The sequence below is a fragment of the Leiobunum rupestre genome, chromosome 11 (genome assembly GCF_980474605.1).
Source record: "Leiobunum rupestre chromosome 11, qqLeiRupe1.1.hap1, whole genome shotgun sequence".
NCBI classification, from domain to species: domain Eukaryota; kingdom Metazoa; phylum Arthropoda; class Arachnida; order Opiliones; family Sclerosomatidae; genus Leiobunum; species Leiobunum rupestre.
Window position 1 is genome coordinate 29,779,427 of NC_143394.1, and position 122,347 is coordinate 29,901,773.

General features: G+C 36.1%; 3 protein-coding genes across 6 annotated transcripts; 2 read left to right on the top strand and 1 right to left on the bottom strand.

Moving 5' to 3' along the window:
* Positions 1-19,862: 19,862 nt before the first annotated feature.
* Positions 19,863-40,181, top strand: LOC149922205 (brain-specific serine protease 4-like). Of its 2 annotated transcripts, XM_090164272.1 has the most exons (8): positions 19,863-20,217; positions 33,386-33,716; positions 34,032-34,388; positions 34,569-34,645; positions 34,714-34,799; positions 34,863-35,143; positions 36,856-37,013; positions 40,040-40,181. In XM_090164272.1, exons 1-8 carry the CDS (start codon positions 20,215-20,217, stop codon positions 40,151-40,153), a joined length of 1,407 nt encoding a protein of 468 aa, XP_090020398.1. In that variant the 5' UTR covers positions 19,863-20,214; the 3' UTR covers positions 40,154-40,181. The 2 variants fall into 2 exon arrangements, with proteins under 2 accessions (XP_090020398.1, XP_090020399.1); XM_090164273.1 differs by lacking the exon at positions 19,863-20,217 and having other exon boundaries at positions 33,077-33,716.
* A 19,759-nt stretch (positions 40,182-59,940) lies between these two features.
* Positions 59,941-82,334, top strand: LOC149922206 (serine protease 27-like). Its single transcript, XM_090162261.1, has 8 exons — positions 59,941-59,953; positions 78,648-78,833; positions 80,332-80,754; positions 80,828-80,993; positions 81,280-81,566; positions 81,635-81,795; positions 81,870-81,965; positions 82,030-82,334. Exons 2-8 carry the CDS (start codon positions 78,665-78,667, stop codon positions 82,087-82,089), a joined length of 1,362 nt encoding a protein of 453 aa, XP_090018387.1. The 5' UTR covers positions 59,941-59,953; positions 78,648-78,664; the 3' UTR covers positions 82,090-82,334.
* A 7,432-nt stretch (positions 82,335-89,766) lies between these two features.
* Positions 89,767-117,109, bottom strand: LOC149922207 (piwi-like protein Ago3). Of its 3 annotated transcripts, none has more exons than XM_090163940.1 (16): positions 117,065-117,109; positions 112,592-112,665; positions 110,218-110,299; positions 106,630-106,755; positions 106,359-106,569; positions 105,411-105,622; positions 105,090-105,203; positions 103,220-103,408; positions 100,702-100,795; positions 100,202-100,285; positions 99,877-100,134; positions 99,238-99,642; positions 95,930-96,118; positions 95,624-95,812; positions 94,190-94,330; positions 89,767-89,930 (listed from the first exon to the last, which is right to left on the bottom strand). In XM_090163940.1, exons 2-16 carry the CDS (start codon positions 112,623-112,625, stop codon positions 89,844-89,846), a joined length of 2,415 nt encoding a protein of 804 aa, XP_090020066.1. In that variant the 5' UTR covers positions 112,626-112,665; positions 117,065-117,109; the 3' UTR covers positions 89,767-89,843. The 3 variants fall into 3 exon arrangements, with proteins under 3 accessions (XP_090020066.1, XP_090020065.1, XP_090020067.1); XM_090163939.1 differs by having other exon boundaries at positions 94,190-94,441; XM_090163941.1 differs by lacking the exon at positions 94,190-94,330.
* Positions 117,110-122,347: the final 5,238 nt, after the last annotated feature.

Consider the following 122,347-nt stretch of genomic DNA (forward strand, 5'->3'; position numbering starts at 1 on the left):
AAAAATGTCTTCGCGATGATGCATGTTTTAAACGAATAACATTCGTCTATCTATAATATAGAGCAAGTAGGTGCTTAAAATCGTCTAAATTTAGTCATTCTGCCTAAATAGAAATAAACACATAAAACCTAAGTATTTATAGATTGGTTCGCAAGCTATTTCCCATGTGTTAATTTTAAATAGATCTAACAGAGTAAAGTATAATATTTAATCATTTTATGCAATGATGAGAAAGCTTCTTTAAATTCATAAAATAAGTATAAAAATATATATTTATAGCTAAATTTAGATTTTTGTACCAAATATTTGGTTTTCGAACTTGGGACTCAAAATCATTTTTCGCCTTTCTAAATTTACCAAGTAGATTTAAATCTTTTCAAACCATTAATTACTAAATTAAAGCATTTAAATAAATCAGCTTGACAGTCAAAAGAAAATAATGATCTTCCTTTTGTACCACCCAAGGCAGAAATTGGGAGTTGTTTCGATTTTGGGAAACTTGTATGAACAAATTTCATTTGATGGACAGGTCAGCGCACTTGCCTACCTTAGCCATAATGCAACCTGTCACAAGCGTTGTCCGCTTCTGGTGGGGTTACAAGGAATGCATAGCTGGGAAAATATCCTTATGCTTCTTCTCGCGGTCTATTGGAATAAACATGGACCAAGAATCTATGGGAACTCACTGTTCATGCTTTAAAAAGCACGCGTTAATACTGGGATTAGGAAAATCACGGTTAATTTTAGTTATCACGGTTAATTTTAGTTCAATGTGTACAAACTTGGCGTCGCTGAAGTCGATTTCCGGCGTAGTTTCGCAGAGAAGCTGGAGCGTTCACGTTCAATATTGACAAAATGGCGCATTAAGTCGACGTTTCATTTTAGAAAATATCTCTTTAAAAGTTTAAGTAATGGTAATTAATAGGGGTGTGCAAAATATTTGGTAAGATCAAATAATTCGATCGAATACCAAATCGAATATTCGAAAGACGTTTCAAAGTGATATAGCTACTGGTAAAATATGTAATTTTTGGTGCAGTTTTAACGAAGTGGAGAGGTTAAAGGGAATACAGGAGGGGGCACAGGGGGCACATGCCCCCCCCCGAAATGTATGGTCGTACGTACAAATATTTTTATTTTTTCACTTTTTTTCAATGGCGTGCCCCCCCCCCCCCCCCGAAATGTATGGTCGTACGTATAAATATTTTTATTTTTTCACTTTTTTTCAATGGCGTGCCCCCCCCCCCCCCCCGAAACAAAATCCTGGCTACGCTAATGGTATATAACCTCTAGTATTTCCATCTCCCCTCCCACCCAACTGGTTCCAATATTACCAAAAGCAACATAAGACCCAAAAGTGTGTCAGTACGGTATAATGTTTAATGAGAGCTTGTCGCGAAGTTAAAAGAGGGAGTGGGAGAGGGGGGATAAAAATACGTCATCAAAATTTAAAATTTTATCCACTTCAGCACCGCATAGTGAGGCGTTTTAGAACGTTAAAATCGCGCCAAACCATAGACTAAATATATAGTTGCTAGTACTATTCCAACTAGTAAACTTTGTAGTCTATTTTGAGACTAGCTCTCAGTAAAAATTTTAAAGGGCGCAAAGGTAGAGTTGACAGTTTTGGGTGTTATGTCGCTTTTGATATTCCCCACCCCGTCATGTGGCTTTTGACATTTTCGGGTCTGCTTACTGGTTTGTTGTGAACCTAATCCTTAAACTAACTGTCAGCTCTATTATTGACACCGGTATTATGAAAATGCCCCTGTAACCCCTGTTGTTAGAGATGGCCATAAATCTATCCAATTTTTTCTAAAAATAGCAACTTTAGTGGAGAGCGTGGTGCCATCTATTAATGGCAAACGAAATTAAAATTAAAAATAGACAAATGATAACGTACTCTGAGAACCATTGTACAGTATTATATTTCCACAACTTAAACTCCATTTAGGGGACTTTAACGTAAATTATATATCCCATGTAAAAAATATTGTTCAAAATTAGTGTAATTTATGTTATTGAGCAATTTACAAACAATTCAATTAACGCGAGGGGTACCTATAAGTACCGCCTTTTGGGTCAAAATGTGGCTGAACTATCTTGTTTGGATTCCGACGCTAGAGACATCTGATGGAAAAAGAGCTCCTTAATTGACGTCGAGCTGACCCTTGCTTTAAAATTGATAAGGTCTTGCGTCAAGAAACGGTTCCCAATTTTAATTGGTCAAAAGTCCCCAAGAAACCTAATTTAACGTAACCTAATAGCCTAAACCTAACCTAAATAAATCAGAGTAACCGGAAACGGTTAACGCAACCCGGTCTCTCTTTAAAAACGAGAGGCGCAAAAGTTCCACTAGACGGAGCTACACCTTCCATTCCTGGGGCTTTATATTCTTTGCTTCAAGTGAAAAACTAAATAAAATCTAACTAAAATATCCAGAAATTCCAACGGTAGACCGGTTTCGTCGAGGGGTCGGACATTTACCAAAATCCCGTACACTTTGTCTAAAATCGCAAAATCTTTTAACTCTATCTATGTAAATTAACATTGATATCCCAAATCACTTCAAAAAGTAATGATAAAATCGCCAAAATCTCTACGAAATCCCGAAATCCCGTACAAAATAATGGCAAATGTCCGACCCCTCGGGTTTCGTCCTATTTGGGACTCATCAGTACCGTGTGGCAAATCTGCCTCGCGACTTAGAGAAACCAGTAGCGGCGCTAAGGGTGGGCTGAAGTGGGCTTTAGCCCCCCTGCATTTCTGAGAGGGGTCACATATTTATAATTAAGAGGCCACATATTTTAATTTATGAATTTTCTTTATCTCTAGAAATTTGTTAAATTATTGGCAAGAAAAAGTTTTCTGGAAAAAAAACTTCAAAATCAATTTGTTTACTCAATAAGATAGTAGACCATAAACAGATAGATTCGGGAGGAAGGGAGCGGAAATTGAGATAAAGTTGAATGGACAATAGAAAGAAAAGAAAGGGAATTTAGGGAAATACCCCGGGCATGCGCGTGTCCCCTCCAGGTCGGATACAAGGTCATAGGGGGTCCAGTAAACGCGACGAGAGCCGCACCAAGAAAACGACCTTGCTCTTCTCGCTTCCTGGAAAATTTATAAGGGGTCACTAAATTTGTAAAATGGAGTGTAGCTACACTCCATGGTTGTAAGGGCCACAAAATTGTTAGGGGCCACAAAATAATTAGCCCACCTGTGAAAAAACCTTAGCGCCGCTACTGAGAGAAACTAAGCCTAAACATTAAAAATTTACTTTTTACTGGTGTTTTGAAATTTTACGTATTTTTATCATGCACTAGGTTTTCAAATTTTGAGAGCGGAACTCGGCGGAACTATAATTATCAGGTGTTTTGGGAAGCGGAAAGGTATGCCTAAGCCACGTGACGGATGTGGAGGAGCTAACTGAAATTTTTCAAACTATTTAATGTGAAATCTCTTCGAAAAACCTCAAATATAATAGATATTGATGTGTGAAAAGTAGAAATAGTCAATTAATCTTAATTGAAAAATATCGCTCTTTACGCGTTTAATTATTATATTTATCTATAATTCTTATTTAAATGTATTGTTAAGCGAACGGAAAGGTAGTATTTTTCGCTGTCCACCTCGTGTTAAATTCAAACCAACGAGAGCACGGGAGATCGCGCGAACAAAATATTTTCAAAACTCGATTTGGATTATAGAAAGTAGGCTTAGATAATTATTCCCAACGCATTCGGGGCTATTTTCGATATGGAGGACATAAAATCATTCACCAGCGGTACCTTTGTATCTACAAGGAAAAGGAGAATAGAAATCGAGACAACAATACCAATGGACACGGAATGCTCTACCAGCAGCACGAGTTCTCAAAGTTCTGGGAGAATAATTTTAGCGGCAAGGAGGGCTAATTTTGGGAGACCACAGGGCACAGGACACGCTTGTACCTCCGGAATCGCGTCTTCATTAAACACCACTGCTCCTCCTACTAGATTCCAGACAGCCAGAGTACCACTTCCTAAAGAATACTTCTTGCGAGCGAATTCGACAACAGACAACGAGTATCATCTATTTTACGAACCATCAGGATCGGGACGGTACTACGTGACTGACAAAATGCCGCTATATTTCGAGCATGTACGACCTGGCATCATCGAACTTTTCGACGATTCGCATCCAGTCCCGCTGGGTTTTTTCTGGCGCTTCACAAATAATAAATTCATTCGACTTTTGGATTCGGATATAAAACGATACGATCTTCCTTCAGCCAAGAATCGACGACGACGTGGAAATGCTATCCGGGCACCAGTTCTGAGCGCGTCCCTGATCCGAAATCCCGGCCCGGAAGAAGGGGACGGCTCGTCAAGGTCGAGTCCACGCCAGACCATCGCGGGACAATTCAACGCACGGGGGGATTGTTGCGAAATTTAACAGTCAATCTTGAAACGTATTTTTGTTCAAATTATACTGCTTGAAATGAAAAAAAATCAATTACTCGTAAATGTAGAGCATTTATTTAAATAAACCGTAGCATCATTATTGGTGGGATTTCTGGTACATGTATTAATATTGGCTTTGATAGCTTCGTTTGTCTCCTGGACGCATCTGTAAACCCAGGAGTGTCTCATAGAGAACATCCCTTTGCATTACTCGGGCCAACATCTTTGAAAAACATTGTTGTGCAAAACAGGTCACAAACCGTATTTGAAATATCTTTATCAACTTAAATTGCATTAGAGCGTTCTATAAAATCGGTGTGGTGTGCTTTTCCCCTTTTGAGTTCGGAGGCGGTGAAGGTTTGGACGGTTTTTCGTGTGAGAGAAAAATATTTATCTGGCAAACCAGTAAGAATTTGAGAGCAGTCGATTTTTAGGAGTAGCGTAGTTGCTAGCCTAGGCTTCACTAATTTCCGGCTTTCCGCTCCGTTTTTCTTATTTTAAATGATTTTTGAAATACGTGTATGATGGCAAATAAGCAAAAAAATCCACGGGTTTAAAAAGAAACTTAGATCATGAAAATATTCTTAACCCCAAACATACTTCAACACCTAGGGTCCCTCCTACAACTTCTAAAAGCAGCGCTGTCAGATTTTAAAACTTAAATTATGGTATCGACGATAAAAAATTATTGAATTCTTCGCAAAATTATTGCACCTCCCATTTATGACGTATTTAGCTAGTTTGGATAAAATTTCAAATCTAAAAGTAATGCTGTAGTCGTTTTAACTTTTAAGTGTTTTCCTCAAAGATTTACATGTCCTTGAAATACTTGACCTGTCATTCGACCATAGTAAATAACTTTTATAAATAACTGCCGGCAACAGTGACAGACCACGCGACGCTACTGACGCTTGAACGAAAGGTTCATATAATTGGCTTGAACACTGTGCTGGCTGCCAGATCAGTGTTTTATTCTACGACCAAGTCTGAGACTGCCGTAGGTTGAAAGAGAAGCTCGAAGAGAAGACTCAAGAGCGGACTAAGTTGCAAACATAGAAATCTCATAGGTAACTAGAATGCTGCCGCCTACGGCCGAGCTTGTCGCCAGTTCGTTTTGAACCTTCAGCCAATGAGAGACCGTAGAGTGGTTCCGCTAAGGAGGATAATAATTCTCCTTGGTTTCGCGTAACTATAGCGGGAGCTAGGGGTTGTCATTCTCTCTGGTGACATAAAATTCTTGGCAGAACCACTCTTTGAGCTCTGATTGGCTGAGATCTGGCTATCGTCTGCCACGGCGTTTGGTCCATTTGCCAGTTACACGGCAGCATTCTAGTTACCTATGAGATTTCTATGGTTGAAAACCTGCCTGGCGCAGTGCTACCGCAGCCGTTACGAGAAAGCGGGGCGGAACCCGTTGTTCAGAACACCGTAAAGTGAAAGCGTGCAATGACTTTGTTATTGATATCGAAATTTATTGATAATATGATACTATTTAAAAAAATATTGAAATTATAGTACAGCCTATCAAAATTATTGTAAATAAGCGTACCATATGGTACATCGCAAAAATTATGGTACAACCCAAATTTCTACCTAAAATTATTGATTTCTACCATAATTATGGTACGTCTAACAGCGCTGCCTAAAAGGTACGTTTCAAAAATATTCATATAAAGACAGGACATAAGCCGAATTCTCTTAAGCCAAAGAATAACAAAAGTTGTTAGTCCTGCTGAACTATCTCTTTAGTCTGTATGAAAAGTTTGGCTGGTTTTGGGCCGATTTTATAGAACGCTCTATTCCCACCGTGTTTATTTGGATTTAAAAAATTGGGCAATATTGATTGTTTGTAATATGCCCTCGATTATACTCGTACTGAAATTAATATCTTGATTTTATTTACGAGGTCATTATACTGTTGGAAGAATCTCTTCCGGTGGTGGGTCTTCAGGAGACCTGTTTAGGCAGTTCGAGTCGCTCTAGCCTAACGTTTGGTATTTTGCAACTGGGTCGTCAGCTACTGCAGCTGATCTTACCACATATTATTCTCCTTCTAATTTGGAGATTTCAAAGTTTCTTTTTACCTTTTTGGAATTAGGGAGGCGGTTGAATGACTGAGATTTTTCTACGTCGTAGAGCTTTTTTTTTAATAATAAGAAAAGGATTTATTGGTGTATGTGGTAACGGGGCCTTCACACCATAATCATCATTCAAAGGTTTTGTCAATTGACGCTTCAATAAAATATCTTCAAGAAAATTGCCAAGAAGTAATATTTCCGAGAGCTAGGATCTGTAAGTTACCGTTTATATAGTTCTTGTTGAAATAATGGAATCTTTTCACTTGTACGCAACAAGTGTTTCCTTCTTAACCAGGTAGCCTTTTTACATATTAAGGCTTAGCAAAAACTCGACGTTCTGTTTGCAGGTTAAAAGTTTCAACAAGCACTATATAAAAAGGAAAAAGAAGGAAGTACGATTATACAACAAAAGAATATAACGTGGAAACCAGAACATTGCAGAGATTTTAACAGAAAGATAAACACCAAAATAACACGAGTATACAACAAAATAATATTACGTGGAACCATAATATTTCAGTAAATTTAACAAAAAAGGTAAACACCAAATATAATGAAGCATACTGGAATAATTACCTAATATTAACAGCCCATAATGAAGTACAGACATCAGTAATAACGGGGAGGACAACGATCTGTTGCGCCGCATCTCGATTCAGAATGCAAAAACTGGTTCCAGCACAGCTAGAAAGCCTAGAATCATCCCGAACCGAGCCGTCGGTATAGACATAGCCTACTTATATCCGAAGGCTATGGTATAGATCAGGGTTTCCCAAACTGTCTATCGCGGAAACCAAGGAGGAAGTGGTGCCGGATAAGCTAAGGACAATAGCACTTTTATCGAAAATTCGTATTCTGCTATCATTGTCCTTATGGTGAATCCTTTCCTTATGATCCGTCAGGAGAAACGCAAAAACTAGACCATGTGGCCTATTAGTATTCTTAGACAATGGCGTTTTCCGAACTTATCTCTAGTTAGGAGACGTGCGTAGTTTGATTTAGTGGGACGAGGCTTAACCACAAAACCATGAGGTTAGTTAGATCTTGGATTAATAAGTGCCTTATCCAGTAGTCCCATTATTAATGCAAGGTTAGATATTCATTTTGAAAGTAGGCCTCTTTCTTTAATATTTAAATTAAATAAAATTATGAAAATAAATATTGGACATAATGAAATTCTTAAAGTTCGATAATCTTAGAGCAGATATTACAACAAATTTTTGTACTGTCAAAAACACTATAGCTTTATTCGTGAGAACAAATACCTTTAAAATTAGATTGTTTATCAATTATGATGTTATTTTTTTATTCTTTTTCAATGAAAATCACTTTTATGTGCTTTTTTGACCGCTAAATACAAAATTTAAATAAATTTATCAAGGCGGCCATCTTGAAATATGAACTAAAGAAGAATAATTCTTGGTCCTTACGCCTCCAAGGAGAGGCTTTACCCTATTTTTGCTCGTTAGAAAGGACAATTTTTATCAAAGATAAGAGTAGAATTAGAAATTTCGTGTATAGCTATAATTTTAATTTTTAAAACGGATCATAAGGAGAATTGTAGAATCGGACCCCTGGTAAGATTGAATTAATCTGAATAGCTTTTGGGTTCATGGATGCTACGCGCTCGAAATAGCCACCAATGAAGTCCTACACAACACGGGACTAGTTAAGGCCCACATAATTTTGAAGGTGGGCCTACAGAATCAAGCGTATTAAGAAGGTATGTCTGAGATACTTGACGAAAATGGAGGAGCTATCTGAAATTCGGGCAGAATGTTCCTAACGATTCTGTGGACCTGGAACAAACATACTTTGTGTGAATGCACATTTTCTGGGTTGAAACTTAGATCAAGATGGGAATGTGGACGATGAAAGAAATAAACAAAGAACAGTGTAGATTTACGAGTGGATTGTTTTATTATTCTCGAAGTATCATAGTAGTGTTTTTGTCGCCCGACCAAAGGGTTCCAATATATTGTTGTAACGCTTTTCTACTACTAATATAGGCCTATAGGTGCCTAGCGTTGACATATACTACTACTATGCTACTAGATTAAAATGGTTCGTAAGGACGCTAATTAATTATTAAGGAAGGACAAGTTTTTGCCATACCCAGATTCTGATTTAATGATCAACTGCTAAATTAACTGTTAGACAAACATATCGAATCGAAATACTAAATAAAAAACTAAACAATACCGCTAAGAAATAAAATACTACAGCCAAAATAACTACATGCAGCATGCACTCGACCAATGCCAGACTACTAAAAATACGCGGTCTACTATATACACTAATTGCGCCATGTAAAAAGTACTCAATAATATTCTTGATTATCGTTGGTCTCGAGACTTGAAAATAAATGAATAATGTAGATGCGAGGAGAGAGATCGTAGAGTTGAAGAGACGAGTTGAAGGCTTGAGACGTTGGAGATACGATGAGGCTACTACTATTGTCTACGAGGTGTCGTGGTGGTGATGGGCAGAGGAAAACCATGGTCCGGCGTTAACTGCTCAATTGGCTGAAGAGATTCATAGATTGCGACCGGCGCGAAAACTATGTTCCTTTTATAAGGTCATCCGGAGCGGTGTGTTTAAGATCATCCTTTTTCTTCGGTCCAGGGTTGCGGTTCCTCTTCTCTCTTTTTTACTTCTTGGCTCCCAGTTTTGTTGTATAAGCCACGTGACTTTTTGGGTCCATCCTGGTTTTTTCGTTACCCAATCGAATTACTATGACGGGCTGTCACGTGGAGGGACAATATGATTTGACACAAGACGCGCACATATTCGGTGACAATTACACCAAACAATAATATCGAGGCGCACTACTATAATTGTAAGCATTGGTCGAGAAAATCTGGCAAAGGTTCGAGTTCAATAATAAATACACGTGGCATGCACACTATACGCTATTCACCGTCGATTCTAAAGACGATCGTAAAACTATAAATCAATGCCTGGGTTGACAGGAGGGTAGTAACAATGGAAACACATTGGATCCCTCTTTCGGCCTTTCGCTAACTATACTTCCCATTCCTACAAACTATCCAACGCGACCATATGGGGATGCCGAGGGACGTAAAATAATTGTTTCCCTAACAAAATCTAAAAGAGGGGTAACGTATCGAAAAATATTCGTTACATTGTCCGCTCCGTCCTATGTCTTTTGGTGGTTTGTTGCCGAAGTAATCCCGAAGATTGTTGATGCTAATACTCAAGGCACCATCTTAGGCTCAAGTCATCCAACGACATTTAACGCTATTAACTCCGGTTAAAATGCGTTAGATGGTGGTCGCCAGCCACGCGAGCAATCAGCTCCCTACACTTACTATTACCTTTCTATGGAAAGGCCTTTAACAGTGTTTTTTTCGAGTTTTCACAGTACAACAAATTGTTATCGAATCCGGCTCCTCTTGCTGCGAGGTGGAAGTGCTAACTAATGCACATGACCATACGCAGGAGGAAGCAGTTGGAGCTGTTTCGGGGCCCAGGGGTTAATTGGAGAGCTGTATGGTTCTGAAAGGGAGTAGTTGGCAACCGGCTCATTACTGGAACACTAGTTCACGTTGGGCCGTAACCACAAGGGTAATTGATGACTGGAGTGCCGTATCCTTAAGAGTAGTTTGCAGGAGATGGATATTATATTGTAACTTAATTGTATATTGTGCCGTCTGGGATAAGGTTACATCGTGATGATGATTCTGGCAAAGGAAGTTTGCAAGAGATGGGTCTCTAGAAGATTAATTAATCTTTGAAAAACATAGTGTGTTTGATTTTTGACAAAACCCTTACTGTTCAAAACCTGTTGTGTATACTAATTCTCTAAAACATTTGAATTTTCAACAAATTTTTTACTTCCCGGAGTTTTACACAATTCCGAGTGGCTATCCACTGTCAGATGGCCTGTATACCGATTACGTGTACTCAACACTGATAATTCTCCATCTCCAGTTTAACGGTGGTTCTCGTGAATACATTTAAAGGGCCACACCGGCGTTCGAATTCGACCTGTTTCACGCGCTAGTTTCCAGAATAGGATTGCTAAATTCTGGCTGAAATTTTCAAACGCCGGTGTGGCCCTTTAATCATATTTTGCTGTACTGTTTGAAACATAGAGCACGGACCAAGAATCTAAGGAGACTCACTGTTCCCAATATTTTGACACGGTATTCGTGGCCTAAATCTGAGGTACGCCAGTCGCTATGAAGCGCCTCAAGAATTCTGTTCAGCTATCACTACGAGAGGCTTAGTCGGGGCTTACGCGACAGTACGTACGAGAAAGTTAGGTTAGGCTTAGTTCATTAATTTTTTTTAGTTTAGAAATGAAATGGATTCCGGTGAATTTGATAAAAATAAATCTCAGGCTTTCTGGTTATTTTTTACTTAACACAATGCTGCCCACTACGTTTCAGAAATGCATTATCGACTATTTTTGACTGTTTGAGTTTGAACGCACCTCGTATTATTTTTGGGCGCTGATTCTAAATTTTAATTCCGTTTCTTTCTACTAATAGCCTGACGAGGGGCCACCATGGTCATTATGAATTTTAAAATTTACGATTAGATTTTTAAAATTTACGACTATCTAGTCTAGTTTCCGAATTGTGAAAATGCAAAAACGCATTAAAATTAAAAGTTTCGAAAATTATCCGCAGACACGCATTAACGACCGTCGGTAATTTGCAGAAACGAATTATGTCGTTATTAACCAATAAATAATTATTCTGAGATTTACTTATTTTTGGCGATAGTCGTTGTCATATTTAGATTGCTGACTAAAAGAAACCACTAACAACTAGTTTTAAGTTACCTAAATACTGTATTATTGTTATTTTTCATAAGAATTACAAAAATTGATTTATATCGAAATGCCATTTTTGGAGATAAAGTGTTTCTGAAACGTAGGGCAGAATGGTTATTTATCATTACTTCAACTTTTAAAGAGATAATTTTTAAAATAAAACTTCTAAGACTTAATAAACCTTATCTTTTTGTCAAATTTTAACGTGAACGTTCCAGTTTCTCTACGAAACTACGCCGAAAATCGACTTCAGCGACGCCAAGTTTGTCCATATTGAACTAAAATTAGCCGTGATTTTCCTATTCCCAGTATTGAGTTTATTCAAGGAATCTTCATAAAGAGTCCTTGGTTTATTGACGCATGCTTTTTAAAGCCTGAACAGCGAGTCCCCTTTATAGTGCTTTTATTTTACGAACCTTGAGTCCCCTTAGAATCTTAGATTTTTGGTCCATGGGCAAACATGCTTGGTCCATGCAAAGATAATTTAAACTCGTACCGTAGATTCGAATACTGAGAGCTTTCCCATTGACGGTTTTGTTACGAACCGTTACTTTTTTCCGGCACGTGACTTCAGAAAAATCGGGCTCCATCGGTTGCGGTAAGGCGCAAACCATGGAGCGGGAAGTGGATAAACGCTATCGGCAAAGCGCGAGAGAGTGATTTCGAATCTAGGGTACGAGTTTAAATTATCTTTGGTCCATGCATAGAGATATAAAGAAACGATGAAGAAACGCTATCGCCATCTACTTACGATTCTCGCAACTAAATTTTTAATACTTTCTCACCGTACTCTACCGCCATCTAGTTGCAAATAAGAGCGCTACACTAATTTTTTGTAACAACAAAGCTATTAAATTTTGGCGGACAAAATATGGAACATGCAAATTTTCAAAAACTGAAGTAATTTATATGAAAGAAAATAAACTTTTCACGCATTTCGTATACTACAATAAACGTTTCTTATGAATGCGTTTTAAGTTATTCAGTGGTAAATAGGTCCGGTAAATGATTGGAACTAGTTTGATCTCCATGTTTAGAGGCCCGTGAAGTAACGAATAAATTTATACTCTATCAAAGAAAGCGCGAAAGCTGAGTTTGGTTTAGAGAAATCACGAATCTATTAAATTCGGAAAAGGAGGATAAAATCGAAGCGAGATTTTTTTTAGTGCAAAAATAAAATTGAGGAAAATTACAAGATTATGGGGGAATGTTTTCCGAATTTAATCTAAAAAGGATGAAATTGAATCGAAACGCTATAATTAAGTTCGGCTTAACAATTGAAAACGTGGTGTAAAGGGAAAATCACGCCAGCCGTTTGACATTCGCAATTAGATCGTTTTTAAAAGATGATTATAATACTACAGGCCTCTTTAACCGCTAGCGCGATCGGAAGACAATGGATTTCACGGACCAATTCTTTCTATTTTACATAAAAGATATATTTTAAGTTTTATTGCAATTTTCCCCCTAATTTTAAATCGAGGAGAAATTTAGAAAGTTACAGAATTAATAGGCGGTTACTATCAATTAAAATATCTGATGTATAAATTTTCTTATAATAAATATATAATTGTAATTCAATTTCCATTTGCTTAGACATTATTTTGGTTATACAGTAATTACAATTATCAAAAATGAATCCAGGTACCTAAGATGGGACTGCAGAGTTTTTTTACCCCACTTTATCGACTGGTTTTGATTTCTCGTAACCAGGCTTGGAAATAAGCTTTTTCAAAATACTGGTCAATGTAATCCCAGTGGATTAATAAACTGGTCTTATTTCCCCTTTTTCTTCCACTCTTATGAATTAGGATCTAAAATGTATCCCAATTTGCTACGACAAAAAAATAAAATGAAAAATGAAATGATCAATATGACCATTCAACGTCAAATAATTAACTGGTCATGACCCGAAATAAACTGAACTTGACCGACGACACCGCCGTATATCCAAGCCATGTCATTCTATGTTTACGTTTTTTGTTTCAAAAGCAGACGAACTTTCGCTAGTGTCAAACAACGTTGTCAGACCGTCAGACGTACCATAATTATGGTACAATTCAATAATTCTGACTAGGAATTTGGAACGTACCATAATTTCACCAGTGTGCCATATGGTACGCCTTTGACTTTTGTGCAATAATTTTAACAGACCGTACCATATTTTCAATAATTCCGATAGAACTTACCATAATTTTCGAACCCTCTAACATTTTGAACTCATGTTTAGACCTTAATTTGTTTCAATTAAATCTAGTCGTCGACCACGGCAATTTTTTGTGGTTTGATTTTTAAAATTATTTTTTAAAAACTCGCCAAAGTCTCGAAACAATATTTTGGACAATAATTCAATAATTTTGTATGAATATTGCAACAAAAAAAACTAAATAGATTTATAAAAAAATTAAAGCACTGGGCAAACGAATCCACAAAACAATTGAAATATAATCCAAATTACAAAACATGGGAATTACGAAGTACCAAAATGTGCAACAAGTAATATTTTAAATTTAGAATAATTTGGCTGGGAAATTATAGAATGAGGTTCCAGTAATTTATGACACTATGGCAAAAGGAATTTAAACGGGTAGCACCCAAGGGGCAGGTCACTTCCTTGATTAACGACGCACCCCTCAAAAATTAATTTCGATTTATTCGTAATTATTTTGATAAATTCAATTTAATCACGATTAAGTTGATTAAATTCAATTTAATCACGATTAAGTTGATTAAATGACGTTTAATCGTGACTAGAATGTTTAAATATGATTTAATCATGATTAAATGATTAAATCTTATTAAATTGATTAAATGATTAAATCTGATTAAATTGATTAAATCTGTTTAAAATGATTAAATCTAATTAAAAAGATTAGATCATGATTAGAATGATTAAATGTCGTTTAAATCGTGATTAGATTTTCTAATCTTGATTAGATTTTTTAATATTGATTACCCTGATTTAATCACGATTACCCGGATTTAATCATTTTACTATGATTAAGACGCACCCAAAATGGAAGTGACCTGCCCCTCGGTAGCACCGTAGCAGCTATGTTTTAAATGTTTAATGTTCCTTTCTCAATCATTTTATTTAATTTAGTGTTTAATCTCATTACTTTTGAACGTAAATAACACGGATGAAACGTTATATTGAAAAAAAGAGGTAGGAAGTACATGATATAAGTAGCCCACAAATAATCCACCCCCGCCTCTGGACGATACGCGGTAAAACCGTAACTTTGAACCCGGTCATTTTGAAGGATTTCCAGAAAAATGAGAGCGCAAAAATTGAGAATAACACCTTGAAAACGGAGTAGCGCGGGTGTTGTTCGGTTAATTATTCCTCATTCACGTCCGAAAAAGAACGGTCCGTTTTAGGAAAAACGAAACGTTTCTAATAGCTAATCTAGGCCAACTGAAGAGAAGGGAGAATAACTTATTAAAAAGGGCCAAAATTGCCATTTCACTCGAAATATACAATTGAAAAGGTGACATTTTTTGGTCACGCTCTCGCTATGTTTTTCGGGAATTTTTTTTTAAATACCACCCTATTTTAGAAGTATTGGATGAAAGCTATACATACAGCCTTTTTGGAAGGCACTCGTAACCATTTGTTTCGGGCGGAGGGTGGTAGCACAATTGAAAACACATTGTACATACAATCATAAAATAGTTTTCCACTATCGGACCATTTAATTTTTGTGTCACAATGAACTCCTAATTTTTGTATTTCTCACTCATAGACCGAATTGCTTCCCACTGTCTTGTGACAACTCATTACATATTTTAAATAGGGCTTTCAGAATTGCTTCCCCCTGTCTTGTGACAACCCGTCACATATTTTAAATAGGGCTTTCTGAGTTGCTTCCTACTGTCTTGTGAAAACCTATTACATATTTTAAATAGGGCTTTCAGAATTGCTTCCCCTGTCTTGTGACAACCCGTCACATATTTTAAGTAGGGCTTTCTGAGTTGCTTCCTACTGTCTTGTGAAAACCTATTACATATTTTAAATAGGGCTTTCAGAATTGCTTCCCACTGTCTTGTGACAAAATATTACATATTTTAAATAACGCTTTCAGAATTGCTTCCCCCTGTCTTGTGACAACCCATTACTTACTTTAAATAGCGCTATCAGAACCGCTTCGCACTTGTGACAACCTATTCTAAATAACGAATTAGCTAACAGTAGTTCCCTAAAACAGCCCGCACTTGTGAAACCATACAAAGGTACCTCACTGTACGAACTTGTTGTTTGGTTCGTTTTATTTTAAATTTCGGTGAACTGTTGAGGGTTCCAAAATCTTATTACACGCGCAATGTTACACGTGTGTATCTATCCGTGTAAAAATACAATCGCCGCTGAGGCTGATAAAAGAAAGGTTTTCTGTCTATTTCTGGACCAGCGAATTTATCGGCAATCACGAAAAGAGGGAAAAAGTGAACCATCAAATTACTCTCCAGAATAAAGGCGGAGATTTCTTCATAACGCGAATTCAGAACAAAAAAGTGTTGGTCTATTACTTTTAAATGTCTCAAGGGGGGGATAATCCATACTTAAGTCAGCGTAGCGGATCTAATAACAAAAGAATAGCTTCCTTCTAAAGTCTTTTATTTCAAGCCGTCTTTGCGTACACGAATGTACACTATTTCACGTTCCAAATGAAAGTCATTTTTTGAATATTTGAATATGTAGAATATACTTACTAACAATAGGAATTTTGAGAAATTTACATTCTCGCTATCGGAACCGCGGGGAGACCGGAAGCGCGGGCGTAACACCGGAAGTCATTAAATCAAACCTTTGTTTTTGTTTAGGAATAAATTTTGGGCAGAAATTAACTTTCCTATTGTGTACTTTTACCTTGAATTGTTGAAGACACTCGAATTGGGAATAGGAGGCTAATTGAACTTATAGATTAATTAAAAAAAGGAAAATTTAATATATATGTATATAAAAATATATACATTTATTTGCGGAATTTAGAATTTGAAGTTTCGGTCTTTATCAGTGTAACTTCTCAAGTTATCTCAATACAGTTAACGGGGTGTTATTTAAAGCTATTTCTTGATTAAATATTATCCCTTTTTAAGGCTGGAACTGAGAATAAGAATTATTTTTACGTAGTCAATAAATATGTTCCTCCAGACCATGTGACAGTTAGTCACAGGAATAGAAGTTACACTAAATATTTATATTTACTACCAATAGAAAACAGTTAGATATTTAGCGATATTTTCAATATCGAAAGCAAATTAAACCCATCAGCGCAAACAAACAAATATTTTTTAAAAACACAAATATCAATCTGATATGTTAAAATTCAAAGCACACAACAGCCGAGAAAAAATTTGCATATTTATTTTTGTTTCTAGCAGTATTTTTGTTCCATTCAAGTTCACGAAATGTATAGTATAAAAGAGGGGGGTATAAAGAGGGGGTTGACCCCAAAAGAGGTCGCCATAGTCTTTATTGGCGGAGAATTTTAATGGCTGGCGATAATAAGAATGTCGAAAACAAGGCTTAACTATACCGAAGAAAAACCCTTTGAGCGTCATTAAAAATATCCAGTTTTCTTTCTACGTTATTATGTTCAGAAATTATGTTTCGAAAACCATCCTCCTTATTCAAAAATGTAAGCCCTCAAAATAAGCTCTATATTGGGAACACAGTCATTTTAAGCAAAATTTCGTTTTTTTTTTTAAAGTTGTTGAAGTTTTCAATCACAGAACGATGGAAGCATAGCGTAGATTGTTATTTATTAACGCATGACCTACGGTGCATATTCGATAAAGGATTGGGATATTTAACCATCATTGAAACATGGTTTATTTTTCGTTCGTATAAGGTATATAAGTGGAATGGTTCTTCGCGCAACTAATGTACCATTTTAAAGTTGTAAAAATATATTCAAGGTTGTCTGTCTATATTTGCGGGACACCTTACAAACGATTTGACTGACCTCAATCGAGCGTTCGACCTTTAGTTTAAATGTAACATTCCACGTAAAAACGGTGTTTGGAAATAAAAGTGAATTAAAACGTTTGGAAATTGAGATTAGCTAGCTTATTGATATTTATACACTAGTTCAGTTCACGGATGATGAGATGCGGATTATTAAAGAATGTTTCCCAAGGAAGTTTTCTTTCTGGCTTCATCATTTATTTCGCTGGGAGAGGTCGTTGCGATAATAATTTAGAGAACATTTTTCTAACGTTGAAAAAGTGATTTACGTTTCAAACCAAATGGGGCTATTTTTTATCGCAACAAAAGTTTAGATAGATTTTAATAGCTTCTGTAGTGTGCCTTAACTGTTTTTAGTATTTACCACTCTAATCGTGAGTATTTACCACTCTAATCGTGGGAATGGGCGGGGATCAGATATATATCTTTCTTCGGTTAGGGAATGGATGGAAATTCAATTTTGAGTTCGGGAATGGTGGGTAATGGATTTTCTCTCTCGTGGCAATATTTGTAATTAGATATGGAAATTTCAGGAATATACAGGGATCATATTGACATCTTTCTTCGGTTAGGGAATGGATGGAAAGGTGATTTTGAGTTCGGGACTGGTGGGTAATGGATTTTCTCTCTCGTGGTAAAATACTTATAATTATAGGCATGGGAATTTCAGGAATAGACAAGGATCATATTGATATATTTCATCGGTTAGGGAATGGATGGAAAGGTGATTTTTAGCTCGGTAATGGTCGGTAATGACAATTATTTTAATCAGGAATGGGAATTTCTGCAATTGGGTGGAATGAGAAAGGTTTTATGAAAGAGAATGGGAGTGGTTGGAAGCCTAATATTTCACCGGAAATGGCATGGGAATGGATATTGTTCTAAAGATAACACTGAACAACAAACAAAATGTTTTGGAATGTTTAATAACCCAATTGAACTATTTCTGACTATTTTTGGCTCAAGAAAAACGAATATGGCAATGAACTTTTTTTATTAACTAACGTTTCCAAGGTACATAATACATAGACATTAATATATTATGGGCTGTTTCTAATGTTTCGAAGTAAAATGATAATCGGTATGAAACGAAGCAGCCGCACGCAAAGGGAAATAGGTCAGTAGTAGAGCATTCGACTGCATATAAAGGGTTCCATTATAATGACTTGAACAGTCACTATGACTGTATCTCAAAACCTAGAGCTAACCAACATTTTTTATTGTCATATTCGTGTTCAGCAGACAAAAATACATTAATATCAGCTAATTTTTAGCCCAAAACATTTTCTTCGTTGATCAGTGTAATGGGAGTGCTTGGAAGCCTAATATTTCAAAGGAAATGGCTTGGGAAAGGATACTATTTCAAAGATAATGGGAATGGTTAGAAGCCTAATATTTCAAAGGAAATGTTATGGGAATGGATATTGTTTCAAGGGGAATGGAAGTCCATTGGAAGACCAATATTTTAACGGAAATGGTATGGGAATAGACATTGTTTTAACGGGAATGGTAACGCTTCTGCTTCGATTGCAGCTCTGTAGCGACCGTGTTTACCTGGAAACAGCTTTTGACGCCTAGCGGTATTTCTGGGCAGCATTCAGGAAAAGTTAATCCATAGGATTTGAACTACTAACACTATTCCCAAGGAACTCCTTAATTTCAAGGTCAATAGATCGGTACTCAGATCGAACCAAAAGTACCGCCTTCCACCCTTTCGGCCGAAGGGGAAAACCACACCCCTTAATAAACACCCCTGTTTACTACCATGATTATCAGTCCCATTACTAGGCTACACAATCTGAAGGGGGGATTTAATTAATCTTTTGGGTCAGTCCACAGGAAAATGCACTATAAATACCTATATTTAAAATAAGTCACCAGTATCAATACAAAATATAATATACGTTTAATAATCTTGGCTAAGATAAAATAATCCTCGTGGCTAATTCAATCGAAGATTAACGGTCCATAATCCCAACACCAAATTCGTCCAATCACTCGCGTCGATCTGAAACACGTTACGCTTACTAATTTACATTCGAAACAGCACGGAAAACAACTCTTCGAAAAATAATAACCAACATCGGGGGTCGTTCGATGGGTGAAATCGGGGGAAAAGAATGATAAAGGGTGAAATATTCGCGACAGTTCACGGATAGTACAGTATAAAATCGTAGCTTAAATAAATTAAAACGTAAACAAACATCGAAATCGAAAACCAAGGTTTGACAAAAACAATTCAAGGCTATATAAACAGAATTATAGATGATAACTTAAAATTGAAAAAATATTTTCCATTTTGATAACAATACGGGGTTATGGAAAAATAAAAGGGGAACGCAGAAATCGAAGGTACAAAAATTCGGGTAATTCCACTTTTTTTTGGCGAAACTAGAAAAACGGGGGGAGGCGGATTTAAATTATAAAAATATCCCAGAAATGTTTTTTTATTCCGTAAAACGAACATTCAAAGAGAGGGAGAGAAAAAATCTAAGGGAAGTTAATTTCTGCATCTTTAAGGAGAGTCTGTAAGGAGTCTCTTATTTAGGTCGCTTCGTTGCGGGGAAATCGGGTCATTCGACGAGAGGAGGACCCAGTTGCCAGTGCTTTTCGGGAGCGCGGCGCGTGCAATTCTCTCCCCTCGGAGAACGGTTTCTAAATTTGGCCATTTAGGTGGGCCCCATCAACCCTGACAACTAGCTGCACCAGACGCCCATACTTTTAAATCCACTTTCGCGCCACGAACCCCGGAGGTTGGTTGATCGTCGCTACACGGACGCGCGTGGACTCTCAATGGTGGCCATGAGGGACATCGCGACCAGCTGACCGCTGCTGGGATACCATCTCCTCATTCTCACTTCGTGGCGAATATCCAATTCGGAATTGCGTTTTTGGATTAAGGATCGATCCGGAACTTCAATGGTGAGTGTGGTTTGGATTTATAAGTATTTAAATGGCCGCTTAACGGGAATGGGGTCGTCATGGCAACAGGATATAATGTCTAAGATTGGGTGATAATTGATGCCATAGATGTATCGTGGAATGAAACTGATATAACCCGTATTAATTGAAGTAGAAATTTAATGTCGTTTACTGATAAGAAAATCATATTTCGCGATCCATACGTTTTACTTTACTTATCGGTACCGGTTATTTATCGATAATATCGTGATATCGGTTGAAATTATTTAATTTCTAGCTTAGATTGTAAAACTTCTCTGATAGGAATGTCATATTTCGCCAAATATACGTTTTACTTTACTTATCGGTTTGATATCGGTTTCGGTTATTTATCGGTAATATCCTGATATCGGTTGAAATTATTTAATTTCTAGCTTAGATTGTAAAACTTATCTGATAGGAATGTCATATTTCGCCAAATAAACGCTTTACTTTACTTATCGGTACAATATCAGTTTCGGTTATTTATCGGTAATATCGGTTGAAATTATTTAATTTCTAGTTTAGGTTGTAAGACGTCTCTGATAGGAATGTCATATTTCGCCAAATATACGTTTTACTTTACTTATCGGTACAATATCGGTTTCGGTTATTTATCGGTAAAATCATGATATTCGTTGAAATATCGGTTACTCGTTATCGGGATAATCGTTATAGTGGCTTAACCCAAATAAGGTTGCTCGTCTCATCTCTTAGTTGTCTCGGATTTATTCCAAATATTCAACCACGTATTACATTGCCTAGATTAACCAGCCCAAAAAGGTAAAGATTAAGTGGACAATAGCCACTTCCTAAATACCCCGTCCATTTCAACGGACGTACCTCAAGTTGACAGGAATTTCAGGATAGTGAACATATGTAACATTAAGAGTCATTATATTATTAAACTCTTTTAGCTTTAATTTGCTAGCCTAGTTATATTCACACCACCTACAATCGAATTATAAACAAATGTGGCGTATTTAAATTAATAATTAATTCAACCATATAATTAACACGCTTTGTTTGAATTTCTGTCGTACATTAGCTGTATAAGCGTAAACCTAGAAGTAGGAAGTATCAGTTACTTAAAAATACACGTTCTTTTATAAATTTACGAGACGTAGATAAATAACAAACAAACAAACAATACAATGGATGAGTTTTTACTCGAGATTTTCGCGCCTTGGATGTTCGTGAACCCGTTGCTCGATTTTCGAAAAAACAAAAGGCCTTTGTTACCAAACCAGAACTTAATATGGGTCAAAAACGCGAAATCTAATGAATTGCTTGACAGCGATTGTTTAACAAATCCGCTCAACGAAGAATGGCTAAATTATTTTAAGATAATCCTAATTAAATGTTTATTCGCTTAGCGAGTCATTTCTAATCGCTCCGCGACGTACATCCGCGATCTAAATGTCCAATAATATAAAAAATCCCGTCGTCCCAATCCAAACTAGGACACTCACCCACCCCTGATAATAAGAACCATTATTTTCACCCAAAAATAAAAGAAAAGGAAAGCAATTTTATCGCTTTCTTGGGATTTCTTTTTTAGTCCGTCAGTTGTGGGTGGTATATCAAAACCCGCAATTATTCCCCCCGTGGGACAAATGCAAACCCTGAACCAGAAGATCTCGAGACAATGTATCTGGCTAAATTGTTCCTATTCTTCAAACGGCGAACAATCGGACCATTCGTCATAGCTTTTATAATTTGATAGTCGAGACAATGAAACTCGTGTTGAAAGGAGAAGACGTCTAATTAGGAGGCGTCGAGAGATGATCAAATTTACACGGCTCAGTTTCTCGCGAGAAATTAGATTCGCTTAAAATTCGCGATGCTCCGATGGTCCGCGTTTATTTGTGGAAAGTGGAGCGGACGATGAGGCTCTCCCATTGAGAGTTATCGTCACTTGATACCGTTATCGAAGGCTTACGCGCTGGGTGAAAACTACTCCTACTAATAGCTCGACCGTCGTCTGCTACGATATTCGATCGAAGGTCCGAGTACCGTCACGAAAGTGTTTCGATATGAGACGTGTGTCTGTATTGAAATGGGAGTAATTCGGGGGAAGCGAGAAATCGGAGCTGGTTTCATTCCGACATAAGGAAGCTTGCTGTATTTCGGACGTTTTTTTGCTCTTTTTCCCCCTATTTTCTTAATTGCCCGTATATGAATGTCGCTTTTTTAGCGATTGCCGAAAAGCGAGGTTGACAATGAAGGGTGAAACGGGAACAGTCGCTCAAGTGGCCAAGCGTCGTTTCTTTTTGGGTCTTATCTCGCTGTTGCGAATGTTTCATTCGTCAAATGTCCTCAAATATCACAATTTCTTTCAAATTTCAAATTGGCTAATTTAACAATGTATTTTTTTTAGTAAGCCGTTCCGCAATTTGAATTTAAAATATAGCTTTCACCGGGGACTGTCTAAAGGGAATATAACCTCAGTTTAGGTGTGGAACACCAAACTTCGACCATTTCCCGCTCCCTCCTATGACTTTAGATATTTTTGGCGTTGTTTAGTGACTTCCCGCCAAAATTGTTTACATTAAAAAAGCATAAAAAACATAAAAAACGACTTGAGGTTATATTCCCTTTAAGTACGGCCTTCACCGGGGACTGTTTAAGTACGGCAAAAATAGCGGAACCTTTGCGCAACCGTCTGTTCACACGCGTTGCAACTTATTTTTGATCGTAACTAGCGCCTAGTGCCGGAAATGTAAAATTATCTGATGCACCAGAAATATGAAACTTTGTTTTTCCGTTAAACTCTTTACTACCTGTAAAAGAGCCTTAATTAACGTCTATAAAATAATAATAATCAGCTACGCTAATACCCAAGGCACCACCTTAGGCCTAAGTCATCGAGCGACTTTACAAGCCATTAATTCAGGTGGCCGGGTTACAATTCGTAGGAGGGTGGTGGCAAGCCCTTCATGCCACATGAGCCAACAGCTCCCTACACTTAAGGCCTTTTCACACGAGCCAACTTTTTGATCCAACTAGATGAGTCAACTTGAGTTGAGTCAACTAGTTGGCTCGTGTGAATAAAAGTTCGATGAGTTGATCCACCAAAAATGTGCGCGAGAAAAAATGGATCACTGATCCATTTTTGCTGACTCAGCATTTTGATTTAAAAAGTTGGCTCGTGTGAAAAGGTCTTTACTATTACCGTTAACCTCAACAAGTTTTTATGGAAGGGCAAACCGAAGAGCTCGGGGGAATGGACTTGGAATGTTTGCTAATTCTTATAGAAATGGGCGTGTTTTACAGCTGAGATTTTCAGTCGCCAATTATTTTGAAAATTAACGCAACGTCTTACATTCGAAGGGTCACAAAATCGTTCGAAAAATTCGACCTCGTGATACTAGATTGGACCAATCAAATTCTGGAGAATAGAGCTTTAAATTACTGAAATTGAAATATGAATCCTAATTAGAAAGTATGTGTTAAAAGATGTTAAATCACGCTCGAATAGTCGCGAAAATTCGAAATATTTAATTAATATATGCAAAAATCACTGGGAGTGACAAAAATTAATACGCAAAACATGCAGGAAACGAAAAGTTTCAATCAGAACGAAACCGGGGAAAATTCCAATTTCCCCCCTACTTTTTTAATTTTACAGATTCAATACACTCACATGCATGCCCGCGAAATTGAATTCAAACGAATTTATTAAAAAATAAAATTGGAACGAAGTGCCCATTTTACAAAAAAAAAGTCTTTAACACGCATGACCAGTCTTCAGTATGATCCACTTTGAGTTAAAACTCGCCACCGAAATTTACGCGCTGAAACTGTATCGGATACACTTTTATGTATCGATCATATTGGTTTTAATGAAAAAAATATATTGCAAGCCCGCCGGAATTCGCCACGTCTCAGTGTCATAATGCGATAACTCAAAAATGTTCTCGTCTGTAATTTTAGCATATATATATATATAAATTACTTTTAATCCAAATTTGTTAGTTTAAAGAGTTACTATATTTTGAGGTTCTAGCCACTTACGAAAACTAGTGTATATTACAAATAGCGGAAATTTCGAAATGATTATTTCTGGAAATCTATGAAAATACGCAAGATACATTGAAAATCTCGATAAATCCGAAGAAATATTGGAAATTTAGTGAAATCTGAAGAAATATTGGAAATTTAGCGAAATCTGAAGAAATATTGGAAATTTAGCGAAATCTGAAGAAATATTGGAAATTTAGTGAAATTTGAAGAAATATGGGAAATCTCGAAAAATATCAGAAATATGGAAAATCTCGAGAAATCCGAATAAATATTTGAAATCTCGAAAAATCTGAAGAAATATTGGAAATCTCGAAAAATATCAGCTATATGGGAAATCTCGAAATCAGAAATGTCAGAGATATTGAGAAATATTGGAAATCACGAGAATTAGGAAGAAACATTTTAAATCTCAGGAAATACCGGGAAATCAAAAAATATATATCAAAACGTAACTGGAAGTTACAATGTTTTGCTTTTCAGAAGAAATTTAAATTTATTTTCTACTTAATATTTTCGCAATATTTTAAAATTTACAATATGCGTAGTGTTATTAAATTAATTTGTGTAAAATTCTACATTAATTATTTATTTAAATTAAACGCCTTAATGTATCTAACAGTCAAGGTTATTTTTTCTAATATCGCAAAAAACTTATAGTTAGCGCACTTTCGCACTCACAATTTTCAGTGAGTGAATTTTGTTTTCAATATGGCGTATAACTAGTTTGTCGCGATGGGCACGCTCCGAAAGCAACGAGAGCGTTCCGATTTCTGCTTTGAAGAGACGCAGCTCGTTCGACCTTCCCAAATCTCGAAGCACTTTTTTTCGGCTTTTTCAATGTCACGGCCGGATTTTGATCCCGATTTAATTGATATTTCCAGAGGCGCTGTTTCTTTCGCCGAAAACACGCGACGAACTAACTATACAACCACTATCTTTCTACATTTAAATACTTTTTTTAATACCTCACAGTCCACGCGTGTTGTATTGTAGGTTAGTGGCACGACTGCATCTTTATTTATTTGTTCTCGAAGATCGCCTAGAAGTAATCGAATTAAGTGACTAATCTAAGTCCTCTTAACGATTATTTAAATTTTAGAAATATTTTTTTCAAATGAAATTGGTGTGTAATTTTAGAGAAAAATGTATATAGCAAATGCAATTTTTGGAAATCGTAGCTCGAACCTGGGAAATTAGGAAAAACCTCCCATTTTAATAGAAAAATTAGGAAAATGAGGAAATTTGTCAAACCGAAATTCTTTGAAAAAGTTGATATTTTGGGGAGGCTTAAGACACAATATATGATTCTCAAAAAAGATCACGAATGACTTGGGGAAAAATTGTAAGAAATGTATCAAATGATTCAAAACATCTGTAGAATATAGTAATATATAAGAAATATTTAAATATAGGAATAAATACGAAATATTTAAATATAGGAATAAATACGAAATATTTAAATATAGGAATAAATACGAAATATTTAAATATAGGAATAAATACGAAATATTTAAATATAGGAATAAATACGAAATATTTAAATATAGGAATAAATACGAAATATTTAAATATAGGAATAAATACGAAATATTTAAATATAGGAATAAATACGAAACATTTAATTATAGGAGTATAAAATAAAATATGGAAAATATACGAAAATATAGGAAAATCTCGAAAATATTTAAATATGAATAAATACTAAATTCTTTAAAATATAAGAATATTAAAGAAAATTTGTAAAATATAAGAATATTAAAGAAAATTTGTAAAATATAAGAATATTAAAGAAAATTTGTAAAATATAAGAATATTAAAGAAAATTTGTAAAATATAAGAATATTAAAGAAAATTTGTAAAACATAAGAATATTAAAGAAAATTTGTAAAACATAAGAATATTAAAGAAAATTTGTAAAATATAAGAATATTAAAGAAAATTTGTAAAATATAAGAATATTAAAGAAAATTTGTAAAATAGGAAGAAAATCTCGAAAATAATAGATATTTAAGAAATCTTGAAAATACGGAATATACAAGAAAATCTTGAAGTAAATAGGAAAATATAAGAAAATCCTAAACAAAATAGGAAAATTGAGAAGATCTTGATATAAATAGGAAAATATAAGAAAATCTTGAAATAAATAGGAAAATAAAAGAAAATCTTGAAAATATAGCACAAAATTATGTAATATAGAAATATATAAGAATATTTTGAAATAAAGAAATATATAAGAATATTCGAAATATAGAAATATTTAAGAAAATCTCGAAATATAGAAATATTTAAGAAAATCTCGAAATATAGAAATATTTAAGAAAATCTCGAAATATAGAAATATTTAAGAAAATCTCGAAATATAGAAATATTTAAGAAAATCTCGAAATATAGAAATATTTAAGAAAATCTCGAAATATAGAAATATTTAAGAAAATCTCGAAATATAGAAATATATAAGAATATCTTGAAATATATAGGAAAATCTTGAAATATAGAAATATGTAAGAAAATTCTATAGGATTTATAGAACGACTGGGAGATGGTGGCCATCAGTAAAAGGTGGTGGTGCAAAGGAGGATGATATTATATGTCTTTCACTCTACTAGGGATGATGATGTCATCTTGAAAAGGCAAAACTAATTACCTTTCACTGTATACATGTACGTGATGACATCACGTGAAATATCTTTATTATGTCCTTGCATGCGGGGTATTTAGTGGTATGAAAGTAGATCGTTGACTTTGTTTGACGCCAGAGGGCAGGCAAAACGGAGGGGATGTCCGGGGGCTCCAGAAACGAGCGAAGTATGTAAATTACATATAAGATGAATAAATTGTAATAGGGTAATTAAATATCTCGTTATTCAAATCGGTTTTTCGGCGGTAAAAATCATTGCGGAAAAAGATTTTATTTTAATAACCCATTAAATTTAACAACGCGAAAAGGACTGGGGTAAAGCTGGTGGTGGTCGCTGTTAATTGTTTTCCAAATTTCCGCGTATCAAACGCTTCAATTTCACACGAGAACGAATTATGTAGATGTTGAGGTGTAAATATAATAAGAACTAAATAGCTTAAAACAGCTTCAGTGTCCAGTTTAATAATATCCGGTCTTTATTAAAAATATTGTAAAGCGACTATAATTAATCGTAATTAATTTAAAATTTCAAGTTCATTATTATTAATGATGAAGTAATTTTTTTATAAACATAAAAACAATAAGTATGACACTTCCTATGGCTTTAATGCTAATTTTCTAACTTAACCTTTTTTCGGCACTGATACTCTTTTCAAGCTGTGACTTGGACTCGCGACTTACCGTTTTCGATGACTACGTTTGATAAAAATTCAAGCCTAATATCGGAGAGGACGTTCTGGAGTCGCGAGGGGCTTTGACTTTGTTTTGAAGCCCGCGTGCGAGTCAGGCGTGATAAAAAACATGAGCTCGTGGCGCCGAGAAAAACTTTTTTAATTTTTATCATTTTATCCAAATATTCCGCCTATCTATCGGAAACCAGATATTTCGGCTTAGCGGAAGTCTCGCATATTTTAGACACTAGAGGGCTCTGTGCTGAGAAACATCTTTATTACGCAATAACTATGAAAATCCGTTTGGTTGTAAATCTTGTTAATTGTTGTTATGTTACTTATGTAATCACTAAATATGAAATTTTTCAAAATTGAGTGAATGTTGATTTGGTCTAATTAAAAAAATTGAAAAAAATTGAGTTTTTAAAACAATATAATTCACTTTTCCATGTTAGGTTAAAAATGTGGGTGGTTTTAAAATTATTTCATGGACAAAATTTACCAATAAAAAATAAACCACATTTTAGCAAAGGTTTCAAGATAAATTTGGACAAGATGGCGGAGTAATGGTGCGTAACACCCGCTTTCAACTGACAATTGTGAGTTGATTATGATATCACGTGAAAGCTATTCCTCTGATGTCCTTTAACATTCTCGCAGTTCGCCTAAGTCGACAAAAAGATTCCCAAACATAATTATCAACAAATATTGAGGTTACTAAAGTAATCTACTTCCAAAAAACCGCGACCTTTGTAACCACGAAGACCTCAACCTTTGAACCCACAGATACATTCAATCCCACTATACCCAAAATTCACCCTTTAAAAATAATACGAGAATTCTAGGATAAAATTTAAGGTGGGTTTACTTAAAACGCATTACCCTCAAAATATAGCCTAATTCAAATTGACCTTCTGAGCGATTCGGAGTAAGAAATAGGTGAAAGATCGGCTAGACCCCTTAGTTTTAAATATACATATATATATTTATGTTTAAGAAAATCGTGATTTTACAATTTACGACGTTTTCTCTTCGGAAAAAGGAACAGGAAAAGCGTGCTCGAAATACAAAATAGCTTTATCTTCGAATAAGGTTTATATAATCACGGCTGCGAGCCGAATCGCGTACAAGAGGAAGTACCGTCTACCTTTATTAAAACGCCCAATTTAGAGACATATATAGTTACTTCTTTGGCCCCAAATCTTACCCGAAATTACATCTTAGAGTGTGTACTAAGGAGGAAAGGAAGAGTTACCCATAAATAATGAAGAGTCCGACCCCCGCGTTCCTTTACCAAATATACAATAACAATTAACATTTTCCCGCTCTATTAGCCAATATATAAATTTCCCTTTTTAGCAACCAAGAAAACTAGGTCGCCCTGCTCCCTTACTATCGGCTGATTTCGACATAAATTTCGTTTAGATGGCGGCCACCACTCAAACGCTGGTCGGTATGACACTGATATCAGCCTTCCATGTGGTAAGCTGTAATATTAGTATAAGTTATTTTTTTATATATTTGGGGGGTTAATATACGAAAATGGGTTTCGCCAAACGAAGTGGATTTCTATTTCTGGGTTTGGCGTGTTTGTTTATTCAAACGCCGTTTCGGTTTATACGGCTGACTGGAAAGCCCGTTAGCATTGTATGAATGAATGCTTTGAACATTTCGTCTATATCCGTAAATTTATATTGGTGTTGTCTTTGATATAAATTTAGATTTATATGGCTCGTTTAGAACCTTAAATTCGGTCTGCTGACTATGTAAATTTTTACAAAGAATCGACTGCCGTGTATAGTTAAATAATTCCGAAATTCCACGTCATTTTTAATGACGAAATCGCTTATAAAATGTTAATTATACGCGGTATAAGGTGCTAAATGCATCATGTTATACCTATAATCAGAAGTATATTCTATATATCTTTACAGAAAAGCAGGGTTTTAAAAAACCGGTCTTAAAAAAACCCCAAACCCATCGGATTTTATTAAAATTTAGGCTAAAAAGTTAACATAAAATTTATGACATTTCTAAAGAACCATAAATTAAAATTTTTGAATATCGTTCCAAAATATATTAAAATGCTTTTAAAGTTTACCAGTAGATGGCGATAGAGTGTGAACTGAGTCTTTCTTATACATAAAAACCACCCCCTTATTTTTTTAAAAAAAGTATTCATTTTGAACGTAAAAATGAAAATGTTTCGAGTGAATAACCTTAGAAGTATCAAAAATTAACACTTCTCTCAAAGATATAGTGTATAAACTTCCGATATAATAGATAGCTTAAGTACCCTAGTAAATTATAAACAAAAATATTTATTGAGTAAATTATTCGTACTGAAGTATATCCGGTTAACTGTATTCCTGTTGTCTTCTTATTGTAAAGTTATATCTACTGCAGACGGAAGTTTCAAAATATGTAATGTTGAAGAATCCTTTTAAATGTTAGCTTCTTCGTACGGATCTATGGCGTCAAGTGAACTTTGAAACATTGATTAACCTCTCTATTAAACAAAACTTATTTATTTCCTTAGAGGTCGGGGACGGTTAATCATTATCCATGTTTAAATTAATTTTTTCGGGGAAAAAATGTAAACAAAGAAATTTACCGGTTAATATTTCGGAAAATGATTAAAAAACATATATTATTCGTAAAATTTGAGCTTTTTATCGAAAAAAACGTCGTTTTTCCGATAAATTTTACAAATTTATAAAAAAAATTAATCGGATAATACAGAAATATAAATTACTTGATACGAATAATTTTGAGAGCTTTATCTATTGAATAAAAGTTAACCATCCCCGACCTCTATATTTCCTTCTTCTTTCAACGCAAATTTGTACAAAGACGGGTGATTTAACGGATTAACGACGGTGACGCTAGTGGCTTAAAGGCGTGAAAAAGCGGGAAGTCGCCCGTTGAATAGATTCGAGATTAGCCTCCTCGGTAAACTTTCAATGCAAGCCTGATCACCACCAAACGATAAAGTTCCAGTTTGTCTCGGCCTGTGAATGACAGCGTTGATGACTCCCGGGAATTCTTTCAAATTTGGTCCACCCCGGCTCGTTCCTATCTTCCGTATTCTTTTGTGTACTCGGAATCAAAGAGGGTTTATTCAGAGTCTTTCATTACGCGCCGTAATTATTAATTTGACGACGATAAAGATTTCCAGTTCCTTTGATGTCGGCCCGTAATTACTTAATTTGTGGGCAATGGCCATCATTAGCTATATACCGTAGGAATTAGCCTTTTCAATTCGAAAAGTTCATAAGCTGCTAAGCAGTCGATTGGCTATTATTCAACACAAAACGTGTTTACAAATCCTACGTGGCTCTGTGTAATCTGAAAAGGATAATTGGTGATTAGTAGATAGTGGTCAACGCGACTAAAACACTTCTGACGCTGCCCACTAACTAGTAGACTACCTGACGTGTTTATCTCCGATTTAGTTCAAACTCGGGTGGTAAGTAAGATTTCGGCTAACTTTAAAATCCCTTAAAGGGTGGACAAGAATGGGCTTTCGTTTTGCCATGGCAACCGAAAATGTTTTTGACAACTTAAAACCTGATTGTCTCTACGGAAATTACCCAAATTAAGTAAATTTACCCAAATTGACATGTATTTAAAACAATTTACCCAATTCACACATGTTCTGAAATCTATTTCTAAATAATTACACTTTTAAATTTTAGAGAAATTCGATTTTCCCCATGTTAATTTCCGTAGAGAAAATAAGGTTTTAAGTGGTCAAAACATTTTCGGTTGTCATGGCAAAACGAAAGACCATTCCTGTCCACCCTTTTTGGGATTTTAAAGTTAGACGAAGGTCTACTTACCACCCGAGTTTCAACGAAATCAGAGATAATCACCTAGGGCTCTATGTTAAAAAGTCATTGTTTAACGGTAGACATTTTCGATAAAGCCATCACAAACACAACCTTTCAATTTCAACTATAGTAGTTTCTGGTTTTTTGAGGAAATAATTTAAAAAATGGCAGTCCTAAAAACTTAGAAAAACGAAGTAAACAAAAGACTTTTATTTCCCAAACATTAAAATGACAATCGAACCATTGTTTATATGTATTAAAAATAGGCCCTTATTGGGTCAAACTTTCCATCGAAGATATTTCTGAGAAAAAAACTCCAAAGTACGAATAGCATTATCTGAGTTATGCAACTTAGGAATAAAACATAAGCGTGTCAGTTAGTCGATTTTAATTACTGATGTGTGGAGTGACGTCATACCCAAAAAAGATAAAATACGCAATTTAAAAATAAACGATCACGTGCCCTATGACGAAGCAAATAGTAGGGTAGGGCCAGTTGCTATTCATGTGACCCACCAAAAATGTGCGGTCATTTTACATCAGGCATTTCCATAAAATAAAGTGGCCTTCTTGTTTACTATTTCCCCCCCACTCCTACAATGCTTCTCCAGCTCTCCCACTAAAGAGAGCTAATAAATTCGTCCATAGGCTAGTAATAACATAAGTGTATAATATAAATAACATAAGTGTGACACTTGCTATTCTTCACATGATAAAGTTTTATTGAGAGCTATTTACAAGACAGACTGCATTACGGGCTTCGTCGCCGTTTTTCGTCCGCTTGCTAACGCGTCACACGTAACCTTTGACAGCGCCTCGCTAGAGGGATATTTTCTTCTTGTGAGGACCTCACTCCGTTACTGGCTCTCAGTAAAATATTCCCCAAAGTGACAAACGCATAGAATAATATTATAGACTTATGGTAATAATAATCAGCTAGACTAATACCCAAGGCACCACCCTAGGCCCAAGTCATCGAGCGACTTTTAATGCCTTTAAACAGGTGGCAGGGTTACAATGCGTAGGAGGTGTTGGCAAGCCCTTCATACCACGTGAGCAAACAGCTCCCTACACTCACTATTACCGTTAACTTCGACAAGTTTTTATGCGAAAGGGAAACCGAATAACTAGGGGGATAACTTGATAAAAATCAACGCTGTAGGAGTGGTTCCGAGTTTCCACTCAGTGCCACAAGCTGGGTTCGAACACGGCTCCTCTTGCTGCGAGGCGAAAGTGTTAACCACTACGCACTACCTCAACAACTTGGGCAGTCGTTGCGAATTTTTGGAAAGGCTTAATTCAATGATACGGAAGATAGGAAACTGACGCACTTCCGTGAAAGACACTTATACACTTTTGATAAAGCGGTATCAACCCGGAGCCTTCCTAATTGCCACCAAATTCGGGGGGCACTGTCATATTTACACAATGACCAAGATTCTTCTCGTGCATGATAATAGCGGCAGACATTCCTTCATCGAGAAATCGTCGCGTTGCTGTCTCCCGGAAGCGACGCTCTGTTGATTGAGAGCTACGTCTTCCGCCCCCGTCACCCCCCCTATCGCGCGCGCATCCAAAAACTTGTCCTCCTTTTTTTATCACAATTTTTTTTATCTAATACTTATAACACTTTTGAAAGATGAACGAGTTGCCGCAGTCGCCTTTTTTCCAGTTTCAGTATTTACCATTTTTTTATTTATATCAAAGGAGTCGAAATTCTTTCTAATCACGACGCGACCTTTGTCATACCACGAAACTATAATATTCAACGCGAACGTTTGGATCAAATATACATCGGTCGAATTATCCGCGTGTTCCGTATGGAAGTCGTACTAGTTTAGCCGGTAGCCGACTGAAAGTGTTTGACGAGTGATTACTGGAATTTACATGACCCAATGAACGTTTGGAATTGATGCCCCCCTTCGCGTTGTTTCGCGATAATTTGCTCGGCGATTGATTCTGGTCGTTTTGTTTCCGAATAGCTCGATCGCCCATGCCTTCGCCGGAAGATCTGCAGCATGGACCGCGGACTTTCGACTGCGCTACGGAAGTTACTGTTCGTCGGACTATGGCTCTCGTGGACTCTGACCGTCGCGTCGACGGGCTACCGCCGCACGGACGCCGTTCCTCCTAGGTTCGTCCCACCGCCTCCGCGCCACCCGCCCCGCTTGGTGGCGGCCACTTTATACCCCTCGAGGATAGGGCACTCGCCCTCCTACATCCCCAGCGTTCGCCAGGTACGAGTGGCCAACGTCGAGTACCACACAATCATTCCGAGAAACTACAATGTCACCGCTTTCCGACCGCAAATGCGTAAGTACACCACATCATTTCGTTATTTTGTTTACAGTTGTTGCAAATTCACCAGTGAGTTTAAATGAAACCCGATACGTAGTGGAAACGTTCGATAAGTGTAAATGAAACCCTATACGTAACAGTGACGGTCGGTGACTGTAAATGAAACCCTATTCGTAGCAATAACGGTCGGTGACTGTAAATGAAACCCTATTCGTAGCAATAACGGTCGGTGACTGTAAATAAAACCCGATACGTAGCAGAAACGATCGATGAGTGTAAATGGAAGCCTATACGTATTTTAATATAATTTCGTGGAACTTCTCAATTTAGGGCAAGATTTCGGCGGCTACTACGCGCCTCACATCCCCCAGTTTCCCGCGGGTCCGTCCAGCAACGAGTTCGAGGACTACTTGGCCGAATCGGATGAGCCACTCCGGTTGGCATTCCGTCCACCAGCCCAGCCAGCTCCGGCGCCGACGGACGAGGAAACCAACTGCGAAGTGGACGGTACGTGTCAATTCATCTTAGCCTGTTGGCTGCAAGGAGGCAAAGTGGGCAGTAACTGCGGACCGTTGTCCGGCTGTTGTCACAAGAGTTCCTCGCCTTCCAAGCGAAGACCCAACCCTGCTCCGAGACTAGCCAGGGATTTCAGGCCCGCGTACTACGGACCCGTTCGAAACGATCCCAGTAAGTTATATTCGTTCTACAGACCAGTTACTTAAAAGGCGAGAGTTTTGAGACCGGTAAGTGTTTGAGACCATTATCTTTCGATGAAGTAATTTATCCGTTCCTAAAATGCAGATGTCGCGTTCGAGTAACTGGTCTAATAATTCGTAACTTTTTAACCGATCATAAATATTATAATAGACTGTGGAAGAAGCGCCGCGAGGATTAGTCGAATTGTAGGTGGCAATGACGCCGCCTTTGGACAGTTTCCTTGGCAGGTTGGTCACTTTAAATGGCAATATACACAATGATAACCGAGTAACCACCAATTACTTCTTTGAACCAGGCTTTCATACAAGTGGGTGGAAGTCGATGCGGAGGTGCCTTGGTCGGAAGGCAACACGTGGTCACGGCTGGACATTGCGTCGCGAAGTAAATAACCATCGATATTACGAGAAACAAATTAGGTGTTAACGAGAACGTTTTCCCTCCAAGGTCGCAATACGCTCCCAGAAAAATCCGCGTCACCCTGGGCGATTACGTCCTCTTTTCGGACGTGGAGAGTTTACCTCACGAGGTCTTGGAGGTCATGGAGGTGCGACTGCATCCTAACTTCAGGTTCACGCCTCAGGCCGATCGCTACGACGTGGCGGTGCTGATCCTGGAGAGGCCGGTCCAGTACAGGGAAAACATTCGGCCCATTTGCCTCCCACCCAAAGACGCTGATTTCTTGGGACAAGTGGCTTACGCGGCCGGCTGGGGGGCCATGCAGGCTGGTAAGAACAAATATTTTACATTTAAGGTAACTCTTTTTAAGTTCAAGTGACAACGGAAGTATATAACTACTTTGTAAAAAAGTATCTTAGAACCTTAGCAAACTAGTGCCTGGCGGAAACCCATAATTTGACCGACTCCAAGGAGGTTGTAAGATACGGTTTTTCCTTCTCCGGGTTCATGCTCTAGTCTCGTGACGGGCTTTTTTCTGAAAAGAAAAAACACGCGTCGTCTGCTTATAGCACCGCTGACTCGACCACTAACACAGAGAACGCAAAATCGTGGTTGATATTTTAAATGCACGGTCGCGTGGAAAATGTTTAATCAAAAAGATCTTTGGAGTAGATAATAGAAATTATTCATTTAAAGCTACTGAAATATGAATAGGCTTTTCTATAAAGTAACATTGGCCTTCTTGTTTGGATGTTGCTGTTGCGTCACGGGTGACGTATCGATGACGTTTTATTACGAAAAGCCCTGGTCATAAGAGTAAATTCAACGAGGCACACTATTTTTATGCATAAACCTTCGTGACGAATGAGCTACGTATAAACCAGTTCAGCAGGCGTAGCTTATTTTATAGAAAGGCCTATGCCGTAGTTTATAAAAGGTATATTTTTCTAATTCTTTACTGGTTTGTTTTGAGTTAAATTGTAAATACACTTTTGAAATGAGAAGGACAAAGGGTTTTGTATCATTAAAATTTTGTCTTGGCCATTGTGTCAGCCGCCACATTCTGCTAGTGTATTTCCCAACCATTTCTAAAAACCTGCCAATCCCTTTAGCCACTAGAGGGAAAATTAGGGGTTGGAAACAAATTTATGCCTACAACTTCTTTAGATTTTATAGGTTATATTGACTTGTCTATAATATATAGATACAGTTATTAATTATATGTACAGTTGATTAAGTATATATAAACATACCTACGCTGCGAAATTTTTAAATTTATCTTCATTAGGTGAAACCGAGGGGCTAACCACTCTTAGAAAGTCTGTACACCGGATTACGCTTAGATTAGCACTGCCAAAGGCAGGGACTTCAAAGATTACGCGTAGTCCCATTAGTACAGTAAAGGTACGGCTCTGTACACCGATTACGCGGAGTGATCAGCCCCTCGGGTGAAACTTGCTTAGTCTGTGAAATGCGTGTTTCATTTTTATAGCGTAAATTGATTTTTACATACTATGTATCAGTCTGATGCCCATTGAAAAAAAGGGTTTCAAACTGCCCAGATTTTTTAGTTTAATTATTCCATAATTAATGTTCAATAAGCCCCGCAACCAATAAATTAGCATAGTACTAATTTTATTTGGCTAAACGAGCCGCTTGCACGTTACTATCTGACTTTGTGGTGTTTCGTGACCAGTAAAGCAATTTGAAATTTGAATAGTTTTCAACTATTTACCTTTTAATAGTTTATAACTAATTTCGCGGTGTTTAATTCGTTTAAATATCGACTAGAATTTACATATTCATGTATTATTCATAACAAAAATAAAAATTTAAGGGAAAATGGTATCGCTTATAGAGCCCGGCGATTTCCAGTCCAGAAATTATCGTTTAAAAAAAGCTACCAAGTGAAATTCTGCTCGCAAGATCAACCAAGTAGTAATTACCCAAGCAGAGAATCTTATATTAAATGTGTTTTTTATTACCCACCACTTGACGTACAAAAAAGTAGCATAACGGAGCGTTGCTGTTTATTTGTCAGGTTCGAAATACCGTCCCAAAGTGCTGCAGTACGTTCCGGTCCAAGTGATCGCCAACCCCGTCTGCGAAATGTGGCATCAACGCAAGGGCATCGATATTCAAATCCACCACGAAATGATGTGCGCCGGATACGAGTACGGCGGAAGAGACAGTTGCCAGGTACGCCGACAGGGGGACACGATACTTGGGTTTTTTTCGCCTGTCCGAGGTCAAAAAGTGTAAACTTTTTACACTAAAACGTTTTATTCGCCTGTTCTCGGGGTAAGATTTACCCTGTCCCGAATTTTGTCCGCTTGTTCCAGAGCTCCAAGGTTACACTTTTTACTCCTCCTCGAAAGGAGGTGTAGAAGGGAGTAATCTAGCTTGGTCGTCTGCTTAAATAGAAAATTCGTCTGCTTTAATTTCGTTTCACGAAAACATGACGGGTTTTGAACCTCTTCACATGTGGCTAGCTTTTATTAACGAAAATCCAATTGTTAAATGCTATTTAATGACTTTAAAAGTCACTTGATGACTTAGGCCTAAGGTGGTGCCTTGGGTATTAGCGTAGCTTATTATTATTATTATTATTATTATTATTATTATTATTATTATTATTATTATTATTATTATTATTATTATTATTATTATTATTATTATTATTATTAAATAAATTAGAAAAATGATCCACATATTGAAGACCAGTCCTCATCACCGGCCGCCATCTTAAAACAAAACTACGGCTAATAAATAACCTTTAACCTTTAACTACTCCCTTCTTACTCAAACTCTTTTGTTTCGTCAAGACAGAATTGGAATAAAATTACTTTTTAACCTGCTCAAAAAACTCAGAACAGGCGATTATAAACCACCTAATTTCGTTGTTACCGTTTCTTCACTCAGATTCGTACGGACCAAGAATGTATTAATTCTTAGGGAGAATGAGTTAAGACGATATTTAGCGTTGCTCGCTATCCACCTCACGCTTTAACAATAAGCTGCTCCCTCTAATCAACTCGTTAAGGGGGGAAACAGGATCAGGATATAGGCATTCTTGTTCAAGATTTCGACAATGAAATGTCTCGTTTAGGGTTGAAAAATTACAGTCGAAACTTCCTTTCTGGCTCTATTAACGAGCTCGCGACACGATGTATTAAACAAACTAACTGGGTCTTCTGTTCTTTTCGGGTGAGGGGACCTCGTAACACTTCTCCATCAAGTCCATCATAACGTTAAAGGTCGATTCTATTATTAGAAAATTTGATGCGCGCGTCCCAAATGTTTGTCTCCGCGGATTACTCACAAAGATTACCAGAGTTACGGAACATTAACGGATGGACTTGTAAGATAATTTTTAAGAATAGGGTCTAATGTTTAGTTACATAGTTTGCACCTAACGGGCGTGGCTTATGGTCTCCATGGAAACCGAGAGGGGGTTCAAAAATTAAACCATTTCGCGCGTAGCTACTAAATAGGTAGCCATTTTGTTGGTAATCTCATCGAAGCGACAAAACGTACGAAAATTAGATTTATGCTTTCAAATTTTTAAAGTAATATCGTTATGGGCCCTAAAAAAACGGGCAATATTTTAAATCCGGGGTATTTAAATAAAATAGCAAATGATGACAGGAATATAAAATGACAATATTCGGTTTCCCTTTCTAATTTAACTACTCGAACAATTTTAAACCAGGCAGGTAACCATTTTTAACGTGAAACTAAATTCTTAATCACATGAAAATAATTAAAATCCGTAAACAGACGATTGAAACTGTTATCCCTCGTGTTTTACTAAGAAATCTGCACCGGCAAAATGGCGGCATTGTACGGTTCATTCTTGCTCAAATTACATATTTATTCTTGCTGCATATATCTATTCTTGGACCTGCGTCATTGATGACGTAGGGATGCAAACTATGTATAGCTAAAGTAAAATGGTGGATAAATCAGTTTTTTTAATTTGTAAAAGGCCTTAAGATAGTTGGGCCTATAAAAATTATCGACCTTATTACGAAGTTTGCTCATAAGCCGCGAGCGAAATTGTCCCTGCGCGTAACTTCCAAGCAGGTAACGAAGACGGTCCATCTCATTAGCGAGCAAATTGTTGTTAATTGAAATTTAAAACGGTTTTATAATGAAAACTGTCGCTTACTTGGGTGAAATAATTCGAAGTTATAAAATCGGAACAATCGCTTATTGCAGAAAGTACTTAATTTTGAATTTGAGATCAGTGGCGCATGGAACCAATTAACTTGGGGACCTTTCGCTCTGCCGAAAAAAGAAAAATAACCGTTCCCCGCGACGCCTCTCGGAAAAATAGGCTAAACGGAAATTGTAGAATTTGTTGGGACAAACCAATCCACGTGCGAATTCGCGGCGTCGTGCGGTGTGTTTTTAAGAGAAATGTGATAAGGCTTAGGAAACTAGACCATTAATATTAAGGATATTGTATCAATAACTTACCAATTTGATAAAGTTATTAGTCCAAAAAATTTACCAGAGTAATTAAACTAAATAATGATTAGAAGTTATCTCATGAAAATCAGTTAATTCTATTAAAATCCTTTAAATTATGAGCTTGAATCGATGACTGATATTCAAATAAAACGACCGTTTAAACATAGCCTACGATAGTAGATAGGTCGCATCATATTGTCAAAACCCGTAGCGCAATAGAAATACGAATGGTGGCGCTGTAATCTATTTCTGTTTGTACCAAAACTGGGGGAGAAACTGGGGGAAGACCTCCTGAAAATTCAAAACACCGGATGATGCGGCGTTTTGTACGGGTTTTTACTGAAGCGAAGCGCCCCTAAGTTAATTGGTTCCATGAGTGGCGTAGCAAGAGAGCGTGGAAAGGGCACTGTGCCCCGGGTGGAAAAAGGTCTAGCTACGCCACTGTTTAAGATCAAAAAAACCATTTTTACTGGAATTTATCGCCATCAATTTAGCCCGGTAGTCATTCTATCAACAATGAAAAACTGGTAGCTTGTACTCGGTATCTGAAGTATGTGTTTCTTATGCATACAAGATTCATAGAGACTTTAACATGCTAGGGTTTCTTATTAATTGAACTTAAACGCAAAATATCAGATTTTCGTACGGTAAAATATACACTAAATTAGTCTCCATATTATGGACACCAGTCAACTGTGAAAGCTCTATCTAAACCCCCATTAATTTTACATGTGTTTTCTTTTGACTAGGGTGATTCTGGTGGGCCATTGATGTACGAACACGGAGGATTGTGGTACCTGATCGGCGTGGTGTCTGCTGGATACTCCTGCGCGAGGCATGTAACCCTTTTTGTAGCTGTCTAGAAAATACATAGACCTACCCTACATTATGAATAAATAATGCCACACCTCTGTATTAAAGAATAATCCAGAATTGGTCATGATTTAACATCTAATTATTTTTATCGTCAAAGTATTTAAAACAGTCTTGACTTTTGAGAAATTTTAAGACAATGATATTTGACCCTTATATTAAATTCCTCGCGTGTCAGTAAGGACAATAATTAATTCCTATTTATAAATTGCCAACTAAGGCCAATAATTAATGCCTATTTAGAAATTCCCGGCTAAGGCCAATAATTAATGCCTATTTAGAAATTCCCAACTAAGGCCAATAATTAATGCCTATTTAGAAATTGCCAACTAAGGCCAATAATTAATGCCTATTTAGAAATTGCCAACTAAGGCCAATAATTAATGCCTATTTAGAAATTGCCAACTAAGGCCAATAATTAATGCCTATTTAGAAATTGCCAGCTAAGGACAATCAGTAATTCCTATTTAGAAATTGCCAGCTAAGGACAATCAGTAATTCCTATTTAGAAATTGCCAGCTAAGGACAATCATTAATTCCTTTTTAGAAATTGCCAGCTAAGGACAATCATTAATTCCTTTTTAGAAATTGCCAGCTAAGGACAATCATTAATTCCTTTTTAGAAATTGCCAGCTAAGGACAATCATTAATTCCTTTTTAGAAATTGCCAGCTAAGGACAATCAGTAATTCCTGTTTAGAAATTGCCAGCTAAGGACAATCAGTAATTTCTATTTAGAAATTGCCAGCTAAGGACAATCAATAATTCCTATTTAGAAATTCCCAGCTTAGGACAAACATTAATTCCTTTTTAGAAATTCCCAGCTAAGAACAATCATTAATATAATCCATGATTTAAAATCTGATAAATAGTGAATCAATGATAATTGTAAACATTTTTCTGTTCTAGAAATAGCCAACCAGGGATATATCATCGCGTGAGTTCTTCGTCGGACTGGGTGTCCGCCAACCTCTTCTAAGTACACCACGAATAAAGTTTTCTTCTCGAAAGCGATCGACATATGCGCGCCAGTGTGTTGCCATTGTTCCCATGTTATTGACGCGAATCTGTGATAAGAGTTTACGCCGATATAAAAGGATATTAAGCATAGAACTCGAAATGTCTACTATTTACGCGTGTTGCCAAGATGAACTGACATCTTGAACCACGAATGTCATTTATCAAAAGTCAACTTTAATACAAGTGCGTCATTTCATTGCGGTGTGATTTTATCTCGCTGACAATTTTCAAGATATTCATTGTTGAAAAATAATTATTTCTGTTTTCTACGAACTAAAACAAATTCCTTCTTTTTAACGAAATGTTCTTTAAATTTTCTTTTAAAGAATTCGACCTTTCCATAATGTCAAGGTCATTTTATCGCGATTTTGTTTTATAATGAAATTTTAAATTGAACGAACCGACCTGTATTTTTTCACTCGCGTTACGGTAGCCTACAATGTTACAATATGTAAATAAAGAAAACTATTTCTTGCGTTAACTATCATGGTTATTTTTAAATGGCTAAGCTTTACCAGAAGTAAATAATAATATCACGATAAATATTCGTTTGAAATATGTTCCTTGGGCAGGCCCACGCTGGATTTTTCAAAATACCTTTCGAAATAAATAACAGGGCCCCCACTCAAATCTTCAATTTTTTTATACGAAAAATATGATTATATTTCTAAAAATATAGGACTTTATATAGGACTATTTTTACAAAATTATAGGATTTTATAGGACAATATATGCTATTTAATTTACTAACTTTATGCATTTAAAAACAAAATCTATATTTAGAGAAATAAATCTTTGATTTTCACTTAAACTAAACTATTTAACCATTTCATCACAAAAATATACTAGTAGCTAACCATGTTAACAATAACAAAAGTATAAACTAAGAGTGACTTTATAGGAATTTGTCCTATAGCAAGGGCGTATTTAAGGGGGGGGGGGGTTGAACCCCCAAACCCCCCCCCGAAATGCTGATGACTGGGGGGGTGCCTAATAAAAATCAGTGAAACTTCCGTCAGCACCCCCCCTTGAAATTTCCCCTCAAAACCCCCCTTGAAATAAGATCCTGGATACGCCCTTGTCCTATAGCTAAATCTAGCAATTTACCCGAGTGGTGGAATTTGAAATGGGCAAAATATCAAAATTATAGGATTTTATAGGACTTTTAAGGGATTTTGTTAAAAATATAGGATGTTATAGGGCATTTTTGAAAATATAGGTTTTTATAGGAATTAAAGGACCTCTGGGGGCCCTGAAATAATAAAAAAATAGTAATTATAACATGTTCATAGTAAGCTTCCCATCGTGGTGTAATATTTACAGTTTGCACTGTTAGACTTATGCTTCTTTAAACACCGGATTTGGACTTTCACCAGTACTGGTAGTATATTTCGTCTTGGAATATTTAGACACTAGGGGTCTCTAAACCTACGTAATAGATCTGAAAATCAGTTCGATGATTATTTTTGCTATCATAGTCTTAGTCGATAATTCAAAATAACGGTTAAGAACGCCGAAGATCAGTTTAGTAAAATATTTTCGGCAGCGTAATCGTCGGCCATTTTCGGTATGGAGAAGGCAGGCAAGGCTGCCAGATTTCGATAGATCGAAAACGGCCAACTCTCTCAAAATAAACAGTGTTGCCAATGTTTGAAAGTTGAAATTCCCATTGCTGGGTATTAAATTTCCCATAAATTCCCACACCCCTATTTCGCCCCGCCCCCAACGAAAAATCAACGGAAAACATGCCATAATTTTCAAATTTTTTGAAAAATTAACTTTTTAAAATTAAATTTTATTGAAATTAAAATGTTTAAACATTTTGGTTATTAGGGCTATGCATTGATTGATTGTAGTATTAGGAGGCACCTCCTTCATATAATTTATAAAAACCAAGATTCACGAAAATACATTGCTCTAAATAATTTCGGGCTTTCTATTGATAGCCAAATTAAAAAAAAAACATAGGATAAATACCCGCAGACATGAAAATTCCCACAAAATCAACGTTTTTGAAAAAAAATTACCTTTTTCCCACAGAGCCAAAATGGACCCCAGAAATTCCCACAATATGGGAAATTTCCCACGATATGGCAACACTAAATTCGGTGTGGAGAAAGCAGGCAAGGCTGCCAGATTTCGATAGACCGAAAACGGCCAACTATCTCAAATGTTTTCGTTTTCAAAACGAAGCTTTTGCGGCGTAGCTATCGACTAAAACTATTGAAAAGTGTAGCGAACCTACGATGGTACATGTTTCATTGTAATGACCTAGATAGATACTTATCTCGTAAAAGATATATTATACACTTATGACTTTATCAGGTCAGAGGGAATTGTAGAAACCTATATAAACCCGCTATTAGTGGGTCAATTAGAATGGTTAAAAAATGGAGGGCAAGGATATGGCGTCTAACAATCGTCCCTTAAAAACCTGTCTCACACCGCCGAAGAAATCATCCACATTTTCCGCGCGTTTTTGGGTTTAAAAATAAAGATATTATCCCCGTGACGTCATGAATTGGAACATCTGGGCTTTCCCGAGTATTTTTAAACGACTCGTCAAGCTAGCTTGGCAGTGCTGTTAAAGCGTACGCGAGTTGACAATGAAACTTGTACAAGCCTATTCTATGCTCTAGATCGAACATTTTATCATTATGACGATTCAAGAATGTATTTATTTATGCTTAGGGAGCAGAACGGTTTCGGCCACCATGGTCTAATTTATCCCCGGCACGAGAGGGGGGAAGCAATAATATTTCCGTAGTGCGCTTCAATCCCGTCGGAAGACGTCAATTTTAAGAAGCCAATGAAATACCGGGCTGATTTGATTGAGGTTTAAGGGGAGGAGCATACTGACAGAACCAGCGTTGGAAATCTTGGTCGTACCATAATTTTAATAATTTCCTTAAGATGTACCATATTTTCAATAATTTTTACATAAATTTAATATTATGATTTTTATTCATGTTCAGCCCCATACAAACAAAATTGTCTGGAGCTGTAACTCGCAACTAAAGTTACTAAACTCAGTTTGCAGCATTTTGACAGTTCTGTTCTACTCAGCTCCAGCAAAATTGGGTGGTTTTGTCTCGTGTTTCATAAAGAAAATAATATTAAAATTTTAAATAACTACAAGTTCTTTGAATAAGAGGAAATGTAATAATTTTTCCAAGAATTCAATCATTCTCGATCAGGGGTGCAATAATTTTCAGTTTTTGACCTGGCAACGCTGGACAGAACGTCAGGTGGATTGGTACCAAGTTATTGGAGTTCTAATAACCAGGGTTATTTTTTTAAATCTGTAATAAAAATCAAATCAATCGATTTTCTTTATTTAAATCGAGTTTTATTTAATTTATTGATTTTATACAATTAATGGCTCTTTCATTGTATAATTAACGGATATTTTACTTTTATCTTGAATTAAATGAAATCTTAATTGAATTTAATTACTATTTAATATTTTGTTTTCTCAGTTTTCTATGCATTTAAAACCTATATTTTGCAAATTTTTATTCCTCGGTCGAAATACATTGTGTTATTTAAATCAACGATTTAAATTACTTTATTTAAATTTTTATTTAAATCAATTTGATTTAAATCAGCCAACCTGGCCAATAACCCTAATTGGGACGAACAGAAGCTAATGGTGAAATTCGAGGTCGGAATGAAATACATAAATGGATAAATATATAATTAAACAAGATCACTAAGTTATTTCATCACTAAGCCTTGGAACTTCATTTAAATTGAAATTTAAGTTAATTTAATTGTCTCAGTGTTGCCAGGTATAAATGACGTTTTGCAGCCCAATCGAAAACTAAACTTGCCCAAAAAAGCGCCCACTGACAAAAATGTTTTTTTTGCCCATTTTATAGTCATATTTTCACCAAATTGAATTGAAATTTTTATAGAAGCGCCAATTTTTGGGTCAAATAATTACCATATACATGTATAAACAATAAGCAAACCAAAAAATATATAATTTTTGTTTTTAGTAGAATTGCGGCCTAATATTAGAGTAGTCACGCGTAATCTTTACCAACTGGACCTCCGCGTTGCCGCTATCGCCTCGTTTTCATTGAACTTACCAATGGTGGGGAAAAAAAACCGCCTTCCGCCCAAGTGCTTTGAAAAGTAGCCCAATCGGGCGGGTAAACCACTAATCTGGCAACTCTCTATGCACACGGTATATGTGGGACATACTTAAATTTGGGAACGTCGATTTTTCTTGGTTGGGGGTCCAGCCCCAATTTTGGTTAGATTAAAAAAAGAAGATTTTAAAGAGCTTTTCATAGGAACTAATCTTTTGGAAGAAAAATTATAAACTTAGCTTTCTCGTCAACCTCGTGCAGGGGTACATTGAACCATCCTAGATTTCCGGCGGAAGTACAATCAATGTTTTGGTATAGTGCCGCTTGTAAGAACCTTGGTTTTGGTACCCCCCAAATTGCCCGTCCAAAAATTGATAAATCACATTTCGGTCTATAATTTTCCAAAACCCTCAGAAATAATAATTATACTATACATAGTAATATAATATATTCATATAATTATCTAAATAAAGAAAGTGATTTAATTAAATACTCAATTGGACTTGCTATTTGCTAAACACTGCTCTATTCACTGGCGGATTTTATGCATAGGAAGCCTCGGCAAATGCCTCTCGCATATAGGGGCCAAGCAAAGACATGACTAGTTGAAATTAACATTTAAAAAGGGGTTTCTTTTCGCCTGTTCTCGGCCTAGAAGTGTACGCTTTTTACCTTAAAACGTTTTATTCGCCTGTTCCAGGGATGATAATTACTCCGCCCCATAAACTATTCGCTTGTTCCGTAGTATTAGGGCTACTCTTTTTATTCCGTCTGAAAAGGAGGTGTAAAGAGAGTAAATTGGATTTCGTCGTCTGCTAGCCAGAATTAATCTGCTAAAAATGCCACATGCAGCCATTTCGAAAAAAAGTTTTTACTCCGACTCAAACTGTTCGCCACCACAGAATCGGAGGAAAAGGATGTCATAGCCTTACTCTTCCTACCCAACTCCGAAATCCTGGATCAAGCGAAAAGAAACCACCTATTGATGGCTTAGTTTCCAGTAGGATTGATCAAAATATTATCTAGATATGATCAAAATTGAACACATTAAATGTGGATAAAATACAAATTAAATTAATTCTTGAAAAAAATTGCATTAAATCTTGCACAAAACTTCATCGAATCTAATTGGATTACAATACTTTTGATAAAATTTTAACAAATCGCGCTGGATCAAATTTTTTTTATTCCAAATTTGCTAAATCTGTCTGGACTAAAACTATTTTGGATCAAAGTTTGATCCAGATTATATTGTAGTAAAGGATTATATTATTTAGAACTTTCCATAATCGCCTAAGGCCTCGAAACCCATGAAGCTGCTACTGGCTTTATTGTCGTGAAAATAGCTAGAAAATATTCCATAATTTGTTCCAAATATTTACCTACTGCTGTTTTCATTGCTATTCTTAGCTAGCTCGTAGCGTCGTAGGCATACGTCATAGCTTAGCCCCGCCTTGAAACGGTCGCCGTAACATTATTTCACGTCACAAATCACGAAGCAAATCTCCACACGATCGTGAGAAATAGAAACGTAATCGCCATGAGCGTTTTAATGTCAAAGGCATTACCATGGCAACGAAGACAAGCCACACCCACGAGCAAGCTACGAATAGAGAGTACATTCTTATTCGAAAAAATCACCTGACTTGTTTTTAACGTAACTAGCGCCAGCTAGACCAAGCTTGTGTTTAGCAGAAATGTTAAGTTAATAGTTCTTTTTATAAAATAACCTTGGCCATCTTGTGGAAATGTTGCCTCCCCGCTTTAGCTGTGGATCCGTTTTCTCTCCCACTAAAGAGTTTATGAACTCATTCTTAGGCATTGGCTGAACTATTCCAGGGCAATATTTCAACAAGTTGAGCAAGCGTAAAGACATTTTATAAAATCTACTATTGTCCACCAAAAGTATGGAACTTTATACTGATTATGAGGGAAATCAAAAGTAACGTTTGAGAATAAAGAAAATCCTGGTCACTGTAACACTGATGCCGCGCCACGAGTGGACTTTCACTGAACTAAATCTTGCCGGAGTATGAACAGGCCCAAACGCCTCTCTCGTTGAACTTTAATCCCAAAAGAAGTATGGAAACTGGATTGAGTAAAAGGTTTCTCAACCGTAATTTGGCACTCGCCTTATCGTGAAATTTGGAAAATGAAATTTTGCACTTCAATTTTCCTACTAGTCTATACAATTCATTATCATTACAAATTAATGAGAAACTAAAAGATTTACGATGCACTAGCGCCATCTATAAGAACCCGCATTAAATGGACCAAAACTTTAAACAAAGCGATTTTGAAATATTACGAATGAAATAAATTATTAAGACTTAAATCAAATTAAATTGTCAGTTTTAACATTAAAATTAATAATTTAAATTATTTTACGAACGAAAAACAAACTAGTTAAGACATGGTCGCCATCTACAAATTTGATGAAGAGTCATTTATCCTTAAAACAAACGTAACACACCAAGAAACGTAATTTCCTGTATATTATATAAATAATAAAATAGAATAGTTATTTATTGTATAGTAAAACCATTTACAGAAACCCAAGAAGTTATTACACAGCACTTTTTCACTATCTCGCTAAAAAAACAATAAATTAAATTAATTTGCATTTATGTGTTTGAAGGGTCGCTAAGTGCATTTAAAAAATCATAAAATTAAATATTTAAACATTCATAAATAAAAAAAATTGGAACTTGGTAATATTTACATTTTGAAGTATCAGTTTTTCAGCTTTAAAATATCTTGGTATTTACATACGTACATTACATACATCAAATAATAGACAGGTTAAGCCAGCACCAGAAATCGGTCAGAAAATGTATGGAGGAAACTTGTAGCGGGTGCAGGTAAGCCATCCTACACGTTTTCGGGCGCTGGCTTAACCTCTCCAATATGCATAATTGGTTTTTAGAAAAATAAGCAGTTAATTTGGATTTTTAGATAACTGCCTTAATCTTACCCATTACTTAAAAATAATAGCAGGTATCCAATATTAGGTTTATCTGAACGATATTCTGTTAATTGTAGCTGTTAGAAATATGTTTAAAGCATGGATCAATTTAGTTAATCCATGTTTAAAGCAACTGTCGGCTCTATCATTGCCACCTGTATTAGGAAAAGGCCATTGTAACCCCTGTTATTAGAGATGGCCAAAAATCTATCCAATTCTTCGAAAAATAGCGACTTTAGTGGAGAGCGTGGTGCCATCTATTAATGGCAAAGGAAGCTAAACTTCAAAATAGCCAAATGATAACGTCGTCCGAGAACCATTGAACAGTATTATATTTAGACAACTTATACTCTATTTAGTAGACTTAAACCTAAATTATATATCCCATGTAAAAATATTGTTTAAAATTACTGTAATTTATGTTATTGCCCAATTTACAAACGATTCAATTAACGCGAGGGGTATCACGTTTTGGGTCAAAATGTGGCTTAACTATCTTGTTTTGATTTCGACGCTAGAGACATCTGTCGAGCCGACACTTGCTTTAAATAAAATTATCCATAAGTAAATAGATGTTTCTATAAAATAAATGGAACAAAAAAATAGAAATATAAAATGTTTCTCTTACGTTATTAGTATAATCGAAGCACGCGCCATTAGCACACGCAGTCGAAAATTCGAAATTCCTCGCGACTCAATCACGAGCTCCTAGACTTGTAAAAGTAAGAGACAGGACGTAAAAGAAACATTGAAACAAGAAGGCCACTTTACTTTATAGAAAGACCTATTGGAAGTTTTATTCAAATAAATATTACGTAATTAACTTAATTATGTATTCATACATTTTTATTATTTTTTACCCATGGTTAAATTAATTAATTAACACAAAAGTTCATTTAAGAAGATTTCTAAATAATTTATTAACAATAATCAGCTAGGCCAATACCCCCAGGTACCACCTTAGGCCCAAGTAATCTAGCGGCTTTTAATACCTTTAAACAGGTGGCCGGGTTACAATGCGTAGGAGGGTGGTGGCAAGCCCTTCATGCCACCAGCTCTCTACACTAACTATTACCGTTAACCCCAACAAGTTTTTATGGAAGGGGAAACCGAACCCCTTTGACCAGATAACTTGCAAACTCAACGTAGAAGGAGTAGTTCCGAGTTTTCACCCAGTGCCAAAAGTTGGGATCGAACCCAGCCCCTCTTGCTGGGAGGCGATGGCGAAAGTGCAAACCACCCCACCACCCCATGGTCCTTGTTTAAGCTCCTTATATATAAATATTTCACCCCAGTTAACTTTATTGCCCTCTTTAGTAGAAATTTCTTACATAAAAGACGAAAAACGAGTTTACAAGATATAGCTCGTACTGTTATAAATATGCAATCGTTGAAAATATTAATTTACCTAAAAAATGTATTAAATATCCTTACATCGAAAGTTGAATTTTTAAAGATGTTTCATAACTTAATTACCTTCACAAAAATAGAACTGACAACCATATTAGATTCATCCCAACCTGAGCCACGTTCCACGGTTTATCGCACTGATAGGTTTATCAATTTTCATAAAATAATCCAAACATCAAATATTTAAAGATTTAATGCTTTATGTTAAAGGATGACGAAATACCGCGTAAAATATAATAATATTATGTTTTAAGTAAAACGTCCCAAAGAGGACCGAACAAAATAATACGTTCATTCATCCATTTATAGTTGAAGAACTTGAGAAAACCGCCACCGCCCTGGAGCAATATTTCCTATTGAATGATGTTGCATTTACCATTTCTTCCCAAAAACGGTCTCAGATAAATCAAACGCCCAATTTTACGCGACCCCGATTGCCCAAATTGATATTGCAACCGCATTTCTTATCCTTCACATTTTCTCCCCGAACGGTTTCAGATCTCGAGATTCTTCAAATTGATGATGACACTTGCGTGGTTAGTTAAAGATTACCAATAGCAATCGAAACAATTTCTCAACTAAAGGCCTATTCGGACGATGCCAAAATTTTGGCCAAACATTGAGGGACAACACGGGTCGAAAAACCACTTGCTCCGTTTGAATGGAGGAAACATTTCCACAACGTGTTGACCACATGAAAGTTTTCATTGGTCTGGTTTTACAGAACGATGGTTTTTATGACCGAGGCTTACATGCAGCTTCAAATGTTTAAATCTTATAATTTTGTTCACATCATTTTTACAGTGGCGTAACCAGCCCTAAATGTGTTAGAGTGTTCAATAACTGGTGGCTTTACCGGTGAATCGGGGTCCGGCTCTTGTAACCCATAAGGGTGGTGGTGCACTGGGAGATGTTAGCTCTGATCCAATGGTCCTATCTCCTCCTCCGACTTCGGTCAGGTTTGGGCTGGAAACTGAGCTTCAGCTCAGGCTAACGGAGAGGGTCCGTGAAAACTGGCCGCCTCGGCGGATTGGGTATGAGGCGCAGGGGTCCAGTTTCCCGGCCTTTTGGGGCACACCGGGATCTCCGGTGCCAGCTGTGCCGGGGGTTATGTGGACCGCTGTTTGCCCGTCGTTTCCCTTTAGGAGCTCTCTCCAAATGGGTATGACTCATTACCTACGCAGGTAGGGTGTTGGCTGGAGTTGCTACAGCATACACTCTTAATCACACTGCTGTGTGCGAAGTGGGGATTGGTCGTCCGATTGCTGCACCGTCTGCTGGGTTGAGTGGCTGGCGTCAAAGTTGCGACCATCGGTAGTAGGGTACTACTACCCATGCAGGATTTGTCACCTGTCCGGGCTTGTGGACGCTGACTATGATGATAGACCTCCGGTGGTATGGTCTCTGTTACTAGGTACACCGGGCTATAAATTCTGACACACAGGATAGGGGAACAGGGGGCACTACCCCCCCCCCGAAATGTATGGTTGTAGGTACATATTTTTTTCATTTTTTTCCATGGTTTGCCCTCCTTCCCGAACCAAAATCATGGCTACTGTTTGTACGTACAATTGCTTTGGTTTTTTGTTTTTCAATTGTGTTCCTTCCATCCCGACCAAAAAACCTGCCTTTTGATTACATAAAACTTTAAAACCTTTATTAATGAAAATTAACATAAATTTAGTTGGTAAGGTGTTTTTGTTAAAAATTACTTGAAATATCCTTCATCGGTTAACAGGCGAAATCTCGACAACTTTTCGTGGAATGTGCGATCGATAACGCAACGTGTTCTGAGAACCAAAGTCACCAACCAAGTTGTGCCAAAATGTAGGATCGTGCGAAGTGCCGTTGGGGGCGCATTCGGAGCATTTTCATTTTGGGGTCCTCAAGCCCCAATTAGATTAGATAGAAGTAACTAATACCAATAGAAAAACTTCTGAAATTAAATTTATATCGAATGCAGTTGAGGGTAAACCGACATTTCGCGGTGTTCACCACCATCACGACCGAGCGGTCACGACAACATTAAAAATGATTATTTCTTTATCCGGTATATCAAGAGGTAAGGAGGCTAAAAATGAAACTTGAGATCAACAAAAACATCAGCAGATGGTCTCTCTCTATATGAAATTCTTTGATAACTGATGAAATTCGGATTCTACTTAATTTAGTGAAGAAAAACATTATCTAGATAATTGACATAATTATCGCAAGCTCTATTATCCCACAATGATTCCCTGGGCGGAAATTCGAAACATCTCCTTCTGCGTTGAGTTTGCAAGTTCTCTTCTCACTGGTTCTTTGGTTTCCCCTTTCGTAAAATACTTGTTGAGGTTAACGGTAATAGTGAGTGTAGGGAGCTGTGGCACGAAGGGCTTGCCACCACCCTCCTACGCATTGTAACCCGGCCACTTGAACTAATGGCTTTAAAAGTCGCTCGAGTTTTATTATTATTATTACTTACTTATTATTGTTGGTTAAAATTATTTACAATCTTTAATTATTTCATTTATATAAAGGCGGCCAATAGGGCTTTCATAGATGCTATGAACTTGAAATAAATAATTATTTTCGTTTCGCTACCATTCCATTTCCATAACAAGCGATTAGAGCATCAGGAAAAAAAATGCCATATAAAATTGACTACGCAAGTGTAAATGTGTCACAAGAAACGAATACTTTTACAGAACAAGAGACGTTACCAATCTGGACTGCTCCGAGAACATGCCCAGATATAGTAACGCATTTTATCGCCGGTAGAGGGATGGTAGTAAGCGTTTGTACATTTTTGTGAAACAGAAAGAACTACTAGGTGGTTCCTTTTCGCATGTTCCCCGATCTCGGAGTGGGGTAAGAAGAGTAACGCTATGACGTCATTTTCCTCCGATTCTGTGGTGGTGAATAGTTTGAGCAAAGATAATTTATACTTCGTACCCTAGATTCGAAATCACTCTCTCGCGCGTTGCCGATAGCGTTTACCCACTTCCCGCCGGAACTCAGAAACAATTCGCTCCAATGGTGGCGCACTACTGCCATCTAGGGATAGAAACTAATTTTTTTTTGGAAGTTGCGGTGCGTAATTTGACGCGTTTTGCGTTCAACTCGAAGTTTTAAAACATGGTGGACCACAATTATAGCACTAAAAAAGTTTCAAATCGAAAGAAAAAACCTAGACTTACTAAAGGTGAGTAATATAATCTTACAAGCGATTCAAGCATAATTTGACTAAACTTAATAGTTCATTCAATTTCATTTACCATTTTAATAGGGTTCGTGTTTAACATCGACATTCTTAAGGAATATTTGCCTGAAATTTTAGAAATTCTTCAAGATTGGCATCATTACCGAAAGAAGATATTCAAGCACCAGAATTACCATTTGTTAAAGTAAGTTTTTATTGGAAATATATGACTTACAATTAAGCGTGTTTCTATAAATACTCTTGTTTTAAATAAATCAAATCTAGGCCTAAATATGGCGCCTTACCGCAACCGATGGAGCCAATTTTTCTGAGGTCACGTGCCGGAAGAGGGTAAACGCTTCGTAACAAAACCGTGAATGGGAAAGCTCTCAGTATTCGAATCTAGGGTACGAAGTTTCAATTATCTTTGGTTTGAGTCAGAGTTAAAACGTTCTTCCAAAATGGCTGCCTGTGGCCTTCTTAACAGATAAATTCTGGCTAACAGACGACAAAATCCGATTTACTCTTCTCCGCCTTCTTTTCAGAAAGAGTAAAAAGAGTAGCCCTAATACTCCGGAACAAGCGAATAGTTTATGGGGCGGAGTAATTCTCATCCCGAGAACAGGCGAATAAAACGATTTAGGGTTAAAAGAGTACACTTTTAGTCCGAGAACAGGCGAAAAGAAACCACCTATAGAGAACGAGATATATCGACTGATTGTAAATCTGCACACGTATGGCATAGTGAACGCCACACACATTAGTGTCGAAATTATACGTAAAAGGAAAATGCTAGCTTAGGCTCGGGGCAAATTCCAATGGGCTCAAAATACACCACGTGTATTACCTAAACCGTAACAATTACACTGCCTAGGGATATTTAGTTATTTACAAACCACACTTTCCTCATGTAATAGCTGTAGTAAGTAACTATACGATCTCTCTTTCCTGTTCACTGTTTTTTCTTTCGATACCTATTTTGAACATCCAGATGGAGCCCACGAAGGTATAAGATACAAGCGATTAATATTTGCAGTATAGAAAGATACTGTGTACAGGGTGTTTTAAAAGGTTAAGGAAAAAAGTTAAGGAGTTGTAGGGGGTGAGTTGAGAAGTATGCCTGTTTTTTTCTTCCAGGGGCTAGTAGGCCACACTTTGAAGCTCTCTGGCGCTCTTTTAACTCATCGTAGGAAAATGGGGAAAAAACAGGCATACTTCTCAACTCACCCCCTACATCTCCTTCAAAGTTTTGCATAACCTGTTGAAACCCCCTGTATATATCAGTAACAAATGTATGTGTATTTTTATTCAACATTATCAGAAGTTAATGAACCGAAGTTATCAGACTGCTATACTCCCCATGTTGGAGGCCTTTTCCTTATGAAGTTACATTTTTACCTCGAATTTGAAATTTTGCGCGCTCTTAGGCCGAAAAAAAAAAGGTTTTGGTTTTTATGAAACTATTTTTTATACATAGAAATAGCTATACCAACAATTCCCAAGTGCAATTTATCGCGTCAAAAGGCGGGGATGGAAATTAGCTTTTATTTGACTCGATTTTCTCATCATTTTCATAAGGAAAACGCCCTCCGATTCAGGGCGCTATTTCGATAACTTCGGTTCATTTACTTCTGACATTATGTAAAATTATTTACAAGGTGAAAACCCCTGAAGGAAATGTGTTCAAAATGGATGCTTTCTAAAATATATTATATTGTAATAAACTTCTAATAGGTTTATTTCGAAATTTAAAAAATGCTTTATTTGTATACAATTTTTAAATGAAACTTCTAAATTCGGCAACCGTTGTAATTCCACGAAGAAAATAACCCGCGGTACTATAAACTAAACCAACAAAGTAACGAATTAAATTCAAAACCCGAACCTGAAGAAGACGGACAAACATCAATCCAAAAACCGGCCTTAAATCATCGCTTTCTTCGCGAATACGCTTCCTGAAAGTAGAGTGGGTCTTAATTTCCAAAATATGTAACCTCTTTTTCTTTTGTCGTCATCGACGCCAGTGGCGGCGGAACAATCTATGCCATCAAGCGCCACTAAAAAACACCTCTCCCCATGAAACTGACTAAAATATAGCCAAGGAGAAGATATTAAATAACCGAATTATATTTTGTCGTTCGGCCCGATAATTTCTTTTTGGACCATAATAAAACACAATTTTTCGGGGTAATTTCAAAGAGATAAGTGTCGGTTTTTGGGCCGCTGCCGGAACAAAATGCTCCTTGTAAACACTGGTTCCCCGGCGAACGTTTTGCGACTGCATTTTGCAATTTTTTGGCCTATAAAAAACGTTGAAAGTGACTGGATTATGCGGGTCAACGTGATTGAATTTCCTCAATATGAAATAGAATGAATGGAATTTGACGAGTTAAGCTCTACTTTATTGTATTGAAGCTCCCCTTAAAACACGCACACGGCTGTATAATCAGCGCGATAACGGAGTGTAAAAGGCAAACAAGTCGAGTTACGTGACTTTTAAAAGAAATTTAAAATAAGAAAAATGTCTTTTTACTTTAGACTGACACATTACTTAAATTTTTCTACTTTTAAAGCTTGTTTTTAGTGAATTTCCACTCTTAAATTACCGTTATTATTATTATTCAAGATTTAAAACAAAACACTATTTATTTTCAAATAAAAGATTTTAGACTTGCTTGATTTTTGTTCTCAGGTAGCGAGAATGTGGAGGACATTGCGTATCAGCAGAAGTATATAATATTCCTATGAGAAAGAAGTAATCACGTCCTTAAACTACAAATGCTATTTTCTATAAAACACGCAGGCATTAATTAAAAAAAACACGTATCTGAAGATATAAGAGTACAGCGAAATTTGTAGTTGTTATGATTTTCAAAAAATATTTATTCGGTAAAATATGGCCGATATATAAATATTACTAATAAATAAGTAAATATTCCTACGGAGCCCGGTTCGATCTCAGCTTGTGGCACCTATAGGAGCAACAGACACGAGGAGAACGCTGTTAGCCTTTAAACCCGCTAACGCAGTGTTGTGTACAGATTTCATTGGACGAACCTTTACGCCGAACGTTTTACGGGCAGGGGGGAGAAAATATCTGAATTTTCCCCTTCCAACGGCAGCAAGCGACAATGCGTCTAACCAATGAAAACTGTACACAATAAAATACACGACTTTTGAAAGATTGCGTTCTCCTTGTGTGGGATGCTGTGTTTGTTGCTCCTAGGTGGCACTGTGTGAAAACTTAGAACCACTCCTTCCGCGTTGAGTTTGCAAGTTCTCTCGCTACTGGTAAAGGGGTTTTTCTCCCGAGTAATAGTTAGTGCAGGGAGCTGTTGGTTTGCGTGGCATGAAGGGCTTGCCACCACCCTTCTACGTAATTTGACCCGGTCACCGTTAATTGACTTGACAAGTCAATATTTTTCTTAGGCCTTTGTGGTTTCTTGGGTATTAGTATAGCTGATTATTATTGTAATGAGCTGTGATGCATGGTTTACGTTCATTTTTCCTCCGAAATGGATACTTCTCGCGTAAGAGATATTTTATAGACTTCTGGTATCAGAGAGCTAAGTATTAAGAGTGGGTGACATCGTATTCGTATCAGGGATATCTCGCGATTATATTCGAATACAATTTCCACATTTCGTCACCGTTAAAACAAAACCACGTAACTTGAGATACGTGATTTTGTAAAATTGAAATTTTTAGATTCTACACCTCAATTTACGTATATAACATTAAATTGAATTTCTGTTTTTAAATCGAGAAAACATTTAAACGGATCTTTGATATTCACAACGCATTTCGCACAAAAGCACGTATCTTGCTTATTTTCAGCTCGTATTTCACTTCATGACACAAAACCACGTATCTCTAAAAGTTCCCCTTTAGCAAAATATTTTTAAATTAAAATCCTCATAAATGCAATATTGAAACGAAATTATTTAACTATAATATTAACTCACATGTAAAAACCTAACACGCGATTTCACAAGTCCCTGAAAAATTAAAAATCCATTTTTCACAAAAAGGCCACCGAAAAGATACGTGGTTTTATTTTAACGGCGACGATTTTTGTTAATCGACGATTTTTAATTCAAGCATAAATTATTATTAGTGTTTGGAAAATGGGTCTCTGGAAATCCTTTCGCTATTGTCTGTTCTACCAACAAAATAAACCAACGGAATGCTTTCGAACAAAGAGGAATAGCATTTTAACTTTAAATTATACGAATTCGTCCATATTTATGGCTACGATTTCCTAGCGTGGCGACCCCGCGACTAAGTTGAAAGGCATATTTACATCTAATCAGAATTATATTAAACTTCATTTTCCTTGCGAAATTACACACCAAAACGAACAGGTGATATATTCTTTTGTTATTCTTATATAATCGTAGTTTCAAGAAGTTAAAACCCTGGTTATTGGGTTATAAACTTGGAAACATACTTATCTTGAGTAACTGTCAGTTTTCTTGGATGAAAAACGTACGAGTAGTTTTAAACTGAAAACTAGTAGTTTTAAATGTAGAAAACTAGTAGTTTTAAATGTAGAAAACTAGTAGTTTTAAATGTAGAAAACTAGTAGTTTTAAATGTAGAAAACTAGTAGTAGTTTTAAATGTAGAAAACTGGTAGTTTTAAATGTAGAAAACTAGTAGTTTTAAATGTAGAAAACTGGTAGTTTTAAATGTAGAAAACTAGTAGTTTTAAATGTAGAAAACTAGTAGTTTTAAATGTAGAAAACTAGCGGTTTTAAATGTAGAAAACTAGTAGTTTTAAATGTAGAAAACTAGTAGTTTTAAATGTAGAAAACAAGCGGTTTTAAATGTAAAAACTAGTGGTTTTAAAAGTAGAAAACTAGTATTTTGAAATGGAAAATACTAAAAGTTTTAAAAGTAGAAAACTAGTATTTTGAAATGGAAAATACTAGTAGTTTTAAAAGTAGAAAACTAGTATTTTGAAATGGAAAAGACTAGTAGTTTTAAATGTGGAAAACTAGTAGTTTTAAATGTAGAAAACTAGCAGTTTTAAATGGAAAAGCCAAGTAGTTTTAAAAGTAGAAAACTAGTATTTTTAAATGTGGAAAACTAGTAGTTTTAAATGTAGAAAACTAGCAGTTTAAAATGTAGAAAACTAGTATTTTTAAATGTGGAAAAGACTAGTAGTTTTAAAAGTAGAAAACTAGTAGTTTTAAATGTAGAAAACTATCAGTTTTAAATGTAGAAAACTAGTATTTTAAGCACAGAAAACAAGTAGTTTTTAACGCGGACAACTCGTACTCTTAAACAAACAAAACACTCAGTTTTAAACACACAAAACAAGCAATTTTAAACACACAAAATACTAAGTTTTAAACACACAAAACAAGCAGTTTTAAACACACAAAACACATTCTCAGGTTAAACAATTTAGATATATTATTCCGATAAACTCAAATTTATCTAAATTATCCGCAAATTATAAACATACAAAGACTTCTAAATTAACTTATTCCTTGAAAAGGTCGGCTACAAAAATACATTTCGTGCATAAGCCATCGAACGTGACGCTTTGTAGATTTGCGGAGGTTAAAAACCGAGACAAACATCGCGGAAAATGTTCAATGAACCTTGAATTTCAAATATATTGTATTTATTTTAGGTAGAACTATAAGAGAATTTAATACAAACCATTCAAAGGCTTGTTTGAGAGTCACTATTTATTCCCAATATAATATTGGAACTAACACCTAATAAGAAATAATATACTTTTAAATCTTACAAACTAAATTGACCTCTAAATACCTCAAAACGTGCTATCATAAATTTCGGGTGTGCATTGACGAAACTGTACATACAGTGAAAGCGCCGCGTACGTCTTGAAGCGATTTCTCGCCAGATTCAAAGAAACCCCTTCCTCAATTTCCCCTCCTACAGTAAAATATTCTTCCTCTATTGGAAAGACGACTGCTAAAACCTTGTTTATCCATACACGAAATATGTAGGACACGAAAACGTAACGTTATAACTTAGCGGTAAAGGCTAGTTCCCACTTGGCGAATTTTCGAGACGAATAAAATTTTCGCGCAATGAAAAAAGACGCGTTTTTTCGGTCGCTGGGGAAGCGGTTCTCACTTCAGCGCGAAAATTTAAAAACGCTGAAAACAACTCGCGCGGGTTTTTAGTAATGTTTTAGGCCTAACATAAAACATCAGTTCAAAATGAACCAAATGGATGTTCCTGTTGATAATTTCAATAAATAAACGATTCTATTCGTGAGATAATTTACCTTTACTTCAGTATCTTGGTCAAGTTAGCTGAGCCGCTTTTCTAAAGACCTAGGCTTAATAAGTGAGGACGGGAATAGATCGAGGGAACGCGTGTTCTGATTGGCTGAAGCTTTTTATCGCCAAGGTGTGGACGTCAAAAAATAGAACATTCGCTAGATACCGCGGAGACGCGACTTTAGCGGCGAATTTGAAAAAAATCGCCAATTTTATTCGCGAGCGTCAATTTTCAGCGCGATAATTGTTTTTTTCGCTAAGTGGGAACTAGGCTTAAGTCTAGCGGAACGAAAAACTGATTGGAAGATCCCTTACTCGCAGCGAGCGAATCGCACTTTATCAACGAGACTAGTTCCCCTCGCGCCAAGAACGGCAGCTTCTCATTCCAAAAACCTGAGTTGGAGGAAAACGAGTAGTTTGCTTGGCAAAACGTGTTAGTGTGGAACACGCGGAGAGAAGCACGGGCTTCCGCGGCAGAATACCATCGCGATGGACTATGGCCAGTCGGGGTTACCATGATGGCATTACAGTGACCGCATACCAGCGTCCGGATTAACGTAATCCCTTTATCGAAGTCCAGACACTCTCTCCGTCGAGTCGGCACGTGCGCCATTTAGACACTTTCGCCTCGCAGTCTTAGCAACGTCCAAGCCCATTCTACCCTACGGATATTGTGTCCAGTTCATTGATGATATCCGCATCCATCCACGAGCCGGTTACATTTTGTTTTGACTACTGTTTTTTCAAGCTGGCCCGAGCGCGTTGAACCTAGCTCGAAGATATTGCAAGCTTCTCGAGTCGGATTCGCGAATTTGGATGCGTTTAGCGGATATTTTGAAACGGAAGATTTCGAGGTTGGTATCGTTATTTTATTTATTTATTTACTTAATTTATTGATATGTTAAATATTAAAAGTAATTTATTATGTTGTATAATTAGCGGATGTAATAATATGTAAACAAGAGAATGGGTTCGATGGTAAATACTATTCTTAGTTATGGCAATGCTTAAATTTAAAAAAATATGAACTTGATATGGTTAGTTTTGTATATTTATCGGTAATATATCTGTTCCGTCAAGCTAATTGTGGGATTTTATTTAAAACCCGATAGAGATATGATCGTGGGAATTTAGAAAAATAAAAAATTTTATTGTTAGATATTAGTACAGGAAATTTATACCAAATCCTATATTTTTTATCAACAATTATACACTTTCATCAACATTTATATACTTTAATCAACAATTATATAATTTTATCAACAATTATATAATTTTATAAAAAATTACATAATTTTTATGAACTATTATATGGTATTAATTAACATTTATATACTTCTTTATTCAACATTTATATACTTTTTTAATCAACATTTATATACTTTTTTAATCAACATTTATATACTTTTTTAACTTTTTTAAAAAACATTTAAATACTTTTTTAATCAACATTTATATTCTTTTTTAATCAACATTTATATACTTTTTTAATCTACAATTATATACTTTTATCGAAAATTGTATAATTTTGTATCTACAGTTATATATTTTTATCTAGAATTGTATAATTTTTAATCTAAATTATGTATATTTTTAATAACTCAGTCATATTCCAGTTCAATAATGGCTCCCAGAACCCTGAAACCCCAAAGATTGAACATTTCATCTATGGAAGGGTAACGGTTTACGAGCCCTATCCCGACTACCCATTAGACCACTTCAAGCTCATAAAATGGGCGCGTGACCTTGCTAATATCCTAAATAAAGAACCCATCCCGCATTATAACCTAATTTCATTACAGGCAGAGACACGTAAAAATATAGAATTCCAGATAGAACTAATCAGCTGCTCATTATAATTCCAAAACAAACAAATTAAGTACATCCGTTATCTGATAATGTAATTTAATACAGCCTATATTGATTCCTTGCCATAAAACGATGCCCGCAGTCATAATGACAAAGAAGCCATAATATATACAAGGTATCACTCAAATTAATGTTAGAAGCTATTGACGTGCTAAAAAATGTCAACCAAATTTTTTTAATATAAAGTATAGCGCGGTACATCAAAATAAAAATGTCGCTCCAGTTGGATGGGCAGGAGGAAGGCATTTGGACCCTCTCCTCTGCCAAATTTCTCAATCTGGCCTTCCGAAATCTCTCTAGCAAATCATTCCTTGAATAAATATTATCCCAATTTCATTATTCGGTCAATCTAAATTTATAATTTATGCCCTTCTGTTACGACAATATTTTTCATCCCCGTTCGTTTTCTCTATACGGTATAAAGGAAGACTTTTTGTATTTAAAAAAAACGGTCAAGTTAACACATCGTGTGAAAATTTGGTATTATTTTGTATAGGATTCTAGAACGGTTATCCTGGAAAATATTGGTCCAAAATGTTCCAGACAATACGCTTTTCTATATTACACGCGTCAATTGAAATGGGAGTCAAAAATATAAGCTCATCTTCCTTCATTTGGGTTTATAAGTAATTAAGAAAATTAATTTTTGAATAATTAACAAGCATCCAACCTATTTAGAAATTGTCACCAAAGACAAATTATTGGATTTCCTATAAGAAAAACCGCTTTCTCGGCGAGGTAGGCCCCTGGAAGTATTTATGAAATGGGGACATTCGAGGTACACACATAATTTCCAAAATCGACTCGAATGGAATGTCTAGTTGTATTTGACAATCATACAAGAAATATCATTTCTTCCTGGACGTATACAATTTCCTTTTTGTTGGGAACATCTTTGTTTCATCTTAAGCTAGTTAGATTAACGGGAGATATACGCTAACTGGATTCAGGTCATCCGTTTTACGAAACCACAATAGCGGGACTCATTGTAAAATCCGTAGGAACTCGATAAAAAAAATTAAACTATACACAATACTTGATAATAAAACACACTGTCTTAGAATCACAATAAGGAACCCCCATCGAGACCAATACGAGCAAAAAAATCCACAACAATCGGATGAGACTAGGAAGAAAATTAACGAATCAGTACCGAGACAAAACCATAATATGTCTTGAAAATTACGAAGTATAAAAGAAGATACAACCGAACAATACTAGGAAAGCGTTTGAACGGGGAGTCCCGCCCGCGACTGTACAGTCAGGTGAGGGTGTATATCTCCGTAGCCAGACGAGACGCTAAAAGAGGTCACGCAAAGGTTAAATTTATAGTTCCGGGTAGGCGTCGAAATCGAGTTGCGAAGAGATTCACCAAAGAGTATTTAGGAAAACTTCACACGTCACTGTATAGCTGCTAGCTATCTAAGTAGAAAATCAGGCCATCCAGGTATCCTGCCTTTCCAGGTGGAAAAACCTGCGAGTTATAAATAAAAATATCTTTGTTGGGAAGCCAGTGTACCGCCCTAGTACACTCTTACCGGAGACGTGTTTATTGTCGAGTGAAAGTTAAATGCCGGAAAGTTACGCGTATTCGTCCATTTCGTGCAAAAAGGCTATTGGATTCCTAATTTATTACGATTTACGACGCGTATGTGGTATCATTTCACTGTTTTCCGATCGTACGTTAGCGTTCCTAACCGACACCTACGGCCACTGTAGGTCGCTACGCTCTGTTTCCGCTTCGTGTCTACGGTCAGTCAATCGCCATTGGCGCAATTAATGGTCTTGCTAAGAAAGCATCTATGACCATGTGAGGCTGGCTTCCGGGTTAATTTGTCAAAAAATCTATTTTTCCCAATTACCTAATTGAGAAGATTACGGAATTTTGGTCCGCTCAAACGGGAACGTCAGAATGTTTTGGAGGCTTTGTGGAAGTCTAGAAGTACTAGTTTAAACGTCGAGCGTTCAGCTTCTCTAATTATACGCTTCCCCATTTTGCGATAAATATTCAGTTTTAAAGAACGGGTAACAAATTTATTTAACGCTAATCGACGTTTTTTTTTGTTGGAATTTATAAACCTTTTGAAAAAAATTTTCTCTCAAAGGCTTCTTTATGAAACTTTCAAAGCGCTGAATCGTAAAAAAATTGAAGTGAATTCTAATAACTATGTAGTTGTTGATTTAAATACTTAATGGAATAATTACGATTACCTTACGGTTGAATTACGATAAACATTACGATGTTGTCAATTTTTGAAGATTTATTATATATTTGTTATTTGTTAATTTGATAATTACGATAATATGATTACGATAGGGTTAAACTACGATAAATATTACGATGTTATCGATATTTTCTAATTTTAATATAATAATAATAATCAGCTATAGGCTAATATCCAAGGCATCAATTTCAGCCTGAGTCATCAAGCGACTTTTGAGGATTTTTTAAATATTCTGAATTTTCTATTCGTTTATGACTTAGGTCAATTTTTTACATTAACTGTTACTTTCAAAATGGGAAAATTTATTTCTAAAGAGACGAAGTGATTTTCAGTAAAATCATCGATCTAAATTTAATTTACGATTGGCAATTTGAACTGAAATTTGAAAGAAGATTTGAAAGAGTATACCATCTATCAAATTATTCCCAATTTGGTTGATTAAAATCTGCGATAATTATGTAAAATGTAGATAACGGCTGGAAATTCGTAAAATGGTGACGGAACGTTTTAAAAGTAGTCCATAAAATTTTACGAGGAAAAAAGTTGGCACACACGGACTGACGCCGCGCGAAATCCCACTATCTACACCAGCCACAAAAAACAAGTGAACTAGATCCTGTTCTTATAAGAGCGAAAAAAAAAAATTGGAGTATTGAATCCCTTTGGGCTAGATTCTTCCAAGATTTTTTCGTGAAAATAAACCATCTTTGAACGATGTTTTATTACTCAGTGTTCTTGTTTTTATTTACACGAATAGATTTGTCTAAAAAAAACACCCAATTCTTTAGCCATAACCTCTTTAGTTTTAAGATGGGCCGCTCATACCAGTTACGACTCCTCCCTTCTGAAGTTATTTTCATCAGTTTATTGCGCTCGTGGCGATTTTCACAATGATAACAACTTTCACTCAGAATGCCTCTCATAATGAGAGTAAATACGTCTATCACATTTCGTTTCAAGTATCTGTATAGAGGAAAAGTTCTTCCTTCAAAGTGACTTCATAATAATAAGTATTTTGTGGCGGTTGATTCGGTAGCTTCTATTTCTATTTTTTTATGAATTGAAGCAAAAACGTTATACAAAAGTCGATAAATTTGAAGCTATTGTTTTGACAAGCATAATCTAAACAATGGGTCGTATCAATTTTAAGCTATTTAAATACATATTTTTAAAACAAACAAATATTACGTTGAGCAAATTTATTGGGATATTTACTACGGCTATTTTTAAGTTAATTTCATTTTAAACAAGGTTAACATCGGTATGGCTACTCAGCACCGTAACCAGGATTTTATTTCAGGGGAGGGGGGGGGGCACGCAATTAAAAAAAATAAAAATAAAAAATTGTACATACAACCATACGTTTCAGGGGGGCACGGGTCAAGCCCCCCCCCGCCCCCCTGGTTACGGCTCTGTGGCTACTTCAGGGTAAATATATAGTAAATGCAGTCTTGGGAAAATTCCACGAAGCAAGGCCTAGGGGGCTGTTCACAAATTACGTAACGCAGAAAAACCACTTTTTGGACTCCCCCCCTCCCCCTCGTAACAAAGAGTAACAAATGGAAAGACCCCTCTTCTTAAATTACGTAACAAATATCGACCCCCCCTTAAATTATTATAGTACGTAACAACTAATATGCTGGTAATAAAGTACTATAAGATCAGGTACTAAATTTTGTTGTTTGTAATTTAAATTTGAAATTACAACTGTATTTTTATGTAAACCAATGAGAATGCTTATGTTTTTAATAATTGCGACTGTTTCTGAAAGTGATGAAAATTTTATTCTACGATATTAAAAATAAGATGTGTTACGTAACATTTTAGTGAACCCTCCCTCCCCCCACGTAACAATTCGTAACGCTTGCCAAACCTCCCCCCCTCCCCCCTACCACGTTACGTAATTTGTGAACAGCCCCTAGTTTGAAATCGTATAACCGGCACTTTAGGGGTAAATACGTATATTCAGGCAAAAGAAAAGTTACCAAATATGTTAAATTGGGGGTTTAAAAGCGGAATTTGCGAGTTACGAATACGCGCGTCAAAGTAACAGTGTTTAAAGCTAGTCATGTAGGTCGAAACTGTTTAGAAAGTTGGTAAAATGGGGAGGTAACAAAGCATAAACAGGAAACTCATTTCTATCGCCCGTTTTTCACTTTTATTCATTTTACACATTCCTTTTTTAAAATCTTTACAATTCTTTTTTTCTTTCTGGCCAAGCAACCGTTTTTAATAGACGTTCACACGCGCCAAAAAAGCACAAAACATTAGGAAGATACGCGGTGGTTTTCACGGTTCATGATTTAAATGTTATAAAAGGAAACTTAACCTTATATACAGCGTTAAGTCAACTAAGAGATATCTCTTTCCTCGAGTAACGCGTACACTTATAAATCCGTCTAGATGTCATGACCTTTTAATTGGGGTAGCTACATTTGTTCGAATTTCAATCGTCCGAACGGTGGAACAAATGTTCGAATTTCATTCGTCCGAACCGCCGAAATAAAAAATGTTTCAGTTCGAATTGGACAACTTGTTTGTTTCATTCGTTCGAATCAGTAGCATCACTTGCCCGAATTCTGTTGCTAAATTAGTATTTCGTATTGCTGTTTTTTTTTGGTCCGGATTTTTTTTAGTGCAAGAATTAAAAATAAAAAACTACATTGTAAATATCGTTGTTTGTTAGTAAGTGGGAATTGCGTTGAAAGTTATGGATATTTTAGGTTAGGTTAGGTTAGGTTAGGTTAGGTTCACGTTAATGTTACTATTTTCTTATATTAACAATATTTAAAAAAAAACAAATCCTAATGTTCTAAAAAACGGACACACGATTATTCGAATAAATGAAATTCGCCAGTAAAGTTAACATAAATTGAACGACTAAATCACCAACAAAAGTTGTTATAAATTTTTCGGGCAAATGAAATACGTTTTCGGACATACGATCCTGTTTTCCGGACATTTGTACCACCGTTCGGACAAATGAAATTCGAACAAATGTACCCAAATCTTTTAATTTCTATTAAAACTCCTCGACAAAGACTTACCGGGAGGGGAAGGGCAAATTTAAATTACAATAATTTTGGGAAATTTTTGGATTTCGAAGGATTGACCCTGTGGCGTTTTTTGATTCGGCAAAAACAATATTTTCCCAACCAGGAAAATACGGAAACATTTATTTTAAAACACGCTGGTTATACCTGAAATGTAAAAATGACGTATCGAGGTTGGTTACCCGCCCAAAACATCTTTGAAAAACGCCTAAAACTAGAATAATTTTAGGATTTAAAGACTAAAATTGCTCTAAGAGCTTTATCTATATTTAATAGAATAAATCGAATAGAATATGAGTGTAAACCGTGGCACAGTTACGCAGTTCTTTGTTTAGTCGGGATAGATTTCACGAAATTCCCCCTAGACATAACCAAATCAAAGATAATATATATTTAGTTAGAATTCCCGCAAGTATTTCGTGGGGTATAATATGGTTTTGCGTATCAATGGAAGAATATAATTTATCACTTACTAGAGAAGTATTCATAGAGGGGCTGTTCACATATTACGTAACGCAGAAAAACCACTTTTTGGACTCCCCCCTCCCCCTCGTAACAAAGAGTAACAAATGGAAAGACCCCTCTTCTTAAATTACGTAACAAATATCGAACCCCCCCCCTTAAATTATTATAGTACCTAACAACTAATATGCTGGTAATTAAGTACTATAAGATCAGGTACTAAATTTTGTTGTTTGTAATTTACATTTGAAATTACAACTGTATTTTTATGTAAACCAATGAAAATGCTTATGTTTTTAATAATTGCGACTGTTTCTGAAAGTGATGAAAATTTTATTCTACGATATTAAAAATAAGATGTGTTACGTAACATTTTAGTGAAGCCTCCCTCCCCCCCACGTAACAATTCGTAACGCTTGCCAAAACCCCCCTACCACGTTACGTAATTTGTGAACAGCCCCAGAGGCCATAAAAGTGAAACACGAATCATAGCCATCTCGAAGCAGTTTTGGAGATTACTCCGACCATAAGTAACATAATAACAATAAGTATGACAATTAACGAGATTTACAACTTAACTGATTTTCGTTATTGCGTAATCAAGATGTTTTCTCAGCAAAGAGCCCTCTAGTGTCTAAAATATGCGAGATTTCCGCTACGCCGAAATATCTGGTTTCCGATAGATAGGCGGAATGTTAGCCTCAAATGATAAAAATTATAAAAGTTTTTCTCGGCGCCACGAGCTCATGTTTTTTTATCACGCGTGATTCGCAAGCGGGCTTCAAAACAAAGCCGAAGCCCCTCGCGACTGCAGAACGTGCTCTCCGATATTAGGCTTAAATTTTTATCAAAAAGTAGTCATCCAAAACGGTAAGTCGCGAGTCCAAGTCACAGCTTGAAGAGAGTATCAGTGCCGAAAAAAGTTTCGTTTAGAAAATTAGCATTAAAGCAATAGGAAGTGTCATACTTATAGTTATTATGTTACTTATGCTCCGACTAATTATGTAAACTGTAGAAATTAAACTGCCTAAGAACATGACTTATTTAGAAGCCACATTCCCTTTGCCTTGATTTCGATTCCAAATGTTTAGAAGAAATTGTGTGAACCAGACTAAATCGTTAATCTGATTTAAACCGTTTTCTATTGCTTACAGGGCCACCAATAGCGGGCCAGTCAAATATAAGTTCCCGGGCCCCAAGAGAGCCGTTACTACTGGATATAACTATACATTTTCGGAGTGAAACCCGGGAAAAATATAAATAAACACGTGCCCCTAGCAGGGGCCTCTTAAGGCATGGGCTAAGTGGGCTACAGCCCACGACCCCCAGCCAGTTTTGGGGCCCCGGAAAGGCCAGCCATACAGCCTCTACTCTACGGATACGGGTTTTGTTTGTTAAATATTATTTATGCTCATTTAATATTATGTATCTATTAGTTACGTCTAAAGTAATTTGACTCTTCGCCACATCGCGTATCATACGGTACCAACAATTTATAAAACGTAACAGCGAGTCACTGTCAGTAAAAATCTAATTTTCAGTAGGCCTATGTTATACTTTTGAAATTAAACGTTTTGGTTTGATTATTGTGTAGTTAAATTTAGACAACGGACATACGAAGGCTTACCGTTGGGGATCGCAAAGGTCTTAGGAAATAATTTAGCCCAGGGCCCCAAAAGGTCTTCAGACGGGCCTGGCCCCTAGGCTGTACGGGCCCCGGTAATTTGTACCGGCCTCCCCTCTCTTGCCGGGCCTTTATAGTAATATCGGCGTGACGTTTGTCGACGTCAACCATACTTTTTCCTATAGATAAAAAAACTGCCTTCAAAATAGCTACCATTGCTTAAGTTACGGAGCGATACTACTAGTCATTAAAAAGTCATTACATAAAATCAAGAACATATTCGGGTTATCAGAGAACATTTGTGATAATATGTTTCGCTTCAGAAAAATACTTCAAGCAAATAACATTAGAAGTATAAGCAGAAAAATACTTCAAGCAAATAACATTAGAAGTATAAGCAGAAAAATACTTCAAGCAAATAACATTAGAAGTATAAGCAGAAAAATACTTCAAGCAAATAACATTAGAAGTATAAGCAGAAAAATACTTCAAGCAAATAACATTAGAAGTATAAGCAGAAAAATACTTCAAGCAAATAACATTAGAAGTATAAGCAGAAAAATACTTCAAGCAAATAACATTAGAAGTATAAGCAGAAAAATACTTCAAGCAAATAACATTAGAAGTATAAGCAGAAAAATACTTCAAGCAAATAACATTAGAAGTATAAGCAGAAAATACTTCAAGCAAATAACATTAGAAGTATAAGCAGAAAAATACTTCAAGCAAATAACATTAGAAGTATAAGCAGAAAAATACTTCAAGCAAATAACATTAGAAGTATAAGCAGAAAAATACTTCAAGCAAATAACATTAGAAGTATAAGCAGAAAATACTTCAAGCAAATAACATTAGAAGTATAAGCTGAAAAATACTTCAAGCAAATAACATTAGAAGTATAAGCTGAAAAATACTTCAAGCAAATAACATTAGAAGTATAAGCTGAAAAATACTTCAAGCAAATAACATTAGAAGTATAAGCTGAAAAATACTTCAAGCAAATAACATTAGAAGTATAAGCAGAAAAATACTTCAAGCAAATAACATTAGAAGTATAAGCAGAAAAATACTTCAAGCAAATAACATTAGAAGTATAAGCAGAAAAATACTTCAAGCAAATAACATTAGAAGTATAAGCAGAAAAATACTTCAAGCAAATAACATTAGAAGTATAAGCAGAAAAATACTTCAAGCAAATAACATTAGAAGTATAAGCAGAAAAATACTTCAAGCAAATAACATTAGAAGTATAAGCAGAAAAATACTTCAAGCAAATAACATTAGAAGTATAAGCAGAAAAATACTTCAAGCAAATAACATTAGAAGTATAAGCAGAAAAATACTTCAAGCAAATAACATTAGAAGTATAAGCAGAAAAATACTTCAAGCAAATAACATTAGAAGTATAAGCAGAAAAATACTTCAAGCAAATAACATTAGAAGTATAAGCAGAAAAATACTTCAAGCAAATAACATTAGAAGTATAAGCAGAAAAATACTTCAAGCAAATAACATTAGAAGTATAAGCAGAAAAATACTTCAAGCAAATAACATTAGAAGTATAAGCAGAAAAATACTTCAAGCAAATAACATTAGAAGTATAAGCAGAAAAATACTTCAAGCAAATAACATTAGAAGTATAAGCAGAAAAATACTTCAAGCAAATAACATTAGAAGTATAAGCAGAAAAATACTTCAAGCAAATAACATTAGAAGTATAAGCAGAAAAATACTTCAAGCAAATAACATTAGAAGTATAAGCAGAAAAATACTTCAAGCAAATAACATTAGAAGTATAAGCAGAAAAATACTTCAAGCAAATAACATTAGAAGTATAAGCAGAAAAATACTTCAAGCAAATAACATTAGAAGTATAAGCAGAAAAATACTTCAAGCAAATAACATTAGAAGTATAAGCAGAAAATACTTCAAGCAAATAACATTAGAAGTATAAGCAGAAAATACTTCAAGCAAATAACATTAGAAGTATAAGCAGAAAAATACTTCAAGCAAATAACATTAGAAGTATAAGCAGAAAAATACTTCAAGCAAATAACATTAGAAGTATAAGCAGAAAAATACTTCAAGCAAATAACATTAGAAGTATAAGCAGAAAAATACTTCAAGCAAATAACATTAGAAGTATAAGCAGAAAAATACTTCAAGCAAATAACATTAGAAGTATAAGCAGAAAAATACTTCAAGCAAATAACATTAGAAGTATACGCAGAAAAATACTTCAAGCAAATAACATTAGAAGTATAAGCAGAAAAATACTTCAAGCAAATAACATTAGAAGTATAAGCAGAAAAATACTTCAAGCAAATAACATTAGAAGTATAAGCAGAAAAATACTTCAAGCAAATAACATTAGAAGTATAAGCAGAAAAATACTTCAAGCAAATAACATTAGAAGTATAAGCAGAAAAATACTTCAAGCAAATAACATTAGAAGTATAAGCAGAAAAATACTTCAAGCAAATAACATTAGAAGTATAAGCAGAAAAATACTTCAAGCAAATAACATTAGAAGTATAAGCAGAAAAATACTTCAAGCAAATAACATTAGAAGTATAAGCAGAAAATACTTCAAGCAAATAACATTAGAAGTATAAGCAGAAAAATACTTCAAGCAAATAACATTAGAAGTATAAGCAGAAAAATACTTCAAGCAAATAACATTAGAAGTATAAGCAGAAAAATACTTCAAGCAAATAACATTAGAAGTATAAGCAGAAAAATACTTCAAGCAAATAACATTAGAAGTATAAGCAGAAAAATACTTCAAGCAAATAACATTAGAAGTATAAGCAGAAAAATACTTCAAGCAAATAACATTAGAAGTATAAGCAGAAAAATACTTCAAGCAAATAACATTAGAAGTATAAGCAGAAAAATACTTCAAGCAAATAACATTAGAAGTATAAGCAGAAAATACTTCAAGCAAATAACATTAGAAGTATAAGCAGAAAAATACTTCAAGCAAATAACATTAGAAGTATAAGCAGAAAAATACTTCAAGCAAATAACATTAGAAGTATAAGCAGAAAAATACTTCAAGCAAATAACATTAGAAGTATAAGCAGAAAAATACTTCAAGCAAATAACATTAGAAGTATAAGCAGAAAAATACTTCAAGCAAATAACATTAGAAGTATAAGCAGAAAAATACTTCAAGCAAATAACATTAGAAGTATAAGCAGAAAAATACTTCAAGCAAATAACATTAGAAGTATAAGCAGAAAAATACTTCAAGCAAATAACATTAGAAGTATAAGCAGAAAAATACTTCAAGCAAATAACATTAGAAGTATAAGCAGAAAAATACTTCAAGCAAATAACATTAGAAGTATAAGCAGAAAAATACTTCAAGCAAATAACATTAGAAGTATAAGCAGAAAAATACTTCAAGCAAATAACATTAGAAGTATAAGCAGAAAAATACTTCAAGCAAATAACATTAGAAGTATAAGCAGAAAAATACTTCAAGCAAATAACATTAGAAGTATAAGCAGAAAAATACTTCAAGCAAATAACATTAGAAGTATAAGCAGAAAAATACTTCAAGCAAATAACATTAGAAGTATAAGCAGAAAAATACTTCAAGCAAATAACATTAGAAGTATAAGCAGAAAAATACTTCAAGCAAATAACATTAGAAGTATAAGCAGAAAAATACTTCAAGCAAATAACATTAGAAGTATAAGCAGAAAAATACTTCAAGCAAATAACATTAGAAGTATAAGCAGAAAAATACTTCAAGCAAATAACATTAGAAGTATAAGCAGAAAAATACTTCAAGCAAATAACATTAGAAGTATAAGCAGAAAAATACTTCAAGCAAATAACATTAGAAGTATAAGCAGAAAAATACTTCAAGCAAATAACATTAGAAGTATAAGCAGAAAAATACTTCAAGCAAATAACATTAGAAGTATAAGCAGAAAAATACTTCAAGCAAATAACATTAGAAGTATAAGCAGAAAAATACTTCAAGCAAATAACATTAGAAGTATAAGCAGAAAAATACTTCAAGCAAATAACATTAGAAGTATAAGCAGAAAAATACTTCAAGCAAATAACATTAGAAGTATAAGCAGAAAAATACTTCAAGCAAATAACATTAGAAGTATAAGCAGAAAAATACTTCAAGCAAATAACATTAGAAGTATAAGCAGAAAAATACTTCAAGCAAATAACATTAGAAGTATAAGCAGAAAAATACTTCAAGCAAATAACATTAGAAGTATAAGCAGAAAAATACTTCAAGCAAATAACATTAGAAGTATAAGCAGAAAAATACTTCAAGCAAATAACATTAGAAGTATAAGCAGAAAAATACTTCAAGCAAATAACATTAGAAGTATAAGCAGAAAAATACTTCAAGCAAATAACATTAGAAGTATAAGCAGAAAAATACTTCAAGCAAATAACATTAGAAGTATAAGCAGAAAATACTTCAAGCAAATAACATTAGAAGTATAAGCAGAAAATACTTCAAGCAAATAACATTAGAAGTATAAGCAGAAAAATACTTCAAGCAAATAACATTAGAAGTATAAGCAGAAAAATACTTCAAGCAAATAACATTAGAAGTATAAGCAGAAAAATACTTCAAGCAAATAACATTAGAAGTATAAGCAGAAAAATACTTCAAGCAAATAACATTAGAAGTATAAGCAGAAAAATACTTCAAGCAAATAACATTAGAAGTATAAGCAGAAAAATACTTCAAGCAAATAACATTAGAAGTATACGCAGAAAAATACTTCAAGCAAATAACATTAGAAGTATAAGCAGAAAAATACTTCAAGCAAATAACATTAGAAGTATAAGCAGAAAAATACTTCAAGCAAATAACATTAGAAGTATAAGCAGAAAAATACTTCAAGCAAATAACATTAGAAGTATAAGCAGAAAAATACTTCAAGCAAATAACATTAGAAGTATAAGCAGAAAAATACTTCAAGCAAATAACATTAGAAGTATAAGCAGAAAAATACTTCAAGCAAATAACATTAGAAGTATAAGCAGAAAAATACTTCAAGCAAATAACATTAGAAGTATAAGCAGAAAAATACTTCAAGCAAATAACATTAGAAGTATAAGCAGAAAATACTTCAAGCAAATAACATTAGAAGTATAAGCAGAAAAATACTTCAAGCAAATAACATTAGAAGTATAAGCAGAAAAATACTTCAAGCAAATAACATTAGAAGTATAAGCAGAAAAATACTTCAAGCAAATAACATTAGAAGTATAAGCAGAAAAATACTTCAAGCAAATAACATTAGAAGTATAAGCAGAAAAATACTTCAAGCAAATAACATTAGAAGTATAAGCAGAAAAATACTTCAAGCAAATAACATTAGAAGTATAAGCAGAAAAATACTTCAAGCAAATAACATTAGAAGTATAAGCAGAAAAATACTTCAAGCAAATAACATTAGAAGTATAAGCAGAAAATACTTCAAGCAAATAACATTAGAAGTATAAGCAGAAAAATACTTCAAGCAAATAACATTAGAAGTATAAGCAGAAAAATACTTCAAGCAAATAACATTAGAAGTATAAGCAGAAAAATACTTCAAGCAAATAACATTAGAAGTATAAGCAGAAAAATACTTCAAGCAAATAACATTAGAAGTATAAGCAGAAAAATACTTCAAGCAAATAAAATTAGAAGTATAAGCAGAAAAATACTTCAAGCAAATAACATTAGAAGTATAAGCAGAAAAATACTTCAAGCAAATAACATTAGAAGTATAAGCAGAAAAATACTTCAAGCAAATAACATTAGAAGTATAAGCAGAAAATACTTCAAGCAAATAACATTAGAAGTATAAGCAGAAAAATACTTCAAGCAAATAACATTAGAAGTATAAGCAGAAAAATACTTCAAGCAAATAACATTAGAAGTATAAGCAGAAAAATACTTCAAGCAAATAACATTAGAAGTATAAGCAGAAAAATACTTCAAGCAAATAACATTAGAAGTATAAGCAGAAAAATACTTCAAGCAAATAACATTAGAAGTATAAGCAGAAAAATACTTCAAGCAAATAACATTAGAAGTATAAGCAGAAAAATACTTCAAGCAAATAACATTAGAAGTATAAGCAGAAAAATACTTCAAGCAAATAACATTAGAAGTATAAGCAGAAAAATACTTCAAGCAAATAACATTAGAAGTATAAGCAGAAAAATACTTCAAGCAAATAACATTAGAAGTATAAGCAGAAAAATACTTCAAGCAAATAACATTAGAAGTATAAGCAGAAAAATACTTCAAGCAAATAACATTAGAAGTATGAGCAGAAAAATACTTCAAGCAAATAACATTAGAAGTATAAGCAGAAAAATACTTCAAGCAAATAACATTAGAAGTATAAGCAGAAAAATACTTCAAGCAAATAACATTAGAAGTATAAGCAGAAAAATACTTCAAGCAAATAACATTAGAAGTATAAGCAGAAAAATACTTCAAGCAAATAACATTAGAAGTATAAGCAGAAAAATACTTCAAGCAAATAACATTAGAAGTATAAGCAGAAAAATACTTCAAGCAAATAACATTAGAAGTATAAGCAGAAAAATACTTCAAGCAAATAACATTAGAAGTATAAGCAGAAAAATACTTCAAGCAAATAACATTAGAAGTATGAGCAGAAAAATACTTCAATACAAAAGCCATAGTATATTTCTGGTATAATCTTCTAGTAACAGTCTTTCAAATATAATTAGATGTTTGGAAAATACAAAAGATCAGATAAACAATACTATCGTTAGTCAGTTGTCTACTGGAGATCCCGACAAATTACTATATATACAAAAAGGCTGCCAAAACACCTCAAAACCGATCGGAAGTAATTATGCAAAATTATGAGCAATGTCGGTTGTCGCGCGCTTAAAAAGGACGCAAATCAAACCATCATCGTGACCTAGATGATTCAGTCACAGGCGATTAGCAAATTATCCGACTAAAATGCCGAACTCGCCGAGCACCTACCGCTCGAGTGGACTTTGCGTGAAATTATATTCTAACAACGCGCCGTAATTTCTCACCCCAAAATCAATAAATTTCGGGTTCCAAAACGCCCCAGAATATCGAGAAAACAGATGAATTTCCTGCTCCATTGAACAAAAGCCTACACATTTTTCTCTTTCCACATAAAGTCGAGATGCTAGAACTTAAAAATTGGGAACGTTTATGGCGAAGTGATTCTAACTTCCGGGTGTATTAAACGAACGACGAGCGTGACTCGCGGCGGGGAAAAAAGGAAACCGGTTTTTGACTTCTTTCGTATACCCTGAAGGCGGATGGATGTTCAATTTCATCCAAATTCATATTGATGCTTGTAAATGTCAACGAAAGCGTCCTTAGATGACCCCTGCAGGTTTCACTCGTTACCTTCGAGGCTTAGCTCAATTTGCGAATTATATTAACGGCTTAAACTATCCCTCAAAGATTTAGTGGGGCAAAGGTGAATTTGAAAAATAAGGCTAGATTGTTTTAACGCAACGAGTTTTGATAATTTTCCAATTTTTTCCGGAATTTTATACTAGTTTAACCTGATGGAAATTATAAATTATCGAACGTGATTTTTATAAATACTTTTTCATAAAATATTTAACAGAAATCTATCATAAAAATTTCCAAACTGAAATATTTCAGACAGTTTTGATATTTCAATGGAAATAGAAATTCCCCACTGAAAGAACAATGATTTCATTGGAAATAGGATGCAATGAGTAATCGATCGGGTCGCTGTTCCTATGACCAAATACTCCGTCTTTTTGGGTTTAACATTTCTTTAGACACGCTGGAAATACAACAAAAAAACCCTAGCAAAATATCCCATTCTATTTTTTCTGGGTCAATTTTTTCTTTCTTTAAGGTATTTCTGGGGGTGTTTTCGGTCGGGATTTCCTTCAACGTCGATGACCTCTTAGAAATAAAACGTCCAAATGCGAAAGAAACGAAACGTTATATTTCATCGTGGTCAAAACCTAATAAATCGTTCTATGAATTCTTTTAATTGCAATCATTGATTGAATTCTTTCGATCGGCTAATTTTACGTAATTAGAGGGCTAATTATTACTGGGTTTCATCGAGGAAACTAAGAATAAAAAGTTTTAGCTTCTGGACGTCAAATTAGGTCTATTTACAGTCCGCAAATGGGTTACTTCATTTAAAATAAGAGAATTAAATCAAAATGTTTTATCATATAATACGAAAATTTTAATAGACGTTTTTCAACTACAATAGTGTCAATAACTATATATCCCACAAAGAAAACGTAAAAGACGATAAATACAAGTAAACCTGTTAGAAATAATATAAATCCATAAAAGTAGAACAACAATGAAGTCCAAATGTTGATGGTGGGATTCGTTTTTGTCAGCGGCAGAGACCCAGATTCGCGGTGTCATCAACAACGCATATTTTAAACAGAATGGGTTTTCTTCTCGAAATGAAGAAATCAGACACGATCTATCATTATAATGGAACAAAACGAGGAAACAGAACCAAACAAACAGCCCTGAGCGTACAGGGATCGCCGGGGTTACGGGATATCTGATTTAACCTTCGGGGTCAGTAGAATCAGTCCAGTGGAATATGCCAAATATAAAAGTGATTTTTGGCATTTGGGTTTTCGCTTCTTAGTCAGCGTGACCTATTTTCATTTTTAAGGGTTATCTCTCTCAATTGGGAGAGGATCCGTCCAGTGGGTGCCTATTAAGAGCGCAAAATTTTGCATAGCCTACTTCGCGAAACGTGCAAATTTCATTAATGGAAAGGAAACTGTACAAATGTTCACGTCTCTAGAAAAGGGGCTCTTTGGTGTTCGAACTGTTCGAACTGTTACGTATTAAAGGCACCATTTCTATATAACTGGGTTAGCGTGTTCAATTGCCCGTGTCATTTAGTTTGCTTCGTTGTACACGGCAGAATTGGACGCCCCCAACAAATCTGTAATAATCGTCTTTGAAGTAATCGCGGTTATTGATTTGGGTTGAGATACGTTTAAATATTTAATAAGCACCTCCACACGGTGACCAATAACACTTGATATTTATTTTATTAATTAGTAATCGAAACATTTCGCATTTGTTTATTAATTTTATAAAGAGTTATAATCGAAAATATAAGTGCACTTCGCGAAAATGAAAATTGCACAAACTATGAACCATAACGATGAAAAAAATATTATAAGTCCTCCAATTTCTGTCAAAAACAGGGGATTAACTCAGTTCGTAACGCATTATTCAGTTCGTAACGCTGGATAATGAATAAATTACTGGAGTTACATTTGTTACATAAAGAAGTGACGGTAGTTAAAAACATACTTTAACAAAAAATAATCAGCATATCCATTTGTAAATAGCTGTATATTTAACTACTTAATATCGAAGTTTATGGTTAAAATTTCCAAATTTCCATTTTTAAAATACCTAAAATATCGATTATTTACATTTTAAAAATACCTAAAATATATCGATTATTTACATTTTAAAAATACCTAAAATATATCAATTATTTACATTTTTAAAATACCTAAAATTTATCAATTATTTACATTTTTAAAATACCTAAAATTTATCAATTATTTACATTTTTAAAATACCTAAAATTTATCTATTTCTTTGATTACTATCTTTCAAATTAGAGAAGATGATATCATGTAATACTTCTAATATAACCCAACGCTGCTCAAAATATACATAACTGACATTAACTACTCGAGATAAAAATCGACTGCACCAAAACCAATTTTGTCCCAATTAAACAGAAATATGCCGTGGTTTCCAATTCACATAAGAAAAGGTTAAAAATGAAAATATCAACCTCCGTATAATATTTCTTAACTGAGTTTTTCAAGACAATATATGTCGAAAAACAAGGGTGCTCCCCGCTTGACTATAGCAAGAACAAGAGTCCTCGAAAAAAAGGCATACATCGTGACATTAAATATAGGATGCGCTCCACTAAATATTAAATACTGTGATCGGTGGTTTAGGAGTATACTATTATTATTGACCGCGCCATTAAGTCGCTTTTCCCACTTTGAAGATGAGCTATCATTAGTAACATTCTAAAGCAAAATACGCGGATTATACGCCCTTTTACAAACACTGAAACATCTGCTAGCGGCGAATGAAATTACTATAGTCAGGTACCACATCCGGTCTACAACACGAAGTGGACACTAATTTCGGGTTATACACTAAAACGCCCATTTCTACTATGTAAAAAATATATTGTAAATATTTCGACTTCTTCCAAATAAATATTATGTTTTTGTTTGACAGGGTTCGAGCCCCTTGCCATGGTCAGCGATCCATGGACAAAGTATCGCTGTTCACCTCGCGTTCTAGCGAGGTCACCGACAACCTTAAGTTCAAGCTTTTGCAGGACGACTGTAACCTTCCTCCTAGTTATTCTAATTACATCGATATTGGGACAAGCTGACGCTCAAGCGCACAGCTACGCTTCAGGTATAGTCAATTCATAAGTCTTTATGTTATTCCATAAGTATGACTATTCATATTTTAAAACGTCTACACTGACTCTTCGTCTAAGTTTCGCGTCTCGCGTAGAATTTAACCGCGCCATGCTAGGGGGCGATTTTACTCTATTAATAGCTATCAGTAAAATATTGACCAAAGAGACACACTTTTCTAAATATCGTCGCCGTTAAAACAAAACCACGTAACTTGAGATATATGGTTTTGTAAAAATGGACACATTTAGATTCTACACCCTAATTTCCGTATATAACATTAAAAACATTAATAGGTGGCAATTGAATTTCTTTTTTTAAATCGAGAAAACATTTAAACGTATCTTTGATATTCACAACGCATATCGCGCAAAAGCACGTATCTTGCTTATTTTCAGCTCCTATTTCACTTCATGATGCGAAACCACGTATCTCTAAAAGTTCTCCTTTAGCAAAATATTTTTAAATTAAAATCTCATAAATTCAATATTGAAACGAGATTATTTAACTATAAAATTAACTCACATGTAAAAACCTAACACGCGATTTCACAAGTCCCTGCAAAATTAAAAATCTATTTTTCTCAAAAAGGCCACCGAAAAGATACGTGGTTTAGTTTTAACGGCGATGATATATTAGTGCCTTATTGTCTATCCTTTCACTTCACAAAAACAAATACACCATATGAGTAACGCGTGAGATAAAATTTCACTCTCAGTGTAGTTTTTCCTTCTTCCAGAAAGTATCGCTCAAAACTACCACCTCATTGATCTAAAAGCGAAACTTAAAAAAATAATTTTTAAACGGGGTAAATAAGAAACTCGTTTTGAGAATCCGAGCTATTTTTAACTGCCTGACTGTCCCGAATCACGAGATTGCAGTGTCCAATTTCTTTTATATATTTTTCCACCTGACTAAAGAGAAGATATAACCGAAACAGAATGAGCAAACAGGTACCAGTAAGGCCTGTTCCAACCCATTATTTCGTTGCGGGTTCATTTTACGACCTGAATGAACAAATATTTTCGGGATATTCGCGTGGCGAAATTTTTCCTTTTATAAATATATAAGAACTAAATTCCGTTTACGCGGCGGCAAGTAGCTTTTTTAAAGTGGCCATTTCTATTTTTATGGCACGCAGATATCCAATTATTGTTTAGTGGTAGTGTCAGTTTTTATGGTACCAATGATGACGAGGAAATGAAGGTACTTAAATTGCGCTTTCGCACAATCGACAAAAATAATGGGCAATTTTAATTAAAGGTGTCGGGTTTGAACTCGATAGGTAATGAATTAATTGTACGAAAACAATGGGCTTTATTAAAATATAAAATAATAGGTACTATTTTTAGAATATTTAAATTAAAACTGGTTCACTTTGAATATCCAATAGGGAATTGCGTTAGAAAAAGATAAATTAATTGTAAAACGTGTATACCCCATACATATAATATAATTAAATTTAAAAATTATTTTACCGAATAATGTGCTAGGTAACGAAAGCGGTAGCTGTAGAGGAGAAGGAGGCGAGACTGGGCAATGTACCTTCGCCCTTTTCTGCCTACTGTCCGGTGGTCAATCCCATGGCTCCTGCGGAAGCAGCCTTTTCTACACCTGTTGCGCGCCCAGGCTGATCACCATCCGGCAGTCACCACCGGCGGCGCCATCTAGGAGACAACCGGCAGCAGTTTACACGGCCCCGGCTGTTTCCTACCCGACCACCTACCACCCCAACTACCAACACCGTCAAAGCAGTTCCAGTAGTGGCAGCTACCAATACCCGCAGAGCAACTCCGTCTCGGGTAACAGCTATCCCAGAGCTCCCCGTCCACCCGCCAACGCAGTGGGCCGTACCAGGGCTCACAGCGACAACAGCTACGCCTCTTTCCGACAACGCATCGGCTACATTGTCGAAAGTAAGAAATTGTTTCTTCTATTTTATTGGTACGGTACAGAAACTAATTTAGATTTATTTGATCTTCGAAACAGGTTGCGGCAAGCCAATTCCGAAGCCACAAAGCAGGATCGTAGGCGGACAAGACGCTTTGTATGGGGAGTTCCCCTGGCAAGCTCATATCAAAATATCCAGACAACAATGTGGTGGCGCTCTAGTCAGTGCCTATTTCGTGCTGACGGCAGCTCACTGCGTCTACAAGTACGTTAGAGCAAACCGACAAATACGGGATAACACACTCAACGTTAAACCCGTGTTTCCAAATGGGCGAAACTGAGTGTAGCGGCCCTCCGGTATATACCTCCCCATGGGAAAATTTTAGCACGGCCCTGCTCTTAGCTATTGAAGACTTATTACTTAGATATACGTTAACCTAACATTGCTCCCTATTGAGTGTACCGTATCTTATTTGTTGGTCTAAGCCGTTACTTAAGGTAGAAAAAATATCGAAAGAAAATATTGAAATTGTTCTTCTATCGGGATATAGAGCCCGTTTGAGCGACATCACGATAATCTTGGGCGCGTACGACATCCAGGACCAGAGGCACCAGTTGTACCCCGCCCATTACCTCAGGCCAGTCGAGAAGATCATCCACCCTTACTTTCGATTCTCGCCCTCTCACCCGGACCGATACGACGTGGCGTTGCTGCGTCTGGAGAAGGCCATCCATTTCCAGGACCACATCCTGCCCATCTGTCTGCCTCCTCCCCACAAAGAGTTCCAAGGATGGAGAGCCTTGGTCACCGGCTGGGGGAAAACGGATCCCACCTTGTGTAAGCCCGTCGCGTTCTATTTCCGTAACAAACAGACGTATTAATTTGAAAGATCTTTCTTTTCGTAGCTGGAAACCGATACGGCACTAGACTTTTGCAAAAGGTGGACGTACCCATCATAGCTAACGAAGAATGCGAAAGATGGCATCGTACCAGAGGAATTAATCTCAAAATCTATCCCGAAATGATGTGCGCCGGATACGAAGTTGGCCTCAAAGACGCCTGCGTGGTGAGTACAATTACATTCTAGAGACAAAGACCCTAAGGGACCGTAAAACGTATTTTCATCTTTTCACGTCTTAGGGCGACTCGGGAGGACCATTAATTACGTACGTCGATGGTCGATGGACGTTAGTAGGAGTCACCTCAGCTGGATTTGGCTGCGCGCAATCCCGACAGGTATGTTTAATGGAATCCGTGTTTTTAGAAAAATAAGCTATTGACCATAAATATTTTCTCGCAGCCCGGCATATACCATCGCGTTCCTACAACGGTTGATTGGATCTATACGAACATTTACTGAACGGACACAAATAAATCGCGAAACAAAATGGCCAAAATAAAGTCATATATGGCGGTAGTGCCAAAGGAGGACCCCGCCGCTGCAGTCTGCCCCCTTCGATTTCGTCTTGTCAAAAAACAATAAAAGATACAAGAAAGTCAAAGAAAGCGAGATTATATATAAAAGCTGAATCACCGTGTTAATCTTGAGCCATGTTAATAAGTAATGTAGATTAGATTTTTTCACCTTTCGTGTGTCCTCGAGAAATATGGACCCCGAGAAACTCTGATTTGACTATTCAGTTCTTTGATTATTTTTGATATTTTTATCTACTGTTTACTATTTGCAATTGAAATGCCTCGTGAAACGAGGATCGTTACATTGCGCTTTTTGTTAATAAAGTTGCTTGAAAGATATATTTTGTGCCTAATTTTTAGTAGAAATGATTAGGAATTCTATTGCTACTTTACAACCAGTGTTATACTTTTTACAAACGTTTGACCATTAGTGCTAAATATTCTACACTAGAAACGATTCACGACGTTAGTGGTAAAGCGGACACTTTTACAGATTCTTCGAGTTTGCTCAATTAAAAGAAGTTAAATTATTAAAAACAGAAGGAATTACTTTTATTATTAAAGATTAGATTTTTTTGAAGACGGTATTTAAATTTGGCCTTGGGTTGTTAGGTTTATGCCCACTAGCGCAGTTCCCATTTGCGCGGTTTCCCAAAAGCGCAGTTCTCAAAAGCGCAGTGTCCCAAAAGCGCGGTTCCCATTTGCGCAGTTCCAAATAGCGCGGTTTCCTGTTTGCGCACTTTCCCGTTTGCGCACTTTCCCGAAAGCGTGGGGCCTCATGTGGTTTTCCACCGCCACAGTTTCCCATTAAAAAACAAAGAGTCAAAAAATTTTCAAGTTTAATCCCTTATTTTATTCCCAAAAATAAACTATACACACCTAACCTAACCTAATCATTCCATATTCAAAGTTATAATGTATACACTGAAATTTGGATATTTAATCGAAATTATCGAAATATATTTCGAACTCGGATTTCCTGAACAGCAGTCGGACGCTTTACCTCGAGACCATCATGGGTGGTTGGAATCTCCTTTAAATTTCCTTTGGTTTATTTTCATTAATTTTTATATACATATACGTAATAATCGAAACCGCGCTTTTGGGAAACCGCGCTATTGGGAACTGCGCTTTTGGGAACTGCGCTTTTGATAACTGCGCTTTTGATAACTGCGCTTTTGGGAAACCGCGCAAATGGGAACTGCGCTAACGGGAACTGCGCTAATAGGCATATACCGGTTGTTATAATAAATTTAAACGGATAACCGCCATTTTAAAATTGAATTTTCGCGTCGTCAGACTTACACACCTAAAACAAACGATTATCTCCTGTATAAGTATTACACTGTGTAAAAAACCATTATCAACTGCAACTACACTGAATTCAACTAGTGTAGTTTAGATCCATCTAATCGTCTACACCTATTCTGAATTTAAAATTATATGAATGGTTATTGTATAATAATTAGTGAGATAGAGCCAAGCCTCAGTTAACAGAATTGAACAGATTAGATCCGAGATATACAGACCATCAAACGTCCACTGTGGATAGAGCTCAAGAGATGGTTCACAAGGTACAGAGACGATCATCGTTGCCGTATATAGAAGAGCAATGTACAGGAGAGAAGTGCGAAAAACCAAATGCAAACAGGAGGCAGTGCATGGATGTCGTTACTGGCACCACAATGTAGTGCATAACAATAGCCCGATGAAATGGAGCAACGTGCAATATACTATCGTATCAGGATTATTCTATCACGTTTGATTCAATCTATTATGTTGTTTAAAGTGATAGACATGTAGTAATTTAAATATATACTTTTATTAGTTAAAGCATGCGATCATGATTTATGACCTAGTCTGTGTGACAACTACATAAGAACTGATGGTCTTGATGGTTAGGGCATCGTTCTACCCGTAGCACTCCTGGTGGATTAATCTAACATAACAATAAACCATATAACAATGATTAAACCCCTTTGGAACCTGTCTTATTTTATGAGCAGTGGGATGCGTAAAATCAACGAGTTATAATATCAACTTTCAAGTAATGGATCGTTTGGTACCACCAATGCTATCAATAGCAGCAGAGGTATTAGAACAATTCGTTCCTAGGTAATTCCTTGAGAAGACAGAAAAAGCCCCAATCCTGAAGAAGAATCGGGGGTATTTGAGAACCAACGTTAAGTTTGCCGGTGGTCAATCGGACAATGAAGTTCGAATGCAGTGCGGTATTATTCATCGTTCGCAGTACCAACTACAGGTGTTCCCACCTTTACGAATGCAATAAGTATAAGTACTCAGACAGCACTAAATACTTGGTAAAATTAACCAGAGCAAAAGCAATAAGCACAAATGAAAGAATGGCCCCACTATTTCCTTCGCAGCCCGAGTTCAGAGCCCGGACTACTCTAGCAGATCAGTCAACACCATCAGCGTTGTCAGATCATTCAGTGTTCAGAGCCCAGGCCACGTTTTCAGAACAATCAGTGGCACCAGCATTGCCACATTCAGCAGCGGCTATGTACAGCCAGACAAGTTTCTCAGAGCAGTCAGTAGCAGTAGCATTGCCATCTCTGCCTGCGACAATAGCTGAGACAGTAAAGTGATCAATATAGATGCAGCAATCGGGGGAAAACCAGAGAAGTAGCAACAGACAATGTGCTGGGTGAGACACCCGAGAACGGGTCCAACAGAAAAGCGATCAACTACCAGCTATCAAAGGAGAAAACCGGCCCGGCAAAATATCGAGTGTGTATAAAAACTATTTTCAGGAGTGAATGACTCCTGCTATTTTAAATTGACAATATAAATAAAACTTAAAAGGGAATGCCTTATGTTGTGCTTGTACATCGTTATATTTTATTCAACTGATAAATCTTGTTATATTTGTATTAATGAATCTTTATCAAACAACCAAACCAAACAAAAAGATTTGTCTTTTCTTCGGGTAACTCGTAAAGGTCTATTCACTTGAGCCAAATTTTTTTCAAAACGTTGATGGCTAGCTCGGGTCGCAAACCATGTTGCTCCTTGTGAATGGAGAAAATATTTTTACAATATGTTGACCTCACACAGCGGCGTAAATACGTCAATGTGGTTCATTGGGGCCCACCCCAGTAATGGGGCCCATAAACTTTACTTACGACGTTAGTCGACTGTCCGATCGGCTGTCTCACGAAACAACGCCGTATACATATATATTTTTATAGGGTGTATTACCGTTATGTCATTATCCCGATATTGGAAGCCAACGCACCCAATCGCGTACATTGGAACACAAAAAATTGAAATGTCACAGGGGCCCATTTTCTTATCTTGCATTGTGGCCACTGCCTCACAAAATCTTTTTTCGGTCAAGTTTTGTAGACAACTAGCAAATAATGAACATCAAACTATGTATTATACCTAGTTTAACTCGAAATGAAACTAGCCTAATCTTATATAATATACATTCAGTGTGCCCTATATGTGAGCAGTCCATTGCAATTTATAGTGAAATTCTTCGCCAATTATTGCATGGCGGTCGCTATTCAGCAGACATCTTTTACGCTCGGGCCCGTTGAATTCCAATTAGCAAATCAAGCATGCTTACAACACCAACGTTTCCTAACCGCCAGGGTTGGCAAGAACCAGCCAGACTGGTTTAAACCACCCTTGATTAATCCGAAAAAATCCATGGTTAAATCCACTTTCTTTTTATTAAAAAATATTGAGAAATGAATTAGAAATATTGAAAAAACTAAAACTTAACCTTCACTTTTTGTCGAAAGTAACGAGAGCTAGATATAAACAATTATAGCGGATCTTAAAATTTATTTTGCTCGTCAAAATACACCACCATGGTAGGGTATGAAAGTGGGTAAATAAGTCTGCTACACCTCACAATTTAAAGGTACTGTCACGCGCAAAAACGTACTTTTGAAATCGGGCAATTTGAGCATTTTTTTTATAATATTTTAACCGGTTTAAACCACCGATTACAACAGGTGTTAACCATACTGGATTTTTAAATTTTTAAAAAAGTTTGGGTATGCGGTCGGATTTCACTCACTCCGCGAGTTAACTTTTGAGAGTTACACCGAGGCCAAGTTGAATCGGAGTCCGAGAACGGGAATTTTGCAACTCAAACCAAAGGTTATTTATTTCGACCCGATGGTAAGTAGCATCGAGATCAGAGTCGAAGTTGAGTCCCAAGCAGTGCCGTATTTCCGCCTAGGCCAACCTAGGCCGTGGCCTAGGGCCCATCCTTGGAAGGGGCCCTCCAGTGACCGTAATTACTGTATTCGAAGGCATAAATCTATAATATCAATCGTAATTTATATTGGAGAAATTCCTAGCTAGAAGATTTTGTTTAAAATTACCAAATTTTCTGCCTGGCAGTTTACGGACGCAGCCTTAAATCGCAATGTTGCATAATTATCGCATATTTAGTCGACGATTGTTAAGAGCTTTTATTTAGTTATATAACCGTAGAGCTCTCAGCTCAGACTTCTACGCTGAATCAGGGAAATTCAGGCACAGCCTAGTTTCAGGGATAAGAGTAAATGCAGCGCGTGAAACGGGGGCCCAGACTCCTTATCTGCCTATGGGCCCATGATCTCTAAGTCCGGCCCTGGTCCCAAGAAAAACTTAAGAGTTATCGGTCACAACCCTTACACCTGGGACACACATGTAAACAATCCTTCAGCGAGATTAGGATGCGCCTGAATGTCAATTTAGGAAATTCAAGGCATATGGTGAACACAATACCATTGGTACACCTTCAACAGGGAGTACAGAACGGGAGTCGTTTTGACGGATCTTTTAGGGTTCTCAACCCAAGAAGCCAGAGAATCGAGGTGGGGTGGGTTGAAAGGGGGAGGAAGGTTGGCAAAATACGGGACAAGATACGGCTTTTTGCGCCATCTACCTAATTTTTGTGGCTTTGTTGTTTATGGAGGAAGTCGATGCTGCCGTTTTTCATTAGATAACGTAGATCCTAATTGTAAATATTTAAATTATCTTACGACCGGCAATATTCCAAGTTTCTTGAGTAAAGCGTATCATTTTTGGGATATAATACAACTGAAATCATAGTACTAAATCAATGTAAATATAATTTTGTATCATATTTCAAACCTTAAGCCTTTGCAATGATTAGCTAATATATTTCCCATTTTTGCCTTTAACATGTCCTTTTTAAACACATTCCCTAAAATAGAAAAATAAATTGTATAAAATTATATAAAATAATTATAAGATCTGTTAAAATAATTACAATTTGTTTTCTTTTGACTTTTGAAAGTCTATTTATGTAACAATGGTCCATGCTTATTTTCACCACGTGTGTAAAATTTGAATTTCTTAACAAAAACCACATCGCCGCTGATAATAGATGGCGTTATTTAGTCGAGGTGTCCCGTATTTTGCAGAGGCGCCGGCTGAAGTGTAGGTCATTGCAGCAGAACCAAAAACCCCCCCTCTTTTCATCTCCCGTTCTGTACTCCCTGCCTTCAACATTTGCGAAATATTCGCGACACAATATATCATGATATATATTTATAAATCCGCTGGCAAACCATATTCAGAAAAGTTAAAGGTCTAGTATTTCTTTTGCCTGTTTTCCTTTAAGTTTACTTCCCGCCGCGCAAATATCCTGGTGGTAGGCCAACGTGTCCTGCGGTTGGCTTACCAACAGGATATTTGTGCGGCGCGAAGAAAACTTAAAGGAAAACAGGCAGAAGAAATCCTAGGCCTTTAAAGAAATAAAGATAAAGAGATGGCCACATGTGACCTTCATTTTAAGGTAGAATTTGTAGAAATACTTTGGAGGTACAATGGCATTACTTCTTACGCAAGGGGGGGGGGGTGACAACGGCAGCAATCGCTTTAACTAGACAATAGTGAACGACTTCGACAAGAAGAAATAATGGGGAGCGGGACTCTTAGGCCCGCGGAGTCATCACTTCCCTACACTCACAGAGGACTTTAGGGTATGGACGACTATGGAGAAAATTACTATACTCGCATCTCGCGCGAACTTCGTAAACTACAGTGTAGCCCACACCCTGCATAAAGATAAACCGAATTCCATGACATAATAAACGGGGTTTTCAATTTAACATAATTAACGAATCTAAGAATTTTTTATGTTATGGCAATAAATTCGCTATAAATGCAATAAATCTAATATTTTATGTTACATCGTCAGTGGAATTTATTTAAAATAATACTATACCATGAATGATTTAATATATAGTTAGTTGAACATTACCGTAATCCACTGGTGCCTCTAAATGATCGATCTTTAAGGGGGAAGAATACAGTAAAAGCCTCTTTTTCGTTCAAGCTGAACGTTTCTGTTTTAAAAATTACATAATTGAATTATATTTTTCTTATTAGGCTGAACCTTCCTCTAGTGCTTAAAATAATTTTGATAATTCCAATATTAATAGTTAACGAGATATAAGGTCCTAACTAAAGGGTAGTTTGGGCGCTTGCCCAACTTGTTTAGCTCCGGGGGTCCGAATTAAAACGTAATAACTTAATTATTTTAAATTTAAAATTGTCAAAATTATTTTAAGCACTAAACAAGAGACTGTTCTACACTTAAATATTAATTTTATAAGTTAAAATACCAAATTAAAAGAGTTCAGCTTGAAATAGCGCGAAAGTAGACAATGGCCACTGTAGTCTTCCCCCTTAAGAAATGACGACCTCGAAAATATAATAAAATCTGATAGTAAAAGTAGGTTTAAAAACATGGTAATCTCGCCCTTCAAAGAGGCGATCTTGAAAATTGGAAACTTGGGTACCTCTATCGTAATCGTTAATGGTACTTCGTTTATCTCTAAATTAAACTAGCAATTAACTAAGTTAACTAATTTATCTCGTAAGATAGGATACAATTTTAAAAATTCAAACGTCAGCCATTTTATTTGAGATTCATTAGTTTTTTTTACCTGCCAATTAATGAACGGCATTTGTAGCGTCATAAAATCCATAAACTAAATGGACGTTTTATATTCATACCTATGATTTTCACCACAAATATCTTACGTAAAAATTTATTTAACGCGGGAAAAAGTATGTTTTAGCGCAATACTATCCAACGATGTGTTAATATGTAAATGATCCCTTACAATGTTAGTGTGAAAAAGTATAAATAAAATTTATCTCAATTATTTTCCAATTTTTTTTATAATTTTAGGTATTGCAGCTCCAATCAATTTGGTCAAAAATTAGTAGCCTTAAAAAGCGAAAATTTCTAGTAAAGTTTGGTTAAAGATGCCAATACGTATTTCAGGAATTACGACTGTGACCGAATCTATAGTTTCCGTTTATCAATGTACTATATCCGCTCGTGTTCTCTCAATAAAAATAACCGCGTATCATTTAACAGAGATTTCTTTATTCCTTTCTAATGTTGCGACTGAGTATAGTAGACTTTATCCGGATTAAAATAACGCTTGAATATGAACTTAATATTTGCATTGTTGGTTTACTAGGAAATAATCATTTTTTTGTGCGGGATAATATTTTTCTTGCAAGAGTGGAACTTCTTAAATTAAAAACGCCAACTTAGATATTTATTATTATTAAATATATTTAGTTACATCTCGTAGCTAAAAGAAGGTACAGGTACAGGTACAGGGATTAGTGTAATAAAATATAGTGATAAAAAAGAGATATGCGCCAGAATGAAAATGGCAACACTTAGAAAAAGAAAAACGTGTCGTGAAACACAACCATCCTGTCATCCTCAGGGACTTCGATGTAATACTGGGCGACATCATGCGCATACTGAAATACAAAAAGAGATAATTGAATTTTGACTTGGCTGGTCAAAACTGAAACTAACGCTTTAGAAAGCCAGTGTTTGTACCAGCTTGGATTAATAATATTAGCTTCGCTTATATTATTAATCTTAGCTACAAGTTCAGCTACTGAAAAAGAGACTAAATCTCACTTTTCATAGAAATTGAGGGGTCACTAGGTTAAAGAATCAGTTTAAAAATTCGAGACGTCAATGCTTTTGTTCCATTGAGTCGGTGCCCATTGCCCATTGGGTCGATGGTCGATTCTCATTCAACTGAATCCCATTCGACCGACATTTTGTTTGCTCACAAGCGAAAGCATGAAACCTAACCTAACCTAACCTAACGAAATAAACAGATTTCAATTTTATATTACTTTTCGAATACATGGGATTGCAAAATTAGAATTTGATCAATTGGGAAAGAATATTTTTTGATTCTATCCATTGGGAATTCGACCCAATAGGATTCGATCCATTGGGAATTCGACCCAATAGGATTCGATCCATTGGGAATTCGACCCAATAGGATTATATCCATTGGGAATTCGACCCAATAGGATTATATCCATTGGGAATTCGACCCAATAGGATTATATCCATTGAGAATTCGACCAAATAGGATTCTATCCAACGGGAATATACCGACGTCAATAGTCACGGATCCTGAAGGTAAATAACACAAAAAATAGCATTTCATACATAGGTGACTACTCTTTGAAAAGGGTTGAGATGATATTTCTTAAATAATAACGTCCTTTGTTTCCCGTAAAATAATTATGAATGAAAAACGGAAAGGAAATTTGTAAAATAAAAATTAATGGTTGTAAAAAACGCGATCGTACACAAGTCGAAATCTATTAATTTCAAGTCGAGTTACAAAATTATCCTTGGCTCGACTTAGAATGCCGAACTGGGAAACTACGTGTGACTGAACATGACAACGTTTCCAAATTTTTACTGGCCAAAAATCCCCTCACAATTCAAAATACTTTTTCCAAGGAAAATACAAACGATACAATGTTACTATTATAGTATGGAAAGACTGATTTTTGCTATGGTAAATAATGAGCAAATCTTATAAATTGCGAAAAACTCAAGGGCAAATTAAAATTTTAATTACTTAAAATATCCAAGTCATGATGTATATACTAACATCATTTGCAAATATAGATAATTTACTCAATAGTCTCCCGACGTAATAACATTTTTGTGGATGTTTTTGAAATCAAATTATAGAAACTTGAATTGGTTTATTGTCCCTTAAATATTTTTGTTTACTCCTTATTTATTTTTTTTATATTTGTTAGGGTTCTCGTAAGATCCGAAACGCTGTGTCTTGAGCCTTGTATGATGATGTTAGTATATACATCAAGACTTCGATATTTTAAGTAATTAAAATGCTATTTAAAGTAATTAAAATGATATTTTAAGTAATTAAAATGATATTGAAAGTAATTAAAATGATATTTTAAGTAATTAAAATGATATTTTAAGTAATTAAAATGATATTTTAAGTAATTAAAATGATATTTTAAGTAATTAAAATGATATTTTAAGTAATTAAAATGATATTTTAAGTAATTAAAATGATATTTTAAGTAATTAAAATGATATTTTAAGTAATTAAAATGATATTTTAAGTAATTAAAATGATATTTTAAGTAAATAAAATGATATTTTAAGTAATTAAAATGATATTTTAAGAAATTAAAATGATATTTTAAGTAATTAAAATGATATTTTAAGTAAATAAAATGATATTTTAAGTAATTAAAATGATATTTTAAGAAATTAAAATGATATTTTAAGTAATTAAAATGATATTTTAAGTAAGGATATTTTAAGTAATTAAAATAGTAATTTACCCATGCATTTTTCGTAATTTATTAGATTTACTATTAGATTTACTATTAGTAACGAAATTTATCCATCTATATATATTCCGCCCTCAGGGATATTTTTTCATCTCACTAAAGACGAAGGAACAGTTCCACTCAATAAATAAAAACTTTATTGCGAAATTAAGTCGATTTTCACGTTTCATAATTAATTAGGTTTCGAGCTTTTGTCACCCTTCTAAGTCACTATAGCCACGGTCACACGACAACTAGAACCCACTAACTAACTAGTTAAATACCTAATTGATCGTCTGATCAAAAAGAGTAGCGAAGATACCTGTTGTAAACAGGGCCGTCTTAAGACTTTTTGGGGCCATGGGCTAAATTATTTCTTAAGACCTTTGCGATACCCAACGGTCAGCCTTTGTATGTCCGTTGTCTAAATTCAACTACACAACAATCAAACCAAAACTTTTAATTTCAAAAGTATAACATAGGCCTACTGAAAATTAGATTTTTACTGACAGTGACTCGCTGTTAGGTTTTAGAAATTGTTGGTACCGTATGATACGCGATGAGGGGAGGAGTCAAATTACTTTAGATGTAACTAAAAGATACGTAATATTAAAAACTAAACCCTTATCCCTAGAATAGAGGTGGTATGGCTGGCTTTTCCGGGGCCCCAAAACTGGCTAGGGGCCCTGGGCTGTAGCCCACTTAGCCCATGCCTTAAGATGGCCCTGGTTGTAAACTCGGTTTGGCTGCGCTGGATTTGGAACCAACACGAAGATGGTTCGGCGGGTTGTTAAATTAGTTATGAAGGATAAAGCATTTGGTGGCTATATTTTTGCGATAAACCAGGGTACATGGAGTGATTGGACGATACTAAAACCATGGTAAAAGACCCATTGGACTGCAGTCTATGCTTTAATTCTTAGTCGTCATGTATCCGGCTTTATTAAAAAATACAAGCACGCTATAAAGATTAATAGTAGTTGCTAATGTAAGACCCGTGTGAACGTCTACCATAAGTAACATAATAACAATAAGTATGACAATTAACAAGATTTACAAACCAAACTGATTTTCATAGTTATTGCGTAATCAAGATGTTTTCTCAGCACAGAGCCCTCTAGTGTCTAAACTACGCGAGACTTCCGCTAAGCCGAAATATCTGGTTTCCGATAGATAGGCGGAATATTAGGCTAAAATGAAAATAATTAAAAACGTTTTTCTCGGCGCCACGAGCTCATGTTTTTTTATCACACGTGATTCGCACGCGGGCTTCTAAACAAAGCCAAAGCCCCTCGCGACTCCAGAACGTGCTCTCCGATATTAGGCTTAAATTTTTATCAAAAAGTAGTCATCCAAAACGGTAAGTCGCGAGTCCAAGTCACAGCTTGAAAGGAGTATCAGTGCCGAAAAAAGGTTCGGTTAGAAAATTATCATTAAAGCAATAGGAAGTGTCGTACTTATTGTTATTATGTTACTTGTGCTTCTTCGAACAAACCAGCATCGAAACCGTTCGGCTGTCCCATGGCAAAACCATTTAACCACCACGATCGTAATTTTGAGATATTTGACTTTTTCAAAACCTAAATTATAAGATTTTAACGTGGTTTTTAATGCGAAAATTATAAAATCCAAAACCATTTTTTAAGTCATAAATAGTTAAATATTTAGGACTTTTACCGGAAACTTTTACAGTACTTTTGTACATGCCTTAGTAAAACTGATGCGTAAAAATGTAATTTTTCAAAAATTTGGTGGTTATAAGGTTTTGCCATGGGGCAGCAGAGTTACTAATAGTTAGTTATAAACTCGGTATTGAACGTTGTACGATTAATCACTGGACTCGAAACCTAAGCAAAATCCCCGGTTCCACAATTTGCATCGCCCGTCAGCGCTCCTACCGAGAGAATCGCGAAATATTTCTATGCAAATACAAAACACGCGCGTAAAAATGTCAGATAACCTGTATTCCGTCGTCTGCTCTGCTGTTTTTAATAGAAGTGAGGCTTTTGGAATTTTAATAGGCTTTAGATTATTTAGTAATAATGGTATTGAAATAAAAATGAAAGGGTAATGATTTAATTAATTTAAATAGGAAGTTCGCTTTAATGTTTTTGCAAATATAGTTTGTGTGAAGCTTTAAATAGATTATAATTTTAAAAATGACTAGTCAAAATGGAAATAAAGGTGTAAGCTTTGACGACAGTGACGAGCTAAGAACGCTAGGCCTAACGTCGTCCACTAATATTGGGCACGTATTTAGTATTAGGATAGAAATCTTTCCAATACTCGGCGCTGCCGTAAAAGCACAAACGTGCCAATTGGTTTCGGGTCCAATAATTATTCGTCCAAGACTGAACCGATTTAGTCAATTTGAAAATAGATATCCATACCATGATAGGCGCCGGAAATGCAGTGGAGTATGGTTGTTTGAAACACAAATGACTAAGTTTGTAAGTAAGCGACTGCAAATCTCGCAAATTGAGGATGGAGGTGTTGTACATGATTATGTACCGTGTGGGCGCCACTAATCCCTGATTGAAATATCGAGTGATTAGTAGAAAATCGTTAAACCTTCCACTAGTGACTGCGTGCTCGATCACTGTTCCTGGAAGTGGGTTATCCATTCCGTCGTTCGAGATTTGCTGAGGAAAGAAAGAATTAGAGTTGGTAATTTTCCGGAAAAATTTCAAGAAAATTTATGTTTTTAACTTTTTATCAATATAAAATGTCTAATAACAGTAAACATACTACAAAACATTAATAGTGTTACATTGTTAATCAGTTTAAACTAGACTAGAGGTTTAGTTTTACTTTTAGATTCGAAAAAATGAGGCAAAAATGCCGCTTTATTTAAATTTGCAAACAATATTAGACTTATCATGAAATTAAAACTTTTTTATTTTTGTCAGAAAAATATGGAATATATTCCGGAAAAATGGTCCCGGTCATTTTCCGGAAAAAAATTTCATATGAAAAATCATAGCTGGGAAAAATGAGAGCCCCACGTCCTTTATCTACTCCGTCGAATTTTTGCCCTCTAGAGAGATCTCAAGGGCATCTTAAGCACCCGTACCGTGCCACAACTGCAGGGTGACCGAAGAAAAGTCACCAAAATCTTATAGAAATTATAAAAAAAATTATAGTCGATTTATAGGATTTTATAGATTTTTGCAAAATAAAGGAAAATATAACATAAATTTGATTAAAATTATACGAAAAATAAGTTCCAAGTACTGATTTAGTGAAAATCTACGGTTTTTAAAGGGAATTTGTTTAAATCATTGGTTGAGCGAGCGCAGATTTCTAATATTTCTCATAACTAATAATAATAGTAATAATAATAATCAGCTAGGCTAAAACCCAAGGCACCACCTTAGGCGTAAGTCATCGAGCGACTTTTAAAGCCATTAATTCGGGTAGCCGGGTTACAATGCGTAGGAGGGTGGTAGCAAGCCCTGCATGCCACGCAAGCCAACAGCTCCCTACACTAACTATTACCGTTAACCTCTACAAGTTTTTATGGAAGGGGAAACCGAAGAACTCGAGGGAAAACCCCTTAAGCCAGTGGAGAGAGAACTTGCAAACTCAACGCGGAAAGAGTAGTTCCGAGATTTCACCCAGTGCCACAAGTTGGAATCGAACCCGGCTCCTCTTGCTGCGACGCGTAAGCGCTAACCACAAATAATTGTGACGAGTGAAGCCAGAAAAATTATCAAATATAGGAGTTGTGGTCACCCTGCGACTGAAGAATTAAAAATATAGGAGAGCTGCTCTGGGTCCCATAATGCGTATATGGAAATCGCAAAATAAGTTTTCGCGCTTACCGTGTCTAAATATAGTCGAGTCTTCGTCTTCTGAACTACAATGACTACAATTTCCGGTGCGAAACCCTCCTTCAGAAAAAGCAATGTTTCTTTCAATTTTCCGATTTCGTAGTTGAGAACATGATCCAATAGCGAATCAGGGACTCCGGATCGATAAATAACGAGTTTATCGGGAAGAGTTTTGTTGGACTAAAACAATAAAAATAATTAAATTAAAATGTAACGAAGAATGCGCTTTTAAATGGGCCAATGGCATTTTTCGTCGTCTTTGAGAAGTATTATGAAAGAGATTAAAATTATATTTACTTTAATGTATTTTTTGAATGCTTCAATAATATTTTCTGTTATACAGTCAATGAGTTCTTCGTTGTCTTGTTGGTAGGCCACAGAGCTGTGCCATTTAGTGAAGGACCGGTTGAAACTGGCGACGAAACCGACAATGTTCGAATCATCTTGTCGAGTGTACGTGTCAATTCCACAAACCATAGTGCCGTTCTAAAATAGGGGAACCAATTACCTATTATTTTCAAACGGAGAAAAGTAGTTAAAGAACGCCTTTCCATCCGAGGAGAAAATATAAATTAAAGATGGATTGAGAAATTACATGGCAGCTAGGAGCAACAAACACAACACCCCACACAAGGAGAACGCAACCCGTCAAAAGTCGTGGATTTTCTTGTGTACAATTTTCATTAGTCAGATGCTTTAGCACCTGCTGCCGTCGGAAGGGGATAATTCGGAAATTGCCCCCCCCCCCGTAAAACGTTCAGCGTAAAGGTTCGTCCAATGAAATTTGTACGCAGCACTGTGTTAGCGTGTTTAAGGGGGAAGAATACAGTAAAAGCCTCTTTTTCGTTCAAGCTGAACGTTTCTGTTTTAACAGTTACATAATTGAATTAAATTTTTCTAATTAGGCTGAACCTTCCTCTAGTGCTTAAAATAATTTTGATAATTCTAATATTAATAGTTAACGAGATATAAGGTCCTAACTAAAGGGTAGTTTGGGCGCTTGCCCAACTTGTTTAGCTCCGGGGGGTCCGAATTAAAACGTAATAACATAATTACTTTTAAATTTAAAATTGTCAAAATTATTTTAGTCACTAAACAAGAGGCTGTTCTACACTTGAATATTAATTTTATAAGTTAAAATACAAAATTAAAAGAGAGTTCAGCTTGAAATAGCGCGAAAGTAGACAATGGCCACTTTAGTCACTGTCTTCCCCTTAAAGGCTAGCTGCGTTCTACTTGTGTTTGTTGCTCCTAGATGGCACCATGTTTTTAGTTCCGCATCAAAATATATTTCGAGTAGCGCTATGGTTTTACTCGAAACTAGTTAGGCGCTGTTAATGTCGGCGTAGTCATAATTTGCAATACATTCGAAAATTAATGATCGGGGAAACGTATCAACACCGTTCTTTGTATAAAAAACGTATAAAGCTACTCGTTCCCTGCACAGTCAAATTGTATCAAAAGTTGATATAAAACAGAAAGTCTGGGAGGACCCGGTGGCCCTGTTCCATCAAAAATGAGGATCCACCTGATTATATAGTCTTTGGGCTGGATTTGGTGCGTCTTCTATTTGTGAAAACTCACATGTTTGGCAAGGCTTAGTTAGATAATTTATAGAATCAAATAAATTAGGATTTAGGTTGGAAAATCTCATGAATGTGATAAAAACATACGAAAAAGATGGGTTTTTGTTTTGTTACAATTGGGTATGCAATTTAGTACTTAATAAAGAAGGAATTGACCCAGTTATAATTTGTAAACCCAATATATGAAAATGAACTCTCCAATGTAGTCCATTGGATAACTTGGCAAGTATTGGATAGTAAAGCCATGGATAAGAATAAGATATCATTGAGGGAGAAAAATCAAACAGAAATTTTTTGATGATTTTGATTACGAATAAGATTTAATAAGTATTTTTGTTTAAAATAAATTAAATTTTTTAATTTCTTCAATCAGAAAAAGCTCAAAATTATATATATTTTTCCAATTGTTTATTGGCTGACCTAAACCGCCTTGCACTTCTGTAGTTTAGACTTGTAAGTGGCCCGCAGTGATATATTTCATTTGACTGAAAAGCGTTTCAACTGCTGAGCCGTTAATTCTGACAGGATATATATAACGTGATGGATACCTTATTAAGCAGTCTTTAACATAATCAACTTTTTTTTAGGTACAATTGAACCCAAAATCTCAGTTTGCGATTCTGCATTATTACCTTGGTTATTACGACTAAACTTTGTCTGTACATCCCTAAATGTTTGAAATATCTATAAATTAACCAACGTCTAGGTTAGCTAGCATCGCCAATCTTTACTATTTCCTCTGACCGTGACGTCAGATGACATAGGCCAAACGTAACAGAGTCGTTCCTGATTGGCTCATTCATTGTATAGGGGAAACAGCTCCTCATTTTTGAAGGAAACCACTGAGAAAGCTAACGAACCCTTTTCCTCCCAGACTTTCTGTTTTATATCCACTTTTGATTGTATCAATAAACGAAATAAATACGATTCGGGGCACTTATAATAAAACCCCACCCATTATTCGGGTGAACCTTTCGCTAGCTCTGAATGGATCGCAGCGAAATGTCGATTTATGCTCAACGGCACGTAATTACAATTTAATTTATACGGCACTCTATCGTTACACCCCTCTACTTAACAAATGCCAGTACGGCGCCGTTGTTGTTAATCAAAGGTGGCATTTTCGTCCTCCCGAACGAATAACTGAAAATCGTTGATTTCTAATCAACGGTCCGTTATGGCAATTTAGGGCCCGGTGCAGAGACGTTTTTCAGAATCGCAAAATAGCGATTCCTTTATAGCAAAAATAACAGGATTGCATTTTGTTTATTTTGCGAGTGGTCTAGGGCCGTCGCGGGTTATTTTCTGTTAGTTGCTCAGGGAATAAAATGAGAACCTAATTTAAAAATATAAATAATACATCACGATTGAAATTATTGGACAAGTTAGTTTCTAGTTCATTATCGCCTTCTGAAAAATATTTTTATAAGCTCTTGTCAGAGCCAAAGCTCAATCTTGATCACGATTCGCGAACCAGTAAGAATCCGGTCTCTTTCTAATAATAACGATAGCCAACATATAGCTCGTCGCATCGAAAATCGAGCTCTCCCATTGGACCGTGACTTTCCGATAAAACGTCTAGTGGGTCAGATCAAGAACACGATGGCAAGGCGGAAGGAAAACGATGTTTCGTGGTATTTAGACATACTACCAACTTTTCTAAATTCAAAAAAGGTCTGATACAAACTCTATCAGATAACATCACGACAGATAAAGTTAAGAGCAGACCCCCGGATTATTTTGTTTATCAGTCTAAATATCATCTGATATGAAAAACAGAAAGCAGATTCACAAATTCAGTTACAAATTACTAGCACTAGCCCTTGGATCAATTCATGCTTCCCTATAACACAGCTGTGCATTGTATTGTAATAAAAATAATAATAATCAACTAAACTAATACCCCTGGCACTACCACAGGCCTAAGTAATCATGCGACTTTTAAGGTCTCATTGCGGGTGGCCGGGTGAAATTGCGTAGGGGGGTGGTTTATCTATAACTTCAAAATAAGGTACTCACGAACGTAGAAGGAATGTGGACAGACCAAAGCTCTCCTCTCAATTTACAAATAATGTGACGCGATATCTCTTGAGTAACTCGGGGGAGTTTTTGATTATCACTAATTTTGCCCAAGCGAATAACGTGAAACGCAACGCCCGTTTCAAGGCAAAATGTTTTCAGCTCTCTCGAATTTTCAAAATCATCGGGTACTACGAAAACTAATAGTTGAACGTCAGTATCGAAGTACAGCTCACTGGCCGATCGAAGGTAGGAATCAATATCATCACTGGGAACTTCGACAGTCTGTAGACCACTATATTCCACGCCCATGTTGAAAAACGTATTGCAGATCACTTTGCAAAACTCTCGCACTATTTTAGCACCTGTGTCGGCAAAAATCACGGCCCATTGATCTAGTGGAACCTTAAAAACATATTAAGTACATTACGTATAACGGATGAAAGAAATTAGTAAAACCAATGGTTGAACAACCTTTCACCCAATAAAATGACACTAGGAATTCATAAATCAAGACATAGTTGTTGATCAATGCTTATGGAAGGCGCCGCCTATCTTCAAGATTTCAGTTATTTGTGCGGAATGTACAACCATCGGTTTCAAATAATCCTTGACTAAAGAGTTCAACATGCAACTTACTGAGCTTAGAACTAGCTCGCCTTCGATGTCCTTAGCCCAGGATGCTTTGCTATTCACTTCAACCATACTATTCCCTCCTATGGTTAGAACTTCAGGTTTCAACAATCGTCCGCTCGTTTGAATTAGTGAAGTATCAAAGCTCAGTCCCCAATCACTGAGCAAATCCTTCGTTTCTTCATTATTGAATATACTTTCCACGAGCTCCAGAACACGAGTTTTGTGTAGGTTGGGAGACACTCTAGTATGGAAGTTGATGTCCTAGAAAGAAAAAGTATTTGTGTCATTTATTTAAATAATAAATTAAAATAAACAGAATTAAATATACCTGCATTAGTTTGATATTATCCCTCATGTCATCCGTGATACCCATTAAGTAGCACAATTCGGGAATCAAGAAAATGAGTTGCGGCTTTGATTTTAAGAAACAATAATTAGAGTCTGTACAACGAAAGCACGACCTTATTCGAGGGCGTCGCTGATACCGAAATTTTATCACTTGGTTTTATTAATATCAAGGTTCCGTGTATGGAAAAAGATATAAATGGGACACGAGTGATTCAGACAAAGGATAATACTTGTAAGTTCTAGAAAAATAGTATGAATTGGTAAAAAATCAACAAAGAACGACATAAGGCTGTGCCCAGTAGCCACAGAAATAAGTTGCATGACTGTAAGCTAAACTATAAGTGATAGAATTTCGCTATAAGGTGACATGTTAATATAGGGTGACAGGTTAAAAACCACTCCTGTATATGTAATTTAATAAAATAAAATAAAGCAAAATAAAAGAGAACTGAAATCTAATAAACAGAACACGGCACTAACTTCCGAGGCAGCATCAGTTGTATCTCCCTTCAAGACTTTTCTATGAATTAACAAAGGTTGCTTCTCATCTTTGATTTCGACATCATATGTACGCCTAAAAATAAAAGGGATATCGATTTAATTAAAGCTTAAATAAGATCTAACCTAACAAAAGAACATGGAATGAAATTTTCGGTAAATTTACTATTTAATATTTAAACGTAATGCAAGAACTTTTAAAAAATCGAAGTAGAATCAGTGCAATTACAAATCTAAAGGAGTTCGAGCTTTACCACAAAATAAAGACATTTCAAGGAAATCTCACCAAACATAGTCGATTTTAGAAACCCAACATCGGCATTTGCACTTTTTACACACAATCCCTAGGGGTTTGTATTTATTAGTTTCACATACATGTAAGAGCAACATACACAAGGAGAACGCAGCTAGCCTTTAAACACACGAACGCAGTGGTGTGTACAAATTTCATTGGACGAGCCTAAGCCTTTACGCTAACGTTTTACGGAAAGGGGGAAGAATATTTTCCCCTTCCGATGGGGAGCAGGCGTTAAAGCGTCTAGCCAATGAAAAATGTACACAAGAAAATTCACGACTTTTGACGGATTGAATTCTCCTTGTGTGGAGTGCTGTTTTTGTTGCTCCTAGGTTTCACGTACTGTGTCCGCACGATTTATAGCGGTACTATATTTTTAGTTGATGTTGATCGTTTCTGAACTACGTTTTCGGTTGCATTAAGAAATTTTAATTTTAAATGAGATTTCTGCCCAATTCGTGGGACCCCACAGCCCGAGTACGCACTATGGTGACATTTGAATTTCGTGCCAAATAATACAGTTGCCATCTTGGCTAGGCGCCCACTGGCTCTCCGTTTCTTATCCGTCCTGCCTTCCACAAGACATTGTCTCCGTTACGAAGCAAAGGCTTATGAAAGGTAGGACGGAGACGTTACGAAGAGCAGTGAGCACCTGGCTCAATAACTCATTCCCGTTTAAATTAATTTAAATTGAAGTGTTGACGTTTCGCTACCTTATTCCCTAAACCAGGTAACTCGAAAAATTCGATTGATTTTTAAATTAATTTAAAATAATGTTTTCATGTTTCGCCCCCTTATTTGCAAAACAAGGTAACTCGAAAAATTCGGTTGGTCTAAAAATAAATTTAAATTAATGTGTTTTCACTTTATTTTCAAAACCAGGTGTCTCGAAAAACTATTTTCCGATAAAATTCTTCTTGGGTTTATTAAGTACAAGATGATTGGAAATTTGTTCAAATTTAAATTGAATATATAAAATAAAGTTAATACATCGGGGGATTGTGTGCACTTAAATGTACGTGACATTTATTGTCTATTTGGGTGGACAATAACCACTTAATACTTTCAAAAATAAAATATTTTCCTAAACTTCCGTGTGCTAAACATCATTTACCTAAGTCATCGCGAACTTAACGTGTACGAATGATGATGCAGTTTAAATGCAAACCTATAATCAAAAGAATAATCACTGACTGCAAGCAGATGAAACTTATAAATATTTCATAGCGACTTTTTCTTAATGAAACCGAGCTAGACCGTCAAATGAACACTTATTGCAAATTTGGGGTCCTGTCATTTGTCATCTTAAAAAAATTAGAGCTACCCCTAGTTTCGGTAGTGCAAGGATGTCACGTAAATTGTGTAAATTCCAAAACGTGAAGAAATACGCTTTATCAACCTTTTAGATAGTAAACGGAAGTTCAGGGTTGCCAAATGTACGATCCGGATCGTATTTGTACGATTATTGAAAATGCGGTACGATATACGATCCCAAGTTTGGATCGTACGGCAAAAATACGATCTTACGATAAAATACGATTCAAAGTACTATCCGTTTTCTGTTTTCTTTAGAGCGGAAACCTTTACATCTCTAAATATTGCATCTTTAGCAAAGGTTATCTCCCAGATTCCAGAATTCTAATTTTTTACACGCTCTTGTGGTTTCATGGGGGACGAGATAGTAGTTGTCGACACGAATTGGAAATATTTTCTCACGTGATTTTCGTACAAAGAAGTTAGCTAAATTATACAACCTGTATTTTTATCTTTGAATATCTTTTGGGTTAAAGTGACTTGTTTTAAGCCGTCCGATACATCTTAATCTAGTACGATCCAAATCGAAATTCTATACGATAATCCAGCGCTTGGAATCTGGCAACCCTGCGGAAGTTATTGAATTGTCGCGTGTTACATTTCTAGCGCCAGTGTCTTTGGCACGACACGTTTATCTGGCGTCTCGAAATGACGAGATTCTGTTAGGTTGATCAAAAACGTATTTATTTAAATGTTGTCAAATGCACAAGACATACCAGCGTATTAAACTTTTGTTCTGAAGGAACCAAGGCTTCATTGAATTATTTAAAACAAAATTAATAAATAAATAAATAAATAAATACCGGTTATTGAAATATTTTATACAGAGGCATACTTATGAGTGATTATTCTGTGATTATTAAATTATTAAAATAATAACAATCAACCTACTTGTAATATTCTACAAAGGGCAGCGTTTCTCCATTGCTGAGGACGAAGGTACTAGTGGGGTTCATGTCCCAAGCGATATCATCAACCCGGTATGATTTAGGGTTGTATCTGGTCATAACGCTATGCCCTTTTATTTGGCTTTCAAAATCGCTCCGGAAAGTGGATTTGTTCTTGTAATAACATTTAGTTCTACACGGAAATATAATAAAATTGGTAAAAATAAAAAATAAAATACTTCAACTATTATCAAGAGTTTATAATCCTTCGGGTACGGATCGTTTGCTGTGGAAATGCCAGTATTACATGGGAAAATAGGAGACTAAATTTTACACGGGCAAGTTACAAATCTTATTTTAATTAACTAAACCCCAATGACAGCCTTAAAGGCGCTTTCTAGACCAACAAAATATCGCACCCTCTGAGGGTGAAATAATAACCCTTTTTTCAGAAGGGACCAAATAATCTAACGTTTTGTCCGATTGGATGCGCCCCCGTGACGACTCACGGCCACCTAGGAGAACGCAGCTAGCCTTTAAACACGCTAACGCAGTGTTGTGTACAAATTTCATTGGACGAACCTTTACGCCGAACGTTTTACGGGCGGGGGGGGGGAGACAATTTCCGAATTTTCCCCTTCCGGCGGCATGAGGCACTAAAGCGTCTAACCAATGAAAATTGTACGCGAGAAAATGTGCGACTTTTGACGGGTTGCGTTCTCCTTGTGTGGGGTGCTGTGTTTGTTGCTCCTAGGGTCCACAAACTACAGATGACGACGGGGCCCGTGATGATGCTCAGAACGAAAGGCATTCTTAATTGGGCGTATGTCCGGATATGGAGTTGAATGATGTCGAGTTCATGTAAACGATTTACATCATGCCTATGGAACCTTTGCTAGGCTACACTCTTTTAATGGTTTATTAAGGGTCTAAAATACATTAAAAGAACACCCTTAAGTGTTTTTTTACGTCCCAAATTTAAAACTTGAAAAGGTGTATAGATGGTGTTATAATACACCGTAAATAGAGTGATTTAACACCTGGTAGGGTGTAGCTCCCTTAAAGCAGTATTTAATTACCATAAAGGGAGTAGTTTCACACTTTAAAGAGAGTATTGTAGAACCCTTAAGGCAATACTTTAGTACCCTAATAGACTAGGCATTTTTAAGCCTTCACACAAACTATATATGAAAAAACATTAAAGCAAACTTCCTATTTTAATTAATTAAATAATTACCCTTTCATTTTTATTTCAATACAATTATTACTAAATAATCTAAAGCCTATTAAAATTCCAAAAGCCTCACTTCTACTAAAAACAGCGGAGCAGACGACGGAACGCGGGTCATCTGACATTCTTACGCGCGTTTTGTATTTGGATAGAAATATTTCGCGACTCTCTCGGTAGGAGCACTGACGGGCGATGCAAATTGTGGAACAGAGGATTTTGCTTAGGTTTCGAGTCCAGTAATTATTCGTCCAAGCCGAGTGATAAATGATGACTTGGGACAATCTATAAATTGTAAGATTTTTAACCGAAATTCGTCGGAAACCGAAAAAAAACCTTTGGGTCCCAAGGATCTTTAGACGCGGGGAATTTTTAGACGCTGAATTTTATAGGGTCATTTAGACCACCGTGGTTTCCCCGGTGGTGGCTGATCTAAACTGCCCATTTTCAAATATCCCCGGCGCCTAAAAAGCAGGGTTCAAATCGCGGGTGCCATGCCGGTCGGAAACATAAATCCTCGGAGGGACACATGTTAAATGTAGAGAACATTTTCGGGGCTAAGGAGTAAATAACTCGGAATTTTTACAACCTCGGCTAGAGGTCGTATATGCTTACAACTCATACTATTGAGCCATATATTACTCACAGAAAATCCATAACGGAATTACGATGCACAACTTTCGAAATTACATCGCATTGTAGTAAAAATCCAGATTCACACTCTTGAATCCCGATGTCATATCCCTGCCACACTTCAACTCTGCAAAGAGATGATGAACCCAATTCCTCGCTTTAGCAGATGATTGTGCAGTAGTTTATAATAATCACCCGAAGGAAGTAAGTACGAAAGTTTAAAAAAATTGGAAAATAGTGTAATTATGGAAAGTTGTAGAAAGCCATTGCAAATTAACCAAAAAATTATGAAATACAGGATTTATGGTTACTGACGCTCTGAAAATGAAACTACCTGTGAATTGGCACGTGGACAATGTGCTTCGTGTGGAAGTAATTCCTCGTGAAATGGTGCATGTTTAGTTTGTTGAAAACGGAATGAAATACGTCATGGTATAGTTCAATTATCTCCGAGTTTGGACAAAATCCGCTGTACTTAAATATTACCACAGTGCTAAATATAGGTTCGTCTTCGGTATTTGGTAACTTCGCTACGACACTTGTCAGCTAAACATGAGAAGCGAAATAATTAATTCACTTTGCAAATTCCCAATGCCTATAACCATATGTAACATAATTACTCATAAGTATGCTACTAGGTCTATTTCTTCATTAACGGTTTGTTTCACAGATATTGCGTCATCCGTACCCTACGTAATATATGACGTCATCGAATCTCAAATGCCGATAATGCCGTCGCCCAATTAGCTCTACGTCTGATAAACCGACGGCCATTATTTTAGTAGACACACCTGTTTGAACAACCAAGGCTTAGGAGCTAAAATGAACTACAATATAGTGTCAAGTTCTGTTATGGAATTAATTTGCAAATTAATGAAGTTCTAAGAGACTCACGTTCTAAAATAAATTTGCATTGTCAAATAAAAGAAGCAGGTTTATTGGAAAAAATAGTTGAAATTCCGGTTGAGCTTTTCTGGCGCATCTATAAGATTGGAGTCTTTGCGGATTCTTTTGAGCCTAGTCCTAACTCTTCTAGGCTTGGTATGGGTTTTGTTCAAACAGGTTTTTTTACTAAAATAATGGACGTCGGTTTATCAGACGTAGAGCTAATTGGGCGACGGCATTATCGGCATTTGAGATTCGATGACGTCATATATTACGTAGGGTACGGATGACGCAATATCTGTGAAACAAACCGTTAGTGAAGAAATAGAGCTAGTAGCATACTTATGAGTAATTATGTTACATATGCTATAACTATATTGTTGTAAATGTAAGATACCTTCATTTCGCTGAGTTTTTTTGGAACACGGAGCTTCGTGCAGTCGAAGGAAAATACCGAACGCGTGACGTTGATTTCCTCGAGAGCTATATCTAAGAACTGCCGTTTCATCGCTTGAGATTCGACGGGCGGCCAGAAACATAGTTCATATTCGTAAATCTCAACATTGTCTAATTTCAAGAGCCGAACGCAATTGCTCACTAAATTTAATCTAGGAAGTAAAAGGGTGAGGATTAAAATTTGTAAATTTGTTTCATTATATAAAATATACTTCTCGTAGTGTTTTTCAGAGTCTGAATTTGATGATGTAGGCGATGTTTCTATATTGCCAGCCTCCGAAGAGGAAGCCCCTAGCGTATTGGTCGACAACGGTACGCCAATCCCTTCTTGCTGTTGTCTATTATTAAAATACAAAGTATTTCCATTTTTCTTGGTTAGAATTTTTCAGGTTTCAATAGCGCGATGCCTAATTGGTTTTGTCATAATGGTTGGTTTCCATTGAGGCATAAGCCTCCAACTGCTCGCGTTCACAACACAAACCGCCGTTAAAATCCTAAAGGACCCCGCACACCGTCTACGGGAAAATGGCTTTCGGCCAATTTTCATGAAATTTGGATATGTTGTCCTCCTGATCATGCTGAACAAAAGTGTCAAAAGGCAAAAAGGCGCCAAATCAATATCTTGGCCGCTACTGACCCTCTAAGATCGAAATAACCATAGTAATTCTCTATTGTTTTTCTAATTAACTTTTTGTCAGAAGTGTATGACTTGTAGTATGTAAGCTCATATAGTAACAACGATATTGATGTTATTGTACTCTGCTTGCTAGCCAGATTCATTAGCTGCCCGCCACCTCTTCTTTACTAGAAATCAGGTATAAGTTGCCATTCGCGCGTTTCACGCGGGTAGGGTAGCATTCCTAAATCAAGAAAATTTCCTAATTCTTAAAAATCCTGATTCGCCTACCATTTCGTCGAATTCAAAAACGGTTGCGAAGAGAATATCAATCAGGCGACTGGCAACGGATTCCACAAACGGTCGGGCCAGTCGTATCTCGACTGTAGAACCCTACCCGCATGAAACACGTCTGATTTCTAGTAAAGGATAGGTGACAGGCAGCTAATGAATCTAGCTAGCAAGCAGAGTACAATAACATTAATGTCGTTGTTACTAAGTGAGCTTACATTCTTCAAATCATACACTTCTGACAAAAAGTTTATTAGAAAAACAATAGATAATTACTCGGAATTACTATGGTTATTTCGATCTTAGAGGGTCAGTAGCGGCCAAGAAATTGGTTTGGCGGCTTTGGGCCTACTGACACTTTTGTTCAGCATGATCAGGAGGACAACATATCCAAATTTCATGAAAATTGGCCGAAAGCCATTTTCCCATAGACGGTGTGCGGGGTCCTTTTAAAGTTGACGTTCGTCATCGGGGCGTTTTTGATCAAGTTAAAGTCAGCAATGTACGGCAGTGCTAGTTGGTTGTTATATTGTGTTTTTCGGGTTAATGTACAGGGTGATTGATAAAGCGTTGTAATTACTTTTTTATGGTAAAGTTACTCTTCAGTTGTCAGGGTTGGCCAAAATCCGAAATTTATTGGTTTTATCCCGATTTTTCAAAAACAAAATTTGGCGGTACTTGAAGTAATTTTAAATCGCTACCTTTCCTATTTGTCTCAGGTTGCCTAAAAATGGTTATAATTATGAAGATTTTGCTAGCTGTTATGCCATTAAGAATTGAGGATCCATATTTATAAACATTAACATGTAACAATACCCTTTTAAAATATTGGGCAAAAAATGGTAAAGAGAATTAGTTTTAAAATTTAAACTTACAAATTAATTTCAATTACGTAATTGATCGCAAAGATATAAATTTTAGTAATCATAACTGTACTCTTTAATCTGCCTGTACTAGTGATGTAAAATACCCGGGTATTTATAACGCAGGGTAAATACCTTAGGTACTTACCCGGATAAATACCCAAAATACATAAATACCCAGGTGTTTATAAACACCTTTAATTTCTTTGTTAAATATTTTTTAATTTATTCAATTAAGAATACGGTAATTGAAAAACCCACAAACACATCAAGTTATTCTCATATTAAATATTAATTATTGTTTTTTTACTTTTTTTGCAAATTTTACATAGTAATATTACATATGAGATAACTATTAAATATTATTTATTCATTATATGGATGATCACTTGAAAGTTCAGTCTCTGCTGCCCCTGGCTCTCCTCAGACTCCTCATCATGATTATCTTATTACCCGGCTTAACACTAGCAGTAACATGAGCAATTAAAGATTTTATTCATTTCATGTGGGCCATTAAAACATTTCCTGATATACTTTGTCATTTTGTTGACATTAGAATGTTTGTATTCCTTACAGCAATATATATGAAAGCAACACCTTTATTTTTATCTTTGAATAACTCCCAGGCTAGAAATAAAATTGACTAATATAAAACTGCTTTTAAAAATGTAGTTTGCCCAAATTGCCCTACCTAATAAGCCCAAACCAAGCAAAAGATGTAGACAAGGAGGATAACAGATAGCTCCACTCGACCCGATACTAACTAACGCCCTAATCATAAAAACCCTAGTTTTGGGTATTTACCCGTGCATGGGGTAAATACCCGGGTAAATACCTATTTAAAAATACCCTACCCACTGGGTATTTACCCGACTTACATCACTAGCCTGTACAGTTTTTAATTCCACATCGATAGGGCTGTGCGATTAGTGGTTTTAGGCAATCGAGTCGGTTAACGAGTATTAATTTTATTTTCATCGAGTATTCGAGTCGAGTAGTATTGAAGTCGAGTAGTATTGAAGTCGAGTAGTATTGAAGTCGAGTAGTATTGAAGTCGAGTAGTATTGAAGTCGAGTAGTATTGAAGTCGAGTCGAGTAATCGAGTACTTGATTAAGGGGAAACTTTCTCTTATTCGAGTCGAGTAACTAAAAAAAAACTTCGAGTAATATCTTTAACGAGTCGAGCATCTGATTAGAAGCTGGATTTATTCGAGTAATTATGAAATTAAATTTAAAAGGAGTATAAAGTAACTTTCAATGCTGAAAAATGTTCCATTATTTTAAATGAACCACAGTTGTAAAAACCTCTCTTTGAACTTTGAAGCAACGAGGATAGAAAAAAAAACAAATACTCGATGAGTTTAGAGAGCAGCTTATTCGAGTAATCGGGTACCCGAATATGCAATTTTTTGGTACTCGGTAGTCGACGAGTATTCTACAATTAATTATTCGAGGTCGAGTTCGAGTAATCGACCTCAAAACAGGCCGAGTACTCGATGATGTTCGAGTACTCGCACAGCCCTGCACATCTATGTATATATATCGAGTGGCACTAGTGCTATGACCGAAATGTAGTAGTAGTAGTTGTAGTAGTAGTAGTTGTAGTAGTAATAGTAGCAATAAAAGTAGTAGTAGTTGTAGTAGTAATAGTAGCAATAATAGTCGTAGTAGCAGCAATAATAGTGGAAGTAGTAGTAGTAGTCTAATGCCGTGACAGCATTAGAGATGGCGCTAGCGACGACTGAATATAATTTTTTTTACAGATGAAGATATTTTGATCTCCTTTATAGGAACTCCCTCTGGTCTCTGCAGGTTCTCCGCGAATATCCGTTGGTTTCTCAATGCACTTGTGCGAAATCGCTATAAAAGGCAGCATTGCCAGACGTACGAAAACTATCGTCCCTGTCGTTAACATTGAACCGATTTTTCGGCCGTTGGAAATTAATTTTAAATATTGCTCTATGATTATTATACATGTTAAATAAATGTCAAACGATAAAAATGTGAATAAAAATATCTTGACTACATACCGGTTGGGGTTGTTGGAAGAATTAGGGCAAGCGTTTTCCATGGAGGCCGCAAGAGCTTGCAAAAGGGCTCCACGTCCAACACCTAAAAAACCAGAAGTATGCTAAGTATAAATGTAGAGGTCGGTAACGGTTAATCATTATCCATGATTAAATTGATTTTTTTGGGGAAAAAATGTAAACAAAGAAATTTTCCGGTTAATATTTCGAAAAATGATTAAAAAATATGTATTACTCGTAAAATTTGAGCTTTTTATCGAAAAAAACGTCGTTTTTCCGATTAATTTTACAAATTTATAAAAAAAAATAATCGGATAATACAGAAATATAAATTACTTGATCAAAACGTTTTACGAATCATTTTGAGAGCTTTATCTATTGAATAAAAGTTAACCATCCCCGACCTCTATATAAATGTCAACTTGAAAGATTTACAAAATGGCTGGTCAAGACTATTTTAGCTTTAGAATTTCCGCTGCCATAAGGAAATATTCCTTGGTCGATTTATGTAGTCGTACGTAAGATACTAGACCACAGGGAGCACATGCCATCCCCGGAATTATTTTCTTGTATAATTTTTTTATATTATTTACCACAAGACTGACTACGGTAAAATTACTGATTGGAAACGTTCGGGGTGGCCGAATCTTTTTGTGATCATAGATACTCTTATTAGCATTTCCCATTACAACTATAACGAACTTAACTACTCTAAAAAGGATTATTGACGGCACGCCAAACCGGACCAAATTCGTGTTTAACCTCTCTCGGTCTCAAACTACAAACAGAACGTAAATTTTCCTGCTATCACACATCGCAAGTTCGTAACCTCTGTCTCAGACTACGAAGACCAAATTGCTCTCTAGCTTACATCGTTTTCAGTTACGTTACCAGTTAGTATACATGGTAGTTTTCACAAATACTGTTTATGTAATCGACTTGAACATTATATTTAAATTATCACATAATGCTTTTAACTTCTTTGGAGGGAGTATGAACTAAATCGAAAAATCGTCTGCTAAAACACGCTACGGCTTGCTTTAAACGTAACTAGCGCCAATCACTCCTAGCTTCCGTTAAACCTGGTGGAAAAAATGTTAAATTCGTTATCCACCATAAATATGGCTGTTAAATTCCCATTAAGTTAAGTTTCTTTAAGCTCATTCCATTTTACATTAGAATCGTCTGCGTTGTAGAGGCACAATTTAATATCGCAAGAGCGACCCCATTTCGTCAATGATATTAGCAGATTACGTGGCGCCATCGACGCGCAGGATTAAGCCTTTATTTGTAATTTGAAAGATCCACTTAATACTAGTTACTCTGCAGATCGATAGGTGGCGCCAAACGATGCCAAATCCTGCCCATCTTCACTTCTCATACATGGGCCGGGGGAAGGGATAAAATTTCCCGGTCAAAAACAAGGGCGCCTTTACGCGGTAATCTTCCCTGCGTTTGATACAAATATCTAACTGCGCATGCTTCCTATGAAGGTCTAATTTGAAAAATTCCCTGACTTTTCCCTGATTTTTAGACCCATATTCAAATTCCCTGACATTTCCCTGATTTTTAGACCCATATTCAAATTCCCTGACATTTCCCTGATTTTTAGACCAATTTGAAAAATTCCCTGACTTTTCCCTGATTTTTAGACCCATATTCAAATTCCCTGACAATTCCCTGATTTTTAGACTAATTTGAAAAAATTCCCTGACATTTCCCTAATTTTTAGACTAATTTTATAAATTCCCTGACTTTTCCCTGATCTTTAGACTAATTTTAAATATTCCCTGACTTTCCCCTGATTTTTAGACCCATATTCAAATTCCCTGACTTTCCCCTGATTTTTAGACCCATATTCAAATTCCCTGACTTTTCCCTGATTTTTTGGACCCATATTCAAATTCCCTGACTTTTCCCTGATTTTTAGACCCATATTCAAATTCCCTTACTTTTCCAGGTACCGTGGCAACCCTGTAAGTTTAAAAATAGGGCCGATTGAAAAGTGGTTTTCGGGGAGTTGGCAACTCTGCTGGCGAGTCGTCAGCGATTCACGAAATATAAGTCAGTGTCACAGACGAGCAAACGACCTTGAATGACTTTTGGCTAACGTTATCCCGCCATTATAAATGGGCGAAAGTGACTGCTGAAGTTGGGCGATAACACCGCGACGAAAGGCTTACACTTCATATGCTTAAACAAATAATTCCCTTCCAATTATATCTTTGAAATGTCATTTTTTTAAATATCTGTAGAGTCTTTGCGTTACAATAAATTTCCTGGAGAATCGAATAATTTCCATCTGTTTTAATCTTAATAAAATGAAAACAATTTCTAAGGGCCTAGCTAAAAGATCATATAATTAAAATAAACTGACCTTTAATATTCAAATTCTTAAATGCAGAACTCATTTTCAACGAAACAAATTTGGATATCTCTGTTGAAAGTGGACTAGAATGAAATAAAGGTTTATATATTACATCACTTCATTACAAAATATATGAAATCCAAAAAGGAACCGAAAACTACAACTTACACCAAGAAATTATATATGTATCAGAGATAGTAAATACGCTGCGCGTAGATGTGAAACTCGTATCCCATACCCGAACCCTGAAAAAAGGAGAAAGAAATAAACTATGGCAGCGCCAATTCTTCCCTCGCGGCGAGAGTGGAAATACGTCTCCGCGAAGTTAACAACGACCGCTAACGCAGCGTATTTACTATCTCTGATATGAATTCGCGACCGAAAACTATCGCTACGCCCCCTTTAGTTATCTATGATCTAGGTTAGTTAGGTATGATCTAGCTTCTGAAGCCTGGCATACGTGGCGCGGCCAACCAAATAAAATATTATCATGAGTTTTTCTGAAAATATTTTTCTAATACCGGTATGCTTAAGCCGATAATGGCCGATACCGATATTAGAAAAATAGGACGATATATCGATGCAACCCTAATTTTTATAAGTATATTTAAGAAAAAACGTTCTTATGACTTTTTCACTTGTCTGTAGCAGACGCTGGATCATAGGCGATACCTCGAAGAAGCTAGCCACTTGACCAGTGTTGGAAATAAGCTTTTTAAAAGTACTAGTCAATGTGACCACTATACCCATTACTTAAAAATAAAATAACTGGTCATGACCACCCTTTTCTGCCCCACCTCTCCCCCCTTTTATTTTACCTTTGAAAGTGAATTGTTAATAGCGATTGGGAACTATAATGAGTTTTATTTATCACAAACCAAAGAGCTTTGATGTTTATCACATTTCTTAAGGAACTTAAAAATATTTCATCATCTTCTTGTTCTTCGAATAAAAACAGTTTTTCTCCTTTTTGACCTTCTTTTTGTTTCTAAAAGTCATAAAGAAATTGCAATGTCTTCTATGCTTATTTTCTTAAACATATTCTTAATGATTGATCTAGATGTTTCGCATTTAGTTCTACGAATCCGACTGATTGTAGCAGAAGAACGTCAAATTGCATTACTGCCAGTCTGTGCCAGATGCCACGAAATACGCTTAATCAAAATCCGCAATTTCATGGGCTGTGAGAAACTGAGAGTGCAACGCTTTTATCATTTTATCTTTTCGGTATAGAATTATACTTTTAATTAAAAATAAACTGGCCATTATGACCAGTGATCCCCTCAGATTCTATTTAATTTACTGGTCATAGCCTAAAATAAACTGGTCTTTGACCGACGCCACCGCCTTATTTCCAACACTGCACTTGACTCGTGTCGGTCGCGAATATTGACGCATATCAACTGAACTGATAATAGCTTAGCGACCGAAACAAATCCAGGTGACGCTGGGGGCTAATATAAGGATTTTTAAAACTGCCCAAATACAAACTGAACCCCCAAAACATAATTTCAATGAGCTATAAAAGCGTCGAATTCAGAATTTGTAGAAGACGAAAATTTTAACAAAATTATGAGAGAAAAAAAGGGCTGTAAATAAGTAACTTAGTTGAGCAAAATTGGCAGCGTTTGTTGATGTGTACGGCAGCAACAGGCGTTCCCTTTTAACAAGGTAGCTTTTTGACATAACATGACGTTCTGTTTACAGGTGAAAAGTTTACATTATTTCAACAAGCACTATATAAACAATATCTTGCGGGTCCGGGCTCTCGGAAATATGACTTCATGGCGATTTCCTTGAAAGATGATTTATTTAAGCGCATATTTGGGGGTACAAAAAACGGGAAACATTTCACGACAACACGGCTGCCAGCCTGCCAGCCTCACCGGGCCCTCAATGGGTTAGAGTGTGCAATAACTGGTGGCTTTACCGGGGAGTCGGGGTTCGGCTCTTGTAACCCATAAGGGCGGTGGCGCACTGGGAGATGTTAGCTCTGATCAAATGGTCCTATCTCCACCTCCGACTTCGGTCAGGTTTGGGCTGGATAATGAGCTTCGGCTCAGGCTAACGGAGAGGGTCCATGCAAACTGGCCGCCTCGGTGGATTGGGTAGCCTGCTGTGGGGCGGCGGGCCTCCGTATGAGGGAGCGGCGGTCCTGTTTCCCGGCCTTTTGGAGTCCCACCGGGATCTCCGATGCCAGCTGTGCGGGGTACTTGGATTGCTGTGTGCTCGTCGTTCCCCCTTAGGAGCTCTCTCCAAAGGGTTTGATTCTTTACCTACGTAGGTAGGGTGTCGGCTGGAGTTGCTACAGTATCCACTCTTACCCCCACTGCTGTGTGCGAAAAGGGGATTGGTCCACCCATTGCTGCTCCTTCTGCTGGGTTGAGTGGCTTGCGTCAAAGGTGCGACCATCAGTAGTAGGGTACTGCTACCCATGCTGGATTTGTCACCTGTCCGGGCTAGGTGGACGCTGGCGTAGGGCACTATGATGATAGGCCTCCGGTGGTATGGTCTCTGTTACTAGGTACAATGGGCTATAAATTCTGACACACTGCCAGCCTCACCGGGACCTAAATGGGTTAGAGTGTGCAATAACTGGTTTGCTTTACTTGGGAGTCGGGGTCCGGCTCTTGTGGCGCACTGGGATATGTTAGCTCTGATCAAGCTTTGATTAAATGGTCCTATCTCCACCTCCGACTTCGGTCAGGTTTGGGCTGGAAACTGAGCGGGTCTCCGTATGAGGCTCAGTAGTAATGTTTCCCAGCCATTTGGAGCACACCGGGATCTCCGGTGCCAGCTGTGCCGGGTTATGTGGACCGCTGTGTGCACGTCGTTGGTATGACTATCTACCTACATTGGTAGGGTGTCGGCTGGAGTTGCTATAGCATCCACTCTTATTCCCACTGATGTGTGAGAGGTTGTTCGTCCCATTGTTGCACCTTCTGCTAGGTTGAGTGGGTTGCGTCTAAGGTGAGATCATCAGAAGTAGGGTACTACTACCCATGCTGGATTTGTCAACTGTCCGGACTGTGGACGCTGGCGTAGGGCACTATGATGATATACCTCCGGTGGTGTGGTATTAATCTTACCGGTACACCGGGCTATAAATTCTGACACACTGCCAGCCTCAGCGCTTCGTGATTGCATTAGTCACTGCCTCACTGGGCCATTTCTGCAGTTTTTCGCGTCTATGATGATTAATTCAATTAATAAATTGTATTTTAATTTAACGAGTTTAAAATAAGAGCTAAATGTATGAGCATTTTGTCAAGCTTTTATCCGAAATATAACCTTCAGTGTACTTAGATGGCGCAACATGCTCCATGAGGGATCGTGATTTACGTCTACCACAGATTTGTATTTCTCGGCGATGGTCAAAAAAGGTCTCTGCGCATGCTCATATATCAACCAATCCGGTGTTCTCTCCCTTGATAGCAGCATGGTTTCCTTTCACCAGTTCTGGGATTTTGGACTCCTATGCCGTCATTTTACTAAGATGCTGTGGTTGCGAAATAGTTCGAGTGAGGGTAAAAACGTTTTCCTTCTTTGAGGAGGTTTAAAAATACAAAAGTATTATGTCGAGCTCAAGTTTGAGCTATAAGTACGTTAATTTTTAATAGGGGCTCGGGATCGAGCTCCAAGTAATGTGAATCATGAAAAGGGTTCAAGCTCGAAGTAATTAGTATTTTAACAGGAGCTCAAGCTCGGGCTCACTAGTAACAATCTGCTTTCCACAATACTTCAGCACTGTCTCGGTTTTAACGTGAAAATTTATCGGTCTCGTCTAAGGCTCACAATATTTATTTAAAATACCTGAGCTCGGTCTCAAGTTGAGCTCCATCTCACAGGGTTAACCCGAACCCGTTGACCTATGAGCGTAACACATAAAAGATAACGACTTCTAATTTGTTCCATTAGACTTACTTGTTAGTAGTTATCGAGTTACACGCATTAAAAAGACGCTCATTTACAAAATTGGAGGACAATCCTAAAATAATTCGCCGTGTATCGCCGTTATCGCAAAGATTATGGTACTTTCGACATCCCAGAAGAGAAATAGATAGCAGCAGCAGTGTAGTTGATATTTAGTTTCGGTGCGGACGATCCTCCCCCCTCCCCCCGTGTGTTTGCTTGTTTGTACCCTCGCAGCCTGTTTTGTTACGATTCGGGACTACAACCGTCGTTTCTATTCACTCCAATAAATATTCAGGTCCTTAGAGAATGTAGATTTGTCACGTGCATATGTTTGCGAGGAACATAGTTTTGAGCTGAGAGTCGCCGTAAATGCACACTTTGACCATAAGATTAATCTAAAGTGGAAATTGGTCTGGTCGCATAATCTACTTCACCATATACGTGTGTTTCTGGAAATTGCAAATTCTAACGGATGCTTTTGTTACAAACTTACAGACTCAAAACAACCAAAAGCATCTATCGAGACTAACATGATTTACTATTAAAAATTAAATGAAATAGACTTACCTGCTAATCGTTATAACGTAAAAATTAGCAAATTAACAAGGTAAAATTAATTCAAAATATCACCATTTTCAACCCAATGAATTCGTCCGCGCACTGCAGCTCTCGTCTATTAAAATATTAAGCAGGACTCGCGATATACCTAGTAAATCACATAATGATGTTTAAACAGAAAAGTTACAAATAAAACTTGTGGCGTGGACATTATTGTACAATAGGTAAAAAAGGCAATCTCAAAGCTAGTAACAACCAAAACGTATTTGTTTCTATAAATTTCGAAAATAAGATTATCAAATAGTATTCTTAAAAATGTCCTACGTCCTGCGCTTATTTATTTTCTTCTGTGATGCAAAATCATGCAGCTGTTCCCATTGTGTCTGCTTTAGGTTCTGCGCTTTTTTAAAGTGGTGCTTTTACAGATGGTGTTTATTTATTACTTTTATGTTGTGAGTAGTAGAAATCAGGGGCATGCTAACCACGGGGGCAGCGGGGGCGACTTGCTCACTCTTTTATTTAAAAGCGGGGGCTGTAAATTTTAAAATCTGAAATATTCAGAATCCAAAGAAATAATCAAGCTTTTAAAATCGTTAATTAGCATTTAGCTGCATAACAAGAAGTACACATTCTTTTAGAGCGTTATTTTATTCTTCATTGGGAAGATTTGTTTAGAAAATTAAGCTGAACTGGCGGGTCTGTCTGTCAAGTACTGTTTTCCATTTGACTAATCAAGATTTGCCTCGATTCAGATATATTTTGAACTGAAAATTTTAGCTCTTGCTTTATTCTCAAACTGAATTGTAATAATAAACATTCAGAATTGTAATACACAAAACCTTGGCACCAAGTAGACCAAGTGAGTGTATTGAATCCCCCAAAAAAACTTTATATGAAAGTAATCTTGATCTGTCAACTGTAAAAGTCAGCTTGCGACTTGTAAGGCTGAAATTTCAGATCACAACTCTATAAAACATCCCGATTACCAGCATAAGTCTTTAATATTTTACACTTATATTACCAGGAAACTGTATATGTATACTCTAAGTTGGAATGTCTTACGGATACCACATCCCCCATGCCAGTGTTGCCATAATGGGTACAATTGTACTTTCTTCGGTACAACTTCAAATTCTAAGTACAAAGGTACATTTTCGGATTTTTAAGGGGATTTTGGTACATTTTAAGATTTGGTAATTTGCCTATTGGTGGTTCTTCCAAAACCGAAAAATTATGAGAAAAACGACTTTTAAGAAGCTTCTGACTAGGTTAGGTTTATAATAATATGCAAAATTAGCCTTTTAGGACCCACATGTTCAAAGTTTCAAAAGTTTTGGTTGTACCACAATTCAATTGACATCGAAACCTTTCTGAGAAAAAAAAAGTTAAGCGCCATCTATTAAAACTTGTTGGTATTAAAAATATACAGTAATAGGTGGCGCCCGGTTTTAATAGCAAAAGTACCAAAAGTACGTTTCCGTATTCTATAAACGTACATTCTGAAAATACCTAGCGGCAACCCTGCCCCATGCTGTGAAAGCAGCTCGAGAAACAGGAGCGGCTTAAGCTACGTTGAATGTAAGGCGTAGGTGTTTTTTCATATTGACTGGCCGCTGTCACTAAGGAACTCAGCCGTGGTTCCTGCGGACCATCAGCTACGCCACTGCATACCGGCATACTACACGCCGAGTTAATCCATAGCCGACTAGATTAATCTCGTTTATCATAGCATTATAGCGAAAATCTCAGGCACCTACTAAAAGGCATACCGGTATACTTGGCATACCAGTTGGCCAAGGGCAGCGCGAGCTTCGTCAACTTTAACGCTGCTCAGAGCTATACTAGCCTAGCTGATTATTATTATTATTAGAATTATACCTACGAGGACAAAATGAATGAATGAATGAATGTTTATTGACCTTTCCATTACATGGATCCCTTTCGTAACAGGGAGGAGTCTAAAAATTAGATTCTCAGGTACATTGAAATAGAAAAATATTTACAAATTTATACACATAGAATTTTAATTTTGCTTCAAAACCAAACGTTCATATTTATTTGGGTATTACGCGTTCGTTTGCCCAATTGACTAGAATTTGTTTAGTTTCACGTATGACGTCCCAGTTTAACGGCTCACAAAAGCCAAGATAGGTCGCAATTTCGAGCAGCAGACTGCTCATCAGATTAGGCATACCAACAAGGAGTCGCGTTGGATTCATTTTTTACGGGTCCCACCCAATTTTATCGTTAACTTTATATTGTTTTAAATCGATTTGAAGCATTTTAATTTTAAAACCATTCCACTCAATTTTAAGGATAATTGTACACGTTTCAAAGCCATTTGGAGTTAGTCTGAAAAAAAGCATACCTGTTAGATGAAAAGGCATAACAACAAGAAGTCGCGTTGAATGGAAAGTGCCACTTTTTAATTGTCGATTATTTGTTGAACGACTGGTTTTTGGTTTAGCTAAACGTAGAATTGTGGTGTTTTTTGACGAATGTGACAGTTTGGCGAAAGACGGTTCGTAAAATCAACATCACTATAGTGATGTTGATTTTACGAAGGACGAAATTTCAGTGTATTTTAAATTAACCTTATATCCATGTTTCTTCCACAGTAAAAACCACACAACCAATCGTCCTCCACCCAAATGTCGCCTTCGTCGAACGAACTCTGCATTCACCGAAATATAGTTCGCGATTTTCGAACTGTCTTTCATAAAATCCTCCGGGTTGAGATTGTTCCCTTCTTTTCTATGATGGTGAAGGTATTTTTGGGCGTTACATAATTAGTGAAACACGTCAATGATTATTTAATTAATAACGTCAGAAACAGATTCGGAGCGAATCTCGAGACATCAAATGGAAAATGCTATTTGAGAGCACTGTTCTTGCATATTTTGCCGCATATCCTCGAAGTTGCGCGACCGCGAGTGCCGATTTAGGTTGCAGTAAAAAGCGAAATATAGGTACCATCATAAGCCTATCAACCCTAAGTTTGAAACGCACATAGCGCCCTTTGTACCACCACTGGACGGGCGAAAAAGAAGAAATCAGGCGATAGTATCGGCACCTGGTAGAGATAAATTGAAGCTTCTTCCTTCCCCCTTTCTCTCTCTGCGCACCTCTCTCTTACCAAAGCAGCTGGCGTCATGCATTGCGGGACGCGTTACGTTTCTCTTTTCCGCCACCGGGTGGATTTAGCGCTGTACTTTCGACCGTCGTTAGCTTTTACCAACACTGCCTTTCGATTCAAACTTAGGGTTGATAGGCTTATGGTACCATCCATACAGAAATACGCTTCACCAAGGACTGATTGATGGGGATTTTCAAAGACGTTACGACCTATGGCAGGACAAAACCCTCACGTGGGATTCGAATATCATCACCAAGTTCAGTTCCAGCGCTTAAAATGTCTTAAATGTTTTTTGTGGAAATTTTAGGAATTCGTTTGATTGTTCCAGTGTTCGTGCGTTTTTTACAGAACGTGCTTGCAGATGCAATCGACGAGCTTCCTTTTGCTGAAAAACGCCGAATTTGGTTTCAGCAAGCAAGCTGGCAACACACCACATTATCACAGTCTCTCTCTATAGCCAAGATAGCAATGCTGGAATCTATTGACGCTAAGTGAAAATGCTATTACTCTGCGTCGACCGAATCCGAAAACCAAAATTGGACGTTCGACGTCGTGTTCAAATGTAGTTATTTTCGCGTAAATGAAAACCAAGCTTAATATACCAAAAAAAAAGTGTATAAAGAAAAAAGGAAACGGCGGCGCGCCGTTCTTTGCATCGGCGGCGGCGGCGTTGGCGTGCGCCGATTTTCGAACTATCATCGGCGGCGGCGCGATCGGCGAGTTCAAAATTATCGGCGGCGGCAGCGTTTAGCGGCGGCGCAAGCCTCTAGACTACGTACACTCACAACTTTTTTTAGTACAAGCGACATCTGTAAGTAAAATAATTTTATATTATTAGGCATTCGGTTTTCAGTTCATATAACCCGTATAAAACTCTAAATAATATCAAAATAAGAAATGTCCACCCCATAATCGAAATAATATAACTTAATATAATAACAAAACCAACAGATGGCGGTAAAAACACGCGATCCTTCCCGGAGGAAAAGGCCAAAACTGCACGAGTACTTTTAAACAAAACTTCCCGCCTAACCACTGTAGCGTAAACTGCTGACAAAAACCGGATTAAACGTAAAAATAAAATACTCGTTTTAAATAGACTGCTTTATTCAATACTTGATATTTGTAGCCCCCATAGTTAGATATTTTACATTCTAGACCTTTTGGAAAAAAATATCCTAAACCGCTTTCGCCAAATCTAAAAATCTAACCGGTTATATTATAAAAGTTGGCACGAAAGGTTGACGACCCTCTGGTACTTGAAACACACACCTCTCAACAAAGCGAAGAGCGGTTCCCGCGCGGGTCATTATGATTTTGCCCCTGGGTTAAACGAAAATGGCAGACGCCGGAGCCCACCAAACATCCTTCGAGGGGTCCGAATTCTAGCTCCGATTCGTGGTTTGGGGTTCACGACCTTGTTAAAAGCCATTCACGTCTCTCGACAATTTGAGGGTGCATAAATATTACATAAAAATAAACGCCAAAACGACCTTGACCTACAGAAAATAACGCGCCAAAAATACGTAGAAAAAAATCAAACAAAATATAAATATAGTTTCGGCTTTTCATTAGCACACCCTACTGTAAAGCTAAGGCCAGATAAAATCGAGTTCGTTTCGTTTGCAGACAATCCTCGACCCATATCTAGGGTCTAATTTACATCGGAAAATGGGTGGAACGTCACTGAATTAAGATGGCTGTCCGACGGGGAAAGAAAAAAACGTGCCTTCCACTGAACAGTCAACCATCCCCGATCACAGAGTTGGACTTAAGAGGGTAAAGAAATAAGTATAAGCCTTGGCCTTCAGGGATGGAGGAAACTTAGACAAGGTGTTCGTCACAAAACGATTCACACGAAATATCAAAAACTCAATAATGAAATATGATACATATTGTTTTTGAGTCAATTCCAATACATCAAATTTAATTGTATAGCTAAATATATAAACATATATTTTTAAATTTTTTATTTCATCATTTTTAAAAATGTAAATTTCAATTATTCATTTATAAAACGCGGCTGAAGAAGGAGATCGGTTCGAAAGCTCTCGAGATTTAAAAAAATAAAAACCATAAAGTAGCAGATCTTTTGTGTATTAGTAAATACAATAATATTATTCACCATGGTAATAAAATAAAATATTTATAAATTT

Excerpts from the sequence above, each read along its gene's own strand:
- LOC149922205 (XM_090164272.1), top strand. Across the intron at positions 34,389-34,568 it reads ACCCGTTCGAAACGATCCCA|ACTGTGGAAGAAGCGCCGCG; the intron begins GTAAGTTATATT and ends ATATTATAATAG. Across the intron at positions 34,800-34,862 it reads GCTGGACATTGCGTCGCGAA|GTCGCAATACGCTCCCAGAA; the intron begins GTAAATAACCAT and ends TTTCCCTCCAAG.
- LOC149922206 (XM_090162261.1), top strand. The coding sequence starts at position 78,665 with ATGGTCAGCGATCCATGGACAAAGTATCGCTGTTCACCTCGCGTTCTA. Across the intron at positions 78,834-80,331 it reads AGCGCACAGCTACGCTTCAG|GTAACGAAAGCGGTAGCTGT; the intron begins GTATAGTCAATT and ends ATAATGTGCTAG. Across the intron at positions 81,966-82,029 it reads GCTGCGCGCAATCCCGACAG|CCCGGCATATACCATCGCGT; the intron begins GTATGTTTAATG and ends ATTTTCTCGCAG.
- LOC149922207 (XM_090163939.1), bottom strand. The coding sequence starts at position 112,625 with ATGAGTTCTGCATTTAAGAATTTGAATATTAAAG. Across the intron at positions 110,300-112,591 it reads TAAGAATTTGAATATTAAAG|GTGTTGGACGTGGAGCCCTT; the intron begins GTCAGTTTATTT and ends CTGGTTTTTTAG. Across the intron at positions 95,813-95,929 it reads CATTCAAAAAATACATTAAA|TCCAACAAAACTCTTCCCGA; the intron begins GTAAATATAATT and ends TTATTGTTTTAG.